Source organism: Balaenoptera acutorostrata, chromosome 2 (genome assembly GCF_949987535.1).
Source record: "Balaenoptera acutorostrata chromosome 2, mBalAcu1.1, whole genome shotgun sequence".
Lineage (NCBI taxonomy): Eukaryota > Metazoa > Chordata > Mammalia > Artiodactyla > Balaenopteridae > Balaenoptera > Balaenoptera acutorostrata.
This window is the reverse complement of record NC_080065.1, coordinates 131,417,979-131,562,157: the sequence shown is the minus strand read 5'-3', so window position 1 is coordinate 131,562,157 and position 144,179 is coordinate 131,417,979. Positions and strand designations below refer to the sequence as shown.

General features: G+C 38.5%; 2 protein-coding genes across 13 annotated transcripts; one reads left to right on the top strand and one right to left on the bottom strand.

The window, feature by feature from the left end:
* The first annotated feature begins 63,224 nt into the window (after window positions 1-63,224).
* GPR151 (G protein-coupled receptor 151) lies at window positions 63,225-64,484 on the top strand. The gene has a single exon (XM_007194212.2). The coding sequence runs from the start codon at window positions 63,225-63,227 to the stop codon at window positions 64,482-64,484; it is 1,260 nt and encodes a 419-aa protein (XP_007194274.2).
* Window positions 64,485-67,843: 3,359 nt separating this feature from the next.
* On the bottom strand, window positions 67,844-126,777 carry TCERG1 (transcription elongation regulator 1). Of its 12 annotated transcripts, XR_009007079.1 has the most exons (25): window positions 126,639-126,777; window positions 120,482-120,707; window positions 118,105-118,257; window positions 116,627-117,056; window positions 116,197-116,316; window positions 112,082-112,324; window positions 107,789-107,851; window positions 106,391-106,591; window positions 105,552-105,664; window positions 104,335-104,423; window positions 94,295-94,455; window positions 92,907-92,963; window positions 92,696-92,762; window positions 91,568-91,618; window positions 90,052-90,187; window positions 89,148-89,237; window positions 83,310-83,428; window positions 79,151-79,301; window positions 74,871-75,035; window positions 74,425-74,607; window positions 72,299-72,478; window positions 71,524-71,607; window positions 70,112-70,212; window positions 69,195-69,288; window positions 68,785-68,920 (listed from the first exon to the last, which is right to left on the bottom strand). XR_009007079.1 is itself a non-coding variant. In XM_057539971.1 (24 exons), the coding sequence occupies exons 1-24, from the start codon at window positions 126,695-126,697 to the stop codon at window positions 68,719-68,721; spliced, it is 3,444 nt and encodes a 1,147-aa protein (XP_057395954.1). In that variant the 5' UTR covers window positions 126,698-126,777; the 3' UTR covers window positions 67,844-68,718. The 12 variants fall into 12 exon arrangements, 11 of the variants coding, with proteins under 11 accessions (XP_057395954.1, XP_057395958.1, XP_007194242.2 ...); XM_057539971.1 differs by lacking the exon at window positions 69,195-69,288 and having other exon boundaries at window positions 67,844-68,920; XM_057539975.1 differs by lacking the exons at window positions 69,195-69,288; window positions 74,425-74,607 and having other exon boundaries at window positions 67,844-68,920.
* Window positions 126,778-144,179: the final 17,402 nt, after the last annotated feature.

Sequence of the window (144,179 nt, the reverse complement as noted above, 5' to 3'; positions counted from 1 at the left end):
CACCGGAATCACAACTAACTACTGAACAGTCATTGACAGGAAGACACTGGAACTCACCAAAATGATACCCCACATCCAAAGACAAAGGAGAAGCCACAATGAGATGATAGGAGGGGAGCAATCACAATAAAATCAAATCCCATAACTGCTGGGTGGGTGACTCACAAACTGGAGAACACTTATACCACAGAAGTCCACCCCCTGGAGTGAAGGTTCTGAGCCCCACGTCAGGCTTCCCAACCTGGGGGTCTGGCAATGGAAGGAGGAATTCCTAGAGAATCAGACTTTGAAGGCTAGTGGGATTTGATTGCAGGACTTCAACAGGACTGGGGGAAACAGAGACTCAACTCTTGGAGGGCACACACAAAGTAGTGTGCGCATTGGGACCCAGAGGAAGGAGCAGTGACCCCAGAGAAGACTGAACCAGACCTACCTGCTAGTGTTGGAGGGTCTCCAGCAGAGGCGAGGGGTGGCTGTGTCTCACCGTGAGGACGAGGACACTGGCAGCAGAAGTTCTGGGAAGAAATCCTTGGTGTGAGCCCTCCCAGAGTCTGCCATGAGCCCCACCAAAGACACAGGTAGGCACCAGTGTTGGGTCACCTCAGGCCAAACAACCAACAGGGAGGGAACCCAGACCCAACCATCAGCAGAAAAGCAGATTAAAGTTTTACTGAGCTCTGCACACCACAGCAACACCCAGCTCTACCCACCACCTATCCCTCCCATCAGGAAACTTGCACAAGCCTTTTAGATAGCCTCATCCACCAGAGGGCAGACAGCAGAAGCAAGAAGAACTACAGTCCTGCAGCCTGTGGAACAAAAACCACATTCACAGAAAGATAGACAAGATGAAAAGGCAGAGGGCTATGTACCAGATGAAGGAACAAAGTAAAATCCCAGAAAAACAACTTAATGAAGTGGAGATAGGCAAACTTCCAGAAAAAGAATTCAGAATAATAATAGTGAAGATGATCCAGGACTTCAGAAAAAGAATGGAGGCAAAGATAGAGAAGATGCAAGAAATGTTTACTACAGACCTAGAAGAATTAAAGAACAAACAAACAGAGATAAACAGTACAATAACTGATATGAAAAATACACTAGAAGGAATCAATAGCAGAATAACTGAGGCAGAAGAACAGATAAGTGACCTGGAAGACAGAATGGTGGAATTCACTGCTGTGGAAGAGAATAAAGAAAAAGGAATGAAAAGAAATGAAGACAGCCTAAGAGACCTCTGGGACAACATTAAACGCAAAAACATTCGCATTATAGGGGTCCCAGAAGGAGAAGAGAGAGAGAAAGGACCCGGGAAAATATTTGAAGAGATTATAGTCGAAAACTTCCCTAACATGGGTAAGGAAAGAGCCACCCAAGTCCAGGAAGCGCAGAGTTCCATACAGGATAAACCCAAGGAGAAACATGCCGAGACACATAGTAATCAAACTGGCAAAACTTAAAGACAAAGAAAAATTATTGAAAGCAGCAAGGGAAAAATGACAAATAACATACAAGGGAACTCCCATAAGGTTAACAGCTGATTTCTTGGCAGAAACTCTACAAGCTAGAAGGGAGTGGCATCACATATTTAAAGTGATGAAAGGGAAGAACGTACAACCAGGTTTACTCTACCTGGCAAGGATCTCATTCAGATTCGATGGAGAAATCAAAAGCTTTACAGACAAGCAAAAGCTAAGAGAATTCAGCAGCACCACCAAACCAGCTCTACAACAAATGCTAAAGGAACTTCTCTATGTGGGAAACACAAGAGAAGAAAAGGACCTAAAAAAACAAACCCCAGGGTCTTCCCTGGTGGCACAGTGGTTGAGAATCTGCCTGCCAATGCAGGTGACATGGGTTCGAGCCCTGGTCTGGGAAGATCCCACATGCCGCAGAGCAACTAGGCCCGTGAGCCACAACTACTGAGCCTGCACGTCTGGAGCCTGTGCTCCGCAACAAGAGAAGCCGCAAAAGTGAGAGGCACATGCACCATGATGAAGAGTGGCCCCCACTTGCCCCAACTAGAGAAAGCCCTAGCACAGAAATGAAGACCCAACACAGCCAAAAATAAAATTAATTAAAAAAAATTTTTTTTTAAACCAAACCCAAAACAATTAAGGAAATGGCAATAGGAACCTACATATCGATAATTACCTTAAACGTGAATGGATTAAATGCTCCAACCAAAAGACTCGCTGAATGGATACAAAAACAAGACCCATATATATGTTATCTACAAGAGACCCACTTCAGAACTAGGGACACATACAGACTGAAAGTGAGGAGATGGAAAAAGATATTCCATGCAAATGGAAATCAAAAGAAAGCTGGAGTAGCAATACTCATATCAGATAAAATAGACTTTAAAATAAAGAATGTTACAAGAGACAGGAAGGACACTACATAATGATCAAGGGACGAATCCAAGAAGAAGATATAACAATTATAAATATATATGCACCCAACATAGGAGCACCTCAAAACATAAGGCAACTGCTAACAGCTATAAAAGAGGAAATAACAGTAACACAATAATAGTGGGGGACTTTAACATCTCACTTACACCAATGGACAGATCATCCAAACAGAAAATTAATAAGGAAAAACAAGCTTTAAATGACACAATAGACCAGATAGATTTAATTTATATTTATAGGACATTCCATCCAAAAACAGCAGATTACACTTTCTTCTCAAGTGCACATGGAACATTCTCCAGGATAGATCACATCTTGGGTCACAAATCAAGCCTCAGTAAATTTAAGAAAATTGAAATTATATCAAGCATCTTTTCTGACCACAACGCTGTGAGATTAGAAATCAATTACAGAGAAAAAAACGTAAAAAACACAAACACATGGAGGTTAAACAATACCTTACTAAATAACCAAGAGATCACTTAAGAAATCAAAGAGGAAATCAAAACATACCTAGTGACAAATGACATTGAAAACACGATGATCCAAAACCTATGGGATGCAGCAAAAGCAGTTCTAAGAGAGAAGTTTATAGCAATACAATCGTACCTCAAGAAACAACAAACAGGGGCTTCCCTGGTGGCGCAGTGGTTGAGAGTCTGCCTGCTAATGCAGGGGACACGGGTTCGAGCCCTGGTCTGGGAGGATCCCACATGCCACGGAGCAGCTGGGCCCGTGAGCCACAACTACTGAGCCTGCGCGTCTGGAGCCTGTGCCCTGCAACAGGAGGGGCCGCGATAGTGAAAGGCCCGCGCACCGCGATGAAGAGCGGTCCCCGCACCGCGATGAAGAGTGGCCCCCACTTGCTGCAACTAGAGAAAGCCCTCGCACGAACCGAAGACCCAACACAGCCAAAAATGAATAAATAAATAAATAAAGTAGCTATAAAATTTAAAAAAAGAAAAAAAAAAGACATAATTAAAAAAAAAAAAAAGAAACAACAAACATCTCAAATAAATGACCTAACCTTACATCTAAAGGAACTAGAGAAAGAAGAACAAACAAAACCCAAAGTTAGTAAAAGGAAAGAAATCATAAAGATCAGAGCAGAAATAAATGATATAGAAACAAAGAAAGCAATAGCAAAGATCAGTAAAACTAAAAGCTGGTTCTCTGAGAAGATAAACAAAATTGATAAAGCATTAGCCAGAGTGATCAAGAAAAAGAGGGAGAGGACTCAAATCAATAAAATTAGAAATGAAAAATGAGAAGTTACAACAGACACTGCAGACATACAAAACATCCTAAGAGACTACTACAAGCAACTCTATGCCAATAAAATGGACAACCTGGAAGAAATGGACAAATTCTTAGAAAGGTATAATCTTCTAAGACTGAACCAGGAAGAGATAGAAAATATGAACAGAACAATCACAAGTAATAAAATTGAAACTCTGATTAAAAATCTTCCAACAAACAAAAGTCCAGGATCAGATGGTTTCACAGGTGAATTCTATCAAACATTTAGAGAAGAGCTAACACCTATCCTTCTCAAACTCTTCCAAAAAATTGCAGAGGAAAGAACACTCCCAAACTCATTCTATGAGGCCACCATCACCCTGATACCAAAACCAGATAAGGATAGTACAAAAAAAGAAGATTACAGACCATTATCACTGATGAATATAGATGCAAAAATCTTCAACAAAATACTAGCAAACACAATCCAACAACACATTAAAAGGATCATACACCACGATCAAGTGGGATTTATCCCAGGGATGCAAGGATTCTTCAACATACACAAATCAATCAATGTGATACACCATATTAACAAATTGAAGAAGAAAAACCATATGATCATCTCAATAGATGCAGAAAAAGCTTTTGACAAAATTCAACACCCATTTATGATAAAAACTCTCCAGAAAGTGGCCAGAGAGGGAACCTACCTCAACATAATAAAGGCCATATATGACAAACCCACAGCAAACATCATTCTCAATGGTGAAAAACTGAAACCATTTCCTCTAAGATCAGGAACGAGACAAGGATGTCCACTCTCACCACTATCATTCAACATAGTTTTGGAAGTCCTAGCCACGGCAAACAGAGAAGAAAAAGAAATGAATGGAATACAAATTGGAAAAGAAAAAGTAAAACTGTCACTGTTTTCAGATGACATGATACTATACATAGAGAATCCTAAAGATGCCACCAGAAAACTACTAGAGCTAATCAATGAATTTGGTAAAGTTGCAGGGTACAAAATTAATGCACAGAAATCTCTTGCATTCCTATACACTAACAAAGAAAGATCAGAAAGAGAAATTAAGGAAACAATCCCATTCACCATTGCAACAAAAAGAATAAAATACCTAGGAATAAACCTACATAAGGAGGTAAAATATCTGCACTCAGAAAACTATAAGACACTGATGAAAGAAATCAAAGATGACACAAACAGATGGAGACATATACCATGTTCTTGGATTGGAAGAATTAATATTGTGAAAATGACTATACTAACCAAAGCAAGCTACAGATTCAATGCAATCCTTATCAAATTACCAATGGCATTATTTTACAGAACTAGAAGAAAAAATCTTAAAATTTGTATGGAGACACAAAAGACCCCGAATAGCCAAAGCAGTCTTGAGGGGAAAAAACGGAGCTGGAGGAATCAGACTCCCTGACTTCAAACTATACCACAAAGCTACAGTAATCAAGACAATAAGGTACTGGCACAAAAACAGAAATATAGATCAATGGAATAGGATAGAAAGCCCAGAGGTAAACCCATGCACCTATGGTCAACTAATCTATGACAAAGGAGGCAAGGATATACAATGGAGAAAAGACAGTCTCTTCAATAAGTGGTGCTGGGAAAACTGGACAGCTACATGTAAAAGAGTAAAATTAGAACACTCCCTAACACCATACACAAAAATAAACTCAAAATGGATTAGAGACCTAAATGTAAGACCGGACACTATAAAACTCTTAGAGGAAAACATAGGAAGAACACTCTTTGACATCAATCACAGCAAGATCTTTTTTGACCCACCTTCTAGAGTAATGGAGATAAAAACAAAAATAAACAAATGGGATCTAATGAAACTTAAAAGCTTTTGCAAAGCAAAGGAAACTACAAACAAGACGAAAAGACAACCCTCAGAATGAGAGAAAATATTTGCAAATGAATCAACGGACAAAGGATTAATCTCCAAAATATATAAACAGCTCATGCAGCTCAATATTAAAAAAACAAACAACCCAATCCAAAAATGAGCAGAGGACCTAAATAGACATTTCTCCAAAGAAGACATACAGATGGCCAAGAAGCACATGAAAAGCTGCTCAACATCACTAATTATTAGAGAAATGCAAATCAAAACTACAATGAGATATCACCTCACATCAGTTAGAATGGGCATCATCAGAGAATCTACAAACAACAAATGCTGGAGAGGGTGTGGAGAAAAGGGAACCCTCTTGGACTGTTGGTGGGAATGTAAATTGATACAGCCCCTATGGAGAACAGTATGGAGGTTCCTTTAAAAACTAAAAATAGAACTACCATATGACCTAGCAATCCCATTACTGAGCATATACCCAGAGAAAACAGTAATTCAAAAAGACACATGCACCCCAATGTTCATTGCAGCACTATTTACAATAGCCAGGACATGGAAGCAACCTAAATGCCCATTGACAGACAAATGGATAAAGAAGATGTGGTACATATATACTATGGAATATTAGCCATAAAAAAGGAATGAAACTGAGTCATTTGTAGAGATACGGATGGATCTAGAGACTCTCATACAGAATGAAGTAAGTCAGAAAGAGAAAAACAAATATCGTATATTAACACATACATGTGGAACCTAGAAAAATGTTACAGATGAACCGGTTTGCAGGGCAGAAATTGAGACACAGATGTAGAGAACAAACGTATGGACACCAAGGGGGGAAAGTGGCGGGGGAGGGAGGTGGTGGTGTGATGAAGTGGAAGATTGGGATTGACATGTATACACTAATATGGATAACTAATAAGAACCTGCTGTTTAAAAAGATAAATAAAATTCAAAAAAAAAAAAAAGCTCTGAATGATGTCACCCTCTGCTTAAAAATATTCAGCCCTCAGAACAGAGCACACACAGAAGAGGAGAAAGCCATGGAAAACAGACAGAGGCGGCAGGAGACCAGAGCCCATGGAGATGCATAGCCAGTGAGAAAATTCCCAGGGCAGGGAAAAATTGATACATTTCGTAAGCCACATTTGCCCTCTTTTTCTAGATTTGGGGGTAGCCAAAGCTTACAAAATACCTAGGAGCCATCCTCTCTTTCCCTCCCTCCACCCTCGCCCACATCCAATCCATTGGTAGATTCTCTCAGTACACAGGAATTAGCACCGAATTCCAAAGCTTCCAGAACAGCTCCTGAGCCCTGCCATTTATTTACATCTTTCCACTGATACTACCCTAGTCCAAGTCACCATCAGCTTGGACTTAACAACCGCAGAACCTCTAACTGCTCTTCCCACTCCCATTCCTCCCCCCACCACCTATTCTATCCAAGACAGCTAAAGCGACCTCCCCACCTGAACCATGAATCAAAATCTGTCATGCATCTGCTGAAAATCGTCTAGTTGTACAAGAGTACAATCCAGATTCCTTATTATGGTCTCTCAAGTTCTGCCTATCCCTCTGATCATCTCAGACTACACTTTCCTGTCATGTTGTTCTCCTTTCTGCTACTAAAATGACCTCATCTCCACCCATATCAGACTCGAACTTGCAGCTCCCTTTGCCTGGAACACTCTTTCCTGAGGTCTTCACATAACTGGTCCCCTCCTACATTTCAGGTGATGGCTTCATTGTCATCTCCTGAAAATGCCTTCCCTGACCTCACACTCTGCATTGCATCACCCGGTATTATCACCTTCTAAGCACCCGTTACCACCTGAATTGGCTGGTGCACCTGCTGTGGACTCATTTTTGGTCATTCAGACTGGAATATAGGCTCCTAGAGAGGGGAACCTTTCATCTTGTTCAAAACTACTGCTCCATAGCACATAGTAGGAGCTCAAGAAGCAGTTACCACGTGAATGGATAGATAGATGGTCCCTGTATTGGTGTTTCTTTGACGGAATGAAATAAGAGTCACATTTAGTTGTGAAAAGGAGGCTGGGGAGGGAGAGTAGTGTCTGCAGGACCAGCCGTCCAAGAGAAGACGTCACAGCACTGAAGACACCTAAGCTTCACCATGGGAACCTTCAGAGACTCTGAAGAACAGCTTGGTGGCCCTCCCACAAAGTGTGGTATAAAGTAATAGCAGCTCCATAAGGTTGGGGGACTCAGAATTATGTGATTTAGGTTACCTAATTTAATCCTCACAACCACCCACTGGAATTGGCAGGATCCCTAAACTCACAGGATGAGGAAATGCAGGTTTAGAAAGGTTGAGTCACTGCCTGGTGGCAGAGTTCTTACACTCCCACTCTCTCTCTGTCAACAACTCTGTATGCTGGGTTGAGTTATATTTACATTGTGGCATTTTCCATCTTCTCAGACACTCATTTTTGGTATCATCTAGCCCTGCCGAAAATGCTTCCATGAGTCAACTGAGAGAAAATTGCATTTTTTTAGACAGCCAACTGGAGGTGATGTCAGAATTCAAAGGAAACTTAGGAGCACTGTGTTTACAGATTTATCAGCTCTTTTTCACTTCTGGATAGCTTGATTCTCTGCTTGGTGGAAGGAAAGACAGGAGAGAAAACATTTCTAAAAGAAGGTCTGAGACTCCTGCATTCCAATGAGACCACAAAGGAGCTGGCACTGAATTCCAGAGCTGCCAGTGACTATGCCGGGGTTAGAATTTATAACCTCTAGTTTTCCCGGCTCCTTTTAATGTGATTTTTTCCCCCTGCAATGATATCTCTGAGTGATGAATAATTGACATAATATTCAACACGTATGAAGATCAATGTGATCCCAAGGCTATCAATCTACCCATATTAATGCTCCCTTTGCCCACATCCCTGATGGGCCCAGAAATGAATGGGGGGGGGGTCCTGCAGAGCCTGAGGGTGAAGGTGATAGAACAGCCTCAAATTATAGTGTCCCTGGGATTCTGTGGGCATGGGGAGAAGAATTTGGACTCAGCAGTACCTTGTTAAGACTCCCTGGGGAGCTACTAGTCAGGCTGAGAGGCAGACCCCAGTGATGAATAGTCTTCTCATACCTTTATTTCTCAGTGTCTTTTCTCTTCTCAGTCATAAGATGGCTGGGAAAGAATATAGATGCAGAAACATACACATACACAGATACATACATACACACAGATACATGCATACACACTGGATACGTGTACACAGAAATACATATACACACACACAGACACACACAGACACACACAACCTGAGTTTGGCAAAAGCTTGCTTAGTTTTCAGATGGCCTGCTAGGATGCTCCCTGCTTAGGTTCAAAAAAAATAAGTAAATAATTGACTGCAGGGTGAGTTTTGTCTTTGGAATTAAAAAAGATAGGGAGGGGCTTCCCTGGTGGCGCAGTGGTTGAGAGTCTGCCTGCCAATGCAGGGGACACGGGTTCGAGCCCTGGTCTGGGAAGATCCCACATGCCGCGGAGCAACTAGGCCCGTGAGCCACAATTACTGAGCCTGCACGTCTGGAGCCTGTGCTCCGCAACAAGAGAGGCCGCGATAGTGAGAGGCCCGCGCACCGCGATGAGGAGTGGCCCCCGCTTGCCACAACTAGAGAAAGCCCTCGCACAGAAACGAAGACCCAACACAGCCATAAAAATAAATAAAAATAAATAAATTAAAAAAAAAAAAAAAGATAGGGAGAATCTCCCAAATTTGGGAAACCTGGTAATTTCAATAAACCTTCTGAATATGAATAAATTCCTTCAAACTAGGTTTTGAGAAATATTCGTAAGCCTCCTTTTAATTCTCAAGAATCATGGGACCAATTCAAGGACAAACATATGTTGTAATTTTAAGAAGTTTCTCAGCTTGCTTTTTTGAATGGTATCCCATTTAACCTACTTGTTTAACAGTGATGATAATAAAAGTCTTCCTAGCAGTGAGAAGACCAATATGTATGAATACAAGATGTTGAAGTTACTGTTACAATAATTATTCTGTTCCTAAAACTTTATTTAACATTTCTAGCATCCCTATAAAACCCATTTCTCCAAGAGCCCAAAAGTACTCCAACCATATGTTTTAACTACAATTTTGCCACTTGGCAATCCATGGTCTTGAACTTCTCAACTAGTCTCAAGGTGATTAGATAACTTAAAATAATGATGAAGATGATATAGATCCATCTGATACAATTCCAAAATATTAAGAATCTCAAACATCAGGGAAGAATTGACAGATATTATTAACTGAATTCTTATTCATGCCAGACACTACAGTAAGTTCCCTACATATGAATGAGTTCCTTTCTGAGAGTGTGTTCATAAGTCCAATTTGTTCATAAGTCCAACAAAGTTAGCCTAGGTACCCAACAAACACCATCGGCTATATAGTACTGTAATATGTTTATAATACTTTTCACACAAGTAATACATAAAAAGCAAACAAACACAAAAAATAAAATATTTTTAATCTACAGTACAATACCTTGAAAAGTACAGTAGTACATACAGTACAACAGCTGGCATACAGGGGCTGGCATCAAGTGAACAGGCAAGAGGAGTTACTGACTGGAGGAAGGAGAGGAGGTGGGAAATGGTAGAGCTGAAAGATCGTCAGCAATAGGAGATGGAGGGCAAGCTGCAATTTCACTCACACCTGACGTTGATGGCACAGGTTGTGGTTCCTTGCTGGAACCAGATGCACGTTCGCATCTTTGAAAGTTCGCAGCTTGAAGGTTCGTATGTAGGGGACTTACTGTATGCATATAGCTTTTCATTCATTATCTCATGTAATCCTCACCCCATGCCATAAAATTCACTGTTAACCCTACTTTACAGATGAAAGAAAGTGAGGCTAGGAAAGATTCAACTGTCCTGTGCTAGGTAAGTGGCAGAACAAAGTTTGGATCTTGCTCCCCGTCCTCAAGATCTGACTTATATAAAGCCCACTCTCTTAACAACTACATTATTGTATGTATACTATTTCTAAGTGGCCAAATTCAAACACATTATTTTGGGGGGAAATGGTGGAAGGAAATCATTTGGAAGCTTACACATGGGCCCCTCAAAAAGTTGCAGTCATCTTTTTTATTTACTACAGTTCGTGAAATCATAAAAATGATAGGTTCCATGCTAATAATCCCAAGAGACCATCAACCAACAGACCACAAACTACATTTGTTTGTGTATCTATTCCCCAGGCAGATCAGAACTGACTTTTGCTTAGAGGTATTTGCCACCAATGTCTTCAGGTAATCTGTGAACCCCCTAAAGTTAAAGTTAAATTTATCTGTATCTACATGGATTTTTCTGGGATGAAATTTCACAGCTTTGACCAGTTTTTCAAAGGGCTACAGGACCACTACACTAGAGACAGACAATATTTAGATACTACACCAAAAGAAAAATTCCTAGAAATTTCATCTTCCTCGAAATGATGGAGGTGCCCACCAACAAAATGCCAACATTTCAAGGAATTAAAAAATAAATTCTATTAAAGATACACGATTTTTAACTTCACTAATAACTGTATACACTTACGCATATAACAACATAACTCTTTCTTCCTGAGTCCTCTCAAGCAGTATCTGAGACAGCCTTCAAAATGCAAAGATTCTTCTGAATTGCTTTTGGCCTTGGGCAGTCTTGTTGGCATTGTAGCAATGCTTAGCTTTCCCTAACTCACATTTGTGATCTTGACCTTTATGACACTACTTCAGGAGTAGGAGTAAAATATCGAAGTAAATCAAAGCATATTGTTAAATGAAAAAAACTGAGTATTGAACAGCATGCTTTGTATGTGTCTCTTTGTTTTGTTTGTTTTGCTTTGGAAGTTTTTTGTTTGGTTTTTTAAAAAGAGGAAGAGGATGAGGTAGCAGCAAGAGAAGATAATCATATTTGCTTATTTTCATATAAATTTCACACAAGAAACTAACACTGGCTGCTTCCAGGGAGGAGAACAGGGTAAGAGGGAGACACTTAACTGTTTACTTTTATAACACTTGAATTTGCAATCATGTAAAGGTATAATTTTTAAAATACTTTCAAGACAACTCAAAGTATAACAAGGCTTCACCTTCATTTCCTGTTTGGTTAAACTCATCATTTCTGTTTTCCTTAACTGAAATATATGCAACTGGAAGTTAAATAGCTTCTTTCTAAAGTCAATCATAGGAAGTTCAAGCACATGAATTGTCATACCAGCCTCTTAGAGCTTAGAAAACTCTATCAACCATTCTAAGACATTTAGAAAACATTACTGCATTTAGTTGCAATTGTGGCAATGTATATTTACAATAATTTTGTTTCTATGTTGCATGACAGTATGATCTTTTTGAAGACACTTTAACCAGCAATGAGATATCCACATTTAATTTTAGATTTACTTTGAAAGGTGCTACCAAAAAAATCTCTCAAGCAAGGTGATAATCAGTGGACAGAGTCCTTCTATGAACTCTAAGTTTGAATTTGAACAGTCAAAGACAACCTCTGACCTGCCACTACTTATTCCTCTGCCTGTTAACTTTCTTTTGATATTAACTCAAAAAACATCTTAGGGCTTCCCTGGTGGCGCAGTGGTTAAGGATCTGCCTGCCAATGCAGGGGACACGGGTTCGAGCCCTGGTCTGGGAGGATCCCACATGCCGCGGAGCAACTGAGCCCGTGAGCCACAACTGCTGAGCCTGCACGTCTGGAGCCTGTGCTCCGCAACAGGAGAGGCCGCGATAGTGAGAGGCCCGCGCACCGCGATGAAGAGGGGCCCCCGCTTGCCGCCAACTGGAGAAAGCCCTCGCACAGAAACGAAGACCCAACAAAGCCAAGAATAAGTAAATAAATAAATAAATATTAAAAAAAAAAAAAAAACATCTTAACTTCAAAAGTGTTAAAAAAAATTTTTTTTAATGTTAAAATGAAGAGCAGGGAGGAGAAGAATACATCTACTAGCATGGCTAAATTTTAAAAGACAATACTAAGTGTGGACAAGGATACAGAGCACTTGGAACAGTCACATACTTCTGATAGAAATGAAAAAGTGTACAATCACTTTCCAAAACCATTTGGCACTTTTCTACCACATGACCCATAAATTTCACTCCTATATTCCTAAGAGAAGTGAGTGCATATGTCCACAAAAATGCATCTACATCAATGTCCATAACATCATTATTTATACTAGCATAAGACAGAAATGACCTAAATATGCATTATCAGGAGAATGGATGAACTATGGTATATCCATACCATTAAATACTTCTCAGCAGTTAGAATGGACTACTACAAGCAACAACTTGGGTGAATGTCAAAAACATTACGCTGAATGAAAGAAATCAGTCACCAAAAAAAAGAATGAACACCAAATGATTCCATTTACATGAAATTCAAAACTAGCCCAAATAACCTCCAGTGGTAGAAATTGTAATAGTGATTGCCTCTGGTGGCAAGGAAGGGTTGACTGCAACAGGGAGCAAAGGAAGATTCAGAGGTGGTGGAAAACTTCTGTATCCTAATCTGGGTGATGGCTACACACACGTATGTGTTTGTCAAAACTCATCGAGTTGCTTGTTTAAAATCTGTGCATTTTACTCTATGTAAACTACTCCTTAAGAAAGTATTGTTAGCATTTAAAAATGTGAAAAATCTACCTTCCAATTGAGGGTATGTGTTATACAGTTTTGTTTGTGAATACCTATTTCCCCAAAATGAGACTGAAACAGACATCTCTGCAATCCTAAAAGCAATGAATAAGAACTCAGTAAATGCAAATCCCATCTCAGTACTGAATTTATTGCCTTCACCCTGGCAATTTGCTCTCGTTTCCGTCTTGTGGACCAGCTGGACTAGATTAGTGGGTTTGTCTTTAGATTTTAATCTTTGAGAATCTGAATTAAGCAATGAACCAAAACTACAGAAAAATGACTATAAATACACCATTTTGCATAGGATTCCATGGGGATGAAAATGATCTGAAGACCATCCATAGGAGCCAGGGTAGGTAGCCCTGGAGAGATGTTTTCTGAGACTCTTTGTTCAAAGCTCAGAGGTTTTTTATTTTCTAAACCAAACCAAAGGCCTGTAAAATGCAAATTGGTCCACTGAAGTACGGAAATATTTATTGTTTTAATCAAAAAAAAAGCATTTATACTTTACTAATATTTAACCTATGTTGAATCAATAACAGACATAATGTATAAATAAATATATATAAGCTAAGATTTCCTGCTCAAAATTTTGTATAAAAAGAGATATATAACCTAAAAAATGCAGAGCCCCCTCTCCTATTTTAGACCTTCAAATTTTGTGAAATTTACCCACCTACCCCCAAAATGGAGACACATTTTGGGGATTTTGTTTTTTGCCTTTTTGCCTTAAAAGAAGAAAGGATTGTTTCCTACCTTTACTATAGTATATGAAAGAAAGATAAAAGGCAGGAAGAACATAGTCTCAGGATTTTTTTAAAAATCCTTTAAAACAATAAATTCAGCTTTATGAATAACTCAAGATAGTATCTTGATTTTTTCAAACTTTACTAGAAAAGAATAAACGTTGCAAAGCAGTTCTAGTACATAGTCTTAATGCTGGTCTCCTTGAAATCTCAACCTTATTTTACTTTGCCTCCACCAAGCTCACATATGAGGAAGAGAAAGAGCGCAGACGTTTTTTTAATGTAAAAGACTGATGGCTCCTTGCAGAAAAAGAAAAGGAGAAGGAGGATGGGATACAGTCCCATTCTCACCTGCATTCCTGGCAGCACCCAGCCTCACAGCATTAACATGAGGGCTCTATGTCAATGCTCACGCATTGGGATGACAGAAGAATTTAGAGCCAGGAAGAGGAAGCCCAGAGGGAAATAAATACAAAGAATGTATAGCCCTCAGAGGCAAAGTAAGTTAAAAAATAAGAAGAAGAGCAATATCAACGACCATCGATTGTCAAACGTGTCCTACACTATGTCATATATTGGTGCGATCTTATGTCTTTGGATAACTAACTAAAACTCCATGTAACAAACAGAGAAACGGACGCTCAGAGAGGTTATTTGTCAGATGTCATACAGGTAGTTAGAGAAAGAGGTTTGAAACCAGGTCGGCCCGATATCAAAGCCCATCCTTTGACTACTGGAGATCCTCTACCTCAGAAACAGGTCCTGTGAGATAAACCAACTGCCAAGGTCATAAGATAGAGCTCTGGAGTAAAAATTGGGTTCAAGTCCTACTTATTCCTCCCTATGTGACCTTCAGCAATTAACCTTTCTGAATCTCAATTTCTTCCCCTTTTAAATGGGGTTAATACTGCCTGTACCCCAAAGTTACCTTGAGGATTAAATGACGAAAATAAATAAATAATTAAAGCTCCTAGTATAGTAATTGACACATCCCAAGAGCTTGACAAGTGCTGGTCTGAGTTTCCCCTGCCTTGGCTGGCTCAGCGTGGTTGTGTTTTCCTGGAAGTCTCCACTCAATCCCAGCCCCTTCACAACTATAGCTCTGCAGAATTCATCCCAAAGGTAAATGCACACGCCCAGCTGCTCTTGTGGGACTTGCAGCAGGCACTAACCACTGCAAGTCTTATCCTTCACTGGCTCCTGGTAATGAATTGTGTTTTTAACCAGCCTGATGCAGCCAGGCCTCCTGTTCCCAAGCTGAAGCCCATTAGCATACATAACCCCATTGACTGATAAATGCATGTAATTTGTTTCCAGCGTGTCACTGTTTTATGGCTGCTTCCTGTCTTGGGGCTCAAGTGATAAAGTTTTATGCAGTTGTGGGGTTTTGTTTTGTTTTTTTTCTTTTACTTGGAGCTTTAGATTTCAGTAAACAAAAAAATAATGTTTAATTTAAAATCACTCATGGGTTTGCAATCCTTTGGTGCATTAAAAGGGGGAAAAGAGGGCTTCCCTGGTGGCGCAGTGGTTGAGAATCTGCCTGCCAATGCAGGGGACACGGGTTCGAGCCCTGGTCTGGGAAGATCCCACATGCCACGGAGCAACTGGGCCCGTGAGCCACAATTGCTGAGCTTGCGCGTCTGGAGCCTGTGCTCCGCAACAAGAGAGGCCGCGATGGTGAGAGGCCCGCGCACCGCGATGAAGAGTGGTCCCCACTTGCCGCAACTAGAGAAAGCCCTCGCGCAGAAACGAAGACTCAACACAGTCATAAATAAATAAATAAATAAATAAATAAATAAATAAATAAAAGAACGTGAATTTCAAAAAAAAGGGGGGGGAAAGAGGGGTGAACAAATTGGTTGGGGGGGTTGGGAATTGAAGAGATCAGCTGGGTAACAAAAATCAAGGCGGCTCTTATCTTGTCAAAGGGAGGAAATACCTAGTCATGTGTCTTTTCTGAAGAGTAGGCCATTCTGTTGTTTTTCTCAGATGCTGCAACCCCATCTAACGGACCAGGCAAGCAGAAGTAAGGGTCCCTTTAATCGGCCAATGGAAGGAACGATTCTAGTATCTGACGTCTGTGAGATTGAGTCCCAGCCCTGCAACATGCTCACACATGACCTTGGTCAAGTTATTTATCTTATATGAGTTTCAGTCTCCTCTCCCGAAAAGTAAGAAGAATAACAGCACTCAATTCGTAGATGTGACAGGGTACTTGGTTGCAAGCAAGAAGACTGTATTAGAATCCACAGAAGTAAAGACGTGCACACGTGCAGAAGCAGCAGCAGCCCTGAACACTCTGGCCGCTGGGCAGTGCATCGTCCAGAACGCTGCTACAGCAGCACAGATTCTGCCATCCTGTCTCTGCCCTCACGCCTCCTGGCTCAGGCTCACATTCAAAGAATCCAACATGAGTGTCTGCTGGTTGACCTGTCGGCTGGCGGCAGGGAGAGGGAAGATGAGGAGGCATTCATGGAGGTAGAGCCCTGCCTGGATTCCCCCACACAAGGGAGAGTCACATAAAGACATGCACAAGGGCAACTCTCCCCCAGAAGAAATGCCTACGACCATAGGATGACTGTGGAGAATAAACAAGATAATGCACGGAAAGCCCTTAGCAACTTACTAGAACCTAACAGATGGCCAATAAATGGCAGCTATTATTATTAGTGCTATAATTAGCATTATTTTCAGCAACTACTGCTCTGGCCACTGGGGGTGATCCAGGCAGATGATAGAAATAGACCCATTTTAGATGAATTCATGATGAGAGTCATGGGGAAAGGGTAGAACTATAGACATTCAACATATAGATAGGCCAGTGCCTCTGACACCTGAGAACATCAAGGCCACTTGTGTACTACCCTTGATATCACTGTCAGCCTGGCCACCCAGGGACCATCGTCTGCTCTGCAGCTAAACTGGCGCTGTGATGCCAGGGCCTCCCTTGCATTTTCCAGATCCCACCGTGCCACAAGCAGGCTCCTCAGCTTGGCACATGAGGGTTCTTCCATTTTAATGACTTGCCTCAAGTCCCATGTGTAGGAAAGAGAAATCTGAGGTCCTCGTGGGGTTCACAAGTAGGCTCCAACCTTGCCATTTAAAAAGGACACAGGTATGCTTGCACACTTGGCTGAAGTCTAAAGATTAGCCCAGTGTAACTATGCAGAAAATGACGCCTCACGTGGCAATTAGTTCTTTGCATCCCTCTGCTGTCTACAATGGGGATATTTTTTCCTAAGGGCAGAGTTCTCACCATAGATTCAAGTCCTATTTGTCAATGGCTTAGAGCTAAAATTCAAAGTGAAATGCTACCTTGGAAACCATGGTCCTGAAGTCATTCTGATACTGCAGAAGAAGAGAACTGTTCTCTTAAATATGTGTGGTTTGAGGTATCTCTGACAGTCTTAAGCTGACCCTGTATTGCTTGGTCCTTCCTCACAGCCAAGGTATATGATGGTATGTACATGATGAATCTGAGGCCTTGAAAGGCTCAGAAGGGCCATCACAGTTTTTAAAAAGAAGAAAAAAGAATATGTATATGTATAACTGATTCACTTTGCTGTACACCCGAAACTAACACAACATTGTAAATCAACTCCAATAAAAATTAAAAAAAAAAAGAAGGAAGAGAAAAGAAAAAAAGCAAGAAACCATGTTCAGTATCAGGTAAAATTTAGTGAAGTTAAAAGAAAATTTAGTATTGGGTGTAAGGTTACTGTAATCTAGAATGTGTAATTATTTAGAGAAACCATACTCCACCTCCCCACCATGCCAAATCTTTCACCCATCCTAATATATTAAAGTTGTAATTCAAGTTGTGATAGTGATAATGCTAAATGATGGTAATTAATCAAAATTCAATTAAAAGTTAACATACTGGGTAGTCATTCCTTCATCCAAACAATCTCGACACAACGTCTGCTATCTTCCAGGAATCATACAGAGTTTGGGGTCACAATGAAGAGCAAAGGTAGTCAGGGACCTCAGGGAGTTCCCAGGCTAGTGGACAAAAAAGCTAGTGATTGTATAAAGATGCAGATGTAGAGAATGGACTTGAGGACACGGGGAGGGGGAAGGGTAAGCTGGGACGAAGTGAGAGAGTGGCATGGACATATATACACTACCAAATGTAAAATAGATAGCTAGTGGGAAGCAGCTGCATAGCACAGGGAGATCAGCTTGGTGCTCTGTGACCACCTAGAGGGGTGGGATAGGGAGGGTGGGAGGGAGACGCAAGAGGGAGGGGATATAGGGATATATGTATACGTATAGCTGACTCACTTTGTTATACAGCAGAAACTAACACACCATTGTAAAGCAATTATAGCGTCCAATAAAGATGTTATAATTATAACATCCAATAAAGATGTTAAAAAAAAAAAAGCTAGTGATTGTATAAGGAAACACAAAGCAGTAAAAGTTGCCAGTACTATCAGAGGGATAAGCTACCCAGATAAGACAAGGACTTCTCTGAGGGAGCGTGGCCAGTCAGTTGATACCCAAAGGATATGAGCTGGTACCAAGGTAAAGAGTGGATGGGGGTAGGTGGAGAGGAGGATATTTGGTCAGGCAGTCATCCACCTTGCCCTATCCTCACCCCTCTCTTGGAAATTCAAAGGTCCCTGAACATCATCATTTACAGGCTGGAAAGTATATGCCCCTAGACCCAGCCGTGGAATGCCAACAACCTGAAGGACAAAACTCTCAAATCAAACACTATCGTTTAAGTCTCTATGAACAGGTCAATGAAGATTACACAAATGAGAATAAGGTCTGGTTCATCCCTGCCCTCCATAGTACCCATTCTAGTTTTGAAGCCAATAGAAATTCATAAATAGTTAAGAAAAAACGTGTAGGTTGTTCAATGCAACAACAGAAGGTGTAGTCTTTTATTCATTCAGCAAGTATTTATTCAGCAACTATTATGGACTCAACATTGTGTAGAAAACAAAAAATGACTGAGACTCATTATCTGGGTCAAGAAAGATAGGATTCACCACATACCTATCAAAATAGCCAAAATCCAGAACACCGACAACACCAAATGCTGATGAGAATGTGGAGCAACAGGAATTCTCATACATTGTTGGAGAGAATGCAAAATGGTACAGCTACTGTGGAAGACAGTTTCCAAAGAAAACAGTTTCTTACAAAACTAAACATACTCTTACCATATGACCCAGTTATCATGCAACTTGGTATTTATCCAAAGAAGTTGAAAACTTATATCCACACAAAATCTGCACATGGATATTTACAGCAGCTTTATTCATAGTTGCCAACACTTGGAAGCAACCAAGATATCCTTCAGTAGGTGAATGGATAAATAAACTGTGGGTTATCCAGACAATGAAATATTATTTGGCACTAAAAGGAATGAGCCACCAGGCCATGAAAAGATGTGGAGAAATCTTAAATGCATATTGCTAAATGAAAGAAGCCAATCTGAAAAGGCTACTTCTTTGAAAATCAGACTATATAATTCTAACTACATAAAAAAGGCAAAGCTCTGAAAAAAAAAAAGCAAAACTATGTAGACAATAAAAATAACAGTGGTTGTGGGGAAGGCGGGGTGTGTGAATAGGCAGAGCACAGAGGATTTTTAGTGCAGTGAAAATACTCTGTATGATATAATGACAGATACATGGCATTATACATTTGTACATTTGTAAACCTAAAACAGCTCTAAAAAACAGTCTTTATAGAAGAAAGAAAATAGGGTTTTCACTGCATCTTCAAAGAGAGGACAAACTGGATTGGTGGGAAAATGAAGAAATATAGCCCAGGGAGAGCCCTCTTGCACTGTTGGTGGGAATGTAAATTGATACAGCCACTATGGAGAACAGTATGGAGGTTCCTCAAAAAACTAAAAATAGAACTACCATATGACCCAGAAATCCCACTACTGGGCATATATCCTGAGAAAACCATAATTCAAAAAGAGTCATGTACCACAATGTTCATTGCAGCACTATTTACTGATAGCCGGGACATGGAAGCAACCTAACTGTCCATCGACAGATGAATGGATAAAGAAGATGTGGCACATATATACAATGGAATATTACTCAGCCATAAAAAGAAATGAAATTGAGTTATTTGTAGTGCGGTGGATGGACCTAGAGACTGTTATACAGAGTGAAGTAAGTCAGAAATAGAAAAACAAATACTGTATGCTAACACATATATATGGAATCTTAAAACAAAAATGGTTCTGAAGAACCTAGGGGCAGGACAGGAATAAAGATGCAGACATAGAGAATGGACTTGATCTGCCTGCTAATGCAGGGGACACAGGTTCGCGCCCTGGTCTGGGAAGATCCCACATGCCGTGGAGCGGCTGGGCCTGTGAGCCACAACTGCTGAGCCTGTGCATCTGGAGCCTGTGCTCCACAACAAGAGATGCCGCGATAGTGAGAGGCCCGTGCACCGCGATGAAGAGTGGCCCCCGCTCGCCGCAACTGGAGAAAGCCCTCGCACAGAAAAGAAGACCCAACACAGCCAAAAAAAATAAAAATAAATAAATAAATAAATTAAAAAAAAAAAAAAAGAGAATGGACTTGAGGACATGGGGAGAGGGAAGGGTAAGCTGGGACGAAGTGAGAGAGTGGCATGGACATATATACACTACCAAATGTAAAATAGATAGCTAGTGGGAAGCAGCCGCATAGCACAGGGAGATCAGCTCGGTGCTTTGTGACCACCTAGAGGGGTGGGTTAGGGAGGGTGGGAGGGAGATGCAAGAGGCAGGGGATATGGGGATGTATGTATATGTATAGCTGATTCACTTTGTTATACAGCAGAAACTAACACACCATTGTAAAGCAGTTATAGTCCAATAAAGATGTTAAAAAAAAAAAAAAGAAATATAGCCCAGGGAGATGTAATGGAGGAAATAAAGTCAAAGAAAAGGGACAAAATGCGCAGTTTAGTTGTAGCTGAGTAGTTGATCAAGTTGGCCAACTCTGCCCGCTCTGTACCCAAGGCAGAAAATAATAACTGATGTCCATTCCACTCTTCTTTGATTTCAGGAATCTTTCTTTCCAGGCGGCCACTCCTGGTAAGTTGAAATATGAAACTTATCCAGCAAAATGGTGGCACCATTAACAGAAACAGGGGAGAGAGGAAAGAGAGCTGAGTTTGGAGGGAAATGCAAAGGGCTAATTTAATTTGTTGGTAAGGCTGTGTCTAGGAGCAAACTAGTAAAATTCAGCAAGACCTATTAACCTGGGAATCAGCCTCAGAAAGATGCTTCTTGATCAATATTCACTCTCTTGAGCCCTCTTTGCTAGAGAAAACCACAGTCAGGCTACTTTGGATAGGTATGAATAAGCTCTTCATTTAAGAGGCTACATAATCATGGAAACCATGTAGCGAAATGAGTGAATGCAGAAGTCTGCTAATGGACTGGATCAGGGTTTATCAAACTTCATTCATTCATATCATTCCTGTTAGTGAGTGTAAAAGAGGTGGTAATAGACATACTAGCAACTAACCAAGAAGTTGTCCTTGAAAGATGAAAGAAGAATTCAAAGAGAGGGACTTCCCTGGTGGTCCAGTTACCTTCCAATGCAGGGGGTGTGGGTTCAATCCCTGGTCGGGGAGCTAAGATCCCACATGCCCCAAGGCCAAAAAATCAAAACATAAAACAGGAGCAGTATTGTGACAAATTCAAAAAAGACTTTAAAAATGGTCCACATCAAAAAAGTCTTTAAAAAAGAATTGAAAGAACGTATACCTGTGTGAGTTAAACATTACCCATGTTAGGTCTGTGTGCCCCCCAAAACCCATCTATCAGACCATGTAAGTTTCAAATCTTTGAAACACTGGACAATGCATAATTGGCTAGATTTTACTGAACCTGGACCAGTCACCATATTAAAAGCTCTGTATTCCAAACAACTCCAGTTTATCTATGAGGGAAAAAATGGGATGTGAGATTAAGAAATTTCCCTGGGTCATACTACCAGGAAATGGTTGAGCTGGGATTCAAACCCAGTCAGCCTAGCTCCAGAGGCCATCCTCTAACTAGAATACTATGCTGGCTGGTCAGAGACTGAAGCATCTCTGTAGAGTGATGGGGGAAGGTTGACCTCACAGGTTGCTGAAGGTGTCAGGGACCTGAGACCAGAGAGGAGGGTCTCTGGAAATGCAGAGTTTTGATGGATTGCATACACCCCACAGTTGTAAGAACACAGAGAATAGCATTTAACTAATAGAGAAAGTTAAGGTAGGGCCTCCATGGGTAAGAACACCATACGAATAGACATTTTCAAAGAACATAATTTAATATAGTGTATTAAATGCAAATTCAAGATTGTGTGATTGACTATATATATATCACACATACATACATACATACACACGGGGTGGGGAAGGAGGGAGAACGTCTAAGGTAATATTTATTTACTGGTCGGAGTTTAGTGCAGGAAGCAAAAACCACTCTAGATATCTTGAGAAGAATGAGATTTAAATCAGGGATTAGATGCTTGCAAAATCGGAGGAAGAGTTAGCTGAATGGAATTCAGAAGGTTGCCTCTAGGTTCCTGTAGGAGTATAAGAACTGTTCACCAAGTCTTTCCAGCTTTCCACCTTCTGGGAACACTTCCTAGCCCCTTTGTGGTTAGGTGGGACTTGTGACTAGTTATGACTATTGGATTTTGAGAGTAAGTGACATGTACTGCTTCTAGGTCAGAGCATTTAATTGCCAGCACAATATCCCTACACCTCACCACCCCTCTGCCATGGTACCCAGCAAAGATGGAGCTAATGGCTGCTGCATCAGTGTGGATCCTAGCGTGAGGAGACACGAAGCACAGCCCCTGAGCAATCCACAGCCAGCACATAGCAGAAACAAGAAATAAAGCTTGATTGTAAGAAAGAAAAAAAAAAAAACACTTAAGATTTCAAGGTTGTTTGTTACCACAGCAGCACCACGCCTACACTGACTGAAACGGGTTCTGACTTCAAATTATAACTCCCATAGCCATGATCCAGAGGGCAGGGACTATTACTGCCGGTGAGGTGTCAGGCTATTGCCGTTTCCACAGCTATCACCACTACTGAAGCCACAGCTTCTCTAGACGGTGAAGCTAAGTAAACAGTGACTGTGAAGTCCAGCTACTGCCAACATTCACATATATCAGCAGCACAAAATCTCAAGGGGAAAGAAAAAAAAGGAAAAGGATGGTCTTTGCCTCTCTTCTACCTTCAAGATCTCAAGGGCATCTCCTTACCATAATCTAAACTGCATCCAGAATCCTAGTGGCCAAAGAGTCAGGAGAATGTGGTTCTTAGCCTTCTAGCCCCTGTGATGAGGGGTATGGGGACACAGAAGGTGATGGAAACAGATGCTGAGTGCCAAGACACAATATCTAGCACAAATTCTCAAAGTGTGCTCCAGGGAGCCTCTGCCTCAGAACTGTTGGGGGTGCCTACCACCAGATGCCAAACATATACAGTCAGAATCTCTGGGCATCTGCATTTTGACAAGGGCCTCAAGAATCCTTCAACACACACTAAAGATGGAGATCCTCTGGATTATAGCAAAAGGAATTTACCTATAAAAGTGATGGGAGAGGTGGGAAGAAAAAGATTCAAAGCAAAATGGCTCCTATGTGAAAATTGTTTTAATATTTTAATGCCCCCTATAAGGCTCGTGTTTCTTGCATAGTTTTAAATCACATTAAAGTTGCAAATCATAAAAGTTAGATTTAGACTTCACAGAAAATAAAACCCAACACCTTCATTTTAAAAACTAGGAAAATGAAGCACAGACAGGTTAAGAATTTTCCTTAAAATACTTTTAGTGAGAGAGAATTTTGTCGACCAAAGAAATGATTGAAAACCAAATAAATTAGATTTAACCTCAGAAGGCAAGTCTATTCACCAGCCACCTGAGTATTACCCACAGATCCCAGGAAACCCTTAATGCAGAAGTTACAAATGGGTAGCTCTCAAGCCACAGCGGTATTCTTTTCTTGATATTATACACTGTGTATTCTTTTAACATTTGAGCCAACATCTAAAATTTGGGAGATTTCATGTAAAAATCTATCTATCTGGTTTCTTTTGAAAAAGTAGAAGAACTAACCATTTGGGGACCACATCCCCAACTGACAGCTGGCTCCTCTGGGAAGCAGATGTCAACCCCTCTACTTTACTACAATCTCCACCCTTCCTTACTGTCTCCTGGAATTTCAGGCTGAGGGTCAATGGCCCTTATCACCATGCTTGAAATAGTCTTTCTTACCATAAAGAAAGATTTCTTGAGCAGAACCAGACTCATAGACATAGAGAACAGACGTGTGGTTGCCAAGGGAGAGGGGGCTGGGCGAGGGACAGACTGGGAGTTTGGGGTCAGCAGATGCAAACTATCACATAGAGAATGGATGCACAACAAGGTCCTGCTGTATAGCACGGGGAACTATATTCAGTGTCCTGGGATAAACCATAATGGAAAAGAATATGAAGAAGAATATATCTAGATAGAGAGAGAAGAAAAAAGAAAGTTTTCTAGTAGCTCTACGTTGATCAAAAGCACAGAAACAAATATAGACCGGTGAGGCTGTGTGAGGTCTTAGACCTTCCCATTTCATCATTTTTATGGGCAACCTCACCACCGCCCCTCCCCACCCCCCAATAATTTGCTTCTCTGGCCTTAGACCAGGCGGTAGCATTTAGGCCCTGAGGACAGCACTGCGGCATAAGCTCTGAACTCCAATTGAGGAGAGCCCTCACCTGGCCACCTGAAGAACAACACCCTGGAGAGCTCGCTATTTTTATATTCTGGCACGCAGGGCAGTTAGAGCACGTCTCCATACAGGATACCACAGCGCTGTGTGTTTGAGGTAATTAGCTCGGCTCTAAAATTAGCAGTTAAATAAATGTTAATGAACAGCTGTTCCCAATAAACAGGATAAATTGAAATTAATAATTGCTGTATTCATTTAACAAATGAATTACCCACTTTTTAAATACAACGACATCACATGTGTGATCTCCCGCCAAGCCAGCCTAGGAAAATTTATTTAGTGGTGAAATGGGACAGACTGGGAGCTGAGCAGGGCAGATACCGTGCCGCCCAGTCTGACAATACCAAGAAAACATGTGACTGCTTTGCTTGCTTTGACTTTAAAAGGTAAAAATAGCTGAGAGACTTAATTGCTTATGGATCGTTAAAGAACCCAACTGTGTTATGTCCCAGGAGAAAAAACACACAAACCTGCTAGCAACACTGAGTTCTTGGGCAGTGAGAAGGGCATGAGCTTTGGAGGGACAGATCTAGATCATGTAAGTCAAGTAGTTAGCACGATGTGTGCCGCATAACATTTGCTTATTACATATTCATTTCCCTCCACATGGTAAAGGAAAAGGCAGATTCCAAAAAGGAGCTAACTTACAGGTAAACTAAACATTGATCTGCCAGAGCCCCAGCTTTCATCGTTCACGAAATGGCCATCTATTGTGCCAGATGCTGTTCCAGGCGGGGATGCAGTGTGACAAGGGCTCTGCCTGGTGGAGGTCCCACCCGGGCTCCTCGTGAGGCACGAGAACTTCCCAGGAAGTGCCCTTAGAGACTAGAGGACAGCGGGGGAGGGACTGAGTGGCTCCCGCTGGGACCACAGAGCACGAGAGGGAGGGCTTCCCTGAGAGGACATTTCAGCCAACACCTGCAGGAGAACAGAAGCCTGCCAGGAGAAGATCTCCAGGAAGAGCATTCCAGAGAAAAGGCAAAGTGTCAAGATGTTAAAGTGGGAAAGTGTTCTGGCATATTCCAGCAGGGAGATCAGTGTGGTTAGAGCACAGTGATACTATCTGATTTTCATTTCTAAAAGATCACTGTGCATGCCATGTGGGACAAAGGCAGAGGGAGGGAGATGAGAAGAAAGGTCTGGAAGACAGTGGCTTCAACTAGGGTTTGCCATAGATTGCCCAACCTACCTCTTCCTATGCAAAGTCATCTTCCCCACCCCAGAAACTCACATAACACATCGTGTTCATCACAAAATACAAGGTCATGACTGACAGAAGGGTTACAGCAACAACTAATGGAGTCCTACACGCTCTCCCTCTGGCTTGGAGCTGGGCCTTGAAGGTGATGACGGGGCTGTATGTAAGATCTTCCCAAACTTTCTCCATTCACTCTCCTGTCCCTCTCCCTACTCCCAACATCCACACTGCTCGTTATCAGAATGCTTTGCATGTGGAGGGACTCAATAACAATCATGTGTTTAAAATATTAATCTACCACGGGCATGTGCAATATTTCAGAATGATTAAGAGATCTCAGCCTGGTCTGAATCCCAACTCTACCACCTTCTGTGTGTACAATCCTGGACAATTTACTTAACCTTCTTCATGTGTCAGGAGAAGATCAATAATGGGAAGATCTTTGGACATAAGTGTGTCAAGCATATAGTCAGTCAGTGCTCAGTCAATGTCAGCTCTTAGTAATAGGTCCCTAGTACACAAAGGTCTTCTCTCTGATTGACACAAATCCTGTTCCACTGATGGCCAACATGTGGCTGTAAAATAGTTCCATTCAAAATGAGAAACAAAGTTGGTGGTAAAATTACTTAATAGACAGGACACTTGAAGTTTTAGATAAAAACTAATTTATGAATCAAATTAGTAGCAAACTCATTAGTCTCAGCAGGCATCTCTTTGGATCCAATATAAGGTGCTCAAAACTTTACAGTAATAGAAGGTCAGTATAGGCAAAGTTAGGTGAGACAGAACCCTCATCCACAGATGGAAAGGGTATAAAATCATAGAGCCAGTTTAGAGGCAAATTTGGCCGTATCTGATACATTTTGAATGAGCATAAACTTCAACCCACCAGTTTCACTTCTCGAATATCTCTTCTGGAATATGACACCTGCTATGGTCTGAAGGTTTAAGTACCCCCCCCCCAAAAATTCACGTTGGAATCCTAACATTCAATGTGATGGTATTAAGTGGTGGGGCCTTTGGGGGTGATTAGGTCATGAGGGTGGAGTCCTCACGAATGGGATTAGTGGTCTTATAATATAGACCCATGGAGCTCCCTAGCCCCCTTCCAGCCTGTGAGGACACAGCAAGAAGTTATCAGTCTGCAAGCCTGGAAGAGAGCCCTCACATGGCCATGCTGGCACCCAGATCTTGGACTTCCAGACTCCAGAACTGTGAGAGATACATTTCTGTTGTTTATAAGCCACCCAGTCTGTGGTATTTTATTACAGTAGCCTGAACAGACTAAGATAGCAACAAAGTGTGCACAAGAAACACTGTCCAAGGGTATCCATCACGGTACTGTTTGTAATAGTGAAAAGCTGGAAGTAACTTAAATGATTACCCGTGGAAAAGTAGCTGAACAAATTACAATATTTTCACAATATGGAATACTATGCAGCAGTGAGTGAAATGCAGTAGATATGTACTAACATGCTAAGATCTCTAAAACATATTATACTGGGAAAAAAAACAAGTTGAAATATTATATGTGGGGAAGATGTAAAAATAATGCTATGTAATTTTATATACACGTTTGCATGACAGAGATTGCTAGCTGCCCAGTTTACTTGCTATTTAATAATAGAACCATGATTTTATTGGTTTGTAGCAATTAATTCAGCTAAAAGACTACAGTTCCCAGGATCTCTTGCAGCTAAGAATAGCATTATGACTAAATTCTGGTCAATGAGATGTACTCAGAAGTGAAAGACCTCCTTCCTTCTATGTCTGGCCTGGGATGTGGATAGAATGGTTAGTGCTTTGCCACCATCATGGACCAGGAGGTGACCTTGAGGATGGAGACAATGGAAAGAGGATGGCAGACTGGCGCTTGGATCCCTGACAACATCCTGGAGCCACCATGCCAACCCTGGCATGTGAAAAAGAAACTTCTGTTTTATTTTAAGCTATTCTTATTTGAGGTTTCCCTATCATACACAGCCAAATCTAATCCTAAGTAAGAGAGTAGGCAAATCCAACTGTCTGCAAAGATACGCACTAAACTAATTTCAGTTATCATCTCTGGGGAGAGGAGGATAGGAGTGCAGTTACAGAGAGAAGTCCAAGGAAAATAGGGCTCTTTCATACTTGATTCTTCAGAATTCATTCACGTGTTTGTACACCTAAAAACTGATTTTAAAATAAAGGGGAAACATCCATGTTAAATTAAAAAGAGAAAGAGTCTGAGGAAGCAACAGCTGGCAAAGCCCAGGGCCTCAGCAGCTCCAGAGCTGTTTTTTACCAAGCTCGCCTGCCGCAGCCCCAGAAGGGCTGGGCCATCATAGCAACCACCCCTCCAGAGGACTCTTACCTGGGCACCCCCATCAGAGACATTTCACCTGTGGAATGACCGCTTAAAACCATCCAGCAGGCAATAAGCCTGGTTCCCTCCCAATAAAAACAAATACCAGATGAGATATTTGTGGGGCTCTGTAGTCACTGAATCATCAGACTCCAGAGGCAAGAGTTAGGTTCAATGACTTTCCCTGTCGGAGAATTGTTTTTTCTTTCGAGATCAGTATTTATAAGTTGGGAGGGAGCTGTACGGAAGTGACAGAGATGATGCTGTTTCGGCATTCTCCCGTGTGATAAGAGTGAAGCCATACAACTCCATCCTGTGTCAGCAAAGAGCCCAGGATAAAAGCCTGACTTACAAATTCTGCTGGTCTCCAAATAACAGAGTGACGGGAAGCTAATTAGTCAGGTGTAGGAGGACATGGGGCATGTCACTAAGATTTTAAGCCCATACTCAACTCACATTCACCAGCTTCACATTTTTAGCAAGATCAGCAAGAACCCCCATGTATCACAATGGGGCACAAATGGAGAGCGACCCTTCCTGATTTCAACAGATCTGTCCTCATTTACCTGCAGACTTGGCCAAAGCACAACCCTGAATAGCCCAACCATCAGCTTCCTCTATGACCACACCTGTGAAGCCTGGCCTGGGTAGGTGGGTATCATTATAAATCAGCATCCTTAATTTCAAATAAGCCTTTGGCCAGACCCACCAATTCTGCTGTTTCAGAGTAACAGGTCTTAATTTGTCCTAATTCTGAAACCTTCCACACTCTGTCCCCTGCTACTTACTGGCTGCTATCAAGAAAACAGGAGTGGCCACCTCCAAACAGCAAACGCTCCCTGTGTCTGCACCCATCTGCCACCTGCCCTCTTCCACAGCGGAGAACTAACTGCCCTCCTCCTATTTAAGGCCAGTCCCCAACATGGGATCTGAATCCCCTGCCTCGTGACTTCCCAAAGCAGTTGCCACTCCTTAGGCTGTTTCTGTGTGTCTGGAGTGATCAGTCTCTCTTTCACCTCTGCATCATTCTCTCCAACACACACGTTGGCTCTAGTGAAAAAGAGGGACCAGTGCTATTAAAAGGAGACATAAGAAATATCAGGAAGGTTTCCCAGAGGAAGCAGTTGTTGAACAAGATCTGAAGAATGAGAAGGAGTTAACTGGGAAAAAAGGGGAAAAATATCCCAGGCAGTGGGACCCTGCTTGTTCATAGATCCTATGAAAAAACAGAGAGTTCACATGGTACTTTGAAATTCAACTGTTAGAATCACCCATGTATTTTTATTTGCAAACATAAATTCTGAAGGAGGATAGTCTTCCAGATACATAACAACCAAGTAATCTATATCTGTTAGCTGTCTTGATCCATTCCGGCTGCTATAACAAAATCCCACAGACTGGGTGGCTTATAAAAAACAGAAATGTGCTTCTCACAGTTCTGGAGGCTAGAAATCCAAGATCAGGGTGCCAGCATGGTCAGGTGAGAGCCCTCTTCCTGGTCACAAACTTCTCATTCAATCCCCACATGGCAGATGGGGCTAGGGAGCTCCGTGGGGTCTCCTTGAGAAGGGTGCTAATTCCATGCATGAGGGCTCTGCCCTCATGACCTAATCACCTCCCAAATGCTCCACCTCCTAACACTGTCACCTTGGGGGTTAGGATTTCAACATATGAATTTTGGAGGGACACGAACACTCAGACCATAGCAGTAGCCAATATCCACATGTGGCAATTTTAACTAAAATTAAATAAAATGAACTATCTGGTTCCTCAGTTGCACCAGCCACATTTCGTATTGGACAGTACAAACAGAGAACATTTCTATCATCATACAAAGGGCTATTGGACCTTGCTGATCTAAACCACTGGAAACAGGGAGGTGAATATGAGTTTGGGGTTCTGTTTGATTTTATTTGTAAATACTTTTTTTGGATTAATTATAGAAGATGAGTAAACTAATGATCTGTGGTTAATATTACAAATTTGGTGAACAATATTCTTCAACAAACATGTTAACAAATGCTGTTTTACTTATAAGCAGCTTCAAAGTTACAGGTCTACAATCCTTGGAAGATAACTATTCAACCCAACCACTGAATATTACTGGAAGGTTCTTTGCTCTTTTTAAGTAAACACTTAGAAACGCAACTTTTTACTGATAAGATAATCAGTACATATTTAACTCAAATTTTATGGTTCCCAGTTTGTCAATATTCCCTATCCTTTTCCCTTATGTCTTTAAATAAAAGATAAAGAATAACCCTAACTCGAAACCCTTGTGTCTACACTACCTTTACTCAGGGCTTCTCATCCGGTTCCACAAAACTTGTTGCCTGTGGTTTCAACTATAACTTTAAGCAAAGCTCTCTTGGGAGGTTTAAAATAGTTTTGTTCCAAAGCTGTGAGATGAAGGAACATGGTAATTGCAAGGCCAGGGTGGCTGGACTGCAAAGAGGAGGAGATGCTTGAGATAAATCAAGAGAAACAGGCATGGAAGGGTCTATCTTTAACCTAAGGAACACTAAGAGGCCCCTGGAGGATTATAAGAGTACAAAGAAGACCTCCTAGAGAAATGGAAGTAAAAACAAAAATAAACAAATGGGACCTAACGAAACTTAAAAGCTTTTGCACAGCAAAGGAAAACAAAAGCAAGATGAAAAGACAACCCTCAGAATGGGAGAAAATATCTGCAAATGAATCAAAGGACAAAGGATTAATCTCCAAAATATATAAACAGCTCATGCAGCTCAATATCAAAAAAACAAACAACCCAATCCAAAAAGGGGCAGAAGACCTAAACTGTCATTTCTCTAGAGAAGATATGCAGATAGCCAACAAACACATGAAAGGATACTCAACATCACTAATCATTAGGGAAATGCAAATCAAAACTACAGTGAGGTATCACCTCATACCAGTCAGAATAGCCATCATCAAAAAATCTACAAACAGTAAATGCTGGAGAGGGTGTGAAGAAAAGGGAACCCTCTTGCACTGTTGGTGGGAATGTAAATTGATACAGCTACTATGGAGAACAGTATGGAGGTTCCTTAAAAAACTAAAACTAGAACTACCATACGACCCAGCAATCCCACTACTGGACATATACCCTGAGAAAACCATAATTCAAAAAGAGTCAGGTACCACAATGTTCATTGCAGCTCTATTTACAATAACCAGGACATGGAAGCAACCTAAGTGTCCATCGACAGATGAATGGATAAAGAAGATGTGGCGACTGCTGGATAGGAGCTAATCAGAGAGAAAGAGGAGGAAGATGGAGAAGGAGGGCATCCAGGGCTTTCCGGATCACAAATCTCACCTCCACTCCAACTCTCTTTATACTTTTCTTGCAAAAATACTAATAGAAATGAGGACGTGGTAGGGTTACCAAAAACAAAAATCGTAACCTTCAACCATCTGGGGAAGGCAAAAATCCCATCCACCGCAACTCTCAGTTCGAAAGTAAAGATTTCTCAACAGTGATGTCACAAGATTGACCATATTGATCACAAGCCATGTGGATGACAGGCTCTTGGTGCTCCAGCCAGGCATCAGGGCTGTGCCTCTGAGGTGGGAGAGCCAAGTTCAGGACACTGGTCCACAAGAGACCTCCCAGCTCCACATAATATCAAACGGCAAAAATCTCCCAGAGATCTCCATCTCAACGCCAACACCCAGCTCCACTCAATGACCAGCAAGCTACAGTGCTGAACACCCTATGCCAAAAAACTAGCAACACAGGAACACAACCTCATCCATTAGCAGAGAGGCTGCCTAAAATCATAATAAGGCCACAGACACCCCAAAACACACCACCAGAAGTGGACCTGCTCACCAGAAAGAAAACATCCAGCCTCATCCAACAGAACACAGGCACTAGTCTCCTCCACCAGGAAGCCTACACAACCCACTGAACCAACCTTAGCCACTGGGGGCAGACACCAAAAACAACAGGAACTACAAACCTGCAGCCTGCGAAAAGGAGACCCCAAACACAGTAAGTTAAGCAAAATGAGAAGACAGAGAAACACACAGCAGATAAAGGAGCAAGGCAAAAACCCACCACACCTAACAAATGAAGAGGAAATAGGCAGTCTACCTGAAAAAGAATTCAGAATAATGAGAGTAAAGATGATCCAAAATCTTGGAAATAGAATTGAGAAAATACAAGAAACGTTTAACAAGGACCTAGAACGAAAGAGCAAACAAACAGTGATGAACAACACAATAAATGAAATTAAGAATTCTCTAGAAAGAATCAATAGCAGAATAACTGAGGCAGAAGAATGGGTAAGTGACCTGGAAGATAAAATAGTGGCAATAACTACTGCAGAGCATAATAAAGAAAAAATAATGAAAAGAACTGAAGACAGTCTCAGAGACCTCTGGGACAACATTAAATGCACCAACATTCGAATTATAGGGGTCTCAGAAGAGGAAGAGAAAAAGAAAGGGACTGAAAAAATATTTGAAGAGATTATAGTTGAAAACTTCCCTAATATGGGAAAGGAAATAGTTAATCAAGTCCAGGAAGCACAGAGAGTCCTATACAGGATAAATCCAAGGAGAAACATGCCAAGACACATATTAATCAAACTATCAAAAACTAAATACAAAGAAAAAATGTTAAGAGCAGCAAGGGAGAAACAACAAATAAAACACAAGGGAATCCCCATAAGGTTAACAGCTGATCTTTCAGCAGAAACTCTGCAAGTCAGAAGGGAGTGGCAGGACATACTTAAAGTGATGAAGGAGAAAAACCTACAACCAAGATTACTCTACCCAGCAAGGATCTCATTCAGATTCGACGGAGAAATCAAAACCTTTACAGACAAGCAAAAGCTAAGAGAATTCAGCACCACCAAACCAGCTTTACAACAAATGCTAAAGGAACTTCCCTATGCAGGAAACACAAGAGAAGGAAAAGACCTACAATAACAAACCCAAAACAATTAAGAAAATGCTAATAGGAACACACATATCAATAATTACCTTAAATGTAAATGGATTAAATGCTCCAACCAAAAGACATAGATTAGCTGAATGGATACAAAAACAAGACCCAGTTATATGCTGTCTACAAGAGACCCACTTCAGACCTAGGGACACATACAGACTGAAAGTGAGGGGATGGAAAAAGATATCCCATGCAAATGGAAATCAAAAGAAAGCTGGAGTAGCAATTCTCATATCAAACAAAATAGGCTTTAAAACAAAGACTATGACAAGAGACTAAGAAGGACACTACATAATGATCCAGGGATCGATCCAACAAGAAGATATAACAATTGTAAATATTTATGCACCCAACAGGGGAGCACCTCAATACATAAGGCAAATGCTAACAGCCATAAAAGGGGAAATCAACAGTAACACAATTGTAGTAGGGGACTTTAACACCCCACTTTCACCAATGGACAGATCATCCAAAATGAAAATAAATAAGGAAACACAAGCTTTAAATGACACATTAAACAAGATGGATTTAATTGATATTTATAGGACATTCCAACCAAAAACAACAGAATACACTTTATTCGCAAGTGCTCGTAGAACCTTCTCCAGGATAGATCATATCTTGGGTCACAAATCAAGCCTTGGTACATTTAAGAAAATTGAAATCATATCAAGTATCTTTTACGACCACAACATTATGAGACTAGATATCAATTACAGGAAAAGATCTGTAAAAAATACAAACACATGGAGGCTAAACAACACACTACTTAATAACCAAGAGATCACTGAAGAAATCAAAGAGGAAATCAAAAAATACCTAGAAACAAATGACACTGAAAACACGACAACCCAAAACCTATGGGATGCAGCAAAAGCAGTTCTAAGAGGGAAGTTTATAGCAATACAATCCTACCTTAAGAAACAAGAAACATCTCAAATAAACAACCTAACCTTACACCTAAAGCAATTAGAGAAAGAAGAACAAAAACACCCCAAAGGTAGCAGAAGGAAAGAAATCATAAAGATCAGATCAGAAATAAATGAAAAAGAAATGAGGAAATGATAGCAAAGATCAATGAAACTAAAAGCTGGTTCTTTGAGAAGATAAACAAAATTGACAAACCATTAGCCAGACTCATCAAGAAAAAAAGGGAGAAGACTCAAATCAATAGAATTAGAAATGAAAAAGGAGAAGTAGGGCTTCCCTGGTGGCGCAGTGGTTGAGAGTCTGCCTGCTAATGCAGGGGACACGGGTTCGAGCCCTGGCCTGGGAAGATCCCACATGCCGCGAAGCGGCTGGGCCCGTGAGCCACAACTGCTGAGCCTGCGCGTCTGGAGCCTGTGCTCTGCGGCGAGAGAGGCCGCGACGGTGAGAGGCCCGCGCATCGCGATGAAGAGTGGCCCCCGCTTGCCACAACTGGAGAAAGCCCTCGCACAGAAACGAAGACCCAACACAGCCAAAATCAATCAATCAATCAATCAATCAATCATACGCATCTGATTCAAGATCCTCATTAAAAAAAAAAAAAAAAAAAAAAAAGGAGAAGTAACAACTGACACTGCAGAAATACAAAGGATCATGAGAGATTACTACAAGCAACTATATGTCAGTAAAATGGACAACCTGGAAGAAATGGACAAATTCTTAGAAATGCACAACTTTCTGAGACTGAACCAGGAAGAAATAAAAAACATGAACAGACCAATCACAAGCACTGAAATTGAAACTGTGATTAAAAATCTTCCAACAAACAAAAGGCCAGGACCAGATGGCTTCACAGGCGAATTATATCAAACATTTAGAGAAGAGCTAACACCTATCCTTCTCAAACTCTTCCAAAATATAGCAGAGGGAGGAACACTCCCAAACTCATTCTACGAGGCCACCATCACCCTGATACCAAAACCAGACAAAGATGTCACAAAGAAAGAAAACTACAGGCCAATATCACTGATGAACATAGATGCAAAATCCTCAACAAAATACTAGCAAACAGAATCCAACAGCACATTAAAAGGCTCATAAACCATGATCAAGTGGGGTTTATGCCAGGAATGCAAGGATTCTTCAATATATGCAAATCAATCAATGTGATACACCATATTAACAAATAGAAGGAGAAAAACCATAGGATAATCTCAATAAATGCAGAGAAAGCTTTCAACAAAATTCAACACCCATTTATGATAAAAACTCTCCAGTAAGTAGGCATAGAGGGAACTTTCCTCAATATAATAAAGGCCATATATGACAAACCCACAGCCAACATCATCCTGAATGGTGAAAAACTGAAACCATTTCCACTAAGATCAGGAACAAGACAAGGTTGCCCACTCTCACCACTATTATTCAACATAGTTTTGGAAGTTTTAGCCACAGCAAACAGAGAAGAAAAAGAAATAAAAGGAATCCAAATCGGAAAAAAAGTAAAGCTGTCACCTGGATGAAGACCAGAAAAATTCAGGCAGACCTCTTAGGAGGCTCTCTCTCAGAGTAGAACTTGAGGGCGGGCTGTGGGTCACCAGCCAGAGGGTCACTCCATCTCCCAAATTAAAAGAAAGACACCATCCTCACAAGTGTGGAAATAGTTATAGGGAATCAAGGCAGAATATTTAGAAGTCCAACAATCCCACAAAACCTGGAGTGTGTGGTCATTCCTACAGCAGGAGGCTTACTATAAATACTTATTAAAAATATTTTTATTATAGATAGAGTAATTTATTACTTGAAGGAGAATTCTTATCTAACAAGCAGGTCAACTCCTATCAGGATTCCAAAACAAAAGCTTCTTGTCATCTTGAAATTTTAATCCAGTGGAGACTGCACAACTTCCCCCTGAAATATTAAAGCCACTCTACCTTTGTTGTCTAGACTTCACTCTCCCCCTTTTAAAGAAATACCATGGAAATGTCCTTTTAGAAAAAGAGACAAATAAGACTGGGCCATTTATAATCCTGGGATCCTACAGATTTTTTTTTTTTTTTTTTTTTGCCCTGAATGATGCTTTAAAAGAAATTAAGCAATCTTTTTAAATCAGAAAATTTCAGAGAGAAATGTGGAATGTTTTCTCTCCTGAAAAATCAGACTTGGCAACACGAGGGCTTTCTTTCACAAGACAACCATCAGAGAACTGAGTGCAAGTTTGTGCTTTCAGACCTGGAACCCCTCTCCAGCTCACTGACATCTCCACCACCCGTACCATCTAGGCGTCTGAATTCATACACGCTACACCTCCTTGGTGTTAGCATAGGCAAGGTATGTTAGTCTCTCGCCCTCTGCTGACGATTCCATGCAACTGCACAAAACTACCAAATTATTCCAGCCTGTTGATTGGAATAATTCGGTAGGTCAGCCGCTCAAAAAACAAAATTCTTTACCAAAACCAAAACAAAAATTCCTGACCTCCTCCCAACATCAGATGATATGTATTCAAAAAATGCAAACTGAATTTGGTTTTCACAGAGCACCATTTGAAAGGTGCACAGGAATGCCAAACATCAAATACAAATCGCTTACTGCAGTTTAGATTTATTTGTGAAGAGAATTCAGAATTACTTCATTTACATAACAAAGCTTCAATTTTTTCCAAAAATAGCGTATGCAATCATTTCCCACCATATTGCTGAATATGATTAAGGCACATTAATTTCATCCCGAAGTTTCCGTGAGCTACACTGCACTTAATCATCTGAAAGATTGTGATGCTAAACTAATGTCACAACTCAGTGCTCACAGTAGCCATCACAGGGGTCAAAACAAAACAAGAGGCTCTTTGTCACTGAGTTGCTGCCAAATGCAACCCTCCAAGCAGGGGAAATCACCGCCTCACAGGGCATCCCCAATCTGCGTGCAGAGATTTTATAGCCCACTGCAACTTGATGTACTTCAACAGCTCTATTTGGAAAGTCATATATTCAATTAAAGAGATCCCTACTCTATTTTTTACCACCATTCTCTTCTCTCTAAAAGATAAACTATGACAAGAAAGCAGCGCTTTGATCATACCCTGTAAGTTAATCACCAATTCCCAACCAGCAGCAGGAACAGCCAAAGAATACAAAATGTTACAATTTTTGCAGCTGAATTGGAAGTCTAGGGGTAATTGCCAAGTGCACCTAATCAAAGACTCCCACGGAAATATGATAAAACTCACAGGTGTGTATGACCAATCCGAATTAGCAAAAACGGAGAATTATCAAACGGAGAATTATCATTCTTACAGAAATTCTGTTTCATGCATTTCAAGTACGGGATCCCAGCAGAGCTTTGCCCTATTAAGCAATTAACTAATGTAGAAAATAAATACTTCAACTACATATATTTGCTTGCAATGAATGTACTTTCATCTTTTAAATCCCCAGTTTCCTGGGAGTCCCTGAGACATTTTCAGGGGGTCTACAAGATCAAACCCAATTCTTAGTAATACTAAAATATTATGTGCCTTTTTCACTCTCATTTGCTCCTGAGTATACTAGTGGACTTTTCTAGAGGCCACATGATGAGTGATACGTCCACAGACTGAATGCAGAAGCAGACCAAGAGTCCAGCTCCATTCTATGAAGCCAGGCTTTAAGGAGATTTGCAAAAACTTGGAAAAATACCACTCTTCTCACGAATTTTTTTTTCTCTTTTTGGCCACGCCACGCGGCTTGCAGGATCTCAGTTCCCGTTGAACCCAGGCCCAGGCAGTGAAAGCCCAGAATCCTAACAACTAGGCCATCAGGGAACTAAATTTTTTTGTTTTAGAAAGTATAGTTATTTCTTATAAAAGTATTGCTTAACATTAACATGTAGTGGGTTATTATTTCTTTCAAATTAATTAATATTTTAAAATGTTCTCAGCTTTAGTTTCAAATAAGGTCAATTTCCATAGATATAATCACATAAACAAAAAGCTCTGTGGGGTCCTCAATAATGGTAAAGGGGTCCTCTCAGACCAAAAAGTTTGAGAGCCACTGTTTTAAACAGTTTTCCTGCTGCTTCCTAGATTAAGCAAACTCTCACAAAACTGGTTTTACCTTAAATAACCCTTCTTGCATCACTGATGAAAAGTGTGGGTCAAGTGTTCAGAGTTCAGCGCTCAAGGCTCCAGCCGGCCCAGGATCCACCTCCACTCACCAAACCTACAGTCTTCACTTCTTTAGCTGAGGAATTCCATTCCATCCCACTTGCTAAAGGCCATGCTTTAGAGTGATTATAATAATCACAGCTCATCAGTTTTTAAGATTTGATGAGACTTACCATTTGCCAGGCACGTACCTTCCCCATCCCATTCGTGAATTCTTAAAAAATTGTTTAGAACAGTGCCTGGAGTGTGGTGAGCCCTCATTAAACATTAGCGATGATGGTGGTGATGGTGGTGATGTTGGTGGTGACAGTTTCCTAACAATAATCCTGTGAGGGATGTACTGGTATTATTCCTCGTTTACAGATGAGGAAACTGAGGCACAGAAATGTTACCTGCTCAAGTTCACCCAGGTAGTAAGTGGCAGAATTGGGATTCCAACCCAATTCTACCTAAGTCTTAAGTCCACGGGCCAAACACTTCTGCCATGCTGTACACCAGCGTTTCTCACACTTTACCATGGAGATGAATCATCTGCAGTCCTTGTTAAACGCAGATTCCGATTCGAGGGTCTGGAGTGGGACCTGGGATTCTGCATTTCTAACAAGCTCCCAAACAGTACCCACACTGCTGGTCCTCCATCCACAGTTTAGAAGAAGATTGTACACCTCCTCTCATGGGCATCTTTAACCATTTCTTATTTCCGTGTTCATTTTCCTCTGTCTATACTCAAACATGCTTATCCTAAAAGTATTTTTCATCCACGTCCCATTCAACAATCGTCCCTGACCTTCATTCAACTTGTATTTTGTATGTTAGTCACTGATGCCCACAAACTACCTTTTTTGTTGTTGTTGAAGTATAGTTGATTTACAATGTTGTGTTAGTTTCAGCAAAGTAATTCAGATATATATCTATTCTTTTTCAGATTCTTTTCCCTTATCGGTTTTTACAAAATATTGAGTAGAGTTCCCTGTGCTATACAGTAGGTCCTTGTTGGTTATCTATTTTATATATAGTAGTGTGTATATGTTAATCCCAAACTCCTCATTTATCCTTCCCCTCCTTTCCCCTTTGGTAATCATGTTTGTATTCTATGTCTGTGGGTCTATTTCTGTTTTGTAAATAAGTTCATTTGTATCTTTTTTTTTTTTTTTTTTAGATTCCACATATAAGCGATATCATATGATATTTGTCTTTGGCCTACTTCAGTTAGTATGACAATCTCTAGGTCCATCCATGTTGCTGCAAGTGGGAAAAAACAAAAACAGAAAAACCCAAAAAACTACCTTTAGAACAAACACCACAATCATTCTTTTCTCCATCAGCTGAACTAGTGTTTTGAGCTGTCCACAAGGGGCACTGCCTGTGCATCAGTAGTTCAGGTTAGGCAGCATGCTTGGTAGAGTTGTGGAACTGCATGATTACATGAACATATTATTAAAAATGGATGGGAATTGGAAAAATTAAATTGCAGGTGGTGACCAGAAGCATAAGTCTCAAACAGAGCACAACTGATACAGCAATAGCCTTGATTAAGTAGGCCAAAATGAAATAAAAATGAAAACTCTTTGGCCTTAGTAGAGGCTTCATGACAATCAGCTGTGTTTGTTTATGAAAAACAAAAAAAATTAAGACCTTGTCTGATTCCAAGAAACAGATTGAATATTAATTCTAGAGCCAAATTATTATTGGGTAATTTATAATATTTATTAATTGCACCTTGAACAGAGCTCTGTCTCATCGTCCCCATAGGTCATCTCCACACACACCTCTGGCAAAAAAAGTCTCTTAAGCAATGGTATTGCACATAGCACACAGTAAGAAAGAGTGAATTCCTGTATGATGGAATCTAGTAGGATCCCATTTTAAATCACATACATGTATATAATTTATTTGTAAATTTGGATAAAGACATATATGGAAGGGTGTTCACCAAACCACTGAGTTATTTCTATAGTAAAGCAGGGCTGCTGTTGAGAGGGGACCCCAAGGAGGAGATATCTAGGTTCTGGTCAATATGATGGGAGAAATAACCACTTCAAATGAGAAAGAGAGACAGTGTTTATTACATTTGTCCTATTCACCAGGGGCCTCCCTTTGATAACTCATTACCTACTGTTACCATTATTGGAAAGAAAGCCTATTTTGGAGACAGGTTAATGAGTTGGAGTTCAAATGCCAAAGCCAGAGTATCTGGGTTCAAATTTTAGGCCTATCACTCACTAGCCATGTAAACTTGAATCCATTACTTCATGCAGTGGAATGCTCAAGATTGGGTGGGACAAGACCTTGAAATAGATGACATGAAGAACTCAAAGCCTCAACGTGATTCAATTATTCATGTAATTCCTGTGCCCACATAACACAGGTAATGCAAACGACAGTAGCAAGATTTAAAGCCAATTCACTGATCTCCAGTGTCATTTGGCATTTATGCACAGGAATAGTTCTTTCTAAAAAATAATTGGCTGGTTCTGAGTAAAGAATATACCCAAGGATGTTGGGAAGGGCCTGGCTTAGATCAGTGACATGAGATCCTAAGGATGCCCCTTTCTCCCCAACCTATGCCCTGTCCCATACAACAATAAAAGAGAACACTCAAGCACCATTTTAAAGATGCAGATCAGGTGATAACACAGAGAGTTACTTATGACATAATAGAAAAAGCAAATTTACAATGGCATCTAGCGGTATCCTTTCAAAATTATATATGTGTATAAAATGTATTTGGAAGTATGCATATAGAGATATCTGGGAAGTATCATGTCTCTCCTTTCCATGCAGCCTTCCCTCAGAAACCCAGGAACACTCCTGCCTCTTAGCTTTTAAACCCTTTTCTGGACCTTGTCAGTGACTTATACCCCCTAGAGTTTCAGGGAGGTACCTCAACGGCCACAGCAGTAAAAGAGGGGGCCTCGGAAAATAGGACCATGATTCCACCCAACACTTGCTTCACACAGGACAGCTCCCCTTTTATCTGTCCAGTTATTGGACTTCTACCTACGATTTCATCTGAAAAAATATTTTCAACAGCTAAAGTAAGTGTGAACAACATTGGCCGTAACATTAACGTGGTACTTTCTTTACAACGTTTCCGATGATATAGTCTTATATAACATTACAGATGATCTTTTCACCAAAGTGCATGCTGTTTCCCCAGAGTTTCTTCAAAGACTTGACAGGCCCTTCCTACTTCCTTGATTCTCCCACAATATCTAGACTATCTTCATACCTTGTGTTGAATGATTGAAGAGTTCTTTCACTAGGACATCCATCTTTAGGGGAGACTGTCAACTAACCAACACCCCACAAAGTTCCATCAAAGACTAGGACTCAGTGGTCTACAATCTCCATTGGCTCTGCCCATGACACCTGAAATCCTGTCTTACTATTATCTCCCACCCCAAAGACACCTCCTTTTCAGAAGCATTTCTTGAAGCTATCAACAACCATTCTTCAAATGACATTTGATACCAAGGAATTACCAAATACAATATTATGCTCAAAAGTAAAGTAACTACATGGGCCTGGGCTAAACTTAAACATCAGATACAGAAGAATAAAGAACTGGGCTGTCCAATTTGGAAACCATTAGCCACATGTGATTATTTCTACTTAAATAATTTAAATCAAATAAAATTTAAAATTCAGTCCCTAAGTTGTCCTAACCTCATTTCAAGTGTTGAATAGCCACATGTGGCTAGCGGCTCCCATATTGGACAACGCAGATACAGAACACTTCCATCGTCATACAAAGTTCTATAGGACAACATTGATATAAAGATCACCAAGTTTAATGTTTCATAAAGTGTTCTGAAGAACACTAGCCTGGTAAGACGCCATGGCTCTGGGTAAATTAATCTGGAAATTTCTGCATCCTAAACCCCCTGCTTTCCATATTACAATATTAATATTATAAAATTCCAAGACTGGGGTGCTCCAGGATTGTAACGAGTTACAGCGGGGATAAGGGAGGATGGGGGTGTCAGCTGCTTCTTCTAGATGCTAGGGAAGGCAGCTGAACCTGGATCCAAAACAGGCTCTTCATATCGACCAGGCGCAGAGGACAACGTCCGGCTGGAGGACTGCTCAGAGCACAGAAGGCCGGCCACCCTGTGCCTTTGGATTGCAGAATTTAACCCATTTACATGTAAGCTGTGTGGCTGACAGGGTCTTGGTGCTCTGGCCGGGTGTCAGGCCTGAGCCTCTGAGGTGGGAGAGCCGAGTTCAGGACATTGGAGCACCAGAGACTTCCCAGCCCCACATAATATCAATCGGTGAGAGCTCTCCCAGAGATCTCTGTCTCAGCGCTAAGACCCAGCTCCACTCAATGACCAGCAACCTCCAGTGCTGGATACCCCATGCCAAACAACTAGTAAGACAGGAACACAACCCCACTCATTAGCAGAGAGGCTGCCTAAGATCATAATAAGTTCACAGACAACCCAAAACACACCACCAGATGCAGTCCTACCACCAGAAACACAAGATCCAGCCTCATCCACCAGAACACAGACACCAGTCCTCTCCACCAGGAAGCCTACACAACCCACTGAACCAACCTTACCCACTGGGGGCAGACACCAAAAACAACGGGAACTACAAACCTGCAGCCTGCAAAAAGGAGACCCCAAACACAGTAAGTTAAGCAAAATGAGAAGACAGAGAAAAACGTAGCAGATGAAGGAGCAAAGTAAAAACCCACCACACCAAACAAATGAAGAGGAAATAGGCAGTCTACCGGAAAAAGAATTCAGAGTAATGATAGTAAAGATGATCCAAAATCTTGGAAATAGAAGAGAGAAAATACAAGGAACGTTTAACAAGGACCTAGAAGAACTAAAGAGCAAACAAACAATGATGAACAACACAATAAATGAAATTAAAAATTCTCTAGAAGGAATCAATAGCAGAATAACTGAGGCAGAAGAATGGATAAGTGATCTGGAAGATAAAATACTGGAAATAACTACCGCAGAGCAGAATAAAGAAAAAAGAATGAAAAGAATTGAGGACAGCCTCAGAGACCTCCGGGACAATATTAAACACACCAACGTTCAAATTATAGAGGTCCCAGAAGAAGAAGAGAAAAAGAAAGGAACTGAGAAAATATTTGAAGAGATTATAGTTGAAAACTTCCCTAATATGGGAAAGGAAATAGTCCGTCAAATCCAGGAAGCACAGAGAGGACCATATAGGATAAAACTAAGGAGAAACACTCAAAAACACATATTAATCAAACTATCAAAAATTAGATACAAAGAAAAAATATTAAAAGCAACAAGGGAAAAGCAACAAATACCATACAAGGAAATCCCCATAAGGTTAACAGCTGATCTTGCGGCAGAAATTGTGCAAGCCAAAAGGCAGTGACAGGACTTATTTAAAGTGATGGAAGGGAAAAACCTACAACCAAGATTACTCTACCCAGCAAGGATCTCATTCAGACTCAACAGAGAAATTAATATCTTTAAAGAGAAGCAAAAGCTAAGAGAAGTCAGCACCACCAAACCAGCTTTACAACAAATGCTAAAGGAACTTCTCTAGGCAGGAAACACAAGAGAAGGAAAAGACCTACAATAACAAACCCAGAAAAAACCACAGTTACAGAAAGACAGAGAAGATGAAAAGGCAGAGGGCTATGTACCAGATGAAGGAACAAGAAAAAACCCCAGAAAAACAACTAAATGAAGTGGAGATAGGCAACCTTCCAGAAAAAGAATTCAGAATAATGATAGTGAAGATGATCCAGGACCTCGGAATAAGAATGGAGGCAAAGATTGAGAAGATGCAAGAAATGATTAACAAAGACCTAGAAGAATTAAAGAACAAACAAACAGAGATGACCAATACAATAACTGAAATGAAAACTACACTAGAAGGAATCAATAGCAGAATAACTGAGGCAGAAGAACAGATAAGTGACCTGGAAGACAGAATGGTGGAATTCACTGCTGCGGAACAGAATAAAGAAAAAAGAATGAAAAGAAATGAAGACAGCCTAAGAGACCTCTGGGACAACATTAAACGCAACAACATTCGCATTATAGGGGTCCCAGAAGGAGAAGAGAGAGAGAAAGGACCAGAGAAAATATTTGAAGAGATTATAGTCGAAAACTTCCCTAACATGGGAAAGGAAATAGCCACCCAAGTCCAGGAAGCGCAGAGAGTCCCATACAGAATAAACCCAAGGAGAAACACGCTGAGACACATAGTAATCAAAGTGGCAAAAATTAAAGACAAAGAAAAATTACTGAAAGCAGCAAGGGAAAAATGACAAATAACATACAAGGGAACTCCCATAAGGTTAACAGCTGATTTCTCAGCAGAAACTCTGCAAGCCAGAAGGGAGTGGCATGATATACTTAAAGTGATGAAAGGGAAGAACCTACAACCAAGATTACTCTACCCAGCAAGGATCTCATTTAGACTTGATGGAGAAATCAAAAGCTTTACAGACAAGCAAAAGCTAAGAGAATTCAGCACCACCAAACCAGCTCTACAACAAATGCTAAAGGAACTTCTCTAAGTGGGAAACACAAGAGAAGAAAAGGACCTACAAAAACAAACCCAAAACAATTAAGAAAATGGTCATAGGAACATACATATCGATAATTACCTTAAACGTGAATGGATTAAATGCCCCAACCAAAAGACATAGACTGGCTGAATGGATACAAAAACAAGACCCATATATATGCTGTCTACAAGAGACCCACTTCAAACCTAGGGACACATACAGACTGAAAGTGAGGGGATGGAAAAAGATATTCCATGCAAATGGAAATCAAAAGAAAGCTGGAGTAGCTATACTCATATCAGATAAAATAGACTTTAAAATAAAGAATGTTACAAGAGACAAGGAAGGACACTACATAATGATGCAGGGATCAATCCAAGAAGAAGATATAACAATTATAAATATATATGCACCCAACATAGGAGCACCTCAATACATAAGGCAACTGCTAACAGCTATAAAAGAGGAAATCGACAGTAACACAATCATAGTGGGGGACTTTAACACCTCACTTACACCAATGGACAAATCATCCAAAATGAAAATAAATAAGGAAACAGAAGCTTTAAATGACACAACAGACCAGATAGATTTAATTGATATATATAGGACATTCCATCCAAAAACGGCAGATTACACGTTCTTCTCAAGTGCGCATGGAACATTCTCCAGGATAGATCACATCTTGGGTCACAAATCAAGCCTCAGTAAATTTAAGAAAATTGAAATCATATCAAGCATCTTTTCTGACCACAACGCTATGAGATTAGAAATGAATTACAGGGAAAAAAACGTAAAAAAGACAAACACATGGAGGCTAAACAATACATTACTAAATAACCAAGAGATCACTGAAGAAATCAAACAGGAAATTAAAAAATACCTAGAGACAAATGACAATGAAAACACGACGACCCAAAACCTATGGGATGCAGCAAAAGCAGTTCTAAGAGGGAAGTTTATAGCTATACAAGCCTACCTAAAGAAACAAGAAAAATCTCAACTACACAATCTAACCTTACACCTAAAGAAACTAGAGAAAGAAGAACAAACAAAACCCAAAGTTAGCAGAAGGAAAGAAATCATAAAGATCAGAGCAGAAATAAATGAAATAGAAACAAAGAAAACAATAGCAAAGATCAATAAAACTAAAAGTTGGTTCTTTGAGAAGATAAACAAAATTGATAAGCCATTAGCCAGACTCATCAAGAAAAAGAGGGAGAGGACTCAAATCAATAAAATCAGAAATGAAAAAGGAGAAGTTACAACAGACACCGCAGAAATACAAAACATCCTAAGAGACTACTACAAGCAACTTTATGCCAATAAAATGGACAACCTGGAAGAAATGGACAAATTCTTAGAAAGGTATAACCTTCCAAGACTGAATCAGGAAGAAACAGAAAATATGAACAGACCAATCACAAGTAATGAAATTGAAACTCTGATTAAAAATCTTCCAACAAACAAAAGTCCAGGACCAGATGGCTTCACAGGTGAATTCTATCAAACATTTAGAGAAGAGCTAACACCCATTCTTCTCAAACTCTTCCAAAAAATTGCAGAGGAAGGAACACTCCCAAACTCATTCTATGAGGCCACCATCACCCTGATCCCAAAACCAGACAAAGACACTACAAAAAAAGAAAATTACAGACCAATATCACTGATGAATATAGATGCAAAAATCCTCAACAAAATACTAGCAAACAGAATCCAACAACACATTAAAAGGATCATACACCACGATTAAGTGGGATTTATCCCAGGGATGCAAGGATTCTTCAATATACACAAATCAATCAATGTGATACACCATATTAACAAATTGAAGAATAAAAACCATATGATCATCTCAATAGATGCAGAAAAAGCTTTTGACAAAATTCAACACCCATTTATGATAAAAACTCTCCAGAAAGTGGGCATAGAGGGAACCTACCTCAACATAATAAAGGCCATATATGACAAACCCACAGCAAACATCATTCTCAATGGTGAAAAACTGAAAGCATTTCCTCTAAGATCAGGAACGAGACAAGGATGTCCACTCTCACCACTATTATTCAACATAGTTCTGGAAGTCCTAGCCACGGCAATCAGAGAAGAAAAAGAAATAAAAGGAATCCAAATCGGAAAAGAAGAAGTAAAACTGTCACTGTTTGCGGATGACATGATACTATACATAGAGAATCCTAAAACTGCCACCAGAAAACTGCTAGAGCTAATTAATGAATATGGTAAAGTTGCAGGTTACAAAATTAATGCACAGAAATCTCTTGCATTCCTATACACTAATGATGAAAAATCTGAAAGAGAAATTATGGAAACACTCCCATTTACCATTGCAACAAAAAGAATAAAATACCTAGGAATAAACCTACCTAGGGAGACAAAAGACCTGTATGCAGAAAACTATAAGACACTGATGAAAGAAATTAAAGATGATACCAACAGATGGAGAGATATACCATGTTCTTGGATTGGAAGAATCAACATTGTGAAAATGAGTATACTACCCAAAGCAATCTACAGATTCAATGCAATCCCTATCAAATTACCAATGGCATTTTTTACGGAACTAGAACAAATCATCTTAAAATTTGTATGGAGACACAAAAGACCCCGAATAGCCAAAGCAGTCTTGAGGCAAAAAAATGGAGCTGGAGGAATCAGACTCCCTGACTTCAGACTACACTACAAAGCTACAGTAATCAAGACAATATGGTACTGGCACAAAAACAGAAACATAGATCAATGGAACAAGATAGAAAGCCCAGAGATTAACCCACGCACCTATGGTCAACTAATCTATGACAAAGGAGGCAAAGATATACAATGGAGAAAAGACAGTCTCTTCAATAAGTGGTGCTGGGAAAACTGGACAGCTACATGTAAAAGAATGAAATTAGAATACTCCCTAACACCATACACAAAAATAAACTCAAAATGGATTAGAGACCTAAATGTAAGACTGGCCACTATAAAACTCTTAGAGGAAAACATAGGAAGAACACTCTTTGACATAAATCACAGCAAGATCTTTTTTGATCCACCTCCTAGAGTAATGGAAATAAAAACAAAAATAAACAAGTGGGACCTAATGAAACTTCAAAGCTTTTGCACAGCAAAGGAAACCATAAACAAGACCAAAAGACAACCCTCAGAATGGGAGAAAATATTTGCAAATGAATCAACGGACAAAGGATTAATCTCCAAAATATATAAACAGCTCATTCAGCTCAATATCAAAGAAACAAACACCCCAATCCAAAAATGGGCAGAAGACCTAAATAGACATTTCTCCAAAGAAGACATACAGACGGCCACGAAGCACATGAAAAGATGCTCAACATCACTAATTATTAGAGAAATGCAAATCAAAACTACAATGAGGTATCACCTCACTCCTGTTAGAATGGGCATCATCAGAAAATCTACAAACAACAAATGCTGGAGAGGGTGTGGAGAAAAGGGAACCCTCTTGCACTGTTGGTGGGAATGTAAATTAATACAGCCACTATGGAGAACAATATGGAGGTTCCTTAAAAAACTAAAAATAGAATTACCATATGACCCAGCAATCCCACTACTGGGCATATACCCAGAGAAAACCGTAATTCAAAAAGACACATGCACCCGAATGTTCATTGCAGCACTATTTACAATAGCCAGGTCATGGAAGCAACCTAAATGCCCATCAACAGACGAATGGATAAAGAAGTTGTGGTACATATATACAACGGAATATTACTCAGCCATAAAAAGGAACGAAATTGAGTCATTTGTTGAGACGTGGATGGATCTAGAGACTGTCATACAGAGTGAAGTAAGTCAGAAAGAGAAAAACAAATATCGTATATTAATGCATGTATGTGGAACCTAGAAAAATGGTACAGATGAGCCAGTTTGCAGGGCAGAAGTTGAGACGCAGATGTAGAGAATGGACATATGGACACCAAGGGGGGAAAACGGCGGTGAGGTGGGGATGGTGGTGTGCTGAATTGGGCGATTGGGATTGACATGTATACACTGATGTGTATAAAACTGATGCCTAATAAGAACCTGCAGTATAAAAAAACAAACAAAACAACTAATACTAAACTTTCATTGGGTTATTTGTATGGAAATATGTTAATATAAATGTTTCAGACATTACATGAAATTTCTAAAAATCTTATATTTGTATTTGTATGGAAATATGTATGGAAATATGTTAATATAAATGTTTCAGACATTACATGAAATTTCTAAAAATCTTATATTTGTATTTGTATGGAAATATGTATGGAAATATGTTAATATAAATGTTTCAGACATTACATGAAATTTCTAAAAATCTTATATTTGTATTTGTATGGAAATATGTATGGAAATATGTTAATATAAATGTTTCAGACATTACATGAAATTTCTAAAAATCTTATATTTGTATTTGTATGGAAATATGTATGGAAATATGTTAATATAAATGTTTCAGACATTACAGGAAACTTCTAAAAATCTTATATGTTCTGGTATAATGTTATAAGTAATAAGCCTAGTTATTACTTTAAAATGTATATCTCAGAAATAACTAATTTTCTTGTCAACTGCATTATTATGAACTTTCATCAAATCTTTAACCATGGTCATTTTTAAGTCTTTTGTCATTTACAGACAGTTCTGGGTGTACTCTGATGATTTTGCAAATATGTTCCTATAAAAGGGTTTCATCTTCAAGAAATTCATGGAAAAGACTCTGACAAGTACAAGTTTCTGGTAACTGACTGTACTGCTGAACTGAATGAATAAGCATTTTCAGAACTCTAATGAAAAACTGATGAACTCATAAAAGTGCTAACAAAAGATCAAGATAAAAAAAAATTAATTACATGGGACTGAGTGAACTGATGAGGATGAGTATAATTTTTGTGACTTTCTGTCTGAATTAAAAAAAAAAAATCCCACAAGGACTCAGAGGCAAAGAATATACAAATCAATTTTCACTGCAAAGTAAAGGAGCTGTTACAGTGGAGGATTACTGGACTGAATGTCAATATTATGACATAGTATGAGTGTGTTTCATGTTTGGTAATTGCAATCACTGTTGCTTTTGTTGTGGTCATCCATGTACAATGCTTGGTGTCAGTCTATTTATCTCTTGTAAAAATAAAATACAGTGTGTGTGTGTGGAAAAAAAAATAAAAAAAATAAAAAATTTAAAATTTAAAAAAAAAAAAAAAAAAAAAAAACCAAAACAATTAAGAAAATGGTAATAGGGCATACATATCAATAATTACCTTATATGTAAATGGATTAAATGCTCCAACCAGAGGACATAGACTGGCTGAATGGATACAAAAACAAGACCCTTATATATGCTGTCTACAAGAAACTCACTTCAGAGCTAGGGACACATACAGACTGAAAGTGAGGGGATGGAAAAAGATATTCCATGCAAATGGAAATCAAAAGAAAGCTGGAGTAGCAATTCTCATATCAAACAAAATAGACTTTAAAACAAAGACTATGACAAGAGACTAAGAAGGACACTACATAATGATCCAGGGATCAATCCAAGAAGAAGATATAACAATTGTAAATGTTTGTATTTATAAATATTTATAAACATAAGGCAAATGCTAACAGCCATAAAAAGGGAAATTGACAGCAACACAATCATAGTAGGGGACTTTAACACCCCACTTTCACCAATGGACAGATCATCCAAAATGAAAATAAATAAGGAAACACAAGCTTTAAATGACACATTAAACAAGATGGATTTAATTGATATTTATAGGACATTCCAACCAAAAACAACAGAATACACTTTCTTCTCAAGTGCTCATGGAATATTCTCCAGGATAGATCATATCTTGGGTCACAAATTAAGCCTTGGTACATTTAAGAAAACTGAAATCATATCAAGTATCTTTTATGACCACAACATTATGAGACTAGATATCAATTACAGGAAAAGATCTGTAAAAAATACAAACACATGGAGGCTAAACAACACACTACTTAATAACCAAGAGATCACTGAAGAAATCAAAAAGGAAATCAAAAAATACCTAGAAACAAATGACAATGAAAACACGACGAGCCAAAACCTATGGGATGCAGCAAAAGCAGTTCTAAGAGGGAAGTTTATAGCAATACAATCCTACCTTAAGAAACAAGAAACATCTCAAATAAACAACCTAACCTTACACCTAAAGCAATTAGAGAAAGAAGAACAAAAACACCCCAAAGGTAGCAGAAGGAAAAAAATCATAAAGATCAGATCAGAAATAAATGAAAAAGAAATGAAGGAAACGATAGCAAAGATCAATAAAACTAAAAGCTGGTTCATTGAGAAGATAAACAAAATTGATAAACCATTAGCCAGACTCATCAAGAAAAAAAGGGAGAAGACTCAAATCAATAGAATTAGAAATGAAAAGGGAGAAGTGACAACTGACACTGCAGAAATACAAAGGATCATGAGAGATTACTACAAGCAACTATATGTCAGTAAAATGGACAACCTGGAAGAAATGGACAAATTCTTAGAAATGCACAACCTTCCGAGACTGAACCAGGAAGAAACAGAAAATATGAACAGACCAATCACAAGCATTGAAATTGAAACTGTGATTAAAAATCTTCCAACAAACAAAAGCCCAGGACCAGATGGCTTCACAGGCGAATTATATCAAACATTTAGAGAAGAGCTTAACACATATCCTTCTCAAACTCTTCCAAAATATAGCAGAGGGAAGAACACTCCCAAACTCATTCTACGAGGCCACCATCACCTTGATACCAAAACCAGACAAAGATGTCACAAAGAAAGAAAACTACAGGCCAATATCACTGATGAACATAGATGCAAAATCCTCAACAAAATACTAGCAAACAGAATCCAACAGCACATTAAAAGGATCATACACCATGATCAAGTGGGGTTTATGCCAGGAATGCAAGGATTCTTCAATATATGCAAATCAATCAATGTGATACACCATATTAACAAATAGAAGGAGAAAAACCATATGATCATCTCAATAGATGCAGAAAAATCTTTCGACAAAATTCAACACCCATGTATGATAAAAACCCTCCAGAAAGTAGGCATACAGGGAATTTACCTCAACATAATAAAGGCCATATATGACAAATCCATAGCCAACATCGTTCTCAAGGGTGAAAAACTGAAACCATTTCCAGTAAGATCAGGAACAAGATAAGGTTGCCCACTCTCACCACTATTATTCAACATAGTTTTGGAAGTTTTAGCCTCAGCAATCAGAGAAGAAATAAAAGGAATCCAAATTGGGAAAGAAGTAAAGCTGTCACTGTTTGCAGATGACATGATACTATACATAGGGAATCGTAAAGATGCTACCAGAAAACTACTAGAGCTAATCAATGAATTTGGTAAAGTAGCAGGATACAAAATTAATACACAGGAATCTCTTGCATTGCTATACACTAATGATGAAAAATCTGAAAGAGAAATTAAGGAAACACTCCTGTTTACCACTGCAACCAAAAGAATAAAATACCTAGGAATAAACCTACCTAAGGAGAGAAAAGACCTATATGCAGAAATCTATAAGACACTGATGAAAGAAAGTAAAGATGATACAAATAGATGGAGAGATATACCATGTTCGTGGATTGGAAGAATCAACACCGTGAAAATGACTAAACTACCCAAAGCTATCTCTACAGATTCAGTGCAATCCTTATCAAACTATCAGTGGCATTTTTCACAAAACTAGAACAAAAAATTTCACAGTTTGTGTGGAAACACAACAGACCCTGAATTGCCAAAGCAATCTTAAGAAAAATGGAACTGGAGGAGTCTGGCCCCCTGATTTCAGACTATACTACAAAGCTACAGTAAGCAAGACAGTATAGTACTGTCACAAAAACAGAAATATAGATCAATGGAACAAGATAGAAAGCCCAGAGATAAACCCACAAACATATGGTCACCTTATCTTGATAAAGGAGGCAAGAATATACCGTGGAGAAAAGATAGCCCCTTCAATAAGTGGTGCTGGGAAAACTGGACAGCTGCATGTAAAAGAATGAAATTAGAACACTCCCTAACACCATACACAAAAATAAACTCAAAATGGATTAAAGACCTAAATGTAAGGCCAGGCACTATAAAACTCTTAGAGGAAAACATAGGCACGACACTCTATGACATAAATCACAGCAAGATCTTTTTTGACCCACCTCCTAGAGAAATGGAAATAAAAACAAAAATAAACAAATGGGACCTAATGAAACTTAAAAGCTTTTGCACAGCAAAGGAAAACATAAACAAGATGAAAAGACAACCCTCAGAATGGGAGAAAATATTTACAAATGAAGCAACTGACAAAGGATTAATCTCCAAAATATACAAGCAGCTCATGCAGCTCAACATCAAAAGAACAAACCCAATCCAAAAAATGGGCAGAAGACCTAAACTGTCATTTCTCTAGAGAAGATATGCAGATTGCCAACAAACACCTGAAAGGATGCTCAACATCACTAGTCATAAGAGAAATGCAAATCACAACTACAACGGGGAATCACCTCACACCAGTCAGAAGGGCCATTGTCAAAAAATCTACAAACAATAAATGCTGGAGAGGGTGTGGAGAAAAGGGAACCCTCTTGCACTGTTGGTGGGAATGTAAATTGATACAGCCACTATGGAGAACAGTAAGGAGGTTCCTTAAAAAACTAAAAATAGAACTACCATACGACCCAGTAATCCCACTACTGGGCATATACCCTGAGAAAACCATAATTCAAAAAGAGTCATGTGCCACAATGTTCATTGCAGCACTATTTACAATAGCCAGGACATGGAAGCAACCTAAGTGTCCATCGACAGATGAATGGATAAAGAAGATGTGGCACATATATACAATGGAATATTACTCAGCCATAAAAAGGAATGAAATTGAGTTATTTGTAGTGAGGTGGATAGACCGAAAGTCTGTCATACAGAGTGAAGTAAGTCAGAAAGAGAAAAACAAATACTGTATGCTAACACATATATATGGAATCTAAAGAAAAAAAAAAGGTTCTGAAGATCCTAGGGGTGGGACAGGAATAAAGACGCAGATGTAGAGAATGGACTTGAGGACACGGGGAGGGGGAAATGTAAGCTGGGACAAAGTGAGAGAGTGGCATGGACATATATGCACTACCAAATGTAGAATAGATAGCTAGTGGGAAGCAGCTGCATAACACAGGGAGATCAGCTCCGTGCTTTGTGACCACCTAGAGGGGTAGGATAGGGAAGGTGGGAGGGAGACACAAGAGAGAGGATATGGGATATATGTATACGTATAGCTGATTCACTTTGTTATACCACAGAAACTAACACACCATTGTAAAGCAATTATACTCCAATAAAGATGTTAAAAAAAAAAACAAAAAACTCCAAGACTCATCCTCTAGCATGAAACAGATCTGAGTTTGAATCCCAGCTCTGCCACTGATTTAACAATGTGAACTTGAGCAAGTTCCTTCACTTTTTTTGTTTGTTTGTTTGTTTTATTGGAGTATATCTGCTTTATAATGCTGTGTTAATATCTGCTGTACAATGAAGTGAATCAGCTATATGTATACATATATCTCCTCCCTCTTGGACCTCCCTCCCATCCCCCCATCCCACCCATCTAGGTCATCACAGAGCACCCAGCTGAGCTCCCTGGGCTATACAGCAGGTTCCCACTAGCTATCTATTTTGCACAGGGTAGTGTATATGTGTTAATCCTAATCTCCCAATTCGTCCCACCCTAGTTTCTTCATTTGATAAATGGGAACAGAACTCCTTAGTATTGTCATGAGAATGAAATGAGATAATACATGTAAAATTTAGCAAAGTGCTTCACAAATAGTAAAGTCTCAACAAATGTAAGCTTTGGTTATTATTTTTTATTTGATTATGTATTTTTTAAAGTGCGAGAAGTCCTATTTAACACAGCATATACCAAATTAACTACCACCAAACTTTTTTAGACTACATGGAGGAGAGAATAATAACTTCCCAAAAGACGTCTATTCCTAATCCCAGGAACCTGTGAATATTTACCTTACATGACCAAAGGAACTTTGCAGATATGATTAAGGTAAGGATTTGGAGATGGAGAAATTATCCTGGATTATTCGGTGGGCCCAGTGTAATCACAAAGGTCCTTTGTATAAGGAGGAAGTGGTAGGGTCACAAGCCAGAGGCAGAGAAGGATATGTGATGAAAACAGAAGTTAGAGAAAGAGAGAGAGAAAGATGAAGATGATATGCTGCTGGCTTTGCAGATGAAGGAAAGGGGCCAGGAGCCAAGAACTGTGGGTGACCTTTAGAAGCTGGAAAAGACAAGGAAATGGAGTCTCCCCTAAAGCCTCCAGAAAGAATGCAGCCCAGCTGTGACCTTTATTTTAGCACTCTCAATCTCCAGGACTATGGCACGTGTTGTTTCAAGCTGGTAAATTCATGGTAATTTCAATAGCAGCAACAAGGAACTAAAACAGAATACCTGAAAACATCTTTCAATATACTGATGTCCCACTGGGAACCTGATCTGGTGGGAAGAAATGGAACCAGAATCAGGAATCCACGGTCTCTCTCAGTTCAGTAACTAACAAGTTTTGTAACTACCAGAAAGTCAAAACCTCTGGGGTGCTTCAGTTTCTTCTACAAAATGATGACATTATCACCTCTTTTACCTAATATTAAAAAATTTTATGAAGGTAAACATTATAGACATTACAAGAATAAATCAAACTTCCATATTTCAACTTCTCAATTACAGCTACTGAATAAGGGGTAAAATAATGCATACAGTGGAAAGTTTTAAACTTTTAGAAGAATTTCCTGAACTTTCAACAAGGATTTGTGAGGGATCGAAAAGTGTGAAAAGGTTTTGTTTTAATGCACTCAGCAGAAAAGCTGATTGACAGTGTTTTGTACCCAGGTTGAAACATTTGAAATCAAATTCAACCCCTCCTTCCCCTCCATCCTCTCCATCCAAACATCTTTTCTTTCCACGATTTGCAATATGATATTATTGAGGATTTTTTTAAAAATTTTTTTAACTTTTTTTCCTCCCAAGAGTAAACATGAAGGGCAAGACCTACAGACACAAGAGCTGCCTCTCCCATTTTAAAAAGGAGGGCAAAGTCGGGGACTTGGGGATGGTGGTGTACTCTCGTTTCTAATAGGCCCCCGGGAAACTGTGTTAGCGTGAGATCTCTGAACACAGCGCATTCCCTCCCCAGCCCATCTAGTCCTGGGATGTCTGAGACGTGTGCAACGAAGCCACACCACCTGCTGGATTCAGTATTCATGGAAACAACTCTAGGCAGTGCTGAAGAGAGCATCACATCTACACTAGCCACTTAGGATGGGCAAGAATGTGAAAAGAGTAAAATACCAAAAACCACTGAATTGTACATTCAATGGGTGAAACGTATGGTATGTGAATTATATCTCCATAAATCTCTTTTTTTTAAAAAAAAGTGTGAAAAAAAATTCACTGTACAAGGTGGATATAGCAATAAATTTTTGATTTTTTTTTTAACAACTAAATTTTCCTCTAAATGACGGGACATGTCATTCAGTAAGAACCCACAGCAAACTGTACCCTGCAAAAACATGCATCCAAAGCATGATTTTAACCATTCTGGGCCCATATATAGATGTTAGTCCTTTACTTGCTGTTCTCCTAGGATTATGGCCTCTACAAAAAGCAGACTGTCATCTTCACTGTGGTGAAATCAACCCTGAGACAGTTCTCTATAGGGTCATTTTGGACAATCAGCGCCTCTCATTACATTACAACAAAAAATCAGAGCTTCAATTACAATTTGCATTCTAACAATGTCAAAAGCAAACAAACTCTTGCAATGAAAAAAAACATAAAAGAAAATACATCATCATATTAACCACAGCTGTGTTTTGATAGGACAAGAAATTTGTTTTTTTCAAGAAAAGAAAGTTTAAGTTCTACATAAGCTGGTGCAATGCAGCTACCTTATGTTCTCACCAACCTCTTGCTTTCCAAAGAGGCTTCGCATCTACATCCAAATTTTATCCTCCATAAAGTCAAAACACAAGTTATTAACAAAGGCAAAAAACCCAGCAGGAAAAAGTCCAAAACAGTATGAAGAACGAAAAGCATCCACTTAGCAGCTGAGATTCCTGGATCCCAGCTGGTGCCCAGCTACTGAGGAACCAAGTGACCTAGAACAGGTCACTTACACTTTCTGAGTATCTGTCTCCCAATCTGGAAAATGAAGTTGTGACACAGACAATCCAAAAGGGTCCCTTGCAGATCTAACAGTCTCATTTTGTAAGGAAGGGTTCAGATCTCCTGACTCCCAGTCTGTGGAATGTGAAATAGTCAGGATGGCCATCCAGTGTGGAAACACGTGCTAACACATAATAAATAGTTATTGATGTTAAATAACATGACAAGATAATGATCTATGTTTCCAGACTTGATGCCCACTTTGTAAGTAACAGCACAATCCATCTACTTCCGTCATCTTCCCCACGGTGGACTTAAGAGCTACCTAACAAACAGCAGAAGCAGGAGGGAGAGGGAAGGGGCTGTCTTGTAGGAGCGGCCACTCAGACCCAGCCAGACCTACCCAACACTTTCCTTAGAGATGGAGCTTCACTCAGCTTTGCACCCGCAGCCTGGAACGACACTCCAAGACACCGGACACGAAATACTGGGACAGGTCACTCAGGAAGGCCGCACAGCAAAAGATGCTCCACAAAAACAAGGAACTGTGGTCCAAAAAGCAGCACCGTCAGAGGACTGGAGAAAGGAAGCTTCAGCAAAGCAAGACGGTTGTCAGAGAAGGAACCGCCAACTGTGTGTTACTGACCTTGGGAGTGGGAGCGCAGGGTGGTAAAGTGCGTGCACATCTGAGAGCTGCGTTCTCTACTACCCACAGAGACGGAACTGAGCATGCTCTACAAGCCAACAAAGTGCAGCTGGTCAAAAAGCCCCACCTGATCCACTCTGCTCCTCCCTGAGCTTTGCCTGCAACCTTCAGAACCTGAAAACCCACAGGTGGAAGGAGGTTACTCTCAGAACCCGAAAGCCAGCCATGCTAACTTCTCTGATGAGAAGCAGCTATTTACTGGTGTGTTCGCTCCAGGCGCCCCTCGTGCAGGCATCATTAGCTGATATCTTGCAACACAGTCATTGCAACTTCTTGTTTGTTCACCTCTCCAACTACATGGTAACTCCCCTAGAAAAGGGACCCTTCTACCACAGTGGGTTCCCAGGGGTTGGCATTGTGTTTGGCCCAGGGGAAGTGGCTCAGCAAATATTCACTGAAAGAAAAATACACGAGATCTGGGTTAGTGCCCCAGGAGCCTGGGTTGGTGAGACAGGCACATGCCTGCTTGAGGCATTGGAGACAGGTGCTTCCAGGGGTGGGGTGGCCCGAGAGCGAGAGGAAACCCAGGGATCCCCTTCTTCTCTCTCCACTGACGGATTTAGATCCCCTACTTCTCTTCCAGGATTCATGGAACATCTCCCCTCCAGAACTCAAGGGTCTAGGGCCTTTGTTTCCCTCCTAGGACCAAGGGATCCCAGACTCTAATTCCACACCCCACACCTGCTTCACATAAGGTCCAAGCTCTGATCTTAGGCCCTCAGCTTCTCTCCTGGACCCAGGCATCATCCAGGCTTCTAATTCCCATTCAGGACTGGGGGACCCAAGGTACCCATTCCCCCTCCAGGACTGAGGGATCCCAGACAGCCAGCTCACACTCTAGACCCAGGAATCCCATATACCTATATAGCTGGGATCCTCTCTTGGACCCAGGTGTCAGAAGCACCCAGGTCCTCTTAGACCCAGGGTGTTCCAGGTTCCCAACTTACCGCCTAGACCAAGGTATATCAGATCCCCAGCTCCTGTCCTACACTCACAATGCCAGGTCCCCAGAAAAGAAGAAAAGAAAAAAGAAAAATACACGGGCTTTATATTCCCAGTGCCAAAGGGCTCAATACATGCTTGTTGAAGTGACCAATTTCATAATCACAATGCTTAGAGAACAGTGAGTATCCCACAACGTCCTTAGTGGGGCAGGACAGCACACAGCTTATGAACACCAGCTCTGGAACCCCGACTTGGGGCTCAGACCCATGGGGGTCTCTATACCAACTCTCTCATCTACTAGCTGTGTGATCTACATTCCCACAGGTGAGTTATTCACCTCTTTATGCCCCAGGGTCATCATCTGTAAGAAGGGGATAGTAATAGTATCTCCAGGAGCTATTGTGAAGACTCAGGGCATAGAAAGCTTAGCACAGAAGTTGGCACTGAGGACTCACTCAATAAATGATTGTTTTCATTATCTCCCCTTCCCTGGAACTGAGCTATAGGATAAACTTTACCTAGTTTACTCTAGTTTAAGAGCTCACACCTAGTTCTGCTTTTATCAGAAGCCACTTAACAATCTTGGCCACTAATTTGCTTTGCCTGGGTTCTTTTGAGGATTAAGTTGTCTGAGGTCCCTTGTAAATTAAAAAAAAAAAAAAGGAGGTCTATGGCTCAAATTTTCCATTGTTTTGTTACTGTTTGTCAGTTTCCAAGGGTTACCTCTTGGCATCATCACTGTGGGTGGCGTCCCTGTCAGGGAAAGGAAAAGTAGCCTGGAACCCAGCTGAGGTATTTGGGTGTGACGGCTGCTCTGTTGCTAGTGTCTTAGCAGGAGTGTGGAAGCAGAGGGGGAAGGCTCTGATGAAAGCCCATCTCCAAGCTGGGGAAGCCAAGCAACAGGGGCAGCAAGTTCTGAATCCCAGCATTCTGGGTCTCCCTTCTCCCCACTGCCCTTTCCCACCTAGTACTGTCCTTTGGCTTCATCCTTCTAGGTCACAATCTCTCGCTGGCTCCATATATATATTTTAATCACAGTTTCAGAATGGAATATCCCCTCATACTGGAGGTTACTCAGCATTCTAAGAGCAAAAACATCTGCGCTTTACCTTTTCTCCATCCCAAATAACTCTTAAAAAAAAAACAAAACAGTTTTATTGAGGTATGATTTACGTACCATAAAAAACACTCGTTTTCAGCGTACAATTCAAGGTTTTCAGTACATTTACAGAGTTCTATAACCATCCCCACGATCCCAATTGAGAACATTTTCCTCACCCCAAAAAAGGTCCTTTGTGCCCATTTGCAGTCACTCCCATTTCCAACCCCTAGCTCCAGGGAACCACTATTCTACTTTCCATCTCTATAGATTTGCCTTTTCTGGACGTTTCATATAAATGGAATCTCACAATACATCATCTTTGCGTCTGGCTTCTTTCAACTGGCATAGTATTTGTGAGGTTCCTCCATGTTGTAGTATTTATTCCTTTATATTGCTAAATAGTAGTCCATTGTATGAATACATCCGTTTCTTTATCCATTCACCAACTGGTGGATAGTTGAGTTCTTTCCAGCATTTTGGGGTGAGGGTAAGGGGTTGTTTCCAGTTTTCATCCCAAACACTCTCAGTCTTTTTTCTGTATTGTACTTCTCCATCCACCTCACCTGTGTCATTTTTCCCCAGGATCCCTTCTATCAAATAAGAAAAGGGGGGCTTCCTTGGTGGCGCAGTGGTTGAGAATCTGCCTGCTAATGCAGGGGACACGGGTTCAAGCCCTGGTCTGGGAAGATCCCACATGCCGCGGAGCAACTAGGCCCGTGAGCCACAACTACTGAGCCTGCGCGTCTGGAGCCTGTGCTCCGCAACAAGAGAGGCCGCGATAGTGAGAGGCCCGCGCACCGCGATGAAGAGTGGCCCCCGCTTGCCGCAACTAGAGAAAGCCCTCGCACAGAAACGAAGACCCAACACAGCCAAAAATAAAAAAATATAAAAATAAATAAATAAATAAAAGATTACTATTAAAAAAAAAACCTCTCAGTGTGTAGACACTTACTACATACAAGTTCATTTCATCTGATGCAATATTGTAGGAATTTATAGGAAAAAATAAAAAATAAAAAATAAAAAATAAGGGGCAACTCCCCAAAATAAATAAAAATAAGGAAACCTAACAAATGTCCACCACGCATATAATTTAATCCTGTATTTTAAATGAATATGCTATCAAGAAAGATCAAAATAACTTGAATTCATAATGTAAATAAGAAAAATCCATATGATGTAATTCTTCTTTTAGGTTGGCTAAGTTACACTTATCCTTTAAATGGAAATGATGTTAAAACAAAGAGCAGATACAAGCTACATATTACATTTGTCAAATACCTAGATGCACAAGTGCTGATATATCAAAAGATAAACAGAAACTTGGATTGGGTAATGAGGGTTGCCAAAGGAGAGAATTCCTTTTTGTTACAAGCACATAGTCTCAGTTTGATTTTTATATCTAATGATAATCCAGGAAGAAAACTCAAAAATTCATTTCCACTTCTCAAATGGTTCAGAAAACAATACATATGTTTATGTGTGTATATATATGCAAGTAAGTGTGTGTGTGTGTGTAGAGAGTGTGCACAAACTGTTAATAATTAGAAAATCAAAATGAAGTGTATAGGATAATTCTTTGTACTATTCTTGCTCTTTTTTTTTTCCTATAAGTTTTCAATTATTTCAAAACAAAAAGTTAGAATCAAACTTTCATGCTGTTAAAACCTCCTTAAATCATTTAGCTTTTTGTCTTCTGTATCTTCAGGAGCCTTGAGCATGCCAAGTTTATAAGCCCTAATGTAAAGTAACATTTGTTTTCTGGTCCTGAACTCATCTCTTCCACATACATCAGGTAGGACTGGCTCTGCTGTAGCCTATAATTCACAAAACATTCATTTGCTCTAAGTAGCACTCAATGTGTTTCTCTGCATACTGCCCCCCACCACTGTTTGCCTTCCTAGAAGATGGTGTGGGCCTCTTCACCCTCAAAAGTGGTTCTATTGAGGCTTAAGGATATTTCATTGTCCACAGCACTAACTGGGTGTTGCTGTGAATTGCTGGGACAAGACATTACCCCTGTTTACTGTTTCATAGATGCAGCTACTTCCTGCAGGGAAAGGGAAAGAAAACAGAAAAGGTAACCCAGCACCATGGACAGCTTTCCTAATATTCACTACGTTTTTATTGAGTCAATACTTATTTGTTGAGTTCTGGGTCTTTGGGGAGATTTTAAATGTCATCCTTAGTTTCCAGAGAAAAACTGGTGAAAGCAGAGTTAGAACCAGAACCCAGTCGTCGGACTCTGAGCTCAGCACACTTTCCATTATATGACACTAAGCATTTCTGATTCAGCACAGAGTAGGACAAAATCCTTTCAATTCCACAAACCCTTTTCCCTGAACAATTCCAGCTCCTCTGACCTCCTCCAGAGTATCCTTCCACTGCCCATTATAAAACTTCAAGACTGGTTCTAGAATCATTTTATCCAAGAATTTTTTCTTTTCCCAACTTTAAAATGTCATTTTCTTTAAAATCTCGTAAATGTCTTCTGCATAGAAATTATTTTCCTTTTATTTCACTTGTCAGTAAATCCTTTAGGAATTCTCTCTGAAAAGAAGCCTAATTCATCATTTGGTTGCTTTAATCACCATCACTTGTTTAAAAGTCTTATTAGTATGTAAACTCGTTCTAATACAGTGCTCCAAAATACCTCTAAAAATTTCGCAATAGACTAAACTTAGAGTAACCCATAATTAGATTTTTTTAATAGGACTTCTTACCAGCAGCTTTTTTTCATTATCTAGCTCTGTGTGATTGACCTCAGCCAGCCGTTGATGGGGCTGAAGTGGTGTTGAGGGTTTGCTAAAAGAAGAGGAAGCTCATCCCTGCAGAGGGGAGGGGAAAGCAGTGTTGGTTCTTCCTTTAAAACCCGCATCATCATCATCCCCTGGGAACTTGTTAGAAATGCAAATTTTAGGGCCCTACCCCAGACCTGCTGGATCAAGCCATGCAGGTGATTCTGACATGTGCCTAAGTGCAAAGGACTCGGTTATTCAGATGTGGTGTTTGCTGTATTACAGACGGAGGTATAGCTTTAGAAACAGCTAGTTGAAAGTAATTGCCTTGACTGGCTCTAGTGACCCCCCAGGAACATCACTCACGTACATGTATGTTCTCCTCATTTATCATTGATGGGTATATTGGGGAGTTTTTTACTCCAAAGAGCTGACAATCTGATTAGACTTGCTAATGAGCAGCAGCCATACTCTCCTGCTGCTTGTCACTCAGTGCAGGCAAGAAACAGCACACGCAGCAGAGAAGAGCTTAGCAGTCAAACTTCTTCCACAGTCTGCAAGGGGAGGGTCCAGAGGTGTCATTTGACACTGACGATGACGTATTTACCTCTTACACAAAAGAGCCAAGGCAGAAAGACAAATAGAAGCTAACTTCTGCAAGTAGAAGCTGGATGGAAAGGGGGATGCTGACAGCTGCCTTGGCAGACTCCAACTCCAGCACCATGAACGGGTCCTTTGCTCACCTCCACTTTGCCGGCGGGTACCTGCCCTCTGACTCCAAGGACTGGAGGACCATAGTCCCAGCTCTCTTGGTGGCTGTCTGCCTGGTGGGCTTCGTGGGGAATCTGTGTGTGATTGGCATCCTCCTCCACAGTGCTTGGAAAGGAAAGCCATCCATGATCCACTCCCTGATTCTGAATCTCAGCCTGGCTGATCTCTCTCTCCTGATGTTTTCTGCACCTGTCCGAGCTGCAGCATACTCCAAAGGTGTTTGGGATCTAGGCTGGTTTGTCTGCAAGTCCTCTGACTGGTTCATCCACACGTGCATGGCAGCCAAGAGCCTGACAATCGTTGCAGTGGCCAAAGTATGCTTCATGTATGCATGTGACCCAGCCAAGCAAGAAAATATCCACAACTGCACCATCTGGTCGGTGCTGGCAGCCATCTGGGCTGTGGCTAGCCTGCTACCCCTGCCAGAATGGTTCTTTAGCACCACCAGGCATCACGCAGGTGTGGAAATGTGCCTCATGGATGTACCCGCTATGGCCGAAGAGTTCATGTCCATGTTTGGTAAGCTCTACCCTCTCCTGGTATTTTGCCTTCCGTTACTCTTTGCCAGCTTTTATTTCTGGAGAGCTTATGGCCAGTGTCAGAAACGAGGAACTAAGACTCAAAATCTCAGGAGCCAGATGCGCTCAAAGCAACTCACAGTGATGTTGCTGAGCATCGCCATCACCTCCGCTGTTCTGTGGCTCCCTGAATGGATAGCGTGGCTGTGGCTGTGGCACCTGAAGGCTGGAGGCCCGGCCCCACCGCAAGGTTTTATAGCCCTGTCTCAAGTCCTAATGTTTTCCATCTCTTCAGCAAATCCTCTCATTTTTCTAGTGATGTCAGAGGAGTTCAAGGAAGGCTTAAAAGGCTTATGGAAATGGATGCTAACCAAAAAACATCCAACTGCTTCAGAGTCTCAGGAAACACCCGCTGGTAACTCACAGGTCCTTCGTGACAATGTTCCATCTCCAGAATCCCCATCATCCATACCAGAGAAAGAGAAAACTGGCTCTCCCTCATCCAGCAAAGAGAAAACCGAGAAGGCAGAGATTCCCATCCTCCCTGACGTAGAGCAGTTTTGGCATGAGAGAGACACAGTCCCTTGTGTACAGGACAATGACCCTATCCCCTGGGAACACGAAGATCAAGAGACAGTAGGTGGTGATAAATAGTTTCAAAGCAAAACAAATCGCGATTACTGTATTTATTTGTAATGCTGCTTATCAATATTGTTGACTTTGCCATATGAAACATAATAAAATTACCATTAGGAATTACAAAAATGCTTCGCAGTCTGCATTTCCAAAATGTGCAATTTGGTAAGTAGGACACCATATTAGAAGTAATAACTATGTTATAACCTGGTTATCCAGAGAATTAACTGTGTTGTTTGAAGATGTTTCTGTCACAAGTGATTAGAAAGGCCAGCTGTTTTGTCACTTGTCCACAATGGCTGTTTTACTGGGTAGTCCTTAGGACCAGCCGTGTACTGGCTGGAGTGGAGCTTATCTGTCAAAAGTTCAATCTCTTTACATTTTGTTTCTTCCTGAACCTGCTAACTCTAACTTCACTTATCAAACCTTATTGCACATAACCAGAGCTCAAAATCTACTTCTACTTGAGATTTTTAACACATAAATTTTAATGAGTTATCTTCATTTGCTTAAGAAATGTTCATTTACTTGATGAAAATCCATACAGAATTTCCATGACTGAAGGTTGAAGAATAAGGAACATCACCTTATTCCAACTCTGGGCTAATTTCAAACCATGGCTTATTTTGGCTAAGTTTAAGTAAATTCAGACTTTGCCTTATACTAAAATCTGCTTCACTGATCTTTTTAAAGCACCTCTGTGAGTCTTCAGTTTCTAAGTCTGGGGATTTTAGCAGCCTATCATGATATTCTATATTCTGATTTTGAGAAAGAACTTAAAAACCACCCTTAATTCTCTTCCAATTAACTCCTCTTCCAAAGAGTAGCAGGAGACAATCTTCTACAAACTGAAATCAATGTTTCTCCCAACATCTTCTTTCTCTCAAGATAAACTATAAGCTATGTTAACCATATCATTAAAGGTATTAACTGGTGAATGTAACCCTCAAATATTAAGATGGTGATCTTTCTTGTTAAATGAGCATTAAACATAGCCCTAACAATGAGCCCTGCCCAACTTTTAAAATACCTCAGGGTTTTTAAGTTACAAAGACTATCAAGAGTAACCAAAGGGGGGGGGGGGGGGGAGTGGGGAAAAAGAGAGAGAGGAAGAAAGGGAGGAAGGAAGAGAGAAAGAGAGAGTTAGCATGGAAAAGAGAAAATTCAATGGACACAAGACAGAGAATCTGGCTAATAGAAAACAAGGCAATGCAGAAAAAGCAATAAAATTAAATTTTGTGTTCCCAAACATATTACCAGTATAATTTGAATAACAAGCAATAACTTCAATTTACAGCATGGTAAAGCATACCCAATAAAACAATGATGATGATAACATTTCTTCCCCTATTAAATATAATAAAGACATTTATCCATGATTCTTGGTTACTCTAATGGAATTCTGGGATATTTTCACTGAGGGGTTCTCTCTGAAAAAACAAACAAACAAAAAACTGCATTTAGGGCAAGCAGTGGAGAAAATATAAAAATATGCTGTGGATGGAATTTTTTTTTAATGTATAGTCTGTGGGTTTTTTGGTTTGTCCTTTATAAATGGTCATGATTTGCTTTTTTAACACAGAAGGTAAGGCTTTTTGCCTTGGTTCATAACATATTTCATTTTAAGGCTCACAAGAGCACATAAAGTACAGTTAACCCAAGTACCTAAAATACTGTCTTGTGAGACAATAGCTATATAATCGGATTACCTTTAAAACTGTGATGAACTATTTGAATTAAAGATTTTTATGTTCATTATCTATAGTAAATGTAGGATGTAATCTTTCACTGTGTGACATTTTAACTTGTAATCAAATAAAAACAATTGTTTTACTTCAGATAGTTTTGGAGACTTAAAGCTGTCTTTGTCTTGAATGCTGCTTTCGAAATCATCATTGCACAAGGGGGCTTTACAGGGAGGTCAGACCTTAACACTTGCACAGGTATCAGAGCACAGCGAACCATGTATTTTTAAAGAGCTTGCTGATAAGCTCCATATCAAAATGAAAATATTGAAAACACAATGTAATTAAAATGACCCTGTCATTAAGAACCTCATGGGGGGTAGGGGGGTAAATTAGGAGTTTGGGATTAATATACACACACTACTATATATAAAACAGATAAACAACAAGGGCCTACTGTATAGCACAGGAAACTATACTCAATATCTTGTAATAACCTATAAGGGAAAAGAACCTGAAAAAGTATATACATATGTATAACTGAATCACTCTGCTGTAACCTGAAACTAACATGACACTGTAAATCAACTATACTTCAATTAAAAAAAAAAAAAGAACCTAATATACAAAGTCCTTGCTCCCTTAAAGAAATCTGCATAGAAAAGTTTGATTTACACCTTATGTGAAAAGTCAATCCCAAATACTTTACAGCAAAAGTAGGAAACTAAAATAGGTATCACCAAACCATTTTCTTCACACTTTTCTACGGTGAGAAACGGAACAGTGAGTAGGCAAACAATACTATGTGGAATTCAGAATAACAAAATAAAGCATTCTAGAAACTTCACCTTTGTAGGACAGTCCTATTCTATAATAGTTGTGTTCCTTTGGGCACGCATTTTGCTTCACTTCTGACAAGCTTCAAAATCACTCAATGGATTTATTAAAGAAAAAATCCTGTTAATTACCAATTTTATAGGTTAGACTTTAGTCAGATAACCCACTCCAGGTTGCTATATAAAGAACTCACATCATTTCTGTGGCGTTTCATATATTTAAGCTAAGCACTAAGTCACAGAGATGTGACTGTATTTTTGTATGTGTGTGATGCGTGTCTGGGTCTGTATGCATACAACAAATACAAATACCGTAGTCCCTTTTTTTAGGTTTTGTTGCAATCACAGCAGGTGTGAGTTAACAGGGAAAACAATTTATCCTGTTAACATATATTTTTCTTAAACATTTTATTTATGTGGTAACTCAAACTAGCAATCTATGAAGTAATGAAATAGAGGGATCTTTTTAAACTGGGGAGGTAAAGCTAGAAAGAGCAATTGGGAATCAAAGGTAAGTTTCACGGTATGATGTGTATGACACATTGAAAGGAGTCCAAAAAGGCATTCATCATCAATATGTTAATATAAAAGACAAAAACAAGAAAACAGACAAAAATCAGCATCTTCTTGCTATGAAGCACTAAGGCACCGCTAAGAGACTGAGCACCAAAATGGTTCTTCACAAATTCCTTCCCTTTTATGATGCAAGTGATTTATTATATTCAAGCCTTTTAAAATGATGCGATATTCAAAATTTAAACTTTCTTTTTGCCAAATTACATTTGCTGCTGCTTTTAAGAACAGGTTTAAAAGAAGTATTTATAAATTATATAACAATAATCATATACAATCCATGTATATAAAAAGGGTTGGTTTATTGTAGTTCAAATACATAAACTGAACATTCAAACATCTTAAAATTAAACTTTAGAAACAAAAATTTAACATTCAAATAGGAGTACAGTTTACAGGGAACACCCGAGAAAGGTAATTTGCTGTCTACTCCAGAACATTGATACAGATCGCTTAATGGTGAATAAAATGTGTCTAACAGCAGTCCTAGGCTGGTCAGCACGTCAGTTATGACCGCGGCTCCATACCGGAGAAGAAATCACTAAACAAATCTTCTCTTAGGCTAAACAACAAGACTTGGCCTATAATTCAAAGGGGATAAGCAAAGCACATAAGTGAACAAATAAAACTAAAGTGTTCTTTAGAGACAAAGGTAAAAGTATGTCCATTATAATAATCTTAGCCTCTGGAAGATAAGAATTCAATTTTCAGTGTTTTGTCTTTTACCCGCTTTAAAAAACAAAATCAAAACAAAACAAACCCCAACTTAGGTTTTTCTGGAGTCTGTGGTATCTGCATCTTGCAAGTTCAAACCACAAATGCTCTTACGTCTTGCATGTATTATAACACTGCTAGAAAGAACGTCACCAAAAGTCACTGACTTCCACACCTCATAAAAGGATAATTTTTTAGCTTCAAGATTTTAGATTTACTAGAGACAGCCTATATTTGAGTATGCAAGTCAGTCATGCCACACAAAGAAAAGCATAAATATTTCCAAAGTGTCCTCTGTTCAGAAACTGTTCACGGATGCTTCTCCTTCTGTTCATCAGATGGTTTTGCAATAGTTTGACTAATGCACATACATGTAAAAACCTGAAAATTGGCTCATGCAAGCGTTCTGAATTAACAGACACCCCTGTGGAAGAGTATTCAGAATTATTTGGTTGATCGTCTTGTGGGCTCTGATGCTGTGGGAGGTGGGGGTGGACCCCGGCGATCCAGGTCATCCACATATGCCACAATCAGTTTGCGCCTCTCCTCTGGCACACAGTCTAGTACTAGATACCGTTTGTCATTCTGCAAAATTTTTTCTACATCTTTCAGGTGCTGATCAGATTCCTGGATTAGCTTTTTGGATCTGAAATAAGAAAAGAAGTCCAAGAATTACTGACTGCTGTTCATAGGTCTTTCAGAAATGAGCTGGAAATGTCCATCTAGTTCCTAATTGTGTTTCCATTATTTTTTTTTTTTTTTAAGAAAAATTTCACTGCAGTGGTCACCTTTGTAAGTCGCCTCAGCAAAGACTCCAAGGAGTGAAAGGGCCTCAGAAGCTGAATTACCCTCCCACCCCTACTGGTGGTCCCTCCAGATCAGGGCTGAGGGTGGGTGGGTAAATCTTGCCCGTGCTGTACCTGTTCTGTGGATGAACAGAGGACTTCAGTCTGCGGGGCTGCCAATCCCAGCATCTTTCACAAGCTTTCACTTTCACATCTTTCACTAAATTAACTATAAAAATGTAGAAAGAAGTCTTACTTCACATCTAATTTAAAAGCCCAAGCTGATGCAAAACATTAAGGATCCTGACCAAAAAATCCAATCACAAAATACCTAAAAACCACACCCTCAGCACTATCTATCCTCCCGTGCACATACCCTTCATTAAGATGTTTCAAATTTTTCTCTTAAAAGAAGAAAAGCTGGAGCATGAAACAAAAATGGTTTCCTGCATACTGATTGCTAAGCAATGTAAAATTGTTCTCCCGATGACAACTTGCTGGGGGTGGGGAACTACTGGGTATGTTACAGAGAAAATTTGTTTTAAAGCTCTGATTTTATAATTTAAAGTTTTAATTTAAAAGTATCCAGCAAACTGCTTTCCTCTGAGAAAAAATGTTTCTGCTGAGCTCAAATAAGATGATTTCAAGCTTTAGAATGAACACTGAATAGTCTTCAGAGGAGGCAAAGATAACTGATAGTGAAAGTTTTTTTTTTTTAAGTCTCTTCATGAAATACAATTCTTATATATTTGGAAATACTTCTAAAAAAGCAGTGAAGTGAAAACAAAAGTATGTTTAAAAACTGGATGGGTGGGTAACACAAAATAAGAATTAACATCTGGGCCCTTTCTTTGAAAAAAAAAAGAGAAAAAAGAAAGAAAAAAGGTAAGGGTAGATATGGGCTATATTCAATCTTTGATAAAGTTGCCTTCTTCTTATTCCTAAAAATTAATAATGTCAACATGTGTGTGAATGCAAAGTATGCTTTGGCCATCAGAGTAAGGACTAGTAAAGACAATGACTGCTGATATGAAACATTTCATTGCACACACCTATATGTTATAAATTTGGTCTCTTTCAAAAGCGTCCTGAAGTCAGCTTTGGCTGTGATGTATTTGTCTCTGATGTATTCTTCAAACTCTCTTTGTTTTTTCTGCAAAAGGACAATAAGATTAGGGGGGAAAATTCTACTAATTCCAAAATTAGTATCAATTATTTATTAAACAAGTAACCTGTAAATCACGACATAAAAAAATTCAAAAGAAAAAGGCAATAAGGTATGTTTTGTCCATGTAACATTCATTAAAAAGGAAAATCTGCAGTGTACATTTTTAAGGGAAAAAGCAAGAATGAGGAACCATATATTAGTAGTAGCTAAAACTTCAGGGCTTGCTATGTGCTACATTGTGCTGAGGGTTTTATAAGATATCTCCTTTACCCTTCATAACAACCTCAAGGGGTAGACACTCTTAAAAATAAGGAAATTAAGGTTTAAATGTGCATTCCTAAAGACTATTTATATCTTCAAGCACAAAAATAATGTGGCATAATTTATAAGATAATGCTCAGAACTTTAGTAAGTTCAACTGAGCGTTTAGCTCAGTAAGGGAGCTTGGTAAGGGAATAGCAAAGATAAGTATAAACTCTGAGCTTTAAAAAAAAAAAAAAAAAAAAGACCTTATTATCAATTCTAAAATCAGAAAAGTTAGAGACTGAGACTGGATCTCTCAGCTATCCGTCTACCACTCTTTTCCAACCACGTATATTTTGTGGTCCACACATCTAAAATTCCACCTAATGGAGTAGGAGGGGGAAGAATATTAGATCATGGGCTTTCTGGACTCTAGACCTAGAGAAACCAACCAGGACAGAATGATGGGAAGAAGGAACATATGAAGGCTGAGGGACAAAATGGACTGGAATGAGCTACACTTTCCTTGACATCATTCACTATTTCAGACCCTTGGTGAGTTCTCCTACACAGGAGCCAGAGTGCACCAGAAGAGAGCTCAGCTTCTACAAACCTCACACATCTGAGGTTCCCCTACTCCAAAGTCTCTGGAGCATACAAGAACTAGAGATCATGTTATGTTTTTCTGCTAGCGTGGCTGTAAGAGTCAAGCACTTTGATAGCCTGGTACCAATTGCCAGGCTGAATATATCTATCTAGTGGGACCTGACTATACAATAAATAAAAACTATAGCTTCATTAGTCTCTTAGAAGATCCCAAAACACAGGCTTAACCCCAAGGATTAAATTTTTAAAGTTCCTCTTGTGCTGTCTTGTTAATATACTGTACAAGAAAGAAAATATAAACTTGAAATTCAGATTTATTTCTCATACACTTAAAAGTTATTCACTTAAAACCATCAACTTCATTTCAGTCAAGATACTAGTGCTGCTGATTAAGCACCCAATTAATATTTATAAACTGAAAGTAAATCTCAGACAAAATTTTCTTACCCTGTCACTGGAGGAGAACTTAATGCACCGAGGATCTTCCTTAATGATTTTTTTTACTTCTTTCCACGTGGATGTTAAGGTGATCTTTGAAAGACAAGTGAATAAAAAACATAAATAGAACTCACTTTCACTGAGGGGATCAAACTGCAGCACATATGGTACATAATATTACACTGACCTGCAATCTCTTGTAATGCCCAAGCATAACTGGACTAAGTTAGGGACAGGGAAGCAGCTTTAATGCAGTTTCTTTTTGTTGGCTTACCACAAGAGTTATGTTCATGGCCATACTTTCAAGGTGACCTAAGACAATCACCTGCAAACCCTGTATCTCCATGGGCAACATCATAACTTCTGAAGAAACCATCACCAAAGAGAGATCAGATAAATAGGAGCAAAACCTGAACAAAGGGTACAAACTGCCAAACAAGAGGGCCACGGTACCAAATTGAAAATGGAGCAAAAGAAGGAATCTATTAACTCTATCATCAGGAAGCATCAATGATCACACACAGCTAAGGACATATGAAATTACTAAGGGAGCAGATACGAACTTAAAAACTGCAAAAGGAAGTAACTTCTAAACAGTGAAAATACCATCAACATTTTACTTAAGCAAACGAACAAAAAAATCGGAGAACAAAGTATCATAAAACCCATGAACTCCAGTAATGGGTCTAAAGAGAACGACATTAAAAGTCATATCAATGTTTTACTTTGGGAATTATTAACAAAGATTCATCTAGATTAAAGTAGGAAAGTAAGAGCCGCTTACTGCAGAAGTTTCATCCAAAAGTTGCCTAAAGTGCTCCCTCTTCTTTTTGGTAAGTGCTTCAATGTGTTCATTAAAAAGCTTCTCTTTCTCTTCTCTTTCCAACAAGGATCCAGATTCCCAGCGGTGATCTTTCCGAAGAGTCCTCCGAGTATCAGACCAGGACACATCTGAAGAACGTACCTAAAAATAGAGAATGGTATCTATCACCAAACAGACTTACCTTTTCATATTTCATCAATAAAAGAATCATTTATTTGGTTTAGGAACAATACACTTAATAAAAGAAGTTTCTGATGACTCCATCTCAGTCAAGCAGTCACTGAAAATCTCACCTCCCAGAGCTCACCTAAGCTATGTAGTATGGGTTTAGAGGTGGCAAGGATGAAGAGAGGATATCTCCCATCAACCATGGTCCCTAAGAACTTTAAGTACCTAGGTACTCTCCTGAACATCTTACCAACTTATGGTAGTAGCAGAAATGGATATAAATAAAAGAGGAAATATACCATCTCACAGCACAAGCAGCTCACCAGATAAAAAAATTTTTTCTTGAGCTCAATTTGGGACTTAACTACATACTGGAAGTGACACTTTCACACACAAGCAGTAATTAACTTCATTAACAAGATAACAGGTCTGGCTGGTTCAGCAACCAGCAGAAAGGTATGCTGCATGGATGGTAATGGCATTACAAGTTAAGTCACACCTCTGCCCATGCTAAGAAATATGGGATGCTGAAAAGACAGAAAAGTAAGAAAGAAGAAAAATACAAAAACATTTATTTAACCAACATTTATCAAGCACCTAAAAACATGTCAGGTGAACACTGAACTTGGCACTGGGAATACTAAATAAATAACACAGTTATGTCTTCCTTCAAAGGGCTTACTTTTTGTAGGGAAGATAGGCATATAAGCAAAGAACTGCACTAACATGTAATAAGTGCTGCAAAGGTATATGCTGAGCACAAGTTTGGTAAATGGCAACAGTGAGATCAAATCTGCCTAGATGGGTCAGGATCAGCCTTACAGAGAGATACTTGAGTGTGCTCCTCAAGAATGACAAAGTTTGCCACTGTGGTGGGAAATTTAAAAGCATTATAGGTGGAGGGATTGGCATGTGTAATGACAGCATTCATTAAACGTTAAGTATGGTTCATTAAAGGTAAGTTCAGCAAGGCTACAGCTTAGGGGGCAAGAGAGGAAACCAAAAAGGATAAGGTAATATGAAGGTAGGAAGTCAAGGAATGAACAGTTTTTTATATTATGCTAAGGAGACTGAATTTGAAATGTAGGCAACTTCCAGAAGTAGGGAGGACCTTAACCTTCTTCAAGTAACAGGGAGAGTGACAAGATCATCAGATTTGCTTTTTACAAAGACTTCTGTGATTGCAATAAAGAGGATGAATTTGGGGGAAGCAGAGGCAGAGAGAGAAAACAAGAAACAACTGTAATTGTCCAGAGAAGAGAAAAAAGTCATTGAAAACAGATCAGCAGAAGCAAGGGAAGAAATCAGAAGAAGCAATAGGAGTGATGAGAAGAGCCTTGTTGAAAGAAAGAAAAGAAACAGTAGGAGAGACAGTGACAAAGAGAAGAGGAAAAAACAAGTAGAACAGCAGAGTGGTCTGGGGGCATTCGGTGTAGGGACAAAAAACCCTACCTACCTCAACAACCCTGGATAATACAGAAGGATTTTTAAAAAAAATCCCAGGGGTCAGTACACCTCCAGTCCTACATTCCATACCGTCTACATGTACAATAACTGATCATCACAATGATGACCCAAATCATCAGAAGATGAACTTATGTTCAGAACACTTTATTACTGTGACATGCAAGTGTGATGATTTAAGATGACTTCATCAAGGAAAATTTTTAAAAAAACTTTGAGACTAAAAGATCATGAATTTTCATACAAAACATCAAACCTCTGAAAATTTTAAATAACTAGGGTTTTCCTATTCTAATGGTGTTAATACCAAGTATTCAATTTAAAAATACTTTATAAGTAACTTACTAACTTATATCTCTGAGTCAATTTAAAGAATATTAAAATGTCCACTAATGAGGTAATATAATTGATTTCTAATATCCAGTACTTCAGAGAAAAAAGCAAAATAGTAATACCATATCAGACAGAAGAGCCTTGAAATTCTGGATAGCTTCTTCTCGTTTGTGCTGTTCTCTCTCTCGATCTATTTCTTTTGTTTGCTCTGAACGAGCCTTCTGCACCTCTCTTTCTCGTTCTCGAAGGCTTGCCTCAATGCGGGCTTGCCTTTCAAGCTCCTTTTCTTTTTCTGAGTCTAAATTCTGTAAAAGTGAAATTACATTAACCTTCTTACTAACTCCATCAAAATACGCCTCCACAGAATAACTAGTTTGCCAAATACAAAATTTCAAACCTAGTTTTTAACCAATATACCTAAACACTCATTTCAAAGTCAACTACTAGAGAGTCTATTAGGAGTACCAACAAGAAAAATTCTAAACCCAAAACAGTAGCAAATGCCTTTATACTGCAATTAAGAATTTTACTATTCCATGGTTACTACATGAGTAAACACAATGGTTACCTTGGCTATTTTTTCAATGTACTGTTTGAAAAGGTCTTCTCTCATTGATGAACTATCCACTGCTTTGTAACGTGGATCACTTTCTACTTTGTCTTTTACTTTGCTCCATCGAGACTGACTGTCCAAGTGATGATTAGATAATAGTTCAAAGAAATCTGATTTTATCTGTATTTCAAAACAGGTGTGAGGTGGGAGGAAAACAATATGCCATAAGAAATTCCTCATATATAAATGTTTACAACTAGAAAAAAAGTTCACTTACCTTAAAGATGAGAATAACTTTTTTAATGCAGTTAGAGCAGAATTTTAGTAAAAAAGAAGATCAGAATTGCTCTTTTACGAGAAATATAAAAATCAATACACATACAGGCTCTCATTTAAAATCTACCAAATTCAAAATAAATCATATTCTTCAATGAAATTATTCAAATATAGAAACAACTTTTTTAGGTTGTTTATAACTTTTGATCTCAGAACTGCCATGTTTTTATGAAGAATATGAATTTGCCATTTGCCATAAGATTCAGGCTTATGAACTAATGGCAAAACTACTTTAACATCAAGATAGCAAGAATATTTTAAAAAGCAGATGAATAAAACTGTTTGTTAAAATTAACAGGGGAATTTAGAACCAGTTGAGCACAAAGAGCAAGTCTTATTCATTACAAATCTGAAATGATACTGTCAAATGTGTAAAAACAAACAAACAATAAACTTTTACATTTTGGTTTTAATAAAGAGCAATGTTTTTACCTTTATATGTAAGAAAATTATAGAATTTCGATGGTCATAATTAGTCATTTCTAAAAAAACCACTACATTCAGATTTCCTGTGCTCTTTAGCCATTAAACATGTATGCCTTCACCAGAATATAAATGTCAATGAAATTAACGTTCTTAACAAATCAAGTACCAAGTCAGTAACATTATACTAAAGGTATTAAATAATATTAACCTTTTAGTGTCAACATATACAATACTTAGAACATTTCTTCCAAATTGTTAAAACTGGAAAAATTTGTTAGAATTGTTAAAAATTTTACCTTTTTAATAAGAGAAGAAAAGAATAAACAAGGCATTTGTTTTTATGCACTTTGAGGACCTCTTCTAAAATTCAGTCGCATTTAAATTATCAGGTACTGCTACCAGGGAAGACATCCGAGGTAGCTAAAGTCATTTCAACAGAGGATTCTGACCAGGTCAAGAACCTCTCCTCCCCATAGGAATTAAACATGTTGCATTCCTACCTGACCAAGGGAATGAGAAATTAGAAATGGAATCAGAATTTTTGTGTGGGCACAAAATAAATGAATCATTCCTTCTGCCTATTTCAACCCTCTCACTTCTCACTGTAACCTCATTTCTCCTAATAGAGGATTAAAAGAGAGGTAAATGTCCTTTCTAGAAAACACTTGTAAGGTTATAAAAAACAGAGCTTCTGCATTAGAGAACTTTTTAAAAGATGAGCTATTCAGCTGTGGATTTCTCCACTCACCTAACTTGGCTCTTGACTGTTTGGATTAATGAGAAATAACTCATAAGCCCAATATTTCTAGATGGCAATAAAGAAACTACTTGAGGTAGCGATGTAACATTACTTTTCTGTTCATCTGTCTAACTTTGTATCTGACACAATGAACACCAAATTCCCAGATGCATGGGATATCTAGAAGGCAAAATTTACGTTAAATGAAACATGATTAAGCTGTATCAAATAGGAATCTTTCTAAGCCATAAGAATATACATTAACTTAAAAATATTTCAAACATTAGACATGAAGCCTATAAAGAATTATCATATAGTTAAAAAAATATATGATGTATAAACAAAGTGAACTTTAAATAAAATTTAACTTCTTTCACTGTAGATATTACCATGACAGGTTACAAATGGCTTACCGAAGCTGCTTTTTATATGAGAATTATTTAACAACTGCATAAATGTCAATTTCCATTAGCAACAGTTCAAGGTCCTACTGTCCCTATTTTCTTCTCTCCAAAAATGGAAGTACCTTACCAACTAAGCTGTTTAGTTAAAAAGGGAGAAATAGTTTCTTCAGCCTAATGTACTGAAACAAAAATTGCTCAGCAGCTAATTCAAAAGAGAGGGAAGAGAGAAAAATGCCAACTTCATAAGAGGATTAACTCCATTATATGCAACTTCAAATCTGTTGTTCCAAAAAATAAATTATTTGAAACATAATTTAATAAAAATTGGTTATAATAATAATAAATTATAATCAAATAAACAAAAACTAGAGGGTAGCTACTTTGGTAAACAAAACAGTCCAATAAAACAGCTTTGGGGGCATTTTTTATAAAACTACCAGTGAAAAGCTACATGAAAATGATGATTGCACCCTTTAGCTTGAAAAATGCCTCCTAAAGGGAAAAAAAAGGATTTCACCAAAAGTCAATATGCCCTTCACAGGTTTTTGACTCAGCAAGTAATTAGCTTTAAATTTTTACTATTCAGCTATTGATTCAATTGTCTCAATGTTACAAAGACCAGTTAGGAATCTTAAGAACAAAGAAACTCCAATATACCAGTTTACCATTCAATTACACATAGCTAAAATGCCATTTTTAAAAAATGTACTGCCAATGTACTTCATAAAAATAAATACACAGTGAAAGTCATGAAGTGATAAAACTTCATTAACCAGATACTTCTCAAAATTTGAGTACATTTAAACCTTTACAAAGATTTCTGCTTTCATAACCTAGTTAGCAATTGATTTTGCATTCTTTAAATTGACTGAGAAAGTTTTACTTTGGTAATTTCCTTTTTTTTCAATGTAATAGTACAAAGATAAACCTTTAATTTAGAGAATTCAAATTTTACAATCAAAAGAAAGTAAAGCTGAATATATTAAGTTTATTTAGATGTAATGTCTATTTAATTTCTTATTTTAATTAACACATCCTGGGCACAACTCTCATTACTTCATAAGGAAAAAGACTAAAAAAAATGTAATGTACCGGAACTGTGGGAGGCTAAAGTGACCACACAGAGAGATATCAATGCTTTCCTCACTAGAGAATCCCATAATACTTTGCGTAGCAGTGACTGACAGCTCTCAGACCAAACTGATTGACAGGCCACACAGCACAAAACTGTAAAGCCTATCCACTTGTTATAAAACAGAATACATAAAATAATTACCAAAAAAAGTGTTTAGAAAAAGAACATCAGTTACAAATGCAAAGAGAAAAACATTCAATTTGTTTAAAAGCAATCATACGATATCAATCATTTATTTACTTGGTTTTCTTTAAAAAAACAGGTTCTTACTAAAAGTCAAAAGTAGCAATTCACTGACATGATTCTAATTCAACAGTCAAAATGTTTATGCAGAACTCAACCTTGCACATTTCCTCTGAGAAGCATAATCATTTACCAAAGACAGTCAACAGTGAAATAATTCTGGAAAAATCTACCTTGAAGCATAATAAATCAGATAATCAGGAAATTTCAGTTATTTCTGACAAAAGTTATTTCACCTAATACTGTTGCTATTTTCAATGAAAGAGGCTTCCTCCCAACAAAAGTGGTGTTACTTCCATAACAACATTTCTTAATAGAATCTGTAATATTTTAACTTTCTAGAATAAGAGGCAATTTTAAATGTCAAGAATGATAAAGCTTCAGAGGTTCTTTTTCTCTATTCACAAAGCAGACAGGGTCACTAAGGAGAGTGGCTGTTATGTTTTGATGGTTTACGCACCACTGGTGCCACCTCCCTACCAGTCTGCCTCCTCAGTGGTGAGCTCCTCTCCACTCCTGACACCACTATCAAATGACATTTGGAATTCATTAATCTTTAATAGCTGACCTTTAATTCTGATAAGCAATAATTCATATGTAAGATATGTTTACTAAAAGATTAGAAAGTCACTAAAGTGCTATCTTTTAGAGGGCAAAAAATATAAAGAAGCTTTTTGAAAAACTTAAATGTTACTACCTATAAAGAACCTTGAAATCTTAGGCAGGCACCAGTGAATAGATAGGCCTAATAACCAGTTCTGGGTTTACTGCGCATCCTAGTATTAATAAAATTTAAAGAAAATGTATGCAGCTTAGTAACACTACTAAAATGTATGCATTATGGAAGTAAAGTGATATTATAAACAACTGTAAAAGTTAACTTAAAAAGCTAAACAATAAATATGGGTCCTGTTATTTATGCCCATGAATGAGATTAGAAACACAGCACCAGCTCAGTCCCTTCCCATTCACACGCCCATCAATCACACCACTGGAACTAAAACCATCTTACCTTCTCACCTCTGGTCTTCGAATCTTCTTTCTCTTTCTTCCTTGCAGCTGCCACAAATTCATTAAACAAGGCTTCTCGATCTTTCATCTTTTCAATTGCTTTGAATCTTGAATCTTTAGCATGCTTGGCTGCAAATTCACTAAAAGTAGCTCTGTAACAAAATGGCAAGTGTGCTAACTTTGGTAGAGCTATTTCTACTTGTAGAAAGGTATAGCAGACGATACCATCTTCCCAGTAAGAATATGTGCCAACAAGACAATGAGTCCCAACATCTGCCTACAGAAAGGAGTGAAAAGGGCTGAAGAGTGAAAATGTGGTTAGAGATCTGTATACTATCAGCATGATGTTAGGGGGATAGACATCTGAGAGCAAAGAATTTGTGTGCTTCAAGAGACTTAAAAGAGTCCATCTATTTCCACCCTAAGATGAGGCTGAATTCTTGCTTCCAGCCATGGTGGAATAACTCTTATTGAATTAGCTCTCCTTCCATAAGCAACTATAAATCCAGACAAAATATATGAGGCAAGTGATTTCAAGCAGTGGACAACAGGTAGAGTAAGACTGAGGTAAGAAGCCCCATGGCACTGTGCCTCAGGACAATTTCCCAAAATGCAAAGAGGTAGAGTCCAAGCAGAGTACAGTGGTCCCAATGAGCTAGAAGCAGCAGAGATCAGAGTTTCGGTGCTAAAATGGCAGAGGAATAAGCTATAGAAAGAGGGTACTACCCCAGAAGAATACCATTTTGAAATCCCTCATGAATAAGTAGACAGCCAAGGCCAAGCTATAAACCAGCAGAAAGACCACTCCCGGTACCAAACTGCTACATGCTTAAGAGCAAAAAAGAGATACCAGACACTGAGTAGTGCTGGAAAAAGAACAATATTAAGACAACAAAGCCCACAAAAGATTCATTCACAAGGGAGACAAAGTCAGAAGTTTGACAAAAATACCTTCCACTTTCGGAGATCCATACTAACAAAGCATAAAATCAAACCTAAAATTAAAGTGACTGGCCTGTAATTGGCCTGCTAAAATAAGAATACACACTCTTGAGAGAAAGGTAACAGATTCGAGTCTCTACCTATTATCCACAATTTCCAATATTCAATTAAAAATCACTAAACATACAAAGAAACATGGGATCCATACAAAAAAAAATTTTTAAGCCAAAAGAAATTATCCCAGGATGCCCAGATGTTGTTTTAGGTATAGACAAATCCTTTAAAACTATTACAATTATATTGGAAGAATTAAAAAATATGTTCAAAGAATTTAAAACATGATCTTAATGGATGAACAATTAGGGAGTTTCAGCAGAGATATGGAAAATTAAGGTCTATGAGGGCTAATGAAACTAAGTATTAAAAAGGTTTCTTCATGAATAAAAGGCATTTATAATGCTTTCATATATTTGGATATATTTCACCTTATATAATAAGAATTCACTCTTATAATAAACACTCCCATATTTAGCATGTTTTTAGAGGTGAAAAATAAAGCTTACTTTCCCCTATAACACTACTTATCTCAATTCAAAAATAAAACGTCTCCTCTTAGGTATTAAAACAAAGATTAAATTACTACTTTAATTATCAAGAAAAAACTGGCTGGTTAACTTTAGAATTTAGAGTTTAAAACATCAACTGAAGACTAGGCGTACTACTCACTGCTAACATTTGCTATTTTTAAGCTTTGCTAACCAAAGCCAGATTCTAACAATCTTTTTATATGCAACTGGTATTACTCACAATATCTAACTTCATTAATTCAACATTTTTAACAAAAGGATACATTGCAAAACTGGGTATGTAACCATACATATACATACAATGGATATGTAACCATAATAAAATTATATGGTAAAATAAAAATGCATACCCCAGAAAAGGGATCATATGTAGTCCATTAAATCTATTTTCTTTTCATGATAAATTAAGTATACCTTGCTTTATAATTCTAAGACAAAAAAAGCAATTACTACTGATTAAACTTTTTAAAATGTAAAATCAATGTATAAAAGTGAGAATTCAATTATTTTATACATACTTATATTATTTAAAATAGGTTAAAAAATATGTAAAATATATCTATTTTTTACGAGAAGAGACTAAAATGAAGTTTTAGCGTTAGATTCCCATACAGATGTTTTCATATGACTTATTTTTTAATTCCAAAAATGCTACTTTATAACAGACAAGGTATAAGAATCCTTTGCAGGAAAAAAGTGAGGTGGATAGTTGGTTGGTGGTAGGGGATGGGAAAGAGCATAGTGACTCGGAGTTGACCGTAGGAGGTATACCTGAAATTTCCATTAAAAAAGAAAAAAGACATAGAAGAAATAGGCACTAAAGTTAGGTAATTCTCCCCAGTCATTCTTTCCCTTGGAATAAACTCCAGTGTTTCATATCTATGAACTCTACTGAAGGACTTTGTGCCAGTGGCCTTTTCCCAATTCAAAGTAGGTCTATGGACGGTATTTTCTCAACTTTAAGTTTTTCCTCTTTGTTTTCTACTACTTACTAAAATCGGTCCTGATCTCTATGCTAGTATTAAAATGCATCAATTTAGCAAGACAGCACAATGCCCCAAGTGCTAAGACTTCCAGTTATGTGCCTGATGGCTTTACTTTCTGAAGCAACCTGCATAGTAAAGATCACTTCAACAATTCTATCTGCCCCAAAAGAATATCAGTAGGGTACTGTGATACAGCAAGACTTAATTTGTCAAATCCACAAAAGAGAAATCTCATTGGAGTCTCAATTATTCCCAGACCCATAAAGGGTTTTTATAGATACATTTTGCTGAATCATTTCAAAATAACCTGTAGACATCATGAGACTCCATCTATAAACATTTCAGCACGCATCTCTTGAGACTAAATCCTTTTTCTTCCATAACCACAATATCCAAGAAAATTACTAATCTCTAATATTATATAATACCAATTCATGTTCCAATTTCCTCAACTGCCTTCCAAAACGTCTTTTATAACCCAGTTGCAATTACACTGACCCATGAACTTACCCTTTTGATTAAGAAAAAGCCCAAGACCCCCTGGAGAGTCTGAAACTCTGTTAACCTCTGAAGAATATTACATTCTTTATGCTCACAAATACTCAGCTTGCTTTTATGAAATCTGTATTAATAACACCGTTAAGTTTCTCATTTTTCAAATATACACTTTTGAAAAAGTGTACCAAATACACTTTTCCAAACAACAATACTCTTCCCTGTCTCCACTGACAAAAATAACTGTTTAAACAAGATAAACTTTTATAAAAAGTGCCATTTAACCCAGAGACTCCATGATTCTACCCCATAGTTTTAGAGATTCTCCATGTTCTGGTATATTCAAAGCAACTTAATATCGCTACAAGAAAGTGATTCTCCCTGTCTTGACTATTCTGTGTAATACTGGAACCTAGTTGAAATCTCACATTCACTCAGGGAAGTTACCTAATTTGCATATATCTTACTTTCCTTATCTGTAAAATAGGTAGGATATGAGCACCTAAATCACACTGGTTGTTTTGAAGACTGAATGAGATAATATACATACACATATGCATGTACTTTAACTGCATATATGTGTAAGTTCATACATCTATCTAAAATATCCAATAACTGATGCTATTATTGTTATTATAATGCTAAGCACATAAGTTTAAAATGTCTCCTTTTCTTTAGCCCTTTACATATATTCAATATATATTAACAATTAAATGAAAATGTCAGACAAGACAATCATCTAGACACTTAGAAATTTTTGAAATGGAAGGTCCTTCACCACTTCAACTCAATCAAAATAATGTTCCCACTCTGCAATTCATTATGTGTAAAACTTTAAGAAGACAGGGACAGATATTTAATCATTTACCAGTTTCCAGAGAAGGAAACTTATTCTCAGAGGGAAGCTTTTAAAACAAAGGTACCTTTTCTTGAAAACCAATGCCTTATAGAGCACCAGGGATTCCCTCCAAAGAACGAAGATTCTTAGAAAGGCAGAAACCAATAATGAAACAAGAAGTTTTTCATGTCCAGAAGTCCAAAAGATGTGTGTGAGTATGTGTGTGTGTGTATACACACACATATATATATTCAACTGATCTAGGAGAAAATATATACATACTTTGATATTTGATAGTAATAAACCATATACCTTGGATTAAATTTTGCTTCTTCCATCATTTTTTTGAAATCTTCCTTGGCTTGCATTATTTTGTTTTTCTTTTCCCTGCGTTCTTCCTCTGCCCTGGTCTTTACATACTGATCAAATACCTATTACAAAAATAAACCAATTTGACAAGTTAGTCTTTCATATAGGTAATCTAAATACCAAAGTGTAGAATCTATTAAAAAAAATACTAAGTCAATATCTTTGTCCAAAAATAGGAGAAGTATATTAATCATAGGTAACTCAATTATATGCAGACGATCTATAGCAAGTCTCACCTTAAAGCTTCAATTGACAGAACTACACAAGCATACACGACCTTTGTTTAGGCTTCCAGAATAAAAGTTAAAAGCCCCTTTAATTTTCATTTTCTCTGATTACAAATTGAATTCAGGTTTACTTTTAAAATTTCAAGCAATATAAAATGTTTAAATCAGTCTTCACAAATCCCTTCTACAAAAAACATTAACAATATGGAACCTATATTTTATTTCTTTGCTTATCTTTAAGACATAATTATTTTCACCTAAAATGTAATCTTGCTTTACACATATTCTATATATTTTTTCCCACTTAATAATGTATAGTCAAGATGATGAACTTTTTAAAGTCACAAACCAGTAGGAACACAGAAATGTGCAAAAAAGAAACAGCAACTCTGGAAGCTGAAAAGCACATGGAGAGGTGATAAAGGATTTGGCAGACACAAGAAAGCTGACCCTAAACCAGCAGTCAAGAAAACAAAGTAACCAATTTTTTAAATTAGAGAATCCTCAAACAGCTTCAGAATTGATAGCACCAGATACCCATGAAGTGAGGATAGGGTAATGCTACAATAAAGCTTTTTAAGAAGCAGTTTAATCACTAGATCCTCCTTGCCAACTTTATGTATCTGGGGCACTGCCACTCCTGAAACTCAGTAAGGCAAGGGGTTATTCTCTAGAGCAAGGGTTAATTAGCAAATCGCGATCTGCTGGCCAAATCTGGCCTGTTGCCTGTTTCTTTACAGCGCAAGAATAGTTTTGATATTTTTATATGGTTGGGGAAAATAATAGAAAACTTCATGATACACGAAAATTAAATGAAATTTAAATTTCAGTGTCCATAAAGCTTTATTTGAACACAGTCATGCTCATTCCTTTACATAAATCTGTGGGTCTTCTCACACTACAACAGTAGAGTTACACAATCATGACGGAGACCACATGGCCCACAAAACCTAAAATATTTATTATCTAACCTTTTATGTTAAAAATTTTCTGACCCTTGCTCTAAAAGGCAAAACACTGTCTCTGGTCTGGGGGAACATAAATTAAGAATGAGGCGTACCAGATTGAGAAAACAGGGAATTAAGCAGTTACATACCACATATCAAGACACAGTTCTTTCAGAACCAATGCAGCAAGAGCAAGGAGACTAAAAGTCCTTATCCAGGATCTAACCAGCCTAAAAATTACTTGCTCTATAGGATCTCAACAAACCAGCCTAAACCACCTTACAGCAAGGGGGTGGGGTGGGGGGGTTCAACCTCAGCACCTTTGACATTTTGGACCAGATCATGTTCAGCAGCATCCCTGGCCAAAAGATGCCAGCAGCACTCCCTCAGTTGTGACAAACAAAAATGTCCCCTAGGGCAAAAATGCTCTGGTTGAGAACCACTGTTCTACAGTAAGGCCAACAATCATGAGAGCCCACCCAGATGCTAAGAATGCCCAAATAGCATCTTAGTGCCTTGTTCTTAATCATTAGCAGTTAGGGTCCACAAAGACATCTAAGGATACTCTCCAACATGAAAAAAAGAGACCAAGACAGAAAAAACTTAGGGGAAAGAGAGACTATACAGGAAAATGAAAAATAAGAAAAAAATCCTAAACAATCTCATAAAACTAAGACATTGCAACCATGAAACAAGAAAACTCAAAGAACAAAAAAAGAACTCCTAAAACGTGACAAAGAAAATAAAAAATCTAACTGAAGGGTTATTAGACAATAAAGTTGAGAAAATCATCCAGAAATTTTTTTAAAAAGACAGAAATAGAAAACAAGAGAGAAAAGATAAGAAACTCTGAGGACCAGCCCAGAGCACAAATGCTCTGGCCCAGAATGGAAAAATAAAGCAGCTGGAAGCAAATCAAAAAAGCAATGCAAGAAAATCTACCAGAATTGAAAGATAAAAGTTTCTACATTGAAAGGGCCACCAAGTGCCTAGCACAAAGGGCCCTTCCACCAGCCATACATAATCACCATGAAATTTCAGAACACTGAAGACTAAGAGAAGATCCTACATGTTACAGAAAAAATAAGAAGGTCCACATACAAGGGAACAGGTAATAAACAGAAGTTTCAAAAATAACACTGAAAACTATATGCAGAGCAATGCCTTCAAAATCCTGAAGGAACAAGATTTTCCAACTTCAAATTCCTTAGCAAGCCAAACAATTCCAAATAAGGGTACAATAAAAGTGTTTTCAAATATATAAGGCCTCAAAAATTTATTTCCCATGCACGTTCTCTCAGGAAGCTACTACAGAGATGGAATGCATTAAAAGAGAGTAAACCAAGAAAGAAACGACATACAATGCAGGAGACAGGTAAACTCCCCCCTCCACAAAAAAAGAGAGATGAAGGAATCCCCAGGATGATGATCAAGAGCTGTCATCCTCAAAAATGACAGCTGTACATCAGGTGTAGAGGGCAACCAGTCCAGACTGAAGAAAGTCAGAAGGCTCTGAAAGAAATGTCTTCTGGAAGATAAAACACTCTAATATTTTTCCAAATATATCTTAAAGAATTCTGTGGCCCCTTAAAAATGTGCATGCACATCTTGGAAAAAGGTAAAACAGAAAAAGTTTTTATTTTTTAATACTTAAGACCTCGGGTTCGATCCCTGATCAGGAAACTAGATCCCACACGCATGCCGCAACTAAGGAGGCTCCCTGCCGCAACAAAGACCCAGCGTAACTAACTAACTAAATACTTAAGACCTCTTTCCAGGTAAGTTCATATATATCCACAAATCTTTAAAAGCTATATAGAAATATATACAATTATCTCACCAGTCCCCTGCTAGGCATGTAGGTCACTTTCAAAACCTAAATATAGCACTGTAGTAGCTCATGAAAGTATCTGCAGGCTGACAGAAGTGGGGAAGAGTGTTGTTTCCAACCCCTCTCCTATCTCAGTGTATACTTTCTTACTTGTAAAAGTACTAAATTATAAATAAAAGCCAAGTGAATTTATATTGTTTCCTTTCAGAAGCTGAAAAAAACTTCGTATCCTCTCCTCTAGGATATCCCACACCAAGGTTAGGATTCACTCTCTGAGATGAACATCTCATAGAAAATTAGAAATTCTGGTATGCTTCCAAGTTTCTCCTAATTATTTGTGCCATGCCTCCCAATACAATTGGCTTTACGTTCCCTCATTCCTTACACTTCAGTTTTAAAAAGACTTTTACTCAAAAAGTATGAGAACCTTTGAGTTTTTATTTAAAACAGAATAATGCTTGATACTTTTTCTCTTTCTAACTGTAACTCTATTAAGGAGTTAATAATACCACCAGCTTATAAAATGCCTTCAAAATTAAAAAAGAATTTTAGTTCTCAATACACACTTGTAATTTAACTCAGAAACTGCAACACTCAGTGCCATGAAGAGTAAGTCATAAAAGTTTTAAAAAGTCTTCAGGGATATTCAGGTTAAAGCACCACATACAGAACAATGAACAAAACAAAGTTCCTGCCCTCTGTGGTAGGAAAAGACAGATGGTTAAGATAATTTTAGATAGAATTCTGAGTGCTACAAAGAAAGTAAAGAAGGCAAAGAGACAGGTTAATCAGAAGGCACCTGGTCAAGTATCGGAATGTAATGATTTAGTCAGCTATGCAAACACCTAAGGGAAGAACATTCCAGGAAAAGGGACTAATAAGTACCAGAATATGCCTGTATTGGCCAAGGCATATCAAGGCCAGCGTGGCTAGAATAAATGAACATAAGAAAAGAGGCTTGAGAAGTATGCAGACATGAGTGTATGTAGAATCTTATAGGCCATGAAAAAGAGTTTCAATTTTACTCTAAATGAAATAGTAAGCAATGCACATTTTTTAAGCAAGGGAACACTGCCTTAATTTGTCAGTCAAACTTTAAAATTAGTCTGGCTGCTGTGTGGAAAAAGAACTTGACTACAGAGGAGAGCAAGACTGGAAGGAGGCAAGGAGATCAATTAGAGGCCACACAGATGACCATGGTACCTTGAATTAGGGTATAGTGAGAAAAATGGTAAATAAGAGGTAAATAAACGGTAAATAACTTAGAAAAGGTTTTGGAGGTAGATTTTGCTGATAAGACTTGAAATGCACAGTGGGGAAAAGTAAAGAATCAAGCTAATTTATAGGTTTTGATAGGGCCATCAACTGAGGTGAATATGAGACCATCACACACAAATAGTTTAAAATAAAAAAGACTACAGTGTATGAAACACAGGTGCAAATACATATGGAAAGTCATGTCTTCCTATTATGAGCCTAAAATACATGTCTGGCACACTGTAACTTTCATCTCTTCATAAAATGTCTATGATTAGACCTACATGCATAATGGTACAAACTGTGCAGAGAATTATTACAACAATTAAATTATAAATATGGAAGATGGACACTACTTCTACCAAATGAAATCGTGTAGCTCAACAGCACTATAGCAAGTGGTTCGACATACTCACCATTTTACAGAAATGAGTGTCAGGGTGGTCCAGGTAATTCAGGAATTATATAAGTTGGAAGTGTGCAATGCTTTAGAGGAAGCAGTAATCACTATGAGATGGTATGTGTCACTGAATCATCATGGAAATAAATGGCAGCTCAGTAACAAGTTAACTCTAGTTCTTATAATCCTAGTTCAGCAGAGACCTTGAAGCGTCCATTATTACTCTAAGTTTACAATGAGAAGACATTTTAACAGTTGCCACTTAATAGATGTGGACTTTGTGTAGGTAGCATGTGTGAGATAAAAACACGCTGAGTCTTGTCTATCTACAGTACAGACACATATATATGTATATGTATATTAGCACATAACAGTTGGGATGGGTCAAGTGTTCAACAATGGGCCTATCAGTTGGGAAGGATTGGAGATAGGTTTTATTCCTTTTTACTCATCTGTATTTTGCTATTTTTCTACTCTAAATTTGCATCATTTAACCAGTAAAAACTAAGTTAATAAATGCATGTGAAATGACCCTGAAACCTTGGTATAACATCAGTATGTATGAAGCATAAGGACAAAATGTGCATGAGGCAAAGCCATGTCCACAATGGCAAAAAAATCCAAGTATTTCTGAGGCAGAAATGTCCACACAAAGGATCACTATGTTCTAAGGTATGAAACTGTTCTTAAAGGACTATGTTAGAAAAAAAAAAAAAGGATCGTACTTTATTCCTTACAATATAAAAATTATACTGGGGACTTCCCTGGTGGTGCAGTGGTTAAGAATCCATCTGCCAATGCAGGGGACACGGGTTTGAGCCCTGGTCTGGGAAGATCCCACATGCCGCGGAGCAACAACGCCCGTGCGCCACAACTACTGAGCCTGTGCTCTAGAGCTCACGAGCCACAACTACTGAGCCCGCGTGCCACAACTACTGAAGCCTGCATGCCTAGAGCCCATGCTCCGCAACAAGAGAAGCCACCACAGTTAAGAAGCCCGCGCACCACAACAAAGACCCAACACAGCCATAAATACATTTATATTAATTAATTAATTAATTTAAAAAATTGTGCTGGCAAGGGATATACATTACTTAAATACTGTTATTTTCCTTTTACCTGTTTTCTCTCTTTTGGATTAAGCAATAAGTACCGAGGATCAAAAACTATCTTGTGTAACTCCTTCTCCCATGTTGAAAAAGCAGACACCTTTAAAATAAAAAAATGTATTGCCTCATAATTAAGTTGGCTCTAAAAACAGAAAGGTCACATAATATTGCTTGAAATCTACAGGACATCTGCTTAAAAAGGACACATAATAAAAACCATACTGCCGTTTCCATCACTAATAAATGACAAGCAGTGGGAGGCTAGCAATAGCACACTTCCACACTAATTGGCTCTGAACATTTCTATATTATATAGAAATAACACACACTTAATTACTCATTAAAATAACCACTACTGTGTGACATTTTAAAAATCAGTACATCAGAAAAAGCCTTGAAGATTTGCATTTTGATTTCCCAAGCTTGCTCCAACCTTGTGAACAATGTTGGGATTTAAAGTTGAACAATTTTACTTACTCAAATGAATCTGTGAATATAATCAAAAGGTTGAAATCCCTTCTCAATTAAGCTTCATTAACAGTAATATCATAAAGTACCAGTTCTCCTTTAACCAAAAGCCATTCTGTAGATATTAAAAGAATCACATATACCTTACCTATTCCGCGTAGTCCGCCATTCTGTAATGTTAATATTCGTCTTATATTACTCACCAAAATTTAATGACCCAATAAATGTTAAATGTTATTTGTACTTAAAAGGACAGTAAAATGGCATCTAGTTAAACATGATATTAGCCAGGAAAAAGGCTGTTTGAAAGAGTACAGTGATTTGACAGGCTTCCCTTATCCGCCCCCCACAACATGAGCACTAACCTTAGATTTGACCTTTTAGCAAGACATATTTATATTACTTATACAAAACAGAAATATCTCCCCCAAAGATTGTTTTCTGACCCCTCTCTCTAGCAGCATGTCCTTGAACTGCTTCATTCGGGCCTCCAGAGGGACAATGGCCCTTTCTCGGGCAGCTTTAATTTCAGCTTCCATGGCAGCTTCTTTCTCTGAATCAATGTCTTTATTATCGTCTCTCCTATAAAAAAGAAAATATAGGCATCAACTGACAAAATATTTATAAGGAATCTTATTAAAATCTTAAAATCATTGGAATATTCAAGACTCACTACTGAGCAGCATATTTGTGGCAAAAAAGAATTATATTGAGGGTTTCACATAAACTCTAAGGGATAAGCAACTTTCACTATAATAATAATAATAAAGTTACAATGAGCTTCTAATGATGTTACAGCGGCTGCATTGTTAGGAATGAAAAATACCTTCAATGTGCTGTCTCTCCCTGACACTAGCTGATACACAAAATGAACTACCTTACTTAAAAACAGAAACAAAAACAAAAAACTTATCTAATATTGCACTAAAACTCTATGTGCTAGAATCAAACAGCACAGAATATAATTTTTAGTTCTTGAAATGATACAGGAAAAACAATATTTTCCAAAATGTTTTACATTATAAATGCATACAATTTTTAATCTAATAAAAATTGGTATAAGTCTTAGTAATCTCAAATATTTATTATGAAAATATCTGCAAACCTGGCCAAGTGGATATGTGAGATATATATACCTTACCTACCTGACATTTTTTTTACTCACTTTCTGGGTGGTAAGTTGAGATTTAAGTTGAAGGACAGGTCCCAGAGAGCAACATAGGCCCCGGAGTAGTTAGGTGGAATTAGAACTGCTCATCAATGACTAAACTACTTCTTGTTTCTCCAAAAATGCACCTCAGGGCTAAGGGCAACCCTGCTGCTGTACGGTACTCAAGTGAGACTGTAAACATGCAATTGAGTCACCTCTCAAACCTCTGCCCTATGAAGAAGGACCATTCATGTGAATAATCAAAAAAAGTAATTCAGTAACATTCAGGTGTGTTTAAGCAGATCTTCCTTCTTAAATTTGATCTGCTAAGTATAAAAATAAAACTGGTTCATATCTCCTGCATAAACTTAAGAGAATTAGGAAAACAGAACATCAGGAAATTCAAAAGCATGCTATATAGGAAAATGAAGGTAGCCCAGGAGATGAATGGAACTAATAAGGCCAGCCCACAAATATAGTGAGAGGTAATTGGCAATTTAGGGAATGAATCAAAAATAGAAGACATAGTCCGTGACCTGCAGGAACTTAGCGAGATAGTCTGTGACCTAAGATATGCACAAAACAAACAGGTAAAAGCAATTTGCCAAACAATATACCCTCTTATAATAATTCATTTAAGAACTATTTAAATAAAGAGTTAAAAGACATCCAAGAAATACAACTAATGAAAACAAATAACCTTTATAGAATTATACTAAATGAAAATGTCACAATACAAACTATCACTATCTATCTCAATAAAAGAAATAAAGAAAAACTAAGCCAGGAAAAATAGGCTTTTAGCTTTGTACCTAAATAGAGAAGCTCGGGCAATCCACATAAAGGACTTCTTTGACATTCTCCTGATAAAAGCAGTTAAAAACCTTACAGAGTTGTCTATAAGAACAAACAATTAAAAACAACCTAAAAGTTTAACATTGTAGGAACATCCAAAATTATGGTACATAAACAGAATGAATACAGTCATTTATAATAATTAAGAAAACAAACGTCTTATCCTTTTTTTAAAAAACGAACACAAATTCAGTTGATTACAACCAATAAAAATACTTATACATTTGGTCAAGAACTAAAAAAGTCAACTGTAAAAACTCAAACAGCTGTTGTTACTGTGGTCAATTATGAGTGACTCTTTAATATCTTACTTTCTTTAACATTGTTGCCAATAAAGAAATTTTTTAATAAAAGAACCACCCTTGACAGGGGTTGTCTTACTGATTTCTTTGCCATAATTTGGCTGCATTCAATCTGTCCTTTTCAGATAAGGACTACGATAAACCAGTCCATAGTAACATCTTCAAACCTTCCTTTTTGCTGCTAAATAATGGTCCCATGCCTCCCCGGCCCATACACAAACACCCTCTACCCCACCCTTTCACCCCCCATAGTTAGTAACATTCATATTTTACCAAGCATTGGTCAAGCTAATACTTCCACTTATACCACTCTCTTTCTCTCAGAGCACTTTCTAATAAGCTGATGGGTTCCCTCCAAGTAATGACCACGGACACAAGGACTAGTGAAGTGACCAGTATATAAAAAGAGAGAGAAATCTGGGTCTACATTTATCACATTTTTGGAATGGTGTCTGTTGGGGTCTACATTAGAGAGGAAACATTTTTATAAAATTCAGGCATAATGAATGTCTGAAAATAATTTATCAACTAACTCCTAGAATGTCATTTGACTTCATAATACACATTTAAATAACCAAATCTTTTGCACATCTAGCAACAGAAGGGACACCATTTCTACATCCTGAAGCAAAGCTTTTTAATAACAGGCCTAAAGAGAGCAATCATGACTTCTGTCTCCTAACACACACATTACCTGTCCCAATCATGAGCTGACTGCGCCTAAACACAGCTTCCAAAAGGTAAAAATCTACCTAAATTACATAAACAGTAAGTATTACTTACTTCCGTTTTTTGGCTTTAACAGGTTCATCTTCATTCATTTCTTCCATTAATTCTTGTTCTTCTTTAACTATAAGAAAATTTAATTAAACTATCAGAATAAAAATAAGCAAGCCAAAATTTAAATAGTTAGGTATGAATCCTTCCACTAACCACTACTGGAACACTGGTGTTAGCAGCATTTGTTTAAAGCTGCAACTTATAGTTCACTCACTTGCACTCATAGAGAACTGCCACTTTTGGATGGACAGCATTGTTGGGGTTGGGTGCCCTGGCAAAAAAAACATTTCAAATATTATGAATAGTTATATGCACATGGTACACAATCTTTTCTTTTAAAATATTACTGCTTATATATCTATCTCATAACACTTCTTTATAAAACATTAAACAAAGCATGATAATTCTACACCTCCTCTATTCATCTTCCCTTTACATTAAATCTTTGATTCATTTTGAAATGTTTATTAACACATGTATTTATCAAATAAATGAATCAAACCCTTATATCTTCTGCACCAGGTAGATGAAGTTTCACTAATTTGGAAATCACTAGTAAGCAGAAAATGTTAGTACCACGTATACATAATCTACGAAGATTTCTCAATTATTATAAATGACATACCAGGATTTATTTCAATTGAAGTATTAAATGATTCATTTATCATGCTTCTATACTACACAAGGGGGTTCTTTAAAAACACAATCATAATCTGCCTGCCAATGCAGGGGACATGGGCTCGAGCCCTGGTCTGGGAAGATCCCACATGCCGCAGAGCAGCTGGGCCCGCTCGCCACAACTACTGAGCCTGCACGTCTGGAGCCTGTGCTCCGCAACAAGAGAGGCCGCGACAGTGAGAGGCCCGCGCACCGCGATGAAGAGTGGCCCCCGCTCGCCGCAACTGGAGAAAGCCCTCGCACAGAAATGAAGACTCAACACAGCCAAAAATAAATAAATAAATAAATAGTTATTTAAAAAAAAAACACACACACAATCATATCAATACAATGACAAATTACCAATAAAACACATGCAATAAAAATATGTACAAATATTTCTATTTATTATATATCATATATACTGAAATGCTATCTGAGCATAAAGTAGATTAAAAGATTATCTCTTCATAAGGTGCAGGAGTCTCCCTAGTCTCAGGAATAAGGCTTATCTTCCCTAAATTTCATCAAGTTTAAAAGACCTTTGCATTTTTATTTTACAAAACTTTAGTAAACTTTATTTTAAAAATACTCTGTACAGTTTATTTCAAAATATATATTACTAATCAAAAAAGGTACTAAAAGGCTCACTGAGGAGCATTTTAATAAGCATGGAGCAAGCATGAGCAGTACCTACATATCTTGGACTGACAACCTTGAAAAGGACAAGAAGTTAAAAATATATATATATAATATTTTACAAAACATAATTTTACCCAAATTCTCTACTTTTTAAATTACTGAACTCAACCTAGAAGAGCAGTCTATTTTCCATTTCTCAAATATTCCTTGAAAACAGAGAGGATTTCTAAATTGCCTCACATTTTCCATAAAAATATTAAAAGAGTATTAAAATTAGAGGGTAACTCCTAATTTAAAACTTACTCAGTTTCTTCACTTCTTCCATTCCTTTTTTATGAGGGGGCTCCTGAATAATTTTGTCAACATCCGCCCTTCCAATCAGATCATCAGGTCGGTCCCACATAGAAAGACGGGTGGTAGGATTATAAAAGAAGACCCTCTCATCACCAGTCCAAACAACACACCTATGAATTGATTCAAACATTATTTTCTTATGTAATGGAACATTATTTTATAGTTAGGTCTTTTACTACCATCCAACCAAAAGGGGAAGTGGTGGTGGGGAAGGACACACTCATATTATTATTACTTACAGAGAGCAAAATATGATTTTTAGAACAGAAGAGAGCTGACTGGCTGAGGGTAAAATAGCAGCTCAACATACTAATGGAGAAAACCAGGAAAAGCAAAGCAATTTGTGATCAGAATTTAGAGTGCTCAGGAACTGAAGTTTGGCACACTCAATTTTAACCTATCACAAAAGATGAATTTACTAGCAAAAAATAACGCTATTAAGCAGTTCTGAAGCTAAAGAACAGACCATGGCACCCTACATATTACATAATACTTCTTAATATTTCTTACCAAACCAGATTACAAACTCAAATGCAATCATTTATGAAGGCTTTAATATTTGACTGTATCAAATATTAAAAAATAAAGAGAAGTCCCCATCGTGCTATGGCACTGTAGCCCACTACAGCCCACTGTTCCTATTAATTACAACTAGAAACTCAGCAACAATATAGAAAAAAACAAGTACGTGAGAACTCTGTAAGGTTTTTTAAAAAAAATAAACAGACGTGTGGAGTCAAAATTTAGAGAAGCAAGGGTATAAATTTCCCCTCCTCCCTCAAACCTCTGCCCTGAGGTGGCCCCTAGTTCCACAGTGATAGTAGCACAGGCAGCTAAAGCTCTAAGAGAAACCAGGTCTTTATGACCAGATAATCAAAAGTTAATCCACAGCTGCCATCAAGGTGACCTAGATGCTGAAATTATCAAACAAAGCCTCTATTGTTGAAATAATCAAAGACTTTACAGCAGCAGTTATAATTACGACTCATGAGATAAGAAAAACAAAAACAAAGATAAGCAAAAACTTGAAATGAATGAAGACAGAAGTTCTAAGCAGAGAAACTGTGAAAAAAAAGAATGAATAGTGTCTCAGAAACCTATGGGACTATATCAAAATGCCTAACAGACACGTCATTGGGATCCCAGAAGGAGAAGAGAATATTGGGGCAGAAAAAATTTGAAGACAAAATGGCTCAGAAAAATCTCCAAATTTGGTAAAAGACATAAATACTAAGGAAGCTCAGTGAACCCCAAACAGGATAAATTTCCAGAAAATCATTTTTAGACACACATAATCAAACAGGTGAAAATCAAATATAAAGAAAAATCCTTGATAGCAGCTAAGAAAAATATGGCACAAAACAAACAGGGAAACAAGTCCAATGATCGTGGATTAATTACCAGAAATCAGAGGCAAAAATACAGTAAAACAACATCCTTAAAGTTCTGGAAAAAGGAAATGCAAACCTAGAACTCCATATACAGCAAAAATATCCTTCAGGAACAAGGGAAAAGAAGACAATCCCCAATGAAGGGAAACTAAGAGATTTCATCTCCATCAGAATTGCCCCATAAGAAAGCTTTTCTGAAAGGAAATGATTCTTCAAAAACAAAAAACAAAACCCTGGATCTTTAGTAATGAAGGGAAAACAACAGAAATGGTAAATATCAAAGATATTTTCTCCTCTTAAGTTCTTCAAAATATGTACGAAAAATTATTCAAAATGAACCTATATGGTAGCAAGGTTTCCATATTTTATGTGAAGTGGTACAATAATAACTCTAAGTAGGCTATAATGGTTAGGTATGTACACTGTAACCCCTAGAACAACAAAAATTAATGCAAAGAGATATCACCAGAGAGCCAACAGATAAATTATTAAATGGAATATTAGAAAATGTTCAAATAATTCAAATGCAAGTAGTAAAGGGGGAACAGAGGAACAAAAATAGAAAAGACAGAAAAAATAATAGATCTAAATCCAACCAAAAGTTACATTCATGTGGTTGTTCTTTCTGTTTATTTTTCTCAGCCTTCTCAAATGTTTCTTCTTGTTCTTGACTATGTACCAAGCAGAACCTGTTCACCTTTCTACTATTTCCAATGTGGCTTTAATTTCTGTTATTATATTCTGTTATTTCTGATTTCATATTTCTCTTCCATTTATTTCATGAATTGCATCAGAATTGACAGAGTGAATAAAAACACAAGACACTACTATAAGCTGTCTTAAGAGACAAACTTTAAACATAAAGTCATAGAAAGGGTGAAAGTAAATGGATGGAAAAAGATATACCATGCACACAACATTAAGGCAGGCATGGCTATTTTAATAACAGATGAAGACAAAGGGTATTATGAGATAAATAGGGTCATTTCATAATGATAAAAAAAGACAATCAGGAACACATAACAACTGTAAAGTGTATATAAGCCTATTTACAGAGCTTAAAAATAGATGAAGAATGGACCAATTAGAAAGGAATACGCAATCCCATTATAAAAGATTAATAGAACTCTCTCTCAACAACTGACAGACCAACCAAACCCCAAAACTAACAGTACTAAAGGCCATCTGCTGAACAACAACAAAAAGACAGTGACTTTGAAAGTATCAAAACCAAAGAAAGTGCATACTTTGACCACAATTAAATCAGTAACGGTGAAATACCTAGAAAAACCCCAAATTAAGGAAATGAAATGACAGACTTCTAAATAATACATGAGTCAAAGAAAAAATCAAAAAGTTAATTTCATAATAGTAAGAACTGAATGGTAATGAAAATACAACATACCAAAATCTGTAGGTTGGTGCTAAAGTAGTGCTTAAAAGGAAACTATGTTAAGCTTTAAATGATTATATTAGAAAAGAACTAATACTAATGATGTAAGAGGACATCATAAGAAGCTAGAAAAAGCATAAAGTAAACCCAAAGTAATTAGAAAAAAGAAAATAAGAGCGGGAAAAGGGGGGAGGGGCCTAACCACCCCAAAGCTGGTGGTCTTTACGAAAGACCACAAAATTGGCAAACCTCTGGTTTGACTGATCCAAAAAAAGAACACATCACCACTATGTAGAAAGAAAAAGGGGTTATCACCACAGATCACAGACATTAAAGGATATTAAGGGAATAATTAAGAACAAAGACATCTAAAGGATATTAAAAGGAGACTTCCCTGATGGTCCAGTGGTAAAGAATCTGCCTTCCAATGCAGGGGACACAAGTTGGATCCCTGGTCGGGGAACTAAGATCCCACATGCCGTGGGGCAACTGAGCCCGCACGGTGCAACTAGAGAGAGAAAACCTGCTAGCCACAACTAGAGAGAAGTCCATGCACCGCAAGGAAGACCCAGCGTAGCCAAAAGAAAAAATAAAGAAAATATTTAAAAAAATAAAAATATAAAAAATAAAGGATATTAAGAGAATAATTAGAACAAATTCAACCTAGATAAAATAAGTAAATTTCTTGAAAAACTTACCAAAGCTGACAGAAGAAACTACAACAAAAATAAATGAATAGTCCTATAACTATTAAAGAAGTTTAATTTGTTATCAGAAACCTTCCCAGGGCTTCCCTGGTGGCGCAGTGGTTGGGAATCTGCCTGCCAATGCAGGGGACACGGGTTCAAGCCCTGGTCTGGGAAGATCCCACATGCCGCGGAGCAACTAAGCCCATGAGCCACAACTACTGAGCCTGTGCTCCGCAACAGGAGAGGCCGCAACAGTGAGAGGCCCGCGCACCGCGATGAAGAGTGGCCCCCCACTCGCCACAACTGGAGAAAGCCCTCACACAGAAACGAGGACCCAACACAGCCAAGGAAAAAAAAAAAAAAAAAAAAACCTTCCCAAAAAGAAAACTCTGATCCCAGATGGTTTACTTGTTAATTCTATAAAACCTTCAGGAAAAAGTATTATCATCTTACAAACTTTCAGTAAACAGAGGAATGGAAATCACCAATCACCACCCAACTCATTTTTATGAAACCAGCATAAGCCTAATACTAAAACCTAACAAAAAACATTACAAAAGAAACTTACAGATCCATATCCCACAGGAGTATAGATGCAAAAATACTTAATCAAACATTAGCAAATCAAATCCAACAATATATTAAAAAGATTAATCTACCATGACAAGGCTTATTCCAGAAATGCAAAGCTAGTTTAACATTCAAAACTCAGTGTAATTCACCATATTAAAAGAATGAAGGAGAAAAACTCATTTCGAAAGGTGCAGATTTATGATAAAAACACTAGCAAATTAAAAAAAAAACAAACCTATAGCTAGTATTATATCTGATGTAAAAGACTGAATTTTCGGAATTCCCTGGTGGCACAGTGGTTAAGAATCCACCTGCCGATATGCAGGGGACACGGGTTTGAACCCTGGTCCGGGAAGATCCCATGTGCCACGGAGCAACTAAGCCCGTGCGCCGCGACTACTGAGCCTGCGCTCTGGAGCCCGTGAGCCACAACTTCTGAGCCCGTGTGCCACAACTACTGAAGCCCGCGAGCCTAGAGCCCATGCTCTGCAGCAAGAGAAGCCACCATAATGAGAAGCATGCGCACCACAACGAAAAGTAGCCCCCGCTCACCGCAACTAGAGAAAGCTCACATGCAGCAACGAAGACCCAACACAGCCAAAAATAAATAAATAAATTTATATTAAAAAAAAAAAGACTGAATTTTCTCATTCTACATGGCGAATAAGGCAGGGATGTTCACCTCTTCTATTTAGCATTGCTCTGATATGATAGTCCTATTAATAAGAAGAGAAAAATAAGTGGCATTAAAGATCAGAGAATAAGAAATAAATGTGCTCCCATCTGCAGGTGATACAATTATTTACGTAGAAAATCCCAGAGAATCTACAAAACAGTAATAAATGCATTTAGCAAGAGTCTAGTCTACAAAATTAACATATGAAACCTTATCACATGTAAATTTTATATTTTTATGAGGTCAAATTTATTTATCTTTTTATTTACAGTTTCTAGGTTTTGTGTCTTTCTTCGGAAGCACCCCATTCCTTTTCCAAAAATGCAACTATATGGTCCTAGTGTTTTTACAGTCCATCTGAATACACGGAAGATAACCACTTGTCCAAATTATCTTCCAAGTTCTTTTGATGAAGGAATGTACTATCAGCATAACCTTAATTCCCTAATTTATTATTTTCTATTTCTTATAAGATGGGTAAGTGCTAACTCTAAGTTAAACAAATTGTTCAGCTAAGCAAGTATGCTACTTCATTTGGATAATCAAATTTTATTAGTTTATTTTTTTGATATCTTTAGATGTTGCTCTTCAAATTATTATTTCTTTAGAGATAAGCTAAATGTAAAACATGAAGTTCCATGTTTTCCTTAACTATACTAGAATTCTTTTCCTGGTGTCTCAGAGCATCAATCTGACTTTTTGTTGTTGTTGTTTTAAGAATAAAGAGAGGTCAAAATTAGAAGCATTATATATTTCCTAGATCAGCAAGCTTTAGTTTCTGGTTCTAAGAGAGTTTTTAATGTTTTGACAAAAATTTTTAAGGTCATTGAGAACTGTAACTTTTTCCATTGCTTACTAAGATTGCATCACAAAGATTTAGCCTGCCATAAATTTTTTACAGTCCCGTACAAAGTGCAAATTGAGGGCTGCCTGTATTTGCCATGTTTTATTTGTCTGTAATCTGTGTTGGGTTTTAACTTATGAAAAATTTATCTTTGAACTTATAGTATTTAAACTTTTGTATTTACCTATAGTGGCACAGGGACTTTATTTTTATTTATATATATATTTATATCAATCGACTGCTGCTTTTTTAGGGTTTTTTTTTGTTTCCATAGTTTTTTACCCCCAATATTGTGAAAAAAATTGAAACATACAGAAATATCGAAAGACTGTTTCTAGAACAATGAACACTATATACTGACCACCTAGATTTTACATTTAACATTTTATCATATATGCTTTATCACTTATCTATCCTTCCATCAATGCATCTGCCAGTCTTATTTTTCTTGATACATTAAAAAAATGCAGATTATCAGTACACTTCACCCCTAATCACTTTATCATGCATATTATTAGCACAGGGTAGTTTTGTGACACAAGAATTCTTTGTCCATAGTTTTTCTATTAATGCTGAAATGTCCTGACAGTTTCTCACTCCACATTTATCACTAATACCATTGGAGCTGTATTAGCACACCTAGGTATTCTGAAGCCAACATGAGTTAGTAGAATATCACCTCCATCTCAAAGTAGTTATTGCTATTAATATGTATCAAACAGTGTTTCAGAAATTGGTATCGAAAATTTAGGCTTAGTTTTTTCCCAATAAAGTTAAACATCTAACAAGATCGCTTAAGTGTCTCAGGATGGTTCTAATGGAAATTCTTGAAGAGAACTCTGCAGTGAATAATTGGATGAAAATGTATTACAGTCACCACCCCCCAACTCCTGCCTTTAAATTAATTATAAAGAGAGATCAAAGCTAGAAGTATTTTGTATCCCCTAGGATCAGTAAGCCCTAGTTTTTGGTTGGATTCCATGACAAAAAAGACTTCCACAAAAGATTTCACCTAGCAATAATGACTTTGAGATTCATCTATGTTGTTGAGTGTATCTATAGTTTGTTCCTTTTTATTGCTGAGTAGCATGCCACAATTTGTTTATCCATACACCTGTTGATGCACATTTGGGGTGTTTCTAGTTTTCTGTTTTTCCACTCCTAGATACCTGCTTATTTGTAATAGCCAAAAACTGGAAACAGCCCAAATAAATTACAAATAAAACTGTCACGAACATTCTTGTAAAAGTATAGACATATGTTTTTGTTTCTCTCGAATAAATAGTGGAATGGCTGAATTATTTATTATATATTCTTCCTAGGAAACTGTCCAACTGCTTTGCAAAGTGGTCCTACCTTTTTGAAATTCCCATCAGCAGTGTATGAGAGTTTCAGCTGCTCACCATCCTCTAAAACATTTGGCATGCTCAGTTTTCAAAACTTTTAGCCATTCTAACAGGTGTGGTTTTCATTTACATTTCTCTGAGTACTAATGACAAGGAGCTTCCTTCACATGTGCTGCTTGTAAAGTACATGTTCATGTCTTTTGACTACTTTTTTGTTGGATTGTTTTCCGTATTATCAAGGTGTGCGAGTTCTTTATGTCAGAGTTAACAGCAGTATACATAAAAAGCTTCCACATACCAATAAGAAAAAGACAAGTCCATAAAAAGATGAGCAAAAACTGTAAAGAGGCAATGCACAGCCAATAGACATAAAATAGGTTCAATTATACCAACATTCTGGAAACATACAAGATTTCTTTTCTTATCAGAATACTAAAGATTTAAAAGGAATATCCCTACACTGGTGAGAGTGAGAGAAAACTGGTACGCTCAGGCTGTTGCTGGGAATATTAACTGGTACACCCCCTTCTTCCCACAAAAAAAACCCTTTCTGAGGTCTATTTAGCAATATTCACCAAAATTTTAAATAGCTGTATCACTTGATTCAACAATTTCACTTCTAGAAATAAATCCTACAGAAATACTTGCATGTGTTCCCAAAGAAGTATGTATGTATAAAGGATGCCCTAAACAGCAACTTTCGTAATGCCAGGGCAAAAAAACCAAAAAACAAACAAACAAAAAAAACCCACAAACAATACAAAAACAGAAGACCACCTAATCACCCATTTGTAGGAAAATTACCTACTTTCATATAACAGAAAACTATGCTACCACAAATAGATTTACATGTACTAAAATTGCAAAATGTCTAGGACATATTTACTAAAAAATTCAGAAATAATATACTTTCTAAAGACACTGTAATGTGCACGTATAACACACACACATCTCTACACACATGTGCATAAAACACAATACAGCAAAAGGTGCAGAAAGCATATGTACCAAACTTTTACTAACGAGGAAGGGCTTGGTGACAGTGGAATTCTGTAATTTTTTACTTCATATAATTCCTTTATATTGTATGCTTTTTTTTTGTATGCATTCATCTAGTATCATATCAGGTCAATGAGAAAATAAGCAAAGCACAGGAATTATAAATATAAAGCATAAGAGAAAAAGTAAGGGATTTAGAATAAATACAAGATACTCAACAAGCAAGTTACAAATGTTCCAGAAAGGGGGAAAGAAACAGATGAAGAAAAGCATTAATTAAACAAATCCCAAAAGAAAATTTTACTAATCTGAGGAAAGACCCAAGTCTGAAAACTGATAACGGCCACAAAACTCCAGACTGGTAGGGTTTGGAGTTGGTTACCGGCTTTTCATGTACAATACTCAGAGAAACCACAACCTAGAAATACATTCTTTTAAACAAATTGTTTTCATAACTTTGATTCGAGAACTGGGTAAATATTTTGCACAATTATTTTTAAAAGGGAGCCTGTGTACCAAGTTGGTAGAATAACTACATAAAAAACAACTATTCCAAAATGCTTTTAAAACACAATGATTTGACTATACATCCCTAGAGTAATATACCCTAAACGTAAAAGTAACTGGAAAAAAAAAGCTTAAACTGTATTCAGTAATCACACTGTCAGTGATAGTACTGGTCTTGCCTGTGAGAAAAGCAAATGAGTAATTATGTTGCTATCACTCAAAGATGGTTTCCAGAAGAAAAGGAGATACTGAATTAAGATAGATGATGAGAGTCAGTAAAAATCTTGTAGTAGACTTGAACTGCAAGTAATGGTGTGAACTTAAGATGTATCTTTACATGTATGTATCTTCCACCTCTGTCTACCAAAGATGTCTAAAAATAATGACTAATTCAGTAGTAACAACTATCCCTAGATCCCACATGGCCTATAAATGCCCCTTCTCACAAAAAGAAACCAGGGCTCCTTGGAAAATGGTTGAATCTAGGTCTGAAATAGGAAATGTATGAGATAAAGATCAAACATGGATCCGATCACATCTCTGTAACTGCCTGCTAACTTGCAGGAAATTCAGGAATGGAGGATTCTATTAAAGAGTACCATGAGAATGCAATAATAAAATCCAGACTGTGGGACTCTATAGAACAAACACATTTATTTTTTCAATATAAAAGCAAGGAGGAAAAAGCAAGGAAAACAAGTTGGAGGGGAATCTGTAGATTGTAAGACTTAAGAAACAAGCCAACTCATTGCCATGTGTAGACTGTACACGGATTAAATAAGTTAGAAAAGGAACAGGAGAGAAAGCCCTGATGTGGGGAGTGCAAGAAAAGGGAAAACCCAACATAAGAAGGAAAGAAAAAATAGACTATTCAATGCTAAGATAAAAAGACATAATTTTACAAAGTTCTATAAACATAATCACATATGAGAATATATACACAAAAGCAATTTTAAAACATTTTAAACAATAAAAAAGTAGATTCAGAATCTCAGTGGTTCAAATCTATAATTTTAAACAATAAATATTAATGGAGAGTTCCATGAAGGGAGGAAGACACTGCAGCAGTTGAATTTTGAGCACCCAAAATACAATGAACAAGAACCAAAAAATATTCAGTAGATAAAAACAGGTATTTGAGGACTTCCCTGGTGGCTCAGTGGTTAAGAATCCGCCTGCCAATGCAGGGACAAGGGTTCGGGCCCTGGTCCAGGGAGCAACTAAGCCCATGCATCACAACTACTGAGCCTGTGCTCTAGAGTCCGTAAGCCACAACTGCTGAGCCCACGTGCCACAACTACTGAAGCCCGCACGCCTAGAGCCTGTGCTCAGCAACAAGAGAAGCCACCGCAATGAGAGGCCCGCGCACTGCAGCGAAGAGTGGCCCCCGCTCACCACAACTAGAGAGAAAGCCCATGCACAGCAAAGAAGACCCAATGCAACCAAAATAAATAACAAATAAACAAACAGGTATTTGACACATGCTTTTTTAAAGTACTTTTTCTTCCTATTGGATAATAATAATCAAGCATGGCAATCAATCAATCAAACAGCTTAAGTCAAGTACATACCATGGAGTACCAGGAATAGGAGTAGTAGCCACTGGTTTTGCCTTCTGGGCAGCCTTTTCTTCTTCAGTCATCTCTTCTTCTTTGGGCTCCTATGGGAAATGATATTACTACAATTAAATTAATATCACAAAACTATACCTGAATATCCCACAAATATAAGAAAGATTGCAAATACCTTAAAGTACAACCAACATAAGGTCTGTTGCTAGCATACAGAGGAGAGACTCTGAGTCAGAATTTCTAAATAAGTTCTAAATCCTTGCCCCCTAGACAGAGCCAAACTGCATAACAGTAGACCCCATCAGCAGCAGGTCCTATCTTACAGACTCACTAACCATCTGTTTAAGAGTAGAAATAAGGAAAAGGGTATAGAAGATTAGAGGAGACCTCTTCATTTAAGGTCGTTTCTTTTTTCTGCTAAATTCCTTACTGATAAGACAAGACTACCATTGGTCCCTCATTGAATAAAAAAAGCTTCCAAAAAGCAGAGCTCTTTTAGTGCTGTACAGAGATTATTCCATGCCACGAGAGGACAAATAAAATGCAACGATCATTCCCCAATATGAAGTTGTACTTCTAACTATAACATGTACCAGTCTGTAAGTCAGGAGGGGACATCAGCTCTGGTCCAAGGTCCTTTCTTTCTAGGGGGGGTCTTGGTTTAGTATAAGAAGTAATTTAATGAAACTTTCAAAGGAAAAACTGAATTAGAAATTTCAAAGAACCCTAAAATTTCAGGTCAGATTTACAGCAATTATCTAAAACTACAGCAAATGGGTTTCCCTGGTGGCACAGTGGTTAAGAATCCACCTGCCACTGCAGGGGACTTGGGTTCGAGCCCTGGTCCGGGAAGGTCTCACATGCCGCACAGCAACTAAGCCCGTGCGCCACAACTACTGAGCCTGCGCTCTAGAGCCCGCGAGCCACAACTACTGATCCCACATGCCGCAACTACTGAAGCCCACGCGCCTAGGGCCCGTGCTCTGCAACAACAGAAGCCACTGCAATGAGAAGCCCACGCACTGCAACAAAGAGTAGCCGCCGCTCGCTGCAACTAGAGAAAGCCCGCGCACAGCAATGAAGACCCAACACAGCCAAAAATAAAATAAATTTATAAAAAATAAAAATGAAACTACAGCAAATGGATTTTCAGTTACAAGTAAACTGCACCCAACAATCAATGCTGGCTCCCAGGGAAACAGGTAATGGCCCTTTACCTCTTTTATCTCCTTTATTGGCTCTTCTTTAGGATCCTCCTCCTCCGTCTCCATTGGCAGAGGTTCTTCAGAAGGTTCTTTAATTGGCTCTTTAATCTTCTCCTCTAATTTTTCTATTAAAAATTGAGATAACATCACACAGTGGTTCTGATGTAACTTCTGATGAACTTTCAGAGACTAAGCAGTTAAGATATTCCATTTCTAGTTATTAACCACAAAAATAAAATGTTCTTCCTTGTAATATCATTGATTTGAATCTAATGTAATGTTCAACTTCAAATACCTTGCTATACCAATCAGGAAACTGTCAGCAGAAAAGAACTACTAGGATTTCAGAGGGACATAAAGTCTTTCAGGTCATTCACATATCATTTGTAGCAATCATTCATTCTGCTGAAAGGGATAACATACTAAAAAACAGAAACAGGGACTTGTGAAATAGAAAATTATGAGTCCCCTTCCTCCAAGATTCCAACAGCCTAAAGTTTTTCTTCAGAATACACACAATAAACACATTCCTTCCTGATCATTACTATCAATCTCAATAATGATAACGATAATTATTCAGTAGAATAATTATGCAATTCCTGACAAGAGTAAAATATATATATTAGTGTGTACATATAATTTAACTTCTCCAGATGATAAAGTGATGGACAAACACGTAAGTAGAAGAACTGGCTTTTTAAATAAATACATATTTATCAATTCAGAGGAAATAAATAATCCAACACTATGTAACTAGAAAACCCCTCAAACGTTTTAAAAAAGGAATTAACTCAGAATTTCAAATAGCATTTCTATTTATACTATGTCCCACCAAGTCATTAAAACTATACCTTTTTCCTTTAGCTCTTGGGGTTTTTCCCAGGTTGATTCTAATGTTCTATTATTATAATAATATGTCTTCCCATCTGCTGTTTTATATTCAGTCCACTCAGAAACTGCTGTTGCTCCAGCTAAGGTAGCAGGTGAAGCTGCAATAGCAACCTGGGGGTGTATCATGGGTACAATAGGAGGGGCCATTCCTGGCAATACACCTAGAAGAAGAATAATAAAAAAATTAGATCCAAGTATCAAATTGTGATACAAAATAAAGCTTTAAAATATGAGCTAAATCTTTCTATTAAACATTAATAATGAATGAGCCAGTTGAAACAAAAAAAATCATATAAATTATGATTTAATTACTTAAATCTATATCCCTGGCTTACTTCTAATGCCTAAATTCAATTAGGTTCAGAAATTGAACCCAAGAAGTACCTTAAGAACAGTCAGAAATTTGGGTCACAACTATAAGTGAAATCTTAATAAATTATAACATAATAAATTATAAAAATAATGGTATATTCTCTACTTATTAATAGAAATATATTTCTATAAAGAATTTCCTCAAATTCTAATGAAATCAAGGCAACAAGCACATTTACTAAGCATATTTCCTGAGGCAAAATTGTTTTCTTGTTTTAAGGTACCTAAAAAGGATATGAATTCTATTTTAAAGTAAATGACTGAAAAAATAAATAAGTAAAAATAAAGTAAATGACTGAGTTTATTATCAAATCAACTTTAATATACTAAGTGATTAAGTGAGATATGCCTGTAAACTCTTTGACAGTTTATTCTTTTCTGGAAAGAGAGCAATGTTTCTTTTTTTCTTTTAAAGATAAGCCAAGATTTATATTTTTCACCAGACAGCTAAACAAGCTGGTATTATAAATAAAATAATCAAAAACGTGAATCAAAATTGAAAAAAAAAACCCTCAAATCCTATATTAGAATTTAAGTTTCAGGTAATTAACTTCAGTAACTTTAAAATGCAAATTTATACTATACACACAAATATTCACACACATATACTCACTAGCATGCAAGCATAATCACATCACTTTACACATGGAAATGATTTTTTTATATTTAACTTAAAAACACAGTCAAAAAATAAAATTAAATGTTATGAATATGAGAATGAAGTTGTTTACACTTATTACAAAAATTAAGATATAAAGTGATTTGACCTTATTTGCTTTTGTGAACCAACGAAGCTAATACTACAGGCAATTGGGAAAATTAAGTGTTGGCCAAATATGACAACTGCATTTATACTGCTCATTAAAAAGAAAAATATAAAAAAATCCACTCACTTGGGCAAAATAAATAAATAAAAGGATAAACAACAACATTCACTACCATGCCAACTTACAGACAAAACAAACTAAGATGGTTTTAAAAATTACCGGTCTTGGTGGTAGCGACTGTCTTTACATACGGGCAGCTGACTATTTGCATCATTGCTACACCTGTAAAATGGATAAGCAAGCATACGTTGGAAAGCTGCCATTGTATGTCGGCTACCACTGGGATTCAGGGAAATAATTTACCACTACAATTTAGAATGTTATTTCCAATGAAAAAGACCAAGGATGGAGTAGAATTTCTTTTTGTTTGACATTTTGTGGGAAGTGGTGCCAAATCCAATGATAACTAATTCTAAATTATAGCATCAATTACCTTTTTATCAAACCAGCTGATAATATCTGAAGGAGTCTCAAGAGTTTAAATTCAACAAAGGAAAGCCCCTTCATTACGTATGCATAACAAGTTTTCATGTTTTCATGTGGGACATTTTCCCACAGGACATCAAACCCATGCTGCTTAAGACACCAGTGAAAGGCAGACGCAGCATGACACTAACAAGACACTTTCTCTGTGCTGCTGCTAAGTGGGAACTACATGCAAAAGCAGACGCATGGAGCATAACCATGCAGAAGTAGAAGAAGAGTAAGATAGGACAAAGAGGGGCGGGAGGGAAAGGAAGAAAATAAAGTATGAGACAGATCCAAATATACCACTGCAAATAATACTTTAAATAAAAGGGCAAAGATGAAGAGGAGGGTAGCATTCAACTAATGACAAAATATCCATGTGTAGTGCCTGCTGTATGGAATGCCACGGGCTTGGAACACTGTGGGGGCAGGCTAACAAATTAAGAAGAAGACAGCCCGTTTAGTATCATTTATGACTACATGGGCTGATTACTTTAGAAACCTCAATCGTTTAAGCCAGCTAAAGGAGTAGCACTTGTATTAAAGAATGGAAATTACGTACAGTTCTTAGAAGAATGAAGACTCATCATGATGCATTACAATGGTGATAAAAAGGGAATGAAAGGAAAAGCTGGAAAACTAAGACTGATTAATTGAGGAAAATCAAAATTAAGAGTGAATTTTTTAAAACTTTTAAAGGAAAAGGCTGAAAGCAAAGGGTTGGGAAGTTAAATTTTATTTTCTCTTTGTTTTGGCTAAAAAAAAACTAAACCTATTTTGGTACTGATAAAAATTAAAAGTAATAAATTCTTTTCCCCACTAAAGTACATAAAAATAAATTTTTCCTAATTCAGAGACAAAAATTAAATTAAACCCCTGCATTTGTAAATAACATACCTATGTTCACGCGCACACACACACAAAATACTGCCAATTTTTGAAAAGTGCCTTAATTTCTTAATTACTATTTTAAGTAAAAATATTAAAGCTAAACTTTCTGTTAACAATGAAACTAAAACAAACGCACTGGATCAAAAAAGTATGCTGAGTACAGTTATATGTATAGTTTTATTTTCCATAATGTTTAAAGAAAGCAATGGAAACATTCGTTTGATTAAGGAAGTTACAGCATATATTAGGTTTAAATTAGTATAAATACTGCTATCTGCAGGATCACTGAGCCTACTAAGTCAGCACTAGAAATTCAATTCTTAGACTATATGAACTTTACTCTCAAAGACTGTTCTCCAAAACCATCCCCTAATAAGTAATTTCAACTATACAACTTAAACAGAAGAAAGTCAAATATATTCATATTTAGGCCTAACTGCCATTGTTAAATATCAGCTGCGCCAACACAGAACTCCTGTATTTGACTATCAACATTATAGGCCATAATAAAAGGACATGTCTGTTTCTTCTCATGTTAAAAAGACCAACTTAAGGTTTTCTAAGGGTGACTATATGCATATCATGAAGACTCACAAAATAACCAAACATCTAAATTTTTAACCTTCTTTAAAAAGGAGCATTTGTTCAATTTTCCTGCAACTCTACCCTCAAATTATATTCTACCAGGAAATTAGAAAATTCCATTTAGAATTCTGGATAATCCTGATGTCACTGACCATAAGCTTCTTAAAATTCCAAATAAGATTTTACATACTAAGAAGTAGAAATCCTGTAATCCTAATCCAATTCACTATCCCCAACTCCACCTCTTACTCCTATATTTTACCTAACTCTTCCACTCCTTTTCTTCATCTTGTTTGACTATCCCTTCTTTAATCATCCTCATTAGCACCATACATTGCTATTTCAAATAGAATATAAGGCTCCAAGATAAATTACATCCAAATTCCTCCTGTTTACCTTACTGTTGAATTGATATAAAAAAGGAAAAACAGAGATAGATGGCATTATACATAAAACCAAAGATTTGGGGAGGAGAAAAACAAGTCTTCTTTTCCATTCGTTTTTTTACTAGAGTACCTTAGATGACTGAATTAAAAGGGGAAATGAGAAAATGAACGAATTCTAATATCTAAGATGCCTCACTATATAAAACAAATATTACTTTCTATAAAACATTAGTTCCCTCTCCAAAGAATCTCTGGTATCTTGCATAAAATTTTACAGATTATCTAACTCAGGTTCTCTTCCAACTGACCTACAAAATATCATTAGTGGCTGCCATTTATTAAATGCCTTTTACTGCCAAACTTCATAGGTACTGCCTCATCTGGTAACACAAACGGTTACCATCTGTTCTAAAATTTAACGGTGGGGTGAGGACCAGAGAAGACCAAGACATCCAAAGACAGCTATAACTGAAGGGATTTTACTGTGACAAAATTCCACTTTCTACAGACATAAATTTTGCTACTCTTTCACCCACTGGTCCTATTAAGAACCTCTAAAGCAAAACCAAAGTCCTTTTAGACAACAGCCTTTCCAATACCTCATATATGTTATTATGCTACCTCTCAATCTTCTCTCTACAGAATTAACAACCTCAGCTCCTTATGACCACTCAGAATCCAGGATCTGGTCTTGACACTGTCCCTGACCCTAAAGCAGACCAAGATTGCAAGAGGTTATGACGAATGTCAAGCTTTTATCCATTCACCACTTAATTTTCTACAAAGAGTATATCCAAAGAGGAAAGTATCAGTTGCTTAATCTTAAATTTAATTTTGAAAAAGGGTAATCCCTAGTATTAGAGAAAACATTTTTTATTTTCTTCTTACTTTTAAATGATTTCGGTTTCTTAAACATCACATACTGGTCATTTAATTACCTAACACTATATCGACAATATGTAAAAAGGTTTTCCAAAAAACCCACTAATTCTTAAATTTTTGGTTTCTTTCTTGCTAAGGTGTAATATAGGAAAGTGTTCTTTTCGAAGTAGTTACAAGGAAATAGACAATGTGATAATTAAAATGTGTGCAAATCTAAGAAATAGCTGTATCACAACCCTATTCTTACACAAAAACTAGTACAATAAAGCAGCAATCATAGTGGAAGGAGTGTGAAATTAGGAGATAAGAGGCCTAGGTTCTATTCATCTTTGCTGCAAACTAGCCTTGTGAGCTTGACGTCTCTAAGGCGTCAACATTTTCAACTGTAATTCTAGGAGAACGGACCATGGATTAAGGAGTAAGTATGTTTGACAACAGCAAACACTCAAATTACGATGCCAAACACTACCACTGTTTAATCCCTATGGGAAAAATTCTACTCCACAATCTTTTAATTCCTTCTCTAGTTGAAATGATTTCCCCTAAAAAAATAAAACACATGAACTCACCATAATTATTTAAACGTTAAAATGGTGCCTGTTATACTTCACAATTGTTACAAGGGAAACTTATGCTTTGTTTTAGATGATTTTTTTAAAGTTAAGTGACTCACATTTTCTTCTCAGTAAAACATAATTATTACGAGCATGATTTTTGGATCTGGAGTGCCCAGACTGAAACCCCAACACCATCACTTATTAGCTATGTGACCACGGGCAAGTAACTTAACCTGTGTGTGTATCTACCTCATAAGATGGTTGTGAAAATTAAACGAATTGTTCCATGTAAAGTGCTTAGGCCAATGTATGATACAGAAATCACTTAACTTGTGTTACCTATTGTGACCTGTGATTTCTCAACTTCATACACTCAATCTCTTAAAATATTGCATTTAGAACATATTTACACAAAAAGATGATCATTTTTAATTCATTGGGGCCATTATCCAAAATGAGTGTTGCTTTAAATGTGGCTCTAATTTTAAGACATGTAAACAACAACAACAGAAAAGGACATTTACCAAAACTGAAGAGAAAAATATTGCAGTTAGCCATGAATCTTTCAAAAATGTTTCAAACAAGTGAGATTCAAGGCAAATTTCAAATGCAACAGACACATGAGAACAAACTAACTGACAATATGAAAACATAGCTGGAAAAACTATAATCTATTGGTTTACCTGGAAGTGGAATTGGCATGCCAGGAAGGGGAACACGAAATGGAGGTACCATTACGGGTGGAAAAGCAGGTATTGCTGCTGCTGGCTGAGGTACTGAATGAGGAACGGCAGGAGGTAACGCCTGGGGGTGCGGCTGAGGAACGGTTTGCACAGGTGTGGCTGTAGGAGCAGGAGTTGAAACACTAACTGTAGGCGTGGCAACTGAAACAGCAGAACTTGGGGTCTGATCTTGTGTTGTGGGTGCTGATAAAAGATAAAACAGAAATATGTATCACTCCTTCTTAAACCATTTTACTATATTCATTCATCATTCACTCATTCAGTATATAAGTATTTAGGGCCCATTCCATGCACTGCAAGGAATTTATAACAAGGTCTCTGTCTTCAAGAAGCTTGAAAATAGTTAAATGAAACATAAACAATAACTAAAACACAAAGTGAAATGGGATAAATGTATAGGAGTGTAACTCAAGACCCAAAGACCATTTCTTACTGTGAGACGGTACAGAAAATTTTATACTGTGGTGATAGGCCTTGAAAGATTAGGATTTCAACAAGGAAAATGACAAAGTGAAAGGAGAAAATAAGGAAGTGGTGAGAAAAGTGAGTAAAAGCAAAGAGTAGGGGACAACAAGGTATTGTTTAGAAAACAGAAGACAAGCAGTCAACTAGTAGAACACTAGGCATACCAACAGAACCAGTGAGTTACAGCTGGAAAGGCAGGCCAGAGGCATAAAGTGGGAGGCCCTGAACAGACGACTAAGGAGTCTGCACTTGACTGGGTAGGGAAAGGGAAGAACTTACGTAAACGTAGAGAAATGATCTAAAAGAATGAACACCAAAACGTATCTGTGTACACCTTTTACTTTTTACTACACATGCTTCGTTAGAGTTTGATTTTTTTTTTATAAGAATGCATTCACGTGTTATTTATGTGACTTCATGAATGTAAAAGGGATGTGGGGGAGGTAGAATGAAGGTTTCTTTATGGAAGAGTAACAATCACTGTTCATTTGATGAATTAACCTGGAGGATGCATAGGAAGAAAAGGAAGAACAGAGGTGGGAAAATCAATTTCAACATATCTGGAGTTGTCCAAGCAAGGAAGAACAGAGAGAAAAAGGTATGCAATAACTAATGACTGACTGGATATGAACAAATGGAGTCAAAAACGACTTGGGTTTCTCTATAATTATTTCAAAAGAGAAAGGTAAAAAAAGAAAAAAAAACCCTCAGGTTTCCAGTGTGAGAGACCAGCAAAATGTGAAATTCAGGATAATTTGGTTCTGCTAATATGTTATTTTTAAATATCAAAAATAAAACATCTCATCCCTAGTAATCACACTTTGTGACCCCCGAAATATATAAAATTCGTATTTCCTTTTTTTTAAGTTTCAGTTCTCAAATATTACAAAACATTTTTTGTTATTTATTCACAACCCATCCAGTTCCAAAACAAAATTCATTTTCATAATTCATTGGTAACTAATACTTTATCTTGATATAAAGAAAAATGCCAAACTTTACCTATATTGGAATAAGAATGAATTTATCAAATTAAGTAAAACAGTGCTTTCCCAATCTTTATGCCAATTTTATTCTACGGAAAAGCACACTGTTTAATGCAAACCACCCAATAATCCAACTGAAAAAATTTCTCACTGTCTTTCCTTCAGCTCCTAACAATGAAAAACTCACTTAGGCTGGGAAGATGTCAGCAATTTCATACTTGTTAATGAGGGACTCACCTTGGCTAAATAGACAGCAGGGCCAAACAAGTATCTTCAGGGGCCCAGGAATGAATTGGTGGTCTAGCATAGACCTAGCCTTAGGGTACAGTATCATATTAATATAATTTTATAACAGTATGAAAAATACAAATTACATGCAACATTTGCCCAGTCCCATACATATACCATTTAGCATTTGTAATCTACTGCAGTGGCTGAAAATATATCAAGTTATTTTTCCCAACTTCCCTGAGGAGGAGGATTTCATCAGCATTTTTCACAAACTTGCACAGGATAAAATGAGTTTATGCTCAACTGAGGTTAAAATATAAATTCCTTAATTTTTAGTTCAATTTACCCACAGGTTTACACTGCAGTTCACAGAATTACATTTTTTAAAAAATCATGGTAATAGTATTTAGTAATATTGGCTAAACTCACAATACAAAGTACTGAGTCAGGAAAATAAAATGAGTTACAAAGGCATCAAATTTCAGGGGGAAAGGAACACCAAATGGAGATGGCAAAAAGTATGCACTCAACCTATTCCTCTTGCTGACACAGGATTTTCTGAATCTGATTAGTTGCCATGCGTCATGAGAGAAAAGGGACAAAGGCAACAAAAGAACTACCTGGGAGGCTGGGAGAATGGTAGCTAGGACTTTATAGTAGGTAAATTCCTACTAACTCCATTTGCTAAAATGACTAGTGTAACACTAGACCTCAAAATATACTACTAATCCAGCCTCAGATCTTAACTAAAAAAGACAAGTGACTACCTCTAACAGATGGAGAAACATTAAGACCGATAACACTTCTTGACACTGAATCAAGCAAAATAAAAACAGCTATCAGGAATACTCAGAAAGACAACATCAAAATTGATGTTTAAAGGCAGTAAAAAGAACAAGATTTTGCTATTCTGTTCTTAGAATAAAGGCGTCCCTATCACTGAAGGGTAGTATAAAAAATGAAAAACAGGAATTCTGAATAGAACGGTTGGTAATGACAAGATACCTATGGGCCTACTGATAGACCACTCCGATATGGAAATGGAATACAAAGAGAACAGTTAAAACCTTTTGGCTACCCACCTCCCTTAAAACAAAGTACTACTATTTTTCCTTCCGAAGAGGCAGGGAACAAAACAGAAGCAACACAGAGCCTCCACGTAGAACCACACTGCTTTTAATTAATCTCCTTTTCCCATCACCATAAAAACTGACTGTTTTCTGCCTTGCCCCACAGGTTTTAGAAGCATGTGCCTATAAAAAGGCAAAGATCCTCAACCAACTAGCTAGTATCACTGTTAATCTGTATTTTCAGAATTCAACTTAGCTACAAGAGTCCTATAAAGCATTATTTACATCTTCCTATTAAGTACATTTTCTCCCAAGCCCTCTAAAAAATATCAAATAGGGCCTTTAAAAAAACTGTCTCCGAATCACATGTACCTTACTTCTTCGGTTACTACTCACGTCAATAAAATAAAATCAAATTTGAATTTAAATTTAGTAGTATGACTAAATTTCTCTCATGTACGTATTTCTTACAAGGTAGTATACACTAATAATTCCCTAGTCCCTGAAGCTACTGGGGGAGGGAAGAGAGACAGTTTTGTTTTTTTTTTATTCTCACCCATTATCCAGGTAGCAAAATAATCTAAATTATAATCGCCTTGTAGGGATAACTATGTATCTTCATGCCAGTATCATAATAAATAATCAAATCAATAAAATTATTTAAATATTTGGGGGCTCAATCTCAGCCTGTAGAAAAAGCAGCAGCATACTTATATCAAAAAACAAAAACAAAATAAAACCCAGAACTAGTAGCATAAATATTAACGACAATCTTTTAAGCAAATTAATATTCTTCTCGCCTCATTCCTGAAATCTATTAATTGTCTCTCATCTTTATAAAAAAGATGTAACCTTCGGGCCTCTGTGTCTTCATACCTGAAAATTCTCTTACCTTTCGAACTGCTTCTAACACAACTCCACATTTCATCTGCCTGCATCCCATTCTGGTACCCATCTACCTCTAAACAAGATTACTGAAAAGTTCCTAAGTTTTCCTGATTTCAACACTACCCAAAAAACGAGTGCCATAAAAATCTTCCAGAATACTGCATTCATATAGACCGCCTAGTGCCTGCCTGCCTCATCCATTTGCCTGGTTCTTAAAACTCTTCATAACCTGGTCTCTTATTCAATACATTAACCAATATAAATCCTCCCACCTAACAATTCATAAACTATATTTATCCTCATTTCCTGATCTACGTTTCCCACTACCTGAAACACCTCTCCGAAACTTTGAACCTATTCAAATCCTATCACACATCCTTTATGATAAACCTCAATACCCATGTAGTCCACTCACTTGTCTCTCCGTTTTCTTGAATTCTTATATCTTCTATTTTCGCTGCATAACTTTGCACGCTATTCTCTAATTGTTTCACATGCATTATTCTTGCCTCCTCAATTAGAAAAACTGGAAACTCTGCAAGATAGGGGCAGGGGCCAAGACTTACACTTATTCTGCAAACCCCACATCACCCAGCATTACTGTTGGCCAAGTTGAATAGCTAACTCTATACTTCCCCAGTTTAGCTTCATGAATTTCAACTGAGCAAATAATTTCTTCTACTAATGTAAATTTCTGTTCTTTTTAGCCAGAAGTCTTAATGTCAAAAACATATTTTAAATAACATCAAGGATAATACCTAAAACACTAGGATCATTTTGGAATGCATTCCCACTTGTCCATTTCTCTAGCCCCTAAATGAAAACACATGCTGACTAGTACTCACTTGATACTGTCTGTGAAACTGAAGAGGCAGTTGTTGTGGTAGAAGTGGTAGAGGATGGGGTTGATGATGACGTTGAAGTGGATACCGCAGGTGCTGGGCTACTGGTCGTAGGGGTGGAAGCTCCCACTGCTTGTGCTTGCACTTGCGCCTGCACCTGGGCCTGGGCCTGGGCCTGGGCCTGGGCCTGAGCCTGTGCCTGTGCCTGCGCCTGCGCTTGTGCCTGGGCCTGCGCTTGAGCTTGAGCTTGAGCTTGAGCTTGAGCTTGTGCCTGTGCCTGTGCCTGTGCCTGTGCCTGTGCCTGTGCCTGGGCTTGGGCCTGAACCTGGGCCTGGGCTGCAAGCATAGGTGTCAGTTCTGACTGCTGAATAACCTTAACTCCGTCTGGCTTGGTCCATGCAGATTCACGTGTCCGAGCATTGTAATAATAAACCTGCAGAGAAAGCAAAATCATCAGTATCAAAGAATCTGCCAACTATCATTTATAAACAATAATACAACTATATTTTGTCTTAAACAGTATTAAAAAAAACCTTAGAAAACAGAAAGTACATCAAAGTTGGCTGTTTGTATATGATGAGACTAAAGGTAATTTTTCACTCCTTTTTTCCTTCCCTCCAGTTTTCGATAATGAGCACACTATATTTTTAACACACACCAAAAAAGGAGAACCAAGGTTATATTTTGTGCACAAAGTTAACATAGCGGGCCTGAGACTGCTATCCTTAGAAAGCCCTGCCCACAATGTTGGTCCTTGGCTGGCATCTGGAAACTTAGATTTCAGGAGGGTTCCCATCATTCCCTAACCGATACGAATGGCTCATTATGTTTAAACTGTTTATGCAAACAATGCAGTTTATGCTGAATACATGCCTTCCTGCTGGGAGTCTGGAATTTGGTATGTGCCGGGCAGATGGTGCCAGATATGGGACCAGTACCCAGTGAAAACCCTCGACTCCTCAGCTCAGGAGAGCTTTCCCAGCAGACGACACTTCACCTGCGTGTTCACAATGCCATGTCGCAGGAATTAAACACATTCTACATGATTCCACTGAAAGGACTCCAGAAGGCTTGTGCTTGGTTGCTCCAGACTGCAGCCCATGCACCTCTTTCTCTTTGCTGGTTTTGCTTTGTATCTTTTCTCTGTAATTAGTCTTAGCTTCAAATACAACTACATGCTGAGTCCTGTGAGTTCTCCTAGCAAACACTAAACCTGAGGGCTGTTTTGGGGACCCAAAGCACATATTTAAAATACAGGCTTCCAGAATCATAGGCAAACCTATGTAAGTGCTCCAGGCCACCTTATGTCTGTGCATAAGTCCAATCCAGTGAGCCTTTCCAGGAGTCCTGTCCCACCCTGGCTTACCCAAGGCTCATTCTTAATTGGCAAAGATACAGTCACTGATCTCAATCTGCCAGAACTCCTGTTTTACTCTTCTGTTACTAAGAAGTTAACAACCTAAATACATTTTATAATTTACCTTCCCATCTGGAGTTTTATTTTCAACCCATATCTCCTCAGTAGGAGGCAGTGCTGGAGTACCAGGAGCAGTCACAGGAGGCATTCCTGGTGGAAACATCATACCCGGTGGAGGAGGCATGGTTCCCATGGGTGGAGGCATGAAAGGTGGTCTCTGTTAATTCACAAGAAGTAATGTCACTTGTGTTTATCTTTTTTCCTTCAAATTATTACTAAATTCTACCCAAAAGTAAAGCACTGTAAGAGAAACTAGTTTTATAGTCAATTCAGATACATTTATCTAGGTTGTGTAAGAGAAGTTTCTCTGTAATAAAAATGATTACTAAACAGACTAGAAAGAAGTACATCAAAATACTAACAATAGTCATCTCTGGGTTATAGCATTATGGGTGAGTTTTGCTTTGTTCTTTATACCTTAACTGCCTATTTCATACATTGGGCACTAGATTACTTTCAAAAGAAAAAAACTGATTCTTATTTACAAATAACATAGCAATAACTAAAAAGGAAAAACCAGATATACCTAACCTTTTGTTCTCTTTTCCTACAAGAAAAAAAAGGATATTAGCTAGGAAAATATTCATCATTTCCTATTTTTCAAATAATAATAATGTAGCTCACCAAAGATGTTAACATCAGTAAGTTTAAAAGATACAATAAAAAAAATTATCCCTTTTACTTTTCGGGAAAACAAGAATTTAAATGGTATATATTATAGTTAAAAAAAAAAAACAACAACTCCTGTAACCATTCATTACTGATTCAACACTATCTCTGATAATTCCTTCGACGACTGCTGACCCAAGCCAAGATCCTGAACCAAACAATTTAACTGTAACCGCTATATCTTACTCACTAAAGCAGAAAAGAGGTCTGCCATTTTGAAAACAGATTTTGAACAGGGATTAAAAGATTTCCTCTATAATCTACAAGTAACATTAGAATTCAATTATCCAAAGCATCTTAATCTGGATAATGGAATTGACATTATGCTAATAATGTGCAACTGTATTTCATTTTCCTAAAAATGTTTTCTTTTCCATACTCCAGTTTTTCTGGATTCAGCTCGCTGTCTTTCAAGCATCAGCACACAGGCCCATGTTCTATAAAATATCCACCCCAAATATATCTCATGCACCAGGAGCTGGAAATCACTTGGATTTACTATAAAACTACACAATCATCCATCAAGGCCAAGAAAAGCATCACAATATTAGAAAGTACCCCATTATAACATCTGATATACTTCCATTAAAGGGTTACATTAATCCATTGCATTTTATAATATTCTGCAAGGACTTTAACTATTAAAGGCACAAATTAGAATAAATTCACATGTAACAAGTTATACCACAGTCAGCAGGTCAAAAAGTTACTTCCTATTCTAATCCTGAAGAAAACATAAAACCATTTAACAATTTGTTTAAGGGGGGTGGGGGAAGGGGGGGGCTGCTCATTACTAGGAAGGCAACAAAATTACTAAGCAAAGTATTAAAACCTGGTGTTTCTTCCATAAATATAACCCTATTGAAACAGAGTTAACATCACTTAAACAGTAGCTCATTATCTCTTTCTATTTTTAGTAAGTTCATTCTTGATTATCCAAGCTAACAGAAGGGAGATGATACTACTGTATTTATTTTGTTTCAGAATGGTACAGGCTGAATAAACTAAGAAAACACAGAAACATACTCAGTCAAAAAGAATATAATCTCAAAAGTAGGTATTTTTGAGAGTTGATACCTTCATAACCTCATTTCAGACAATAACTGGGTCTATTTACACTTAAGAGGGATATATGCCTCAGGTTAAAACACCAGAAAAGTTTTTATTTAAAGAAATCCCACAACAATTCTATTTCTAAAATTATAAGATAACCGTACTTTTTTTTCTGGGGAAGGAAAAAAATCCAAATATTGTGCTTAAAAAATGTGTTTGTTGTCACTTTCTAGATTCTATACTAGGCATCATTTCTGGGGAGAAATGGTCAGGAATATACATACATATATATTTAAATTTACTTGCAATATGTATCACTGAAAACAAATTTCCCCTACTCTATACATAAGATTTCAAACTTCATTTCCCATAAAGAAGATGGATTACTAAAGACAATTCTCAGAGATGAAGGCAGGTTAGAACTACCTTATTCAATCCTAACTTAACACATACATTTTTCTATCACCATATACATTTCCAGTCTGAATTTCCATACTAATTATTGTTACCAGTGCTTTTAGAGCAACACATTAATATAAGGATGTTCTCTTTAGTTCCCATTTTCCTAAAAAACCAAGAACGCAGGTTTTAAAGGCAAAACTCATATATAATATTGACACTAATGCCAACAAAGAAAGAGCTACCTCTATATTCTTTACCTGGAGGTGTGGAGGGCCCATAGGTGGAGGAATCCCTCCTGGAGGAGGCATTGGTGGCATATTAGGATCAAAAGGAGGACGTCCAAATGGGGGCCGAGGTGGTGGAGGAGGGCCTCGCATCATACCAAAAGGTGGAGGAGGTCGCATGAGAGGTGGTGGGCCTCGCATCACTGCATTTGGTGGGGGAGCTGGGCCTCGGAACCTCAAGGCCTGCTGTTGAGCCATCCTGTGTGGGAAAGCCATGAATAAATTTTTCTTTCTCAATGTAACAAAAATGTAACTACTCATCTCTAATTACATCAAATTTTAAAAGCCCTTAAGAGCAAGTAGAGTTGGAAAGTCATATTGTACCACTGCAATAGAGTGCATCAGTAAGAATGATCAATGGACACCAAATCTAGGAGGAAATTTAGATGAGGGAGGTTACTTGGATGGTCTTAAAGTATCTTCCCACATGTTTCTTACAGTTGCAAAGAAGGATGAACAAAACACCTATGCGATAGAGAAACTGACCTAATGTGACTGAGAGGGACACAACATTACCTATTCCAGGCAAGAATGCATAACCTCAATCTAATAAGGAGCTATTCGACAAACACAAAATGAAGAATGTTCTATTAGAAAGGGGGCAGCAGGGAGTATATTCTTCAGAAATATTGATGTTATACAGAAAAGACAAAGGAAGGCTGTGGAAATGTTCTAGATTAAAGAGGCCAAAGAGACATGACAACACAATACCAACTCTAGACAGGATCCTAAACTAGAGGGAAGAAATGCTATAAAGGACATACTGGATTAATAGACAACACTGGAATACGGACAACAGATTAAAGTATTTTATCAATGCAAATTTACATTGATAACTGTGCTGTAGTTAAGTAAGAGATCTCTATCCTTAGAAAATAAACACTCAAGCATTTAGGGGTAAAGGGCCATGGGGGGGGGGGGGTGTGGTGTGTGTGTGTGTGTGTGTGTGTGTGTGTGTGTGTGTGTGTGTGTGTGTGTGTGTGTGCGCGCGCGCGCGCGTCTCTTACCCTCAAATGGTGTGTGTGTGTGTGTGTGTCTTACCCTCAAATGGTGTGTGTGTGTGTGTGTGTGTGTGTGTGTGTGTGTCTTACCCTCAAATGGCTCAGAGAAAGAGAGAGCATGTATGTGACCAAGCAATAAAGCAGAACAGGTAAAATATTAACACTAAGCGTACTATTTTTGTTTTTGCAACTTTTTGGAAGTTTGAAATTACTTCCAAATACAAGGTTTTTATAGCAGGGGAGGGTAGCAGCTTAAGAGATCATTAGTATTCTCTAACTAAAGGGAAAGCCCTTCTGTACACTGCACCCCACCCCACCCTTCAATCTCTAGCTAAACACCCTACTGTATTTTCTCCATGGCATTCAAGCAGATAAGCAATATCACATAAGATGGCATTATCTATCTCCTAAGTGCTTTTTTAAAAAAATTATTAACTCTAACAAGTACTTAGTATGTGCCAGGCAGTAACCATAAGCTCTTTTTAAGTTATTTAATCATCATAGCAACCCTGAGATAGATTTTATCAACCTCATTTTACAGATTAAGGCACACAAAAGTAAAATAACTTGCCCAAGGCCACACAGCTGGTTCAGTGGTAAAGCCAGAATTCAAACACAGGTGAATGGCTCTTAAACGCTATACCATGCTTTCTATCTAAGCCCCTTTTGAGCAAGAATTGTCTGTCCTGTTCACCTTTATATCCCCAGCACATAGTTATGCCTGCCCATAGTAAGGCTCAATAAGTATTTGCTGAATGTACCATTGAACACCTAGGTAATACTGTATCTTACAAATAGAGTATATAGAATCTTAATAAAATCTTTACTATAATTTGCCAGTCAATTTACCGAGCATCTATCACAGTCTTCCAAGTAGCTACAATACTCTCCATTATACATGAAATTTACATTTCAGTGCTCAAGAGATGATTAACAATTATATTCCTCATGTACATTTGATGGTAATCATTCTTATACTCTCTCCTCACCAGGCTCTTCCAACTTTCCTACATTTTTCAATCCTGTACTTAAGACTACCCCTCTAAATTTTCCACATCGTAATTCAATTCTGACACAAAAAATCCTAATAAAGAACCAATTTGCCTTCTAGGTGAGCACTAGGATTGTAAACACATCCAGAACTACTATACCAAATATATTTCACCAAATCTGCAAATGATCCTACACTCAATGTTAGAAAGTATGAGTTTAAAAGTGATTGCAGAAAGAATAATCAGTCTTTTTCAAATTATATGCACTCCCAAAAGACAGATGGTCACTGTTATTGAAGCAATGTCTTAACCTTTGGGGCAGGAAAAAACTTAACCACCAAGGAAAGATATTCCATTTCAGCCTTCAGTTAATAATGTACCTTAATCTTAGATTTCCTGAATCTGCTTCTTCCTTTTCAAAAAATCTACACTATTTCTCTTTAGAATTTCACACTTCCTAGTTATAACTTGAAGTTAAGCATTTTAGGTTCTAAAACCATGAGTCAAATCAGGGCTCTGCCTTTTGTTGTCAGGCTGTTCACATGTTTTCTGAGCCTGAATATACTCAGATGTAAATGAGCGGGGGGCGGGGGGGGGGGGAATAGAAATAAAACCTCTCTCTGTTCAATGAGATAATCCCCATGAAACATTTAGGATAGTACCTGGTACACAGTAAACTATTTTAACTATCATTACTTTCATTCCCCCACAAAATCTAGCATAGTGCTCTACCTGAAAAGCACTTGGTGGCCAATTTGACTAGATGGCTTTCAAAGTCTGCCATGAAAATGGTGGCAAAATTCACAAAATTTCCTCTATCGACAGCCTCAAGTTGCCATTTTCTGATGTCAGATATGTATAGCACATGTGCTGAGCTCTTTATATACACTGCTTCATCACTACAACCTCACCAGACCTGCACTGAGGATTAAATGAGCTAATAAAGAACTTGGAACAGCACCCAGCACATAAGTATTAGCTACTATTGCTGTTGCTGTAACATCAGTATAGTATTAGTAAAATACTAATAATTTAGTAAAACACTAAAATTACTGTTAAATGGTATTAATATTAGTAGTGTTAACTATTACTATTACTATAATTATTATTAGCAGGCTCTATATAACCTGGCCCTTGCTGACCTCTCTACAGACTCTAGTCTTTCTGATCAACTACTTGATTACCCTGAAGCCTCTGCAGTTGTTCCCTCTGCCTGGCATGCTTTTCCCCAGATCTTTATATAACTGACTCACTCTTCAGTCTCAGCTCAAAGTTCACCTTAAACTCCTTTCTCACCCTAGTCTCTCCCAGCCCCTCTCTATTTCATTACCCAATTTGAGTTTACAATTATGATAAATGCTATGAAAAAAAATCTCACTTATTTGTTTACTTTTGTATTATCTCTACCCACTAGTACATAGTTTCTCCTTATTATAGTGATGCATCCCAGTGTCCAGGATGGTAGTGTTCAATTATTGTTTTAATAATGATAGTGAACCCTGGGTACTTCCTATATACCTGGTACGGTTTTAGGGACATTGTTTGTACTAAGTCTTTCAATCCTAACAACAACCCAATGAGATAAGTTTGGCACCATTTTTACAGAGGAAACTATGGCACAGAAAAAGAACTTGTTTATGGTAGTTAGTCAGTGGTAACACCAACATATTCTTATCCCCATTACACAGCTGAGGAAATTTAGACTGCAAGTACCTTGGCATAAGTCATAAAGCATTAATAAGTAAATAAAGGCCCTGGGTAAAGGACCTACACAAATATAACTCTAAATCTTAATGGCCCTCAACCATAAAGGAATAGAAAGGCATTTGGAACTCCAAATAAATTCTGTCTATTGTAGGTTATTTGCATTCCTACCACTTTCAATCTTGAGGAAAACAGAAGCCTACTTGCATGAACAGAAACATAAAAAATTTTTTTTACAAAAACAAATGTATTTCCTTAGAAGTACTAAATCCAGATATGCAATCTTCCCAATGGTGAAGACGAGTCTGCAAATACTTTAATATAACAGGAAGAGCAAAAATTTTTTAAATGCTGATATATGGCAGGCAAATTAAAAGGAAGACTAAGTGAGGAGACCTAGGTTCTAATCCAGACCCTGCCAATACCTCGGTGACCCTGTGTAAGTCTCTTCACACTTGCAGGCTGATTTCCTCATTTGATGTGGTTAGTTTGGAATTTAGATCAATCTTAATTAGCATGGAAGGTCCCTGAGGAAAAAGGTTTTTAGTCTGGTTCCAGACTCTACTGCCAGCACCTAGGTCAGTGACTCCCACACTGCACACACTTAATAAATGTGGGTCCACTAAACGGACCATCTCTAAATCTCCTCTATTCATTTATTTACAATATATATACACTGAACACCTTATTCTTCAGGCCTTATGATAGTGACACACCATGACATGCATTCAGAATACAAATACAAAAATTAAGCCCCAATTTCTGCCATCAGAGGCCACAAAAACAACTAATTTCTCTTAAACCATGACAAATGTTAAAATAAAAGTCTACAATATGCTCTGGAAGGAACTTCCAACCCAACAGGCTAAGGTATAAAACATTTCCAACAGAACACACCTAATTTAAAGCCCTATTCAAATCAGTTTTGAAACAATGTCTAGACTACTACTAACGAAGTCTAAAAGGCTACTCATTGTAAAACTGAAGAAAAATACTCTCTAAAATGCAAAGTAATGTTCCCAAATAAACCTGTAAGACTAGTAACCTTCTCTTAAGATCAGAATCAGGAATGAACCTTTCATCACTAACACTGAACGACCCTGGCAATGCACTTTGATCACTCATTACTGAAGTGTACACGTGGGGTTTAAAGGATTTGAGATACATCCCTGAAATAAGACTTTATTCCTGCCAAAGTAAGAATTTTTGTGACCATTCAGAATCTAAAAGACATGACTTTTTCTTTTTCCCTGAAAACCTGAGTAACAATACCCGTTTTCCTTATACAACTTCATCTGCTGCTCTAGACAATACCAGAGTCCTCATAACTTATTCTGCGCTTTTTCATTCTCAAAGACTGACACTGGCACAATTCAGAATGGGAGCTGAACATCTGACATGACATTTTTCCCACCCAGAAACATTAAAAAAAAAAAAAAGTATCAAATACACGTAAAGCTCAGTACCTCGTTTTCCTTAAAAACCACTGACTAAAGATTTTTCTCTCCAAGACACTTAATTACAAATTCCAGAGACAGGGAAAAACCAGGGCAAGAAAGGTCACTGCCATCCTTAGGGCGATGGCGTGAGCAGACAAACAGAAGGGAGAGGAATGGAAGACTGCACCGAGCCTGGCTGCCTGGGTTCAAGCCACTTCCTGGAGCCACGATTCCACCAAACCGAGCCGGTTCTACTTCCCCAACCTCTACGAGGCTCAGTTTCCTCACCTGTAAGATGGGCAAATCACTTAACTGAAGATGGCTCTTGCACTGGGGCCTGCAAAATAAGAACAGCAACTACTCCAAAGGATGGGTGTGAGGATCACAAGAGACAAGTCGAAGGAAAGGGTCCTCTGGCCCCTGGAAGCACCTAACAAACGGCTGCTGCTATTGTTACTACTCACAAATACGGGGTAAGAAACCAAAGGATAAGAGAAAGGAAGGCCGCACGAACTTAATGAAAAGCAAGCACTGTGGAGAAGAAGGAACAGGGCAGACGTGGGGACCCCAAAGGTCGGCGGAAGGCGTGGAGAAGGCCGAGCCGGGGAGTTGCCTGCGGCGTGGAAGGCTTCCGGGAGGAAAACTGGGCCCGCGCCGGCGTCGCGCCGGGAGCAAGGCTGAGGTGGCCCGCGCCTGAGGCGGGGCCCCAAAGCGGGAACGCCGGGTCCGGCCCAAGGGCCGCAGGCCGCGAAGGGCGCCGGGGCCCCGCGAAAACCGCAGGAAGCGCCCCGAGAACGTGCAGGAGGCCGCGACCCAGCCCCGGCCCGGCTCCCTCATTCAAGCCGCCTTCCCTTCCCCCTTCTCCAATCCCATGCGGTCCTGTCCCCCAGTCGCCGCGCGTCTTCGGCCCACCCTCCACCCCGGCCCTCCGCGCGGCGGGCCGAGCCCCTGAGACGCCGGAGCGCCAAGATGTAAGGTAGAGCAGCGCCCTTACCTGAGCTCCCCCGGGTTGAATCGCTCACCGTCCCCCCCGTCCCCGCCGCGCTCCGCCATTACAGAGGGCCGCGTTCTTCCACCCGCCGCCTCAGCGTCCCCTATTGGCCGGGCGGATCGTCAATCTCGCGCGAGAGAGGCGGAGATAGCAGAGATCTGTGAAATGACTGGTCAGACTTTCCATCAATCCTCGAGCTGAGGATGGTATCTGCCTTATTATTGGTGAAAGGGCCCGCCGACTTTGAAAGCGGTATGGAGACAGCCAGTTGATTGGTCGCTCGGAGGCTTTATGGGAAACGAGACTTCAGCAACGGGGAACTGCCGGCGCCCTCTCGCGGTAAGTGAAACTGGGTCCTCCCACGTACTGCTCGGCCTGCGGTAGCCACGTGTCTGCCGGCTTCCAGAAAAGTCAGTTGTGGAGCCATATTGGCCTCATACTGGACATATTGGCTCGGGCCGAGACGATGTCCATTGCGTGAGCCAATCAAAAATCGACCTGGGTCGCCGGTAAGCCAGTCACAGAGTTGCTGTGGAAATGAGCCGTTTCCCCGCTTTTCAGAATCAGGAGTCTTAAGGCACCACCGGATTATACACGTGTTATTAAATAATATATTACTAACTACAAGAATACCTCAAATTGTATTAAATAATTAGTCGCAGGCTAAGAAGTCTTGTAAGTTGCTGTATTAAGTAAGTTGTGGGAGGCAAGCCTCGGCAATTTACAGTTTAAACCATCTGTCCTTCAATTTCAAAATACACTTGTCTGAAATTAGCATACCCTGATACCCAGAAGGAATTCTGAATATTCATTTATCTTTTTATTAAAAAAAAAAAAAACTATAGGCACTGGACTTTCAAAGTCACGATGAAGATGATTTCTACCATTAAGGAACTCAAAATATTAAACTAATAATAGATATATTTTACTCAGACTTAAGCATATATACCAAGCACTGTCCTAATTACTTTCCATGTATTATCTGTTTTAGGCCTCGTAAAAAGGCCTTATAAGAGGTGAGTACTATGAATAGCCACAGTTTATAGATGAGACCGAGGCAGAGAGAAGTTAAGTAACTTGTCCAAGTTTACACAGCTAATAAATGGCAGAGCCTGGCTTTAAACCTGAGACAGTATGTCAGCAAAGCCCCATTGCTAAACACCGTGATCCAAGAAAAACTGAAAACATACATGTACACAAAAACTTGTACAAAAATATTCATAGCAGCATTATTCACAATAGCCAAAATGTCCAAACAACTGGTGAATCGATTTAAAAATATGGTATATTTATACAAAGGGATATTATTCAGCCATAAAAAATAATTAAGTACTGATACATGCTGCAACATGAATGAACCTTGAAAACGTTATGCTAGGTGAAAGAAGCCAGACACCAAAGGCTACATATCATATTGAGGCAGGAGATAGGTGGGCCCCCCCGCAGGGTAAGCAATTGAAGTTTCTGTCCACAGGGAACGAACTCCAGTTGCTTACCCTGGGCAGGGTGGGTGGCCAACTATGTCCTGCCTCAATCTTGGCTGATAGAGTCGTGTCCTCGTGGTAGTTTACAATCATTTATGTGGGGTATTTCTTACGGGTTTTCTTTGGCCAATCATTTTGAGTTGCCTGGTTCAGAGTCCGTATTTGGTGTATCTCAGGATCCTCCCATGTGTGTGCGCGCATCTCTCAGTCAAGATGGATTCCAGCGAAAAGGCCTATGGGTAGACTTGACATCATTCCTCTTTTGACCTCCAAGGAGCTTTCTAGTCGGGAAGGTCTCCTTGACTTCAAGAATGAGAAATATGTGGTCTCTTATCTTTTATCTGGGCAGGGCCCAGCCTCCTCTCTCAATCGTCCTGCTGTTGATATTTTGGAGTTTCTGTTCACAGGGAATGAACTCCAATTGCTAACCCTGGGGGGGCCCATCTACCTCCTGCCTCAATATGATTCCATTTAATGAAATATCCAGAATAGGCAAATCCATAGAGATGGAAAGTAGATTTCCAGGATAGGGGTGGGGAGTGACTGCTAATGGGTATGGGATTTCTTTTTCGATGATAAAAATATTCTAAAATTAGATAGTGGTGATGATTGCACAATTTGGTGAATATACTAAAACCTGTTGAGGGCTTCCCTGGTAGCGCAGTGGTTGAGAATCTGCCTGCCAATGCAGGGGACACGGGTTCGAGCCCTGGTCTGGGAAGATCCCACATGCCGCAGAGCAACTGGGCCCGTGAGCCACAACTACTGAGCCTGCACGTCTGGAGCCTGTGCTCCGCAACAAGAGAGGCCGCGACAGTGAGAGGCCTGCGCACCGCGATGAAAAGTGGCCCCTGCTCGCCGCAAATAGAGAAAGCCCTCGCACAGAAACAAAGACCCAACACAGCCAAAAATAAAATTAATTAATTAATTTAAAAAAAAAACCTGTTGAATTGTACACTTTAAAGAGTGAATTTTATTGTATGTGAATTACAGTATTTCAATAAGTACCATGCTATACTGAATGCCAATTAAATATTCAAAATCAACTAAGTATGATAAAATGTGATAAAGGCTGAACACAGTTCTGACCATGATCATCTGGAAAAAGGAAAGTATGGCTAAAATTTCACTAAATACATAACATTTGAACAAACTGGAGCTTGAATGAGAGTGAATGGTTAGATCCCTTTTTCAACATCAGCATGCATCTCCAAGTCCTGGCAAACTATTCCAAAAATAATACTTATATAGATGGCTCAAGACAGACTAATCCCCACTGCTGGAAAACAAAACAAAACAAAAAACAAAAAAAAAACCCACCTCAAAATGGATACCTTACAGAAAGATAGTCACTGGCATATAATAAAAGATGACAACAAACTGTCAGTTTGAATGGATGGAAGAATGCCTTGTGGGGCAGACATATATTCATATGTAGACGTATCACACATATTAGATATAGATATAGAGATAGATAGATAGATATAAAATCATTTCATTGCTTCACTACTATAGTTTACTCACATAAACATGTCCTTGAAATTCAGGTATTTTGCACTCAATAGTTATTAAAAACATAATGCAAATATGAGCTGTGTCTTCAGTGAACCATTTTATTAAATCAATGTAAAAAAAGAATTAAAGAAATTCAGTGACTCTTTTAAGAAACCAAATAGACTTCCTGTAGTCAAAGCCTGATAACTCTTCAGATACTACAGATGGGCATAGCTGTACAGAACAAAAAAACAAGGACCATCTTTGCCCAATTGGCAGTAACTGAGTTATAGATCCTAACATTTAGTATATCAAAGTGAACTGAAGAGGCAGTGTTGGCTCAAAACTGATTAATACCATCAGGGATCTAAGTCTTTGTTATGAAGTCACTCTTCAGAAGTGACTCTTGAGAAGTGTTTCCAATGCTGAGTCAGTTTTTTTTTCTTAATAACTACCATTTTTGAACACTTATCTTAAGCCCCTGGTAGGTACTTTGCATACACTATTTTTAATCCCCTGCAGGGCAGGCATATTGTCCCCATTTTACATATGGGGACACTGAGGCTCAGGGGTAAGACTCACCTAAGGTTGTATTGATAGAATCTGCTTCTGAGTTCACTCACATGATTGTTGGCATGTGTCACTTCCTTGTGGGTTGTTAGACTGAGGACATACCACATGGGTCTCTTCACGGGGCTGATGACAACATGGCAGTTTGCTTCTCCCAGCATGAGCAATCTAAGAAAGAGAGGAAGAGAGAGAGACAGAGAGAGAATACCCAAGATGGAAGCCACAGACATTTTGTAACCTAATATTAGCAGTGAAATTCCATCACTTCTGCCCATACTCTATTCATTAAAGCAAGTCAATACATCCAGCCCACAATCAAGGGGAGCGGATTGCACAAGAGCTGAATACCAGGAGGTGGTATCACTGGGGGCCATCTCACCTACCACACTTCCTTTCAGGTCTCAACTTACACAATTACTTCCTCCAGGAAGCATTCTTCAGAGAGAAAATCTGACCGCTAGCCACCCCCATCTAGGTAATTTCCCCTATCATATTCTCCTATAGCACACAAGATGCCTTTGTAACATTCCAAGCACTTGTTACTACCTATTGTAACATTGAGCATTATGTGTATAATGTGTTTTACATATTTTACCTTATTTCTTTTCCTGTCAACTCACTTTATTCTTTTTAATTCTGAAGTATTTTAAAGTAAATTATAAACATCATGACATTCCATCCCTCACTACATCAGTATTTATCTCTTTTAAAAAATTCCAGTTTTCTATATATCAAAAATAACATTTTCACTTCTAACAAAATTAGCAGTAATACCAAATCCATATTCAAATTTCCCCAACTGTCCCTAAAATGTCCTTTTCAACTGGTTGGTTCTGATCAAATCAGGATCCAGTTCAGAACCATGTAATGCATCTGGTTGCTATGTCACTTAAGACCCTTTTAACCTAGAACAGTCCGTTTTTTCATGACACTGACTTGCTGAAGATCCCGGGCCAGTTCCACCTTTTAGATCTGTCAGATTGATTCCTCTAACCCTTGTATTTTTTATAAGTTGGAAGTTAGATCTGAAGACTTGATCAGATATAAATTGAACATTTTTATCAAGAGGACTTCATAAGTAGTACTGTGTATTTCAGTTACATCATACCAGGAGACACATGAATATCTAAATTTCCCACCCTTAATCACTGACATTGGGTTAAGGTTATGACAGCTCAATCCTTACATTGTAATCAGAATGTTATCTGCACTATTAATAATTACTTTTGGACAACAGTAATAAACCAAGACCATCTCCAGCAAAATTGAACAAATGGTCACCCTACCTATCCACCATGAACCTAATGGTTTAATGATTTTATCTTTTCCTGAATCAATACTTTCCTTAGGGCTAGCAAAATAATGATTTTCTAATTACATGTTACTTTCTACATTTACTAGCTAACAATTCTTCTGTAAATTAGAGATTTCCTTCAACAACAGGGGCTATTGCCCCCAAATACAGTTTCTATGCTAAAAGTGGATAAATGCTTAGTTCTTTCCCTTTATTTATCAACTTTCAAAATAAAATGATGGTTTGATAGTCATCTCAACTGGGGACAGATTCTTTTTTCTGACTTATTTAAGTATTATTACAGACTCACGGGTTTTCAGTTATTCAATCCGTTTCAATTAGCTACAATCAATAATCATTTCTGATGCTAGAATTTTCATACATTATCCATTTTCTTTTCACAACAATCATCTAAGTAAGGTAACATCACTGTCTCTTTTACATATCAAGAAACTGAGACAAAGAGAAGTTAGGTAACTAAGAAATTTACTAAGGTGGCTCAGATAGTAACTTCAATGTGCAGTTGAATACAGACTCCAAGAGAGTAGGAATGCATTCATGTTTTTTTTTTTTTTTTTTTAATTTTATTTATTTATTTATGGCTGTGTTGGGTCTTCGTTTCTGTGCGAGGGCTTTCTCTAGTCGCGGCAAGTGGGGGCCACTCTTCATCGCGGTGCGCGGGCCTCTCACTATCGCGGCCTCTCTTGTTGCAGAGCACAGGCTCCAGACGCGCAGGCTCAGTAACTGTGGCTCACGGGCCTAGTTGCTCCGCGGCATGTGGGATCTTCCCAGACCAGGGCTCGAACCCGTGTCCCCTGCATTGGCAGGCAGATTCTCAACCACTGCGCCACCAGGGAAGCCCCGCATTCATGTTTTTTAATCAGGTTCTCCTGAATATACCTCAGTGCCAGTTAATAAATAAGTCAATGCGCAAATTAGTTAATGATTATCATTTCTAGTTGACACCAAAAAAAAATATTCTAATACCTACTGAAGACTTTCGGATAAAATAATATCTGGGATTAGCTTCAAAATAAACAAGAATGGGGAGCAGCAAGGTCAGGGAGAGAATGTGAGGGGAGGGCAGCAGGTTATAGATGAAACAAGGTTGACTATACCTTGATAACTGTTGAAGCTGGATGATGGGGAGATGAGGGTTTATGATACTATCCTCTCTACTTTTTAAATATTGAAATCGTCCATTCATAGAGAAAATATTCTAAGCCCTTGAAACATTCAACTATAGGAAGCTGCCTAAAAGTATTTAAACTGATACACAGCAAAATGTGTCTTCTTACATTGTTAGTTTTTAGTTGGACAATCGATGAGAAAGTAAAGGAGATGATATGATGTACCCCAACACACGTAAAGAGTAAAAACATCTTCATAAGGGAGATTAAGGTAACAAAAATCTCATGTTTGACTTCTTAAAAATTGAGATATAATTAACTCATGTTTGACCTTTTGTTGGAAAGCCAACAATGCTGTATGCTTTTTTTTTAATGCCAAAACTTATAGAAAATCTGATGACTACAAAAGGAAGGGGAAAAGAAACTTGTGAATCTGTCTTCTAGAAGAAAAGATATCCTCAAGAGAAGAACTTATCCAAGTTGACCAAATTGAGGAGCCAGATAAAAAGACACCAGGTCACAAAACACACTGCGGTACAAATAGATATCCATTTAAAACCTTGTTTTTAAATACACATGAAAGGAATGAGGAAAACAGAAAATTACCATTAGAACACCACGGTAATCATTGCTGCAGGCAAGGTCTACTGATGAGTGCTAAAATTAGTGGGTGAAACTTTAAGGAGAAACAGGATATTGCATTACTCCAACTATCTCCACCCCAAATTTATAAAACACTGTGGCGGTTTTAACATATGTCCACAAGTTCTTTGACAGTCCTCCCTTCAGAAGGTGGAGTTAAGTCCCCTCTCCTTGAGTGTAAGTTAGACTTAGTGACCACCAGATACAGCTTACATTTGCAGTGGAGAAACCTAACAGACATCATCTTAACCAAGTGATGGAGATTAACATCTTCAGTGACAGCATGCACCCCTAATATGACATGATGAGAAGGGCTCTTCACCTCTGTGCTATTCTTCTGCAAAATCTGTAACCTCCATCTAAACTCGAGGAAACATTAAACAAGCTCAAATTGAAGAACATTTTACAAAACACCTGATCACTACTCTTCAAAAGTGGCTAAGTCATGAAAGACAGGTAAAGACAGAGAAACTGTTTAAGGCAACAAAGGAAACATGACAACTAACTGGGATGTGGGATCTTGGCCTGCATCCTGGAACCGAAAAAGGACACTAGCGGGAAAAGCCATGGAAATCTGAATACAGTGTGTAGTTTAGTTAGTATTGTACCTCTTAGGTTTGTTTGTTTGTTTGTTTGTTTTATTTTTGGCTGCATTGGGTCTTCATTGCTGCATGTGGGCTTTCTCTAGTTGCTGCAAGCAGGGGCTACTCTTCATTGCGGTGCGCAGGCTTCTCATTGCAGTGGCTTCTCTTGTTGCGGAGCACAGGCTCTAGGCACATGGCCTTCAGTAGTTGTGGCATGTGGGCTCAGTAGTTGTGGCACGTGGGCTCAGTAGTTGTGGCTCACGGGCTCTAGAGCTCAGGCTCAGTAGTTGTGGCGCATGGGCTTAGCTGCTCCGCAGCTTGTGGGATCTTTGTGGACCAGGGCTCAGACCTGTGTCCCTTGCATTGGCAGGCAGATTCTTAACCACTGTGCCACCAGGGAAGTCCCCTGTACCTCTTAGTTTTGATAAATGTACCATTGTTATGTTGACACAAAGGGAAGCTGGGTGCAGAGGATTTCGGTATTAACTTTGCAACTCTTCTGTAAATCCAAAATTATTTCAAAATAAAAAGTTTTTAAAATACGTTTTCAGCTTCCAGATAGCTAACTCTCAATGATACCAAGTGCAGAGGGTGGAAACCACAGCCATATTGTGATATATGCCTTATTATCCATCTATAAAATGAGAGCGTTGGACAAGATGCTCATCCAATGATCAGGGCAAGCAGTGCACAGAAATGTCCCTAGAAAGGGCTCAGTTACCTGAGTGCCAAGAGAGCACCCAAGGTACCCTTGACCTTGGGAAATACGTGTGGTTAAGGATTGTACTCTTAGCTTTACAGTTCTCCAAATAGATTTTCTTGGCAAAATAAGACTAGAACCAGGGACTTCCCTGGTGGCACAGTGGTTAAGAATCCACCTGCCAATGCAGGGGACACGGGTTCAATCCCTCATCTGGGAAGATCCCACATGCTGCGAAGCAACTAAGCCCATGCACCACAACTACTGAGCCTGCGCTCTACAGCCCGCAAGCCACAACTACTGAGCCCATGTGCCACAACTACTGAAGCCTGCGCACCTAGAGCCTGTGCTCCGCAACAAGAGAAGCCACCACAATGAGAAGCCTGCACACTGCAAGGAAGAGTAGCCCATGCTTGCCACAACTAGAGAAAGCCCGCACGCAGCAACGAAGACCCAACACAGCCAATAATAAATAAATAAATATATTTATTTAAAAAAAAAAAAAAAGACTAGAACCAAAGATCCATTTCAATAAACCAGAATGCCAATTTATTTACAGAGAATTACACCTGTCAGGTGAGCCAGACGTTCCTATCCTCTTTGTGGGCAGATTTACAGAGCAAGCAAAATTATCAGAAAGCCGCTCAATGTGACTGGACCAGAACAAGGGCAGTAAGTTATTTGATTTGAATCTTTAATGGGATTGGGTTATGATAGTCTGAAAATTCACTGTTCCAAATAGAGATATACTTTCCACTTAAAGCATCTTTGCCTACTCTTGCACTGGGGAACTCTCTGTCCCACCCAAGAGCCTCTTCCTTGCATATATAGCTAAGCCACTTCTCTAGCTAATAGGAAATTTAAAAAGAGGTGTGTTCTTTTCTGTTCCGCTCTATAGGAAGCAAACAGAAAGGAAGTCATTTTTATTATTAACATCATTGGCTGATTCAGTCAACAAACAATAAATAATTAGTGAGCTCATGAATTTGCAGTCCTTTAAGATAATTTCATGGACCTCCTGGGATCTGCAAGCCACAGAGTAGAGTACAGTACTCTGGGATGACCATCTATGTTTTGTTTCCACAATTTTTTCCCAATAGAATACCATATAATTATTTAGGCTTCCACTTATTAAATGATAATCACATTCCCTAGGATTTCCCTCATTTGGATTTGTCCTAGAATAATCAACCACTCATTTGCAATCTCTTGGTTTATTAACATAAATGACTATACCTAAGTCCATTGTATTATATATGCATTTTACTAGTTTAACTCCAAGAAACTCTGGATTTGTTCCAAAATACTCAATGACACATTTATAATCTCTTGGTTCATTAATATAAACTGTTAATCAAACGCATTGTTTAAAGTAACTGCTATTTATCTTACTAAATTGGTGAGGCATTTCTCTTTCCTTCTTTTAGCAACAACAATTATGTCTTTTGGGGTTCATTCCAGCTCTAAAATCATACTATTAAAGTTTTTCTGTTTTTCAAAATTAAAACAACATCATCTCAGTAATCCTCACATAACGGTTATTTCTTTAATTATGAAGTTAAGGATTTTGTTTATTTTAAGAGGCGTTATGATTGAAAGCTGTGAAAGGACAGCTCTAAAAGATAACTTTATTTTAAAAAGACTTTAATTAGCTAAAACAACAAGTACCTTCCCTACACATAGTAAAATGAATGGGTGTACTGTCTAAGAAGAGGTGTGTCCCTAAAGCAATCCTGGGACCCAAGGGAAAGGGTTCAAGTTGGCTAAAGAGCATTCTTAGTCTTTATTTTTTTTTCATAAAAGTAATATTTAAGACTCTATTATAATGCAATTGTTTTAAATACTGTCATACACAATTTCCCCAAATTGCCACCTTGAGAAGTTACAAAAGCAGTTAATTGGAAAGCTAAAAAGAATCTTTGAGATCATCTAGTCCAACATTCTTTGCACAAATTTGATGAGGAAGCAGAGACCCTGAGAGTTTGATTATTAACTTTCTCACAGTCACATATCCAGTTAGTGGCAAAAACAGGACTAGAACCCAAGTCTTGACAACACTGTGCTTCCTCAGTTCAATTTGAAAGCTCTGTCTCTTAAAATTTACAAAACTCAACATCTGTAGTGTATCATTAAGCACCACACCAGTCTCAGGACAAAGTAAAGTAATAATTTGTTATTGCTGTAGCAATAACTCCATCTTAGAAGTTACGTGAACTCCTCTCCATTACAAAAACGTATCAGACCAAGTGTTCTAATTTTGAATTCAGAAGATAATTCATTTGTCCATTTGGCAAATCCGTTCAGTTGTCCGTTTGGCAAACATTTGATGAACACTTACTGTGTGCCAGGAACTATCACAGTTGCTAAAGAAACAGGTCGCTGTCCATGGAGTACACAGGAAGTAGATAAACCAAATCATAGCCATGGCAAATGACTAGTGTTGACTAAATGATTACCACATGCAAGCATTTTACATGGAACTTCCCAGTTAAGTCCTCATGACGATCATATGCGGCAAGAATTTATCCCCACTTCACGGATGAGGTAACTGAGAATTAGAAAGGTTCATCGAGTTGCCCAAACTCATACAGTTTAAGTGGTGTAGTCAGGCAATTCCACACTATTGCATTTGCCCTGAATCTTTATGCCATGCTGCTGGGAATTCAGGCAGAAACACAGAAGCAGGGGATCTGATTGGAGGGAAAGTCCACTGTGAAGATGGAAACTGAGGAAGCAAACAAGGACCAGGAAAGGATGCATAAAGGGATAGCATTTTGGAAGCAATTTTAGGAACTAAAGCACTGATGTACAGCGGAGTGGCAGGAGATGAACTAGAAAGGTGGGTGAGGTTATATTTATTCCATAGGTAATAAGAAGTTTTTATTCAGGGGTTTCAAGTAGGGAAGTGACAGGATCAGATTTGCTGACTACAGTCAGCATGATGAGTTAGAATAGAGCAAGTTTGCAATCAGGGAGACAGTAGAAATTGTTGTGATTGATCGTAATGAGACTTTGAGCTAAGACAATGACAGCAAGACTGGAGAAGAGGGGACAGGTTCAGGAGCTTTTTTTTTTTTCCAATTAGAAGTTATTTGATTTGAGTTGGTCAAAGACCAGAGATATGAAATGTTGCAAATACATCATCAAAGATAAGCTCTAAACAAACGGTTAAGTGTAACTGTGAATTTGTAATCTTTTATAGATTCATCCTTATTACATGTAAGTGTGTGTATATATATGTATGTATATAACTTTTCAGAAATATATTTTGCAAAACAGGATGGAATCACCTGTAATTAAACAAGGAGGTTGCAGGTGTAATATCAAAAAAGAAGACTTTAGAAACTTTTAGCTATTTGTCCACTTTTCTGCAAACTTTTTTGTGGTTAGCCCTTGCTTGAAATATTGGCGTATTCCATTTGGAACATACTTCTATTCTCTTTCTTCCACTCAGGTGGAAGCAAAGTGAGGGTTTTTTTTTTTTGTTTTTTCCTATTTCTTTTTTTTTTTTTTTGCCGCACCCGTGCGTCTTGAGGGATCTCAGTTCCCGGACCAGGGATTGAACCCTGGCCACTGCGGTGAAAGTGCCGAATCCTAACCACTAGACCACCAGGGAACTCCCGAGGGTTCTTAAATCTCAATGAGATTATGATGATTGTTGAAACGCAAAATGGTCAGTTATACAAGCCTCAGCCCCCAAAGATCTGCGTTGCTGAAGCTAATGGCTAAGTGAAGACAATTTAAGAGAAGGGAAGGCAGCAAAGTGACACATGTTGAAGGAAAATGACTAGCTTTCATACCTAATCTGTTACTTCACCCCTTATGTCAAAGGCCATGCCGACAGTCTCCCTTCGCCGGCGCTGTTTTCCGCCAGCCCTCTTTCATGCCTGACCTCGTGAGATGCACGTATGCTCTACCTCCTCTGGGGCACCTCACCTGACAGATTGCTGGTTCCCGCACTGCCCCAGAGCAGGAGCTATTTAAAAGGTAGAATCAACAAAACTAGGAGAGTGATTGGATTTGAGTGTGGGACAGGTGGGGAATTTTAGGCCACATTAAGATTTCTAACTGGGGCAGCCTGGGTTACATAGGGATAACTTCTCCAACCTTAAAGATCAAGTATATAGTTATAGTCACAGACATAAATTCTAAATAGACTTGCTGGGTTTGGACTCTCTGTATCATATTCAAATTTCCTTGTTAACCAGATACTGTAGGATTTTTAGAACGAAACAGAACGGAGGAATGTGGAAATTAAATAGTTTACCCACAGCCCAGTCACTTGCATCAGAACATCAAAACTTCATGAGATTTGAATTAGGAAGTTTCCAGAACTAACATGAAAGGTCACAGGTCCCTTTATGCAGAAGAACTTGTTAGGCCAAAGTAATCATACTAAAAAGTAAATAATAAAGCAAATCACTTTTAGTGGAATTCACTGTTAGTGAAATGACACATTCATTCATAGCCTTTCTAACTTGTACAGTTCTACACTTGTAAATGGAAACAGTATAATGAGACCCAGCTCCTGCCCTCAAGGAGCTTATGGTCTAGTTGAGAAAGACTAAGAAGCAAAAACTGCAGCACAGATGATAAAATTTCCAACAGGGATTAGCTCAGATGCTGGGAAGCCCAGCAGATGGTAAGGAGACCCAGCCCTGCGGGCAGTGGCCCCTCCTCCCTGAGGTCAGGCCAGCTCCCCTGTAGGAAGCATGTGATTGTATTAGGCACAGACAATGTGGTGGGCATTTCAGGTAGCAGCAAAGCATGGGATGGAAGAAGGACATTTTGACTCACCCCACCATTTTGTTCCAGGGGATGTTTCAATGCTGCAATACCAAGAAGTAAGCAAGCAATATCCAAGGACTGCTGCAGCTTCTCTGTCACAGGTTGCCTGGGTTTGAATCCTGGATCTGCCTTTTACCTGCTGCATAATTTGGGACAATTTATTTCCACTCTTTGTGCCAAAGTTTCCCCATCTTAAAATGGAAATAATAATAATAATTGTATCTCCGCAGAGTTTCTGTGGGGGTTAAATGAATGTAAGCCCATTTAAAGTGTTTAGAACAGGGCTCATAGTAAGTGCTCAATAAACATTAGCTATTACCATTTCTATAAATATAATATTTTTTCTTATTATTTGACCTCTTCTTGCTGTCTTTATCTCTCATGTCTGACTCTTTCTCTCTGTTTCACCTGGCTCTCTCTGTTGCATAAACTGCTCTCAATTTTCTCATAGGTTAGCTAAGTAATAAATACAAACTATTAGTCTGATGTCCAATTCATAATGGATATTTTTGGTAAAAATAACCAATACAAATTGAAACTGAAAATAGCTATCATTGCATGTAGTAAAATGTGATATTGACTAAAAATTGACTGAAGATCAAATCTTAAAGTGCAAATCTGCAAAATTTGAGCCAGGAAAGTTGAGCCTGGTAGAAATAACAGTCACTGAAGAAACTTCACACAACTATATAACAATTGGTAAAATTTGATGCAGACAGAACTGCTGGATGACTCAAATCTTCACTCTGAAATTTAAATGAAGAACTAATTCTGTCAGAAATAACTTTAGGGACTTCCCTGGTAGAGCAGTGGTTAAAAATCCACCTGCCAACGCAGGGGACACGGGTTCAATCCCTTGTCCGGGAAGATACCACATGCTGCGGAGCAACTAAGCCCGTGTGCCACAACTACTGAGCCTGCACTCAAGAGCCCGCGAGCCACAACTACTGAAGCCTGCGTGCCTAGAGCCCATGCTCTGTAACAAGAGAAGCCACTGCAGTGAGAAGCCCACGAACCACAACGAAGAGTAGCCCCTGTTGGCAGCAACTAGAGAAAACCCGTGCGCAGCAACGAAGACCCGACGCAGCCAAAAATAAATAAATAAATAAATAAATTTTAAAAAAAAGACACTTTAGTAAATAAAAAAACTAATAGCAAAAAATGAAAAAATACTGTCTAATACAGAAAACTGATCCAGAAAAGTATTGGTGTTTTGGGGGAGGATTATTTATTGGGGTTTATGATTTATTGGACTTTGATCCTGAAAATGCTTTCTCAATGAACATGTAACAGTGTTGGTATAATTTTGATTCAATGTCAAAATGCCATTAGGGTCCAAAAAATTAGCGTCAGGGTGGGGGTATGGATCAAGGGGTGTATGTGTGTGTGTGTTTGTGTGCACAACTGTGTAGAAGTTAGGGAAAAACAAAAGGCAGCATGGCCTCAGAAATGGAGCGGCATGTAGATTATCCCCCATGCTATTAGTAATCTCCTGTTAACCTAATTGATGGGCCAGAGACAGAGTAGTGCACAGGCTTCAGGATCAGGCAGACTTGGGTTAAGAAAGGGTTCCATCACTCACTAGCTGTCACCCTGCAAAAGTCACCACCTCCCCAAGCCTCAGCCTCCTCATCTGAAAGCAAGAATGGCAATAGTACTCAACTCATAAGGTTATCATGAGGACCCCCTGAGACAATGCCCCTGGCAGGTACCTGGCTTTCCGTCTGCCCTTGGAAGAGATGTTAGCCACCATTACTTGTTACTGTTCTACTTTTTCAGTGCGTCTGTGTTCCCGGAAGTTACTCATCCAGCTGGCAGCCAGCTAGATGAATAACTTCTTCTGAATAGGGTCTTCATATCATATTTCTTTACCCACCCTCCCCAGCCCAGTTTCCAGGACCCCAACACAATGCCATGCTTATCATATGATCCCAGTGATTTTTAGCTGTATTTTGAGTGCATATTAAAGAAAGAGAGAAATAAAAGGGGAGAAAGAAAGGGAGTTTGGGGTCAGGGCTGTGAGACATATGCGGTGCATCAAAGGACCGCCAGACAGCTGGTGAGCAGGGGAACACTCCTAGGCGCTAGGTACTAATTAGCTGACAGGTGGGTCAAGGGTTGGAAAAGGTGGGAAACAGTATGTTGTTTACTTCCCAGAATGAGAGGCTGCCCCGAGGCCAGGTTCCCTAACATCCCCACTCCTCCTGGCTGAATAGGTACAAGTGAAGACTGTGCCCCACTTCACCTTGAAGAAGCCCTGGGCTGAGTGAAGAGGAGCTCTGCAGACAGATTTGATAACTAAACTTACAAGAAAGGCTCTGGGCCACTTTGGCCTCGGCTAGCACTCCACTTCCTCTGGTCACATCTTCCCTGACACTAAAATACAGCTTGGAAAGACAGCTCAGTGCCCTTACAGTCGCTGTGGCTTCCTCGAGCTGCAGCCCCCTCTCTCTTTGACGAGCCTGGGGGGCTGTAATTCTCATCCCCTGACATTTATGGGAGGCTGCGTATTAGCAAAAGGCTTTACAGCCATTTTTATGAGGGCTGCCTCCCTGAGACCTGTCAGGTATAGTCACCCAGGCCGAGCAGAAGGAGAGAGCAAAGGCTTGCGAGTAATGGTCCTCGCCCCCGGGCCCACAAAGAGCCCGGATCGGAGCCTTGCAGGTGCCACATTTCTTCAATCGCGTGTCACGGCTGATCGGCGTGCCCTCGTAGTCTTGGCAGCTGTCAGTCATCCCCTGCCACGTCTGACTCATCAGTGGGTCCTGAAGGTGCAGCTCCCAAAGGTATCTTCTGTCCATCCATTTCTGCCCATGTCCACAGCACCACTCTGGTCCAGCCTACCTCCCACACAGCCCCCGCCTGGCTCTGCCTCCTAGGCTTGTCCCCTGCACTACCTTCCATGATCCACACCGGAGACAGAGTGATCCTCTAGATGTTTACTTATTTCTTTCATGTACGCACCTGTAAACTTTCTGATACTTCTGGAAAAGTCTTTATGGAAATCCTAGAGTGAAAATGTCCTACTGAAAGAATAATCTTTTTTAAATTTTATTTATTTATTTTTTTGGCTGTGCTGGGTCTTCGATGCTGTACGCGGGCTCAGTAGTTGCAGGGGCTTAGTTGCAGCATGTGGGATCTTAGTTTCCCGACGAGGGATCGAACCTGGGCCCCCTGCACTGGGAGTGCAGAGTCTTAACCGCTGGACCACCAGGGAAGTCCCAGAAAAATCTTTTAAAAACAAAAATAGCGACCTTTCAACAGCTTCTTCTATTGGGTAAGATTTATTCAGAAGAAAATCCAAGTTCCTTCGCAGACTGCAGGGTCCCTGCATGACCCAGCCCCTACCTGCCCCTCTGGCCTTCCCTCCACACTGGCCCCTGCTCCCACGCCATGTTCAGGGACCCACTTCTCAATCTGCCTGCAGAGCCCTGGGCTCTTCTCTCAGCTCAGCTGAGTTTGTCTCAACCTTCCAGTCTCAGCTCACGTGTCACCTCCCAGCCCCCGAATCTTAAATTGCCCATTAAGTGCTTTCAGAGCCCTCTGAACAAACTTTAAATGTTTCTTATTTGTTGACTTTCACATAGTCTGTCTCATTTGTTAGAACGTACATCCCAGGAGAACAGGGACATGTATTTTTTTTACCGTTGCACTAATGCTTAGCACAGCACCTGCACAGGGTATAGGCAAAGTATACTTATACACAGTAAATATGTGTTGAAAATTAAATGAAGGAATGAAGCAATCCACTGAAACACCGCTCTCCATCTCGAACCCCCTGCTAGTCTTCATCATAATCAGTAGAGGGCAGCAAAGACGCTAAGTTATCTAATTTCTGGGGTTTCCTCCAGAAACTTTTGAAAACGTATTCCCCTTTGCCAAATAGCAGCGTCGAGTTTATCAGGAATTTCAGGGAAATGTCTTGCCTTAAAATTTCTTTCTTCTCCTTATTCCTGAAGCCTTCTCCTCTCTGAGTCATTTACAGGTTTTTTGTTTTAAGATTCCAGGGACAATGCTCCTTAGGAGATGATAGCAGATGTTGTACTGACTAAGCCAAAAAGAAACCCAATGGCCTGGAGCCTGTACCTCCCTGCCAGACAAGTTAGTGTGGAAAAAAAGACGCCCCTGTCATCACCGACAGCTGTTTGGGACATAAGGATTTACGGCTCTCCCTTATGGTGCTTGGGGAGGGGCAGGTACCAGCTAGGCAGCTGCTGTTTATGTTTTGAGCATTTGTAAGAGCAAGTTGTGTGTGTGTTTCTAGTTGTGTCTTCTGCTTGGATCTGTTTCTGCTTATTCCATCTTCCCTTTTTTTTTTTTTTTTTTAAGCTGGTTGATTTTTCTTTCTTTTTTTTTTTAATGAAAGATTCTTTCTTTCTTTTTGGCTGTGTTGGGTCTTCGTTTCTGTGTGAGGGCTTTCTCTAGTTGCGGCAAGTGGGGGCCACTCTTCATCGTGGTGCGCGGGCCTCTCACTGTCGCAGCCTCTCTTGTTGTGGATCACGGGCTCCAGATGCGCAGGCTCAGTAGTTGTGGCTCACGGGCCCAGTTGCTCCGCGGCATTTGGGATCTTCCCAGACCAGGGCTCGAACCCATGTCCCCTGCATTGGCAGGCAGATTCTCAACCACTGCGCCACCAGGGAAGCCCTTCCTTTTTTTTTAACAATCCCCCACCCAGGGCAGGAACCTCGGCATCTCCTGCCTTTGTGGGCTCCTTCACCAAGAATGCACCCTGAATCCAGGTAATCAGCAGTAGAATCAGCATCCACAGAATCCCAGGATGGTGTTTTCATTTGATCTCTGCCCTACAAATATTTACTGAGCCCTGTGACTTACCAGGCCTGGGTGTGTGCTCTTTGGG

What these genes read in the sequence shown, in the direction of transcription:
- GPR151 (XM_007194212.2), top strand. Translation starts at nt 63,225, where the DNA reads ATGCTGACAGCTGCCTTGGCAGACTCCAACTCCAGCACCATGAACGGG.
- TCERG1 (XM_057539971.1), bottom strand. Translation starts at nt 126,697, where the DNA reads ATGGCGGAGCGCGGCGGGGACGGGGGGGACGGTGAGCGATTCAACCCG. An exon ending in TTTTGGATGAAACTTCTGCA is followed by an intron (nt 71,608 to 72,298) that starts GTAAGCGGCTCT and finishes TGTCTTTCAAAG; the next exon opens with ATCACCTTAACATCCACGTG. An exon ending in ACCAAATTTATAACATATAG is followed by an intron (nt 68,921 to 70,111) that starts GTGTGTGCAATG and finishes TTCTTATTTCAG; the next exon opens with ATCCAAAAAGCTAATCCAGG.